The sequence below is a fragment of the Pristiophorus japonicus genome, chromosome 11, assembly GCF_044704955.1.
Source record: "Pristiophorus japonicus isolate sPriJap1 chromosome 11, sPriJap1.hap1, whole genome shotgun sequence".
NCBI lineage: Eukaryota > Metazoa > Chordata > Chondrichthyes > Pristiophoridae > Pristiophorus > Pristiophorus japonicus.
In genome coordinates this window covers 75097811-75222985 of record NC_091987.1, presented here as the reverse complement: position 1 = coordinate 75222985, position 125175 = coordinate 75097811, and the positions used below count along the sequence as shown (strand labels likewise).

The window sequence follows — 125175 nt, the reverse complement described above, 5'->3', positions numbered from 1 at the left end:
ACTCATCCAAAACTCTGCTGTCCATATCCTAACTCACACCAAGTCCCGGTCACCCATCACCCCTGTGCTCACTGACCTACAATGGCTCACAGTCCAGCAATGCCTTGATTTTAAAATTCTGCTGTATTCAAATCCCTCCACAGCCTTTCCCCTCCCTATCTCTGTAACCTCCTCCAGCCCTACAACCTTCCGAGATCTCTGCACTCTTCCAATTCTGGTCTCTGGATTACTAGTCCAGTAACATAACCACTGTGCTACCATTCCCATGAATGACAAAGAAGGAAATAAACTAAATTACATAGAATTACGTAGGATATACTGCACAGAAACCAGCCATTCCGCCCAACCAGTCCATGCTGGCATTTATGCTCCACTCCAGCCTCCTGCCATCCTTCCTTATCTAACTCTATCAGCATAACCCTCTATTCCCTTCTCCCTCATGTGCTTATCTACCTTTGCCTCAACTACTCCTTGTAGTAGCGAGTTCCAATTTCTCATCTCTCTCTGGGTAAATACATTTCTTTTGAATTTCTTATTTGATTTTTTGGTGACTATCTTATATTGATGGCCTCTAGATTTGCTCTTCCCACAAGTGGAAACACTTTTTGTGTTTACTTTATCATAACCTTTCATATTAGATTCAGATTAGAGATAGGAGAAATAAAGAGAGGGAAAGAAAGAGAGAGAAAAAAGATAGGAAGGAAAAGTAATATAAAAAGTAAAATAAAACTTACATTTTAAAGATCTCTAGGAACAATGTACTACCTGCAGGAGTGAGACTCCACAGTTCAATTGTCCCCTTTCTGAACCTCCAAGGTTAAGTGCATGTCAGGACCAAAATTCATGTCATTAACAGGGTCCTTATGACATGAATTACCAGCCCTAAATGGCTGTGGCGAGGTTAATTCTCATTAACGGTGTTGTAGTGTATTTGCTTCATGGGTTCTTTGCTTAAGAATTCATGGCTACACATTTGCTGTAAAAAAAAAGCTGTTTTTTTAGCAATGGTTTAACAACAAGCTGAACACTACCAGTTCATCTATCAGGCTCACTACAGCCCACATCATCGTGGAGAACCTGAACTCAATTAACCGGGGTTTTATTGCAACTTGTGAACGTCACATGACTGGGTAAGCCACTCACAGTGCAACAGCTCCACAAACCTGAGAGCATGCACACTAGTGCATACATTGCAGGTGTAAATCCAGAGATATCATGAAACTTCAATGGGGAGGCTCATGGTGGGGTTACAGTTTTTTCAGTTTTGTTGAGGCTAATGGGTGAGCAGCCAGCAATTTGGGAGAATAGGAACTCATGACGTATCTCTTCTTTGCATCATCATCCCTGTCCCACCAGTCAGACAGACTCACCAGAGGTGAGAGAAGAGTGGTATACAGCCAGTGGAAGTGGCGCTGGGAGTTCTCAACATTGACTCCAGACCCCATGATGTCTCATGGCTTCAGGACAATATGGGAAAGGAAGCCTCATGCTGATTATCACCTACCACCCTCCCTCAACCGATGAATCCGTACTCCTCAATGTTGAACACCATGTCGAGTCGGCTGAGTCCTGAAGGGCATAGCTGCCAAACTGGGCCTGCAGCAGGTAGTAAGAGAACCAACATGAGGAAATAATCTACTTGATCTCATCCTCACCAATCTACCTGTCACAGATGCATCAGTCTATAACAACATTGGTAGCAGTGACCACCGCACAGTCATTGTGGATCTGAAGTCCCATCTTCACACTGAAGTGTATTGTAACCTCATGGCCCGGTATATCCCTCACTCCATTACCATCAAACCAGATGACCAACCTGACACAATGAGGAGTGCAGAAGAGCATACCAGAAACAGCACCAGGCGTACCATAAAATAAAGTGCTAACCTGGTGAAGCTACAACACAGAACTACATGCATGCTAAACAGCTGAAGCAGCAAGCTACAGGCAAAGCTAAGCGATCCTACAACCAATGGTTCAGGCCAAGCTCATCTCCTGCTACATACAATTGTGAATGGTGGTGGATAAGTAAGCAACTAACAGGAGAAGGAGGCTCCATGAACATTCTCATCCACAATGATGGCAGAGCCCAGCATGTGAATGCAAAAGGCAAGGCTGAAGTGCTTGTATCCATTTTCAGCTAGAAATGTCGAGTGAATGATCTTTCTCAGTCTTCTCCTGAGGTAGATGCCAGTCTTTGGACAACTCGATTCACTCCATGTGATATCAAGAAACTGCTGAGTGCACTGGACACAGCATTCCGGCTGTTGTGCTGAAAACTTGTGCTCCAGAACTACCCACGCTGTTCCAGTACAGCTACAACACTGGCAACTGCCCGACAATGTGGAAAATTGCTCAGGAATGTTCTGTTCAGAAAAAGCAGGTCAAATCCAACTCAGCAAATTACCATCCTATCAGCATACTCTCAATCATCAGGAAAGTGGCTGCCCATCCACCACCTTAAACATCCATTCCCTCCACCATTGTGGGTGTAGTATGTACTATCTTCAGGATGCAATGCAGTAACTCACCAAGGCAACTTCAACACCACCTCCCAAACCCACAACCTGCCCCACTTCGAAGGACAAGGACAGCAGCTGCATGGAAACATCATCATCTCCATGTTCCTCTCCAAGTTATACATCATCCCGACTTGGACATATATCATGTTCCTTCATCGTCGCCGGTTCAAAATCCTGCCTAACAGCACCGTGGGAGTACCTTGACCACATGAATTGCAACGGTTTATGAAAAAGGCTCACCCTCACCTTCTCAAGGGCAATAAATGTTAGCCTTGCTAGCACCTATATCCTGTGAATGAATTTTTAAAAACTTTATTTATTATTGAAAAAGCAAGGTTGTACGAATAACAGAGGGGAGACATTTGAAGACAAAAGTGGACAAAGCAAATATGAATTAACCCCTGTGCCTAGGCCCACTCCTGTCTGAAATCTTACCGCTGTTCAGTTTTAGACTAGGCAAAAAATAGTAACATTAAAATGAAAAACTTGAAAGACTTGCATTTATATAGCGCCTTTCGTGATCTCAGGTTGTCTCAAAATGCTTTACAACCAATGAAGCATTTTTGAATTGTAGCCACTGTTAAAATGTAGGCAACGCAGCACAAAACAATGTAATTAATGGCCGAATCATCTGTTTTTTTAGGTGTTGATTAGGGATAAATATTGGCCAGGACAACAACCCTGCTCTTCTTCAAATAGTGCGTGGGAATGTTTTACTTCCACCTAAGAGGGCAGACATATAACGTCTCATCGAAAGACAGCACCTCCAACAATGCAGCACTCCCTCAGTACTGCACTGAAGCCAGCCTGGATTATGTGCTCTGGAGTGGGACTTGAACCCACAACCTTCTGACTCAGAAGCTAGACTGCCACCACGGAGCTGAACACCGGCTCATTTTAAAAAGGCTGGTAAGTCAGTAAAACTTAATTTGTCTAATGTGAACTCTACAATTTTAGCTGCAGGGAAGAAGACATTAACAGGAGCCCTCCTGTTTGTAAAAAGATGCGTATAGAGTTAAAAAGATTGCTAAGAAAAATTACTTTGAAGTATTTGTTGGTGTTAGGGAGTAAGTAGCAGCAGAATGACTTTGAGCTGCACTATAGTATCTTTGTACAGATTATCAAAATAAATTTATATTTTATACAAAATAATCTCTATTAGATTAGGTGCATATTATTTTGAAGTTATAGCAGTCTCTTATCAACTGTGCCACAGTTATGTTAAGTGCCATCTGTTCTCTCCCTCCTGCTCAGTTCTCCTTGGATTTCAACTCCAAACATGGTAACCTTTTCTCTGTAACTTAGCTCTGTTGCCAAGACAAATTCTTCTCTCTCTCCTTGCGCACACGCATACACACACACGCTGCTTTTTCTCTGCCGGTTTGGGCTATTGTGCGATTAGCTCAAGATCCTAAATCTCCCAAGTTTGCCTTTCAGGGAAAAATGTTGAGGGAAAACTCAAGTTTCATCGAAACTATTTTGTACGATAATTCTGAATGTGAGATTTTGAAAAATGGTACTGAAGGGGCGGTTTACCACTTGGCCAATGTTATGTTCACACTGGGCTACATGAGCGGCAGTGGGTTTTTTGGTCTAGTTTATATCTTCAGCCTTTTAGGCGTTGGGTTTTTCATTCAGTCCCTCTGGGGCTGGATCGATGCCTGCGGGGTGGATATCTTTATGTGGAGTCTGTTACTTTTTGTGCTGTGTTTGGTCCAACTCGCGCACATTGGCTACCGGCTCAGGAAAGTGACTTTCGAGGAAGACTTCTCCAATCTTTACAAAGCCATGTTTCGGCCTCTGGAGGTGCCTCTTAACGTCTACAAGGAGATCGTGAGATGCTGCGACGCCGCGGTGATGAGTCTCGCCCGCGACCAGAACTACGCGGTGGAGGGGAAAAGCGCCATCGACCGCTTGTCGCTGCTGCTGTCGGGCAGGTAGGTGGAGGCCGCTCGTTTAAAGCGGCGTGACATACTCTCTCTTTAAAAAGTACACCTTTAGGGAGGGAAATGTTTGTGTCTTCATTTATTTCGTAGGATGTGGCCGATGCAAACATTTCTTTCAGACTGAAACCTCAAAACATATTTGTTTTAAAAATTGAGCAGCTTTGCTAAACACTCCAGTTAAATGTAAAAACCTCACAACTGTACAAACGTATGTATTTTAATCAAAAATATTGCGTTCGATTCGTTTCCTATAACTGGTGGGGATAAAATACTGTTTCGTGACTTTAAAAAAGTTCTAGTAGCGAGTACTCATGAATAAGTTATTTATTTTACGAACGTCGCCTCAAACCTATACTTGATAAGAAAAGTCACACTGCTTTTGTATTATGTCGAAACCGAAAAGGAATGTAATCGGAGATTAAGCTGAGATCAAACACAATTTATACTGTTAACAGAAATGTTCTTTTGGTTTAACTCAGTTTTTAATGTGATTCAATTTTGAGTTCAAATAGCATACATATCGGGGACCTAATAATACAGCACTGGAAAGTGGGGAGTGGATACTGAAGGATATCCACACCAGTGAACTAAGTTGTATATTTCAAGTGCCCCCTTGTGTATTGGTGGGATGTATATTTACTAAAACCTCATTGAAACATTTGTAACTTGTTTTGTTGACGCTTTTCCTCAGTATGGAGAGTATGTTAATTATTGGCCAAAAAGTTTTACTTTTCTCCGTTTAGTCAATAAAGGCACTTAAAATCATTAATCTCAGGTATACTGATGGCACAGAGTGCTAATATACTAATGCAGAGGCTCAGATTAGTTAAGTGCAGGTTCAACCTGAAAATCATAAATTTCCAATCTCATTTGGGTCATTGAAGTGGGGCTATAAGTAGAAGCTAGGCATTTCCCCAGAGGGCAGAAGAGAAAGTGACAAACGCATCAATTAAACCAGTATCTCAGATACAGCTATAATTTATCCTATGCATGCCTCACAGAATAAAATCTTTGCTTTCAACTCAGGTCTCAAACCAATCCAATATTCATGCTGCAGTAGCTCAATGGCCCATGTTAAAAGCCTTACTACATGTAATCCCCCTTTTTCCTAGTCATTCATGCCTTACCCAACATTAAACAGGCCATTCAGCACGGAGTCCACATCTGCCCAGTAAAGTGGACTTTCTACCTCCACAGCTCACTCCACTAACTTGACTAACTTTTATACAAATGGGTCCGTATTACCATCACCAAATAGCTTTTTATAAAACAGTTTGTAGGTCAATTAACCCATCACTCCCCCACTCCCCCTCTGTGATTGGTTTCTCTGTTAGTTCTCTCATTCATCTTTTTCTTTCTTACTAAAATGCTTGATTAATTTTCAGGTTTCAATTCTGATAAAGGGCACACACCTGAAATGTCATAATCTGTCTTGTGTATTTACAAGAGGGTGACTGACCTGCTGTGTATTTTCAGCATTTGATGTCTTTATTTCAGTTTTCCACCATCCTCTGTTTTCCTTTTCAATTGATCCCTAATATCATCTATTGGGACAGATGCCAATACATTATAATGCCTTTTCCGATGCTGAGTATACCTATGCGGATTTGTTGAAAAGCACCAGACTTGTCAGTTATTGTCACCAGGCCAGTGCAACCCTTTTGATGATGTCTGATGGCAAATTTCAGCCAATGGAAAAAGTTTAAGATTATTTTTGTATAATTGTTAGCTGTTGCAATAAACACAACCCATTCATCCCACATCATTTCCCCAATGACCTATATAATGCATTACATCTCATAATCTACCTCCGCAGCAACTCTTGTTTCCTCCAAAGGGGATTCAGATACCACTTACAGTCTCACAGCTCTCCCTAAATAGCTCCCCCCTTCCCCATTGCAGTTATCTTGCCGAAACTATGCTTATTGAATTAGCACAATTTTGCTCTGGTTCATCAATGCATTCAGCTGCAAAGGCAAGGAAATCATGAGCCAAATTATCCATTGCCAGATTCTCCACATTGGCAGTCTTGCAGACCCATGTTGAGCAGTATCACTCTTGTGGCCATGCTCCTTGGCAAAGTCACTTGTAGTACAAAGGCCATCAGTTACTCTGATTCATATGTGCCGACATCATAATTTCCCCAGCCTTGGTCAGAGTGTCAGCATTCGCTGACCTAAAGCAATGATTCTTCTCAGGAACTTCAAGAAGCAGGAGAGCAATGGAAGTAAGTAAGGATCATAATTTAAAGTGGTTCAGAAAAGCAATGGAGGTAAGGATCACTATTTAAAGCCTTTCTAAGTTGTTTTGCATTGTTTCCCACATTTCCACTTCTCAATTGCACTTGTTAAAGCCAAATGAATTAACAATGTTGAAAAGTCGCTTACCTCTCATTTTCTGAATTTAGATTGGATTTGGTAGAGCTGTGGGAATATAATGCCCTTCTTTTGACTGTACACTGTATGGTATAGGGAGACTCAATTATGGAAAGGGCAGAAAATAATGTCATGTATTCAACTACCATTGTAACCCATGTATAAGCTGACCTAAGTTGTACACCTTGAGAACATTGACCACAAGGGGGTGAACTTATGGGAGACACTCCTAACCTGGACTTTCAGGTATAAAAGTGGAAGCTCCACCCACCTTCATCACTTGAGGTCTTGGTAATAAAGGCAACTGGTCACAGAGTGACCTTCTCGCAAGTATGGGCCTCATGTGCATTTATACTGTATAGTAAGGACATATCATTGGCGACGAGAAACTGGGATTTAAACCACGTGAGCATGGCCACTAGCAGCACAGAAGAGAGGTACTGTGTTGGTGATGAATGGGACGACTTTATTGAGAGACTACAGCAAAGTTTTGTCACTAAGGAATGGTGGGGACAGGATTCGGCCGACAAACGCAGGGCTCATCTCCTGACGGTTTGTGGATCCAGAAAGTACTCTCTGATGAAGGACCTTCCAGTGCCAGAGAAGCCGTCAGACAAGTCGTTCGAAGATCTCAGTAAGTTGATCGGGGAACACCTTAAACCAGCTAGCAGCATGCACATGGCGAGGCACCAGTTTTACATGCACTGGCGGCGAGAAGGGCAAAGCGTTCCAGACTTCGTGGCAGATCTCCGGCGACTGGCGAGCCTATGTAAGTTCCCAGATGCAGGCAGAGCAGAGACGCTGCGAGACTTTTTTATTGAGGGCATCGGGCACGCTGCAGTTTTCAGGAAACTGATTGAGACCAAAGACTTGACCTTGGAAGTGGCGGCTCTGATAGTCCAGACATTTATCTCAGGGGAGGAAGAGACCAGAATGACGTATGACAAAAATCTTGGCTCAAATGTGGCAAACGACCAGGGAGTCAACATTGTTAACACGGCACACAGTTCTCTAGGCAGACAAGGGCAATCGGACATGCCCCAGCATGCAGTCGAACCCAAAGAGGGAATTCAACAGAGACAATGGCTAGCTGAATGGCGATTCGTGCCATCGCAGTGGACAATGCGGCCAATAATGGGGCCATCAACATCTGTAAATGGTGCACTTAAGGACAGTTACAGAGACAGTCAGAGATGATCGACGGGTAATGGACCTTTTGTTTCCAACAACGGGGCCTTCAGCTCATGCTGGAGGTGTGGCGGTAAACACCCACCCAGCAATATACCTGCAGAAACTGCAACGTCAGCAGTCACTTGGCGCGTATGTGCAGGAAGCCTGCAGCCAGGTTGATGTACGAGGAGGGCGGGCCCGATGTAAGCCCTACGAGGCCAAATGAATACTGGGGGAAATCGCTGGAAGCTGAAGTTAAGCGAGTTCATGTGGAGCACATATACAGTTCATATACCAGGACGCCACCGATAATGATGAAAGTGCTCCTCAATGGCATCCCAGTATTAATGGAGCTAGACACGGGGGCCAGCCAGTCTCTGATGAGTATCAAACAGTTCAAAAGATTGTGGGTGCCCAAGGCCAGGAGGCCAAAATTATTGCCGATTGATGCACAGCTACGGACATATATGAAGGAGATCATTCCGGTGCTAGGCAGTGCCACGGTAGTCGTGATCCACAAAGGTTTGGAGAACAGGTTGCCACTCTGGATTGTCCCGGGGGACGGTCCCGCACTACTGGGGAGGAGTTGGCTTGCTGTCATGAACTGGAAATGGGGCGATGTCAATGCAATTTCTTCTGTGGAGCGAGTATCATGCTCACAAGTCCTGGACAAATTTGACTCATTATTTCAACCCGGCATCGGCACTTTCATGGGGGCCAAGGTAGTGATTCACATAAACCCGGACACGAGACCAGGACACCACAAGGCCAGAGCGGTGCCGTATGTGATGCGGGAAAAGATAGAATGCGAATTGGACTGCCTGCTGAGGGAAGGCATCATCTCGCCAGTCGAATTCAGTGACTGGGCGAGCCTGATCGTGCCAGTGCTCAAGGCGGATGGGTCGGTCAGGATATGTGGTGATTACAAGGCCACCATCAATCGGGTTTCACTCCAAGACCAGTACCCACTACCGAGAGCAGAGGACCTCTTTGCGACGCTATCCGGTGGCAAAACTTTTTCAAAATTGGACCTGACCTCAGCTTACATGACCCAGGAGCTGGCGAGTGAGTCGAAGAAGCTGACCACCATCACAGCACACAAGGGGTTGTTTGAGGATAACAGATGTCCGTTCGGGATTCGTTCGGCCGCCACGATCTTTCAGCGAAATATGGAAAGCCTCCTCAAGTCGATTCCAAGGACAGTGGTTTTTCAGGACGACATCCTCATCATGGGTCACGATACTGAAGAACACCTCCACAACCTGGAGGAGGTGCTACGCAGACTGGACTGGGTAGGTCTGCGACTGAAAAAGGCGAAGTGCGTCTTCTTAGCTCCAGAGGTAGAATTCCTGGGGATGAGGGTAGCAGCAGATGGGATCAGACCTACTGCGTCCAAAACGGAAGCGATCCAGAGAGCACCCAGACCCCATAACACGACGGAGCTGCGTTCGTTCCTGGGGCTCCTGAACTATTTTGGTAATTTTCTTCCCAAACTGAGCACGCTGTTAGAGCCACAACACGTGCTCCTATGCAAGGGTCGCGATTGGGTCTGGGGGGACAGCCAGGAAAGGGCTTTTTATAGAGCACGCAATTTGTTATGCTCCAACAAACTGTTAACGCTATATGACCCGTGTAAGAAACTTGTTTTAACGTGCGATGCATCGTCCTATGGGGTCGGGTGTGTGTTGCAGCATGTGAATGCCAATGGTCAGTTACAGCCGGTAGCTTATGCTTCCAGAAGTTTGTCCCAGGCAGAAAGGGGCTACTTGATGGCAGAAAAGGAAGCTCTAGCATGTGTATATGCAATAAAAAAAATGCACCAGTACCTGTTTGGCAGGAAATTTGAGCTGGATACAGATCACAAACCCCTAACGTCCCTTTTGGCCGACAACAAGGCCATAAATGCGAACGCATTGGCCCGCATACAGAGGTGGGAACTCACGTTAGCCGCCTATGACTACACAATTCGGCACAGACCGGGCACTGAAAACTGCGCCGATGCACTCAGCAGGCTCCCACTAGCCACCATTGAGGGGGGCAACTGAGCATGATGCTGAGATGGTCATGGCTGTTGAAGTTTTCGAAAGCGAAGGCTCACCTGTGACAGCCCGTCAGATTAAAGTCTGGACAAATAAAGACCCGCTACTGTCTTTAGATAAGAAATGTGTCCTGAATGGGTACTGGGTAGCCACGTACTGTGCATGCCCTGAGGAATTTAAACCGTTTCATAGGCGCAAGGATGAACTCTCGATTCAGGCCGATTGCCTACTATGGGGAAACCGAGTAGTCATGCCCCAGATGGGCAGAGAGGTGTTTATCAGAGAACTTCACAATGAGCACCTGGGCATTGTCATGATGAAGGCAATTGCCAGGTCACACGTTTGGTGGCCAGGGATAGATGTAGACCTGGGACTTTGTGTTCGCAGGTGCAACACGTGTGCTCAGCTGGGCAATGCACCCAGCGAAGCCCCCCTTAGCCCCTGGTCCTGGCCCGCCAAGCCATGGTCACGCATCCATGTGGACTACGCAGGTCCTTTCATGGGAAAAATGTTTTTGGTTGTAGTAGACGCCTACTCCAAATGGATTGAATGTGCCATTTTAAATTAAAGCACATCCTCTGCTACGGTAGAAAGTCTACGGGCAATGTTCGCCGCCTATGGTCTACCGGATGTCTTGGTCAGCGACAATGGCCCGTGCTTCACAAGCACTGAATTCTAGGACTTCATGGCAGGCAATGGAATCAACCATGTCAGAACGGTACCTTTCAAGCCGGTCTCAAACAGCCAGGTGGAACGAGCAGTGCAGATAATCAAACAGGGGATGCTCAGAATCCAAGGGGGTTCCCTACAAAGCCGCTTATCATGCCTTCTAGCCAATAGATCCCGACCACACTCGCTTACAGGGATTCCACCCACAGAGCTGCTAATGAAAAGGATGCACAAAACCAGATTATCCCTTATGCACCCTACTATGAAAGAAATTGTTGAGAGCAGGCGTCAGTCACAATGTGACTACCATGACAAGAATGTGAGGGCGCGATGTATTGATGTCAATGATCCTGTTTTTTGTCCTTAATTACGCTGCAGGGCCCAAATGGCTTGCAGGCACTGTGATTGCCAAAGAGGGGAATAGGGTTTTGGTAGTTAAACTTAGCAATGGACAAATCTGCCGCAAACATGTGGATCAAACAAAAAGGAGGTTCAGCAACCCCATAGAAGAAGCAGAGGAAGAACACGACGTTGAGTTTACTCTACCACAGGTGACCGAACACCGGAACCAAGTGGAGGAGAGCCCAGTCACTGTGGGCAGTCCGGACAGGCCTGAGGCACGGCAAACAGCAGACACTCAGGCAAGCGCCCAACAACGGAGCCCCAACTCAGGCACTCTACAAGGGAGCATAAACCACCAGAGAGACTTAACCTGTGATCCCAATAAGACTTTGGGGGGGGAGGTGATGTCATGTATTCAACTACCATTGTAACCCATGTATAAGCTGACCTAAGTTGTACACCTTGAGAACATTGACTGCAAGGGGGTGAACTTGTGGGAGACACTCCTAACCTGGAGTTTCAGGTATAAAAGGGGAAGCTCCACCCACCTTCATCACTGGAGGTCTTGGTAATAAAGGTAACTGGTCACAGAGTGACCTTCCCTCAAGTATGGGCCTCATGTGCATTTATACTGTATAGTCAGGACATATCAAATAACTTCACTAAATGTCAAAAATAGATGTTCCATAATGGCAAACAAAACCATTTTATGTGTTTTTATAGGGTTCGTGTTACTCATGAGAAGCAGTTTCTGCACTATATCTTTCCCTATCAGTTCCTTGACTCTCCAGAATGGGAATCTCTACGGCCTAATGAAGAAGGCAAATTTCAAGTAATTTCATTTTCTTCATTTGTTTGATACTTAAAGTGAATCACCAAGCTAACAATTTGTTCTTTAGACATATAGTCAATATCTTGTATCTATCTTAAAAAATATATTAAAAAGTCTTATGTCTGCAGCACTTCCTGTCAACTTTTCCATTGTTAGACATGCCAACTTTACATCGGCAGTTTTCATTATAAATATGGATATAGGAGCTTATAATGGAAATATAAAAATAAGGGCAGATTGTATGACTTTAAAATTAAGGCTAAATTATGTATGTATGCCATGATCCAATTATACCCTGCTGTTGAATCCTGTTCCACCTGAAGACTACACTTACTTTTGACTTCTTGCGTGCAACACCATGGAGATCAAATACTGTTTCACAAAAAGTCTTGCATATGGTGCACACATCTTTCAATATTTATCCCTTCTGGTATTTCAAAAAGGTGAGAAACAGGCTACCATCAGTACTGCTAAAAACTAGCTACTAGGAGCTATGCAAGTGGACAACTTATTCTGGTTTTAATGTCCACATTACAAGGATTAATAATTTCAGTGGTTCCGATGACATCATAAATAAAAGAGACAATGTTCAAGCAATTTTTGTTTTTTTTCCTGTCACAAATGCTTGTTGGAAATGAGTGTCAGTTCTAAGTGCAGTATATATCTAGTTATTTTGTAAGGCTTTCCCAGGTAGCTCATAGATCACTTACTCTGGAAGAATTTGGATTTAAAGGGGGAGGGGGAAAGCAAGTCAAATTGATCCTATTTAATTCTCGTCACTAATGTTTGTTCTCCTAAAGGTGAAAGATAACTGCTGGGAAATATGTTTTTTTGCACCTGTTGGCATCATCAAGCTTTCAGAAGGCAGGTATAATGTGGGTCAGATGTAACATGGAGCTCTGCTTGATGTGACATGGGGTACAGTAGTTTAATGGTTACAATACTGGACTAAGAACCCAGAGAATGTGAATTCAAATCCCACCATGACAGTTTGACAATTTTAATTCAGTTTAAAAAAAAAAGGAAATAAAAAGTTGTTACCATTGGAAATGACCACTGTTGTAACAATCCAAATAGTTCACTTCGGGAAGGAAACCTTTCGTCCTTACTCGGTGTGACATATATGTGACTCCACTGCCACACAAATGTGGTTGGCTCTAAACTGTTCTCTGAAGTGGTGTAGGAAACCACTCAGTTGTATCAAATCGTACCATTACCCTCTCAGGGCAACTAATGGACAATAAATGCCTGCCTTGCCAGTGAATAAATATCTGCCTTGTCACATCTCAAAAATGGAAAAAAAATTCTAACTTCACTGTGTTAGTATTATGTTAATAGACTAATTAACGGTGTGTTGAACATTCTATTTATCAATTCAATTCTCATGAAAGTTGTAAATAAAGAACTAGTGAAAATATGGCAAATGTAGTAATTATATGGTCTGCTCTGACGTATTTGTCCAGTTAATCTCTAAAAGCAAATTATCATTGTACATTCTTTCTTCCAACAATAATAATTTATGTGCACAGCAATAAAAAGCAGCTTCCTTGAACAGACCTGATCGCATATGAACCTAAACCCTTATGTATGCTGTGAGTGGAATAGTGTGCCATGGAACTAACAATTGCTCCTTAACTGTAGTTTATTGCACTGGAGACCTCATGGGATGCTCGCCATATTCTCCAATCTACTTAAAAGGTGTTAATACCAGTCTGATTAAAACTAATAGATTTATTTACAAGTAAGGTAATACTTCTGATAGATTCTCTAATGGACAGTACATGGAGCACTGTTCGCCCATTCTTGGTTGAGGCAGTAGGAAACAGGTAACAGATCACAAAGCTGTTCCTCGATTTTAACAATAATTTTTATCTGATTGGCATGAACTGGTTAACATACAAACTACTTTAAAGTACCCACAATTTGAATGTTAATAAAGCAAAAAGCAAAAATCTGAAAAAAAAGTGGTTCTGACAAAAAGTTATCGACCTGAAAAGTTAACCTTATCTTTCTCTCTCCACAGATGCTGCCTGACTTGCTGAGCAATTCCAACATTTTCTCTTATTTTAGTAATTTGAGTATCTTGAGTCTACTGGGGCTTTAACCCAGATAATCCGACTACAGTACTCACGCTATAGATACAATGAGCTTTATTTTGAGATACTAATTTTGATCCCTCCATTTGTCATATAAACCTTGTAAAAATTGGATTGACCTTTCTTAAGGAGAACTATGTGTGGTCAAATTAATCTATCCTATCTGGACATCTAAGGACCGATTTTATGAATGCACGTCCCCAGCAGGGAGCTTTGCCTGCTGGGAGTGCATACTTGGAAATTTTGGACCCGTTTCCGCTGATTTTCTGGCCATTAGTTGGCAAAGCTCTTTGCCAGAGTCATGATTTTGTGAGAATGGCGACATAGAAAATAAAGAATAGTTGGCTCTGTTAACATAAACAGCTTGTCTACAGACTGAGTACAAGCAAATCATATTCATTTTGATGATACTGGGAATTTGTATCTTTTGAGAATTTGCTTCAGTCACTGATGCTACTGCTAATCTCAATGTATCTGTTTTTCAGGTGACACTGACAGCAGAAACAGACTGTTGCTATGTGACGTGGAAGAGAAGGAAGCTATATCAGCTTTTGGCTAAACACCAATATATTGCACGCCTTTTCACTGTTATGCTTGGAAATGACATTGCAGACAAACTTTACTCACTTATTGACAAGCTCTACTGCAGGGGTGGGGTCCGCTATGACATCCGTCTACCCAGTCTTTACCATGTACTAGCACCTTCTGTCGAAGCTGAGAAGGAGAAGATTGCAGAGAGTCCCCATCATGTTCCTCAGAGCCCATTTAGGCCTCAGGAGTCTCCCTTTAAAAAATCATGGCCGGACAGCAACGACCTGATTGGTGAGGATTCCACCAGCCTAGTTCTGGAGGACTTTGCAGATATGACTGGATCATTTATGGAATATACCAGTGAAAGGGAGTACATGAAATAGTGGTCCAGTAAATGTGATAAAATCCTGTCACTGTCCATTCATGTGTAAGTACACTGCTGCTTCAAAGCTTACAACTACACCTAAAAAAACTAACTTGGCTATCTGATTCTGCTGGGCCACAATGGCAGTATGTGGTAAGTGGAAAAGCTATCCTCGAGCAGTTGAGGTGTTCTGCTAATGTTGAGGTACATTGTTAAGTTAGATGTAAAACAGTTTCCTTTTAACACCCTGTGTTATACTTGCTATTTTAGTGCTTAATGCTAGCCCACCAAACATGGAGGCACAATGTCTGGCATATTTTAAGAAATCCGAAGGACCAAAACTAAGAATATGCTTCACTGTGTGTAAGCATTGCTTTATTACAAAGCTTTTCCCCATTAATAAGAAGGTATGTTCAGTTACTCAGCACAGTTCCTCAGCTTCGTACACATTTAATTATTTTTTTTAACCAGATACGGAATCCCATTCTATTGCTAGACCAACTAAAACATGTTTTTAAATGTCAAAGTAGTCAAAGTTTTACAATCATTTTTATTTGAATTTATCTTCTGATAGTATGGTGCATTTGCTTTTACTCAAGTATGGGCTTCTCTTTGATTACCATGTCTTGCATATTGCAGTTGCATTATTACTTTCAAACATTTGAAACAAACCCTACAGATAGTGGGGCTGCTTTTGTTTCAGTTATGTCAGTCTGCACCAGTTCATTGAATGTGAGGATCAACCAACCTGCACTCCAGTGATGCATCAAGTGGGTGACTGATGAATTGTTGCCAAAGCAATTTCATCACTTTTCCTGTAAAATCCGATGCCATTGTTTGCATACATATAGTCCTACATGCTTACACACAATAGTGGGACATTCATGGATCAAAACGGTTATCATTCAATGTGTAGGTAGTTTTATGAACATCGACAGAGAATCTTGCAGGTAAATGCCCTTTCCTCGGGATTGGCAATAAATCCATGCTTGTCAGCATTGCTCACATCCTGACAGTAAATAAATAAGGTGCGCAACAGGTGGGCATCATGCAGCTGCTGTACACAAAATGGGGTTACAAATTTGAGGCTTTGCTGAAGGAAGTGATGGTGGGAAAGGAAGATGCTGGGAACGGTAGAATGCTGCTTAATGAACAATGATAGGTAGCTAGTCAATGTAAGGATGGTTGGGAGTGAACAGCTCAGGCCAGTAATAGTTGCTGCACTGCATAATTATGATGTCACACTGCAGTCTCTTACCTTCCACTCCTGGTGAGATCATTGAACCTTTTACATTGAATTCAGGTTTCCTGTATAATACTGCTATAAATAACATCATCAGTGACCTCTGTGAATTCTTCTCACTCACCATCCAGCTAACATTGGAGGAAAGAGGATATTTGGTCTCCACTGTCAGTGCTGCTATAGGTTTCTATGGTCTCGGCCTTGAACCATGGGGCACTGTTGTTACCATATATATGTTAAATGCCTTTAGGACCAACAAAAGCACACAAATTCTCACCTCCTAATAGGCGAGTAAAATATAAGAAATAGGAGCAGGAGTAGGCCATACGGCCCATCGAGCCTGCTCCGCCATTTAATACGATCATAGCTGATCTGATCATGGACTCAGGTCCACTTCCCTGCCCACTCCCCATAACCTCTTATCGTTTAAGAAATTGTCTATCTCTGTCTTAAATTTATTCAATGTCCCAGTTTCCACAGCTCTCTAAGGCAGTGAATTCCACAGATTTACAACCCTCTGGGAGAAGAAATTCCTCCTCCTCTCAGTTTTAAATGGGCAGCCCCTTATTCTAAGATTATGCCCCCTAGTTCTAGTCTCCCCTATCAGTGGAAACATCCTCTCTGCATCCACCTTGTCAAGCCCCCTCATAATCACCAATACCCTGTATAATTGTAGCAAGATTTCACAGCTTTTATACTTCATCCCCTTTGCAATAAAGGCCAAGATTTCATTGACCTTTCTGATCACTTGATGTACCTGCATACTAACCTTTTGTGTTTCATGCACAAGTACCCCCAGGTCCCGCTGTACTGCAGCACTTTGCAATTTTTCTCCATTTAAATAATAACTTGCTCTTTGATTTTTTTTCTGCCAAAGTGCATAACCTCACACTTTCCAACATTATACTCCATCTGCCAATTTTTTGCCCACTCACTTAGCCTGTCTATGCCCGTTTGCAGGTTTTTTTGTGTCCTCACACATTGCTTTTCCCCTCATCTTTGTATTGTCAACAAACTTGGCTACGTTACACTCAGTCCCTTCATCCAAGTCGTTAATATCAATTGTAAATAGTTGGTGTCCCAGCACTGATCCCTGCGGCACCCCACTAGTTACTGATTGCCAACCCGTGAATGAACCATTTATCCCGACTCTCTGTTTTCTGTTAGTTAGCCAATCCTCTATCCATGCTAATATATTACCCCCGAACCTGTAAACTTTTATCTTGTGCAGTAACCTTTTATATGGCACCTTGTCAAAAGCCTTCTGGAAGTCCAAATACACCACATCCACTGGTTCCCCTTTATCCACATTGTTCGTTATATCCTCAAAGAATTCCAGCAAATTTGTCAAATATGACTTGCCTTTCATAAATCTATGCTGACTCTGCCTGACTGAATTTTGCTTTTCCAAATGTCCTGCTACTGCTTCTTTAATAATGGACTCCAACATTTTCCCAACCACAGATGTTAGGCTAACTGGTCTATAGTATCCTGCTTTTTGTCTGCCTCCTTTTTTGAATAGGGGCGTTACATTTGCAGTTTTCCAATCTGCTGGGACCTCCCCAGAATCCAGGGAATTTTGGTAAATTACAACCAAAGTGTTGAAGAGAAGGTACATATCATGCTTAACACACAATTGGAAGTACAGTCGGGTTCAGCAACTTTCAAGTCAAGAGCTTGCCAGCTACGCAACACTGTCCTATGTTGCCCTGACACAAAAAATATTGCAAGCGGGGTTACTACAGATTAAAGTCTTTTAGTTTAGCCCACTAGGTAGGACACTCTTTGAACCAGTTCAGGTGAAATCTCAGATAAAGGGCTGCCATTTTGTGTTCTCACTAAAACAGCAAATGTCTGCTACAAGTCTGTCTCTCACAAAGCCATTCAGACCCAGATCCCAGATTTTTTGACACCGATACAATGGACGAAATGGCATCCTTCAGTAGTGTAAATTTCTATGGTTTGATTCTTGCTATGTTCGCAATACATGCCACTTGTCTGTGCTTGATGTGGTCAGGTTCTGAAAGCACTTTCTGGATGGCTATGGTAGTGGTCCAAAATTAGTATGGCGGGTGGGGCAGGATAAGAATATCCCCCAAGTGCCACCTCCAAATCATCTGCTGGTGCTCTGGCTATATTGGCATCAGTGCACTCTATAGGCAGAAATTTCTGCTACAGTGTACAATACTATCAATCAGAACAGGAGCTGCACTTGAGAGAAGGGGAGAAGAGTGATCTTGAAGGGGGAGGGGGAGGAGGAAGTAAGAGCAGCTTATTTTGGAGGGATAAGAGAGTGCAGGTAGAAGCTGGGAGCAATTCTTAAGAGAGGAACACTATGGAAGCTGGGTTTGTTGGTTTGTTGAAAACCCAAAATTTTAAAAATGTGTTCTTGGGATGTGAGCAATGCAGGTAAAGTCACATTTATTGACCAATGTAGTGGCCCTGAGAAGGTAATGATGGGCCTTCTTCATGGATTGTTGTAGTGCTTGTGGTGATGGGGCTCCAATGGGGTAGGGAATTCCAATGCTGACCCAGCAACAATGGTGCATTCCTATTAATTTTAATGTAATAAAAATTCAGAATTTCATATGGATGCATGTTCTAAACCTCACTCCAAGGAGGAGGGGAGAGCAGCATTGGAAGGCTCAGCGGTAGCACTCTCGCCTCTGAGCCAAAAGGTTGTGAGTTCAAGACCCATTTTAGACAATCCCAGATAATCAGAATGTGGCAATATTGTCTGGAGGAAGTTCTCATTTTTGCCTACATCACAGTGACTATACTTGAGAAGTCTTCAATTGGTTGTAAAGTGCTTAGAAGTTTTATTTGTATTGAATTGCTTCCCTAGGATATTTAGACAAATTAAGAGGCTATAAACCATAAAAACTGCCCCTTTTATATTGGAGGGAATGGTTCAGTCAGCCAAATATCTTTCACATTCTACACTTTATGTTGCCTTTGGTGGCAGTTAGAGAGTTTTGTATCCTTCTCTGAAGGATCTGAATGTAAACTTCCTGAAAAGGAAACATTTATTACAGTTTCAGTGTGTTTTTTATAGTTCCTTCTTTAGTGTGTGAATGCTCCTTAAATCCTGCATTTACCAGTAATTGCACAATATCATTACTTTTATGTAAACTGCTTTGTAATGTTTCTGAGATGTGATAAGGCACTATATAACTGCAATTTTTAAATTTAAGATGACGGTGCTGGGAAATGTAATCATTTCTAAATTTCACCTATGCACAGCAATGATATAACATGGATCAGATGCAATACAAATTATACATATGCAGCTCTAATTAATCTAACTAAAGACAAATGCAGATGAGCACCCCATACTGCACCAAGGTGACTTTTCCATTTTCTATACTTAACCATTTGAAGTTGTCCAAACGTGACTGGCAAATGAATGAAAAATTAGTGTTGTATTTGATAGCAGTCTCTTGCCGTGAACTTATTTCCATGTGGAATGGACTTCATTCATCTTGTCTTGATTGTGCTTTAACTCTCATCCTGATACATCAAGTTTACCTTATTGTTCACCCAGTTCCCCTAAAGTTTCTGTTGTTCCTGCTGTAATGCATGTTACATTTGCTGCTGTTCTCTGGCTGACTACCGTTCTGTATTTGCCATTTCAGTACCTTCATTTATGGACACTTCTTTCAGCACCCTTAAGACAAAAGGATGCACTTCCAGATAATTGTGGATTGTACTTTGTGATGGACAGCACCAGAACTTTCTCAAAATATAAATTTAGGCAGAGCAGTGAGATTTTGTAGGACAGTTTATTCAAATAAACATTTAATAATACTTTTAGCCAATTAATTATAGCTGAAAAACAGGTGAAATTAATGGCGGTTACTTTGATAAAGTGCCACACTGTTGTGACATTTGCAAACAGGAAGCATATGGCATTATAAAAAACACCTACAGTTGATGTTTACAGTACAGGATTGCTAGTCTAATATGGAGAAGGAAAAGGAAGAGAAGGGGGTTCAAGTAGAAAAGGTGCCTATCAATTGAACTCAGATGCTGAAGTTTGGATGAGTTTTGGAAGTTCTCAGCCAAACCACTAAGTCAAGCATTTGACCTTGGGAGAGGGGGAAAAAAAAAATCACAATGCATCGCATTCTGCAAGAAGTACAAATTCCATACTGGCTGACTAGTGGCATGAGATGTGGAGAAGTTCTAGGCTTGATTCTAGGTTCCCAGTTAAAGCTGGCCAATTATGGCAGATGGATAAAAAACTTAAAAACAAAGAACAGGATATATCAGTAATAGATTTGCTATTTATGATTACACTAAATTGATATTAGACAACAGTGGATTAAACTCTGGTCCTTCAATCATTATCTTATTTCAGTCTATTATACACAAGAGGGAATTCCAGGTTTGTAGTTTATTAAATGATCCAGAAATTAGGTAGGTAAATTCTACTTAGATGATGCAATCAGATATGTCTGTACATGTGTGTTCATAGTGAGGCCTACATGGTTGATTTGATGTGGTACTGTACATGTTTTTCAGACAGTTGAATATGGACCTTTCTCACTGCTAAATGACATGTTTGTGTTTACTGTGGCTGTTACATCACTAAATTATCAAATTTTAATTAGAATGTTTACTTAGAATTTGCTAGCATTGATTTAATGGCCCAGCTTTTCTACTATGCACTTGCTAGCCTAATTTGTAATTTATTTTCCCATTGAAATGAATCGGGTGTGGGGAAATTGCAGACTGGTGAGTGTGCAAACCTGGGCCTATGTATCCTAATTGCACAGTAAAAGTTTCTGTTAGCTTGCTTTCAGTTTATTTCAGTGGAATACACTCCATAATGTAAAAACATGCTGCACCACCATGGGGAGGATGTGGATTTGCATCTAGTGACTTTGTATCTCAGTTGAGCGAACTAAAGTTGTTTTCACACACACACCGAAATAACTTTTCAAACTTTACATATTTGGTCTTATTTGCTTCATGAATTCTCATTATATGTAGAATAAGGTCAGCTAGAAAGTTTAAACGGTGGCACAGTTACTTTCCTCTGTTCTTTGTGGTTACTGAGACATATACATGGATGTAATTTGAATTCTCTATTACAGAATTAGGCAGCCAAAAATGTGTGTTATAGCTTACTACATCTTTGTTTGGATATGTTGGTGCGTATCTCTTCTCACCTTTTGTCCCTACTGCTTTCCATTTTTTTTCTTTTTTGCTCTTCCTGTATATCACAATTGGAACACCAGTAAAGCTGCAGTGTTTCCCCTGAAACATAGATGCAGGCTGGCTCCTAATTATAAGAATTTCTGAAAGTGGGAAGGAGCATTTATAACATTAATACTGATAATTATCATGAAGTTAGGGCTAACAGTAATCTTGTGGAAGGTATCATCATTGTTGTACAAACTTAAACCTGCTGACTGCTTGACCTGCCTATACTGGCATTGATCTAGAGAATAATCACTTGATTACCAATGTACAATGAGCTTGCCAGGCAGCACCACTATCATCATGTGATTATTAATTGCCAATAAGCTGTCTCAAAAGCAACACAGACATTTTATTAAAAGTGGCTATTGGAGAATTTAAAAAAAGTAAGTTTTAATTTACATTTTTTGCTTCACATACACATTCGACTATTAAAATAATTAAAATGAAAACATATCTTTTAATGCACTTAATAAAATGGTGACAAAAAATTATATACATTTGTAATATAAACTACAAATCCTGTAACAACTGTCCTTTCCTTTGTTTGGAGTGTTTATTTTTGATTTTTGATTATTTCTATTGAGATGAAGGAAAGTTACTCATTAAAAAAAAAATGTAATATAATAGTGTCAGAAATTTCAGGCAGCTCAGCTTGGTTCTCAAACAGTAACTTGATTGCATTAGACACTTCTTCAGAAATGTCAGTTTTGCCTAGTCTTCTTACCAGTTGGAAAATGACTAACAAGACATTTTTTTCCCTCAGAAACTTCCATGAATATGTATATCAACTTATCCTAGTCATATAAATAAATTTCTACTGTGTTCTTTTCTGCAGATATAAACAATTCTTGGAGTGGCATTCGTAAGGAATACGCCCCATTGGCTCCCACTCAGACCCCAGAACTCTGAGTACCACCACTGGGAAAAGAACCCAGCATGGGGAAACAGAAAACAAGTACTATTTAAACTTCCAACAAATATCGAAAGATTGAAAAAAATATATAGGCTTGTTTATTAACATGCTCCTACATAGTATTCCAACGTGGCTTCTCTGGTTTCCAAAATAAACAGTCAGACCTTGTTATACCAGCAGGTTGGGATGATTCATCGGCAGTACAGTGGGAAAAAATATTTGTAGGGTAATAGAACTAGACTGAATGAGCATGGCAACACGGAATCACAATTTTATTATATTTAATCACTGGAGACAAAAGAAATAAAAATGAATAGTGATACAATATTAAAAAGCAATGGCAAATTGTCATATTTTCCATTCAAAATGCTGGCAGGAGTCTGTGAGCAAGGTGGTACTCTAGAGAAATACAGAAAGAAACTAGTTTCACTTGGAGGAAACAAGGATAGAGATGAAAGGTTGTCTTGTAACAAGGTCTGACTGTATCATGTGTCAAGTGTGGCACTACATTACTGCCAACATAAAGTTAACATAGGAATTGTTAGACAAAAAAGATCAAGGTCCATCTAGTTTGCCTATCATCTTGTTAGTCGCATGATACAAGAACTTTCTTGCATTGTATTTCATTTTAACAAGTATAATAATGATGCAATACTTACATTAGTAAAGGTTTGAAATTTTGTGCAACTGTTGGAAACCATCTACAGAAATTGTTAACATTGCATAACATGACATCTAATCTAAATGGAGCAATACTGGTTTCAAATAAAGACCTAATTCATGGAACACAGACAGCTTTAATTGTGAAACTGAAGTATGGATTAACAAAATGAGCATCCACCCATGTGCAAAATATATACGCTCAATGTATGATTTCCACTTAACCCAAGTGTCAAATCAATTTAACCGCAATAAAACAGTGAGGTCAAGACAAATGTTCAAACCTGAATTAATTAACAGCACAGTATTGGTGTTACAGTAATACTATTGGTAAAAACCCTCATAATTAACACTAAAATTTCACTTGGTATATTTAGAGAGCAAAACTGGTGCTTAATGAGAGATTAAGAATGCTGTCTGAATTTGCATTTGTAACAGAAAAGATGCAAGTAATATAATGTAAGAATAATCCTTAACTCGGGTTTCATTGTTACTGTGTTCTTAAGACTGGTTTCCACTCGTCTTGGTTAATCCTTGCCACTGGACCAAGACCTAGCTCTGCCAAGCCCTGGTGTGCAGCGGCCACTACACGTTTAAAAAAAAAATCCACGCACAGGCATCTTCCACCCTTCGAGATTTAGCTCGGGACCTGGAATATTTGGTCCTTCTTTGAAACACCTCTGAACCTTTTGGCGTGGAAGCAAGTCATCCTCGATTCGAGGGACTGCCTATGATGATTCTAATGACGGACATCCTGATCGTACATACAGTTGACAATATTCCTTTCCCTGCTGTGCACATTGGCGGAAAGCCCTTACTCGAGTTCGAAGGTGGCAGAGTAAATACTCACTAGACTATGACTGAGGCTTTAACTGGCACACAAATTTATTAAACAGTAAAATAATAAATGAAAACAGTGACTGTAATTTTACAGTAATTATAAAATAGTCACAACTATTGAATGTTTTTATGCCATTATTATTCATAGAATGCTCTCTGATTTCACTATCTCTCTGAAAGCTTCAGACAGTCTCCCAAGTTTGAACAAGTCTATAAAAAATCTTTCCAATAAATGACTGGGACCAAACAAATGTGAATAGCAATTAAAGTCAAAGAAATTGCCAATGAAACATCTATCTGAAAATCTTACGAAACGCTCCTGTTAAGCACCTTGGGATGTTTTACTATGTTAAAGGCACTATATAAATGCAAGTTGTTGTCTACATGTATTTCACGTTAACCTTTTCCGTTATAAGTTACAAAGTCCATTATTTATAATGGAAATTTCTTACATAAATTTGTCACATAGTCATGATAGCTACCCCCAGTGGAACATCACCATTTATGGGAGGGTGTAAGACAACGTGACAATTTTACTTAGGCAGTTTCTGTTATAAATATAGACTCAGAAATTTATAATGGAAATATAAAAATAAGGACAGAATTTAAGACTTTAAAATGGTTACAGAACTTTATCTGTACCTCTGGTCCAATTATCTCTTGCCTTCAAACTCCACTTCACTTAAAGATTATATTTGGTCTTTTAGCAAGGCCATTGCCTTCAAGTGAGAACTTCAATGAAGGCATTAAATCACAAAAGACAATTCAGAATGAATTTAAATTATGCTTTTGTGAAATATGTACATTCTTAATGTAAAAAAATGAAACTCTTATTTTGGCCATTAGAAATGTTCAGTTGTCGAGAAACAAATACTGCATCCGAGAAAAAAAATCAGAAAGCTTTTTGAGCACTTTGCGGGAATCCGGTGGCCGGTACAGAATGACGAGTGCACATAGCCAAATACCATTATAAATGTGGGCATAAGAACTTATAGGAAAAGGTTTATACAAGTGTGACAAAATGCAGCAAGAAGTTGTGCAGATATAGGTGCGAATTTTTAAATAAGGTATTGTTGGATAGATTTCAAATGTTCTGGGATTTTCACTTTGAATACAAAATTATCAACTTTTTTGGAATAGTCATCACTTTTCAGAACATTTATTACAAAACTGGCCAAGTTACAAATACTGTACACATAATCAGAACAAACTAGTGTATGTGCAAAAATCTTTTGAAGACAAATTACAAAAGATGTTCCATTTTATTCCTTAGCCAACAACACTGAAGTAAAAGAGTAGATGAATCTTCAGATTTCTCAGGCCCTGCTTTGCTGAGCTGTAGCCAAGCTCTATTGCAACAGTCCATATTATGATGTCTGTAGCAGGGCCTGGAGTCAAACACTGCCTCAAGTACATGTTTCAAAGGCAGACAATATTTCGTTACTATTTGCTCCACCATATGCTTCTTTCTGAGAATTAGGATCCATAATTAGCTTCATCAAAAGCTTTCCTGGCACGTTTCAATTCTTCATTCATTGTCAGTAGGTCTTTCACTCTTGCAAACTTCCGAGGATCTTTACGAATGAGGAAGACAATATCTTCTACTTGAACTCGTCCCTGACGTCCTATTGACATGGCCTTATGAGTCTATATAAAAAATAAATTACAAGAAGCATGTTGCATTTTTATGCATAAGAGAGAAAAAAATCTAAGAACACGTTGCTAGATCACATCCATTTAATTGCAGATCAATCTGCAACAGACAAAATACAGCCCTAAGATTTGGTCCACTTAAGACTCATGAAGGTAATAATGGAAATGTAATATACTTCGTGGCATATTATTCAATATGAAGTTTGTCATAATTGAGCTATAAACTCTACTCAGAAGTAGGATAAGTTCCAAACAACTGGTCACTGAAAACCTTAAAATACAGTACACAATTAAAAAAAAACAGCAATTTTTTTTTTGCTCAGCTGATGCATTCAAACCTATCATAATGCTTAATAGTTTACCTCCACTTCAAGAAGCATTGTGACTAGTTGGTCATTAGACAACCTTCAAGCATAGGTTTGAGCCTTCGCTAGGCAGGCAGAAGATATCAGGAATTCCTCATGAGCAGCATGGTGAGCAGTACAGCTCAAATGTGTGATACATTTCTACCATTTTCCTGAGCAATAGGGACCCAATGCTCTAAGACTGGATTACCAGAACCATTCTTGCAAATCAAGAAAAGCAATGAAAGCATGGTCCTGACCAGCACATTGAGATAATCAAGATAACAATTGAAATAACAAAAGTAAATAAAAATACAAATCCATATCCAGTAACAAGGGGACACAGATTTAAGATAATTGGCAAAAGAACCAGAGGGGAGATGAGAATTTATTTTATGTAATGCGTTATGATCTGGAATGCACTACCTGAAAGGGTGGTGGAGGCAGATTAAATCGTAACTTTCAAAATGGAATTGGATAAATACTTAAAATGTGCAGAGCTATGGGGAAACAGCAGGGCTGCGGGACTAATTGGATAGCTCTTCCAAATAGTTGGCACAAGCACAATGGGCCGAATGGCCTCCTGTGTTGTAAGGTTCTATGTAGGCTTCACCTCCTTGAATTTAATAGGCATTTCCACCAGATCTAGGGAATACTCCATTGTATGATTTTGGTTATTGGTTTGACTGCCTGTCACTGAACAGCAGTATTTCTGAACAGCAAACTGCTATGACATATGAATTATCCCAGTAACAGGAATACTACAGGATACATAGGGTAAAGTTGGGAGTATAATGAACTTTTGCTTTTGTAAATTTTGTAGTAATCTAATAATCAGTGCTCTAGAGTGCAATTGTGTTCCACTTTTAGAAATCTGTGTTAGTAATAAACACAAATCCAGAATGATGCTTCTTCTACTCTGCTCCAATAAGGTATACTACCCTCAATCTGTGAATTTTTCCATTTTCCACATCAACCATTCTTCTCTTATGACCTTGCTAAATAAGACTGCCAGTTTAGCATTGATTGTGCTCAATTACTGTTAGTTTTGTGCTGTGGATCTATATCCACTGGCAATTCGATTGAGTTCTCATTGGATCCATACAAATTCTCTTTTGCATTTTATCCTTGCATTATATAGCTTTAAACCCCACTCCAGGATTTCAGGACATAATCTAGGTAGAAACCAGTGCAGTACTGGGGGTGTTCTCCATCAGAGATGCCATCCTTTGGCCAAGACATTAAACTGATGCTCTGCCTTCCTGTTCCATTGGATCAGATCGATATTAAATTTCCAGTAACCTGGCAAAGATTCCTTCCTCAGCCAATACCATCAAAAATAAATGATCTGATCATTCCCCGGTGCCACATACCACCCCCGATGCTATTTGTGGGATCTTCTTGTACATAAAATGGCTGCTGGGTTCACTTAGATCAGTGGTTTTCAAGCATGTTTAGTTGAAGGACCTCTTTTCAAATCACTTAGTAATCACAAACCCCCAATCTAAATTATATTACTATATAATACTCATATGAAAGTACTACATGTAAAGAGTGATTTAATAATGCTTTTAAGAAAACAGGTATTTACTTACAGGTATCAGTGAGATGGGCGCACCTGTTTCTCACAAAATTCTGGGTACTCCGCAGCAACAGATGACCACTATTAGCCACTTAGTGCTGGACAATTTTTTGGCAGCAGGCTGGCCAGTGAGTGAAAGCTTTGCACATGCACATGGTCGGATGCTGCTCACCGGCGTACTTTCCCACTGGCATGTTCTGCAACAGCTGCATCGTGGGATTGTATGTGTTTGCGTGAACACGTTCAGGCACATGTTTGAAGGGCTCCAAAGGTGCTCTAATCACATATCGAGAGAATGCACAGGGTCATGACGCCAGGTAGAGGAATTTGCTCGACCGGCAGGGAGCGCTTGTTGCAAAGCGAGCGAGAGCTGTGGGCCTCCTTTAGGAGGCAGGCTAAGCTGTTGAGAATAATTCGCAAGAACCGAATTGAATGTTGGTTTGATGAAGGAGCATACCTGAAATTACTTCCGACCAATGTTCCCTTTAAGCTGCGCGACAGCACAACTGTCTAGAGCTCCAGTGCAGCCGGCTCACTGGTTTCTAAATGCAAAAAATGCATATGCGTGGATTTTTTTTGAATGGACCACCTAAAAAGATTTAGAGAGAACATTGGTCCGTGGACCCCAGTTTGAGAAACACTGACATGGATAACCATATGGCTGTGTTTCAAAAGGTAATTCATTGTACATGAAGCCCTTTGGGATATTCGAGACACGAGAAGGCTCTAAATAAATGTAAGTTCTTTCTTTGAAGCATTTTCAAACAACCGTTTTCAAAGCTTTACTTGAATTGAATTGAGCAATGAATGGTGTTTATGAACTTGTTAATATATGCTGTCATAACTCTTAAAAATAAAACTCAGGCTTTTCATTAACGTACCCTACCAAATTTAAACTCTGCATCTCATCCTGTACTGTCCCACTGGTTTGCAGACTACAACTGTGATAAAATATAAAGCTCAGCTCACCATCTCGGTGATGAATTCGATGACGAGATCCTCCAGGATGTCCACCGATTCAGTGTAAGGATTCTGGTCATCCCCAAAGCCATACATCATACATCTTACTGTTTGGAAAGAGTAAGAAGAAGAATGGTCTGGTTCATGCTGTATATTCTATGCATTTCAAACAAAGGTATTCAATTCTGCTATATTTTAATAAGCTTTCACCCATCTGCTGTAACCAGACAACCAGTTACGAGAAGTATTAATCTACTTCTTTACAACTAACCAAAGACAAAAACAAAAATGAAAAGGTGTGCACTTAAAGCTGGGCAACACTATCTCTAAGCACAATATGGATAAAAGGATAAAATCCCAACTGGAATCATGCAAGACAAAGATTTGTTTAGATTTTAGTTTTTTGTCTTCTTGTACACATGGTTAAATTTTCATCAGGTAGTTTCCAATAAAAAGCTACAAGAAAAATTCATGAGATGATTTTGCATACACATTACCGTACATCATTTCATTAGCAAAGTGAAAAGAACAGTATCAGTGTAGCAGCAACAACATTTTATTTATTTTACGGGTACAAATTCTGTTTGTTTAAAATCAATTCAAAGCATAGCTCCCAAATCATATACCATCAAACAGTGGAAACGGAATGAGTAATGTGGAGTTATTGTAGTCGACAGAAAGATGAACTTTTATATTTGGGTTTTATACATATTACTGGATTAGTAACACATTGTTGATTTTAAAATATATTTTAGCAGCGTTATGACTTACATTCCTTAGAAAACAATCTTTTTCTTCTGCCTTGTCCACCCTCTGCACCACTTCCACTCTCCTCCACATCTTCATCAAACTGCAAGGTGAAAAATGCTACACAGCTTTTACTGTTGTATTGACATGTATAAATTATACGTTATTCATGCATCTTACACCCAGAATTATATTGCCTTTCATCTCCTGGAGCTGTGAAAGAATAGTACATATCAAGAGATCTCCCAGTTACAATTAATAAGAGAGATCTGTATGTGTAACCATCAACCAGAAACTGACATTTTGGTTAAGTTTTTCCACTGCAGCAAAATTCCCCCTGCCGCCATCCCCCTCCACAAAACAACAGCTCCAGATCCAACAAGTTTGGATCTATGTAGTGCAGCATTGAGGGGCATTGTGAGGTTCCTCCAAACTAACTATCCTGGGGTCTCCTAGGCTAAACTCTTCCACCACTAGGTCCCAAAATCTTTGGAATAGCAAACGTAAAACTATGCAAAGGAAATAATTACTGAAATTCAACTGATAAAATGGCCAATGTGGTTCTGAAAACCCTTGTCCACAGATGGCAATTTAAACTGGCCCTAAAAAGGTTACCTTCAATTATAATAGTTACGCGACCCCCGAGCAAGTTGAATGTTCAGCCATGAACTCATTGAATGGCGGTGCAGGCTAGAAGGGCCGAATGGCCTACTCCTGCACCTATTTTCTATGTTTCTATATAGTAAAAATGGTGAGTGGTCTCAAGATTCACAGAGGTCAAAACTAATGTGATGTCAAAGTGAACACACAGGAAAACCATAAGATTACTGACTTCACTCCCCTGCTCCCCACACACCAAGCAAGATTGTGACCAGTGACCCTCAACCCCACTGAACAAGATTTCAGCCCCCTGCTCCTCCCACCAATAACAAGATTACAATCCTTCCCCCACCCACACTGGCTGTATATCCCATTCCCACCGACATACTGGTTGCCAATCACTTCTCCCTCCCATTGGTTGCAGTAGCCCCTCAAGCTTCCTGTAAATCTGCCTCATTTTCCCTTTTATAATAATTCCCCAATCTTCATTTCCTATCAAGAGCACCCCAGTCCAATGCTATATTTTCCTCTGCTGATGTCTGGTTGTTTCATATCCCAATTCTCCCCCACTCCCGCCGATCTGAATTCTCCTTCCACCACGTCACCTCCCTACCGCCGTCCCTTGCCTTCTCTGTGTCCATTCTCCACTCCTTGTTCCCCCACATTGGTTCCATTATCCCACACCCTCTAACCCTGCTTGACTTGAAAAATTTAAATTGGTCTTGACTACCGATGTGCAATGTATCAAGAGCTAGACTAGTAATATTTATGATTTTCATTTGCATCATTTTGGATGAAACAAATGAGATATATATGTTGATGTGTGACATATGTTAGTATCGGATATATGGTTGGCCTTTGTCAGAAATTGTGGAAATACTAAACAGTTGGGGGCATATTCTTGGAAACTCAACACAACCCGTTCACACCCCGCCTCCTCACAGCACAGCAACTCAACCACTGGCCATGAAGGCACAACAACTGGCATGGTCATCAATAGGTAACCTATCAGTAGGTAACCTTTATCATTGTTGTTGCCAAATTAAGTCAATCCAAGGGTTAAGTCATGGCAGGAGAGCTCATGTGCTCCTCCTGTGCTATGTGGGAAGTCAGGGACAGTCCCAGTGTCCCTGACGACTATATGTGCAGGAAGTGTATCCGGCTGCAGCACCTGACAGACCGCATTGCGGCACTGGAGCTGCAGGTGGATTTACTCTGGAGCATCCACGATGCTGAGGATGTCGTGAATAGCACGTTTAGTGAGTTGGCCACACCGCAGGTAAAGGTTACACAGCCAGATAGGGGATGGGTGACCAACAGGAAGAGCAGTGGAAGGAGGGTAGTGCAGGGGTCCCCTGCAGTCATCCCCCTGCAAAACATATACACCACTTTGGGTACTGTTGAGGGGGATAACTCATCAGAGGAGAGCAGCAGCAGCTGCCAAGTTCATGGCACCGTCGGTGGCTCTGCTGCATAGGAGGGCAGAAAAAAAAAGTGGGAGAGTTATAGTAGTAGGGGATTCTATTGTAAGGGGAATAGACAGACGTTTCTGGGCCGCAATCAAGACTCCAGGATGGTACGTTGTCTCCCTGGTGCAAGGGTTAAGGATGTCTCTGAGCGGCTGCAGGACATTTTGAACGGGGACCGGAACCAATGTCCTAGGGGGAGTGTTTGCTAGTGCTGTTGGGGAGGGGTTAAACTAATATGGCAGGGGGATGGGAATCTATGCAGGGAGACACAGGGAATTAGAATGGGGGCAGAAGCAAAAGATAGAAAGAAGAAAAGTAAAAGTGGAGGGCAGAGAAACCCCAAGGCAAAAAGCAAAAAAGGCCACATTACAGCAAAATTCTAAAGGGGCAAAGTGTGTTAAAAAGACAAGCCTGAAGACTCTGTGCCTCAATGCGAGGAGTATTCGTAATAAGGTGGATGAATTAACTGCGCAGATAGCTGTTAACGGATATGATGTAATTGGCATCACGGAGACATGGCTCCAGGGTGACCCAAGGCTGGGAACTCAACATCCAGGGGTATTCAATATTCAGGAAGGATAGACAGAAAGGAAAAGGAGGTGGGGTGGCATTGCTGGTCAAAGAGGAAATTAATGCAATAGTAAGGAAGGACATTAAGCTTGGATGATGTGGAATCGGTATGGGTGGAGCTACGGAATACCAAAGGGCAGAAAACACTAGTGGGAGTTGTGTACAGACCACCAAACAATAGTAGTGAGGTCGGGGACAGCATCAAACAAGAAATTAGGGATGCGTGCAATAAAGGTACAGCAATTATCATGGGTGACTTTAATCTACATGTTGATTGGGTTAACCAAACTGGTAGCAATAAGTGGATTTCCTGGAGTGTATTAGGGATGGTTTGCTAGACCAATATGTCGAGGAACCAACTAGAGGGCTGGCCATCCTAGACACGTAATGTGTAATGAGAAAGGACTAATTAGCAATCTTGTTGTGCGAGGCCCCTTGGGGAAGAGTGACCATAATATGGTAGAATTCTTTATTAAAATGGAGAGTGACACAGTTAATTCAGAGACTAGGGTCCTGAACTTCAGGAAAGGTAACTTCGATGGTATGAGACGTGAATTGGCTAGAATAGACTGGCGAATTATTCTTAAAGGGTTGACGGTGGATAGGCAATGGCAAACATTTAAAGATCACATGGATGAACTTCAACAATCGTACATCCCTGTCTGTGGCTAACAAGGGAAATTAAGGATAGTGTTAAATCCAAGGAAGAAGCATATAAATTGGCCAGAAAAAGCAGCAAACCCGAGGACTGGGAGAATTTTATAATTCAGCAAAGGATGACAAAGGCTTTAATTGGAAGGGGGAAAATAGAATATGAGAGGAAGCTTGCCAGGAACATAAAACCTGACTGCAAAAGCTTTTATAGATATGTGAAGACAATCGTAGGTCCCTTGCAGTCAGAGTCAGGTGAATTTATAATGGGGAACAAAGAAATGGCAGACCAGTTGAACAAATACTTTGGTTCTGTCTTCATGAAGGAAGACACAAACAACCTTCCGGAAATACTAGGGGACCAAGGGTCTAGTGGGAAGGAGAAACTGAAGGAAATCCTTATTAGGCAGGAAATTGTGTTTGGGAAATTGATGGGATTGAAGGCCGATAAATCCCCGGGGCCCGATAGCCTGCATCCCAGAATACTTAAGGAAGTGGCCCTAGAAATAGTGGATGCATTGGTGATCATTTTCCAACAGTCTATTGATTCTGGATCAGTTCCTATGGACTGGAGGAACACCACTTTTTAAGAAAGGAGGGAAGAGAGAGAATGGGGAATTATAGACCAGTTAGCCTGACGTCCGTAGAGGGGAAAATGTTGGAATCAATTATTAAAGATGAAATAGCAGCGCATTTGGAAAGCAGTGACCGGATCTGTCCAAGTCAGCATGGATTTATGAAAGGGAAATCATGCTTGACAAATCTTCTAGAATTTTTTGAGGATGTAATTGGTAGAGTGGACAAGGGAGAACCAGTGGTTGTGGTGTATTTGGACTATCAAAAGGCTTTTGACAAGGTCCCACACAGGAGATTGGTGTGCCAAATTAAAGCACATGGTATTGGGGGTAATGCACTGACGTGGATAGAGAACTGGTTGGCAGACAGGAAGCAAAGAGTCAGGATAAACGGGTCCTTTTCAGAATGGCAGGCAGTGACTAGTGGGGTGCCGCAGGGCTCAATGCTGGGACCCCAGCTATTTACAATATACATTAATGATTTAGATGAAGGAATTGAGTGTAATATCCAAGTTTGCAGATGACACTAAACTGGGTGGCGGTGTGAGCTGTGAGGAGGATGCCAAGAGGCTGCAGGGTGACTTGGACAGGTTAGGTGAGTGGGCAAACACATGGCAGATGCAGTATAATGTGGACAAATATGAGGTTATCCACTTTGGTGGCAAAAACACAAAGGCTGATTATCTGAATGGTGGCAGATTAGGAAAAGGGGAGGTGCAACGAGACCTGGGTGTCATGGTACATCAATCATTGAAAGTTGGCATGCAGGTACAGCAGGCGGTGAAGGCGGCAAATGGTATGTTGGCCTTCATAGCTAGGGAATTTGAGTATAGGAGCAGGGAGGTCTTACTGCAGTTGTACAGGGCTTTAGTGAGGCCTCACCTGGAATATTGTGTTCAGTTTTGGTCTCCTAATCTGAGGAAGGACATTCTTGCTATTGAGGGAGTGCAGCGAAAGTTCACCAGACTGATTACTGGGATGGCAGGAGTGACATATGAGGAGAGACTGGATCGACTGGGCCTGTATTCACTGGAGTTTAGAAGGATGAGAGGGGATCTCATAGAAACATATAAAATTCTGACAGGACTGGACAGGTTAGATGCAGGAAGAATGTTCCCGATGTTGGGGACGTCCAGAACCAGGGACATAGTCTAAGGATTAGGGGTGAGCCATTTAGGACTGAAATGAGGAGAAACTTCTTCACTCAGAGTTGTTAACCTGTGGAATTCCCTACCGCAGAGAGTTGTTGATGCCTGTTCATTGGATATATTCAAGATGGAGTTAGATATGGCCCTTACGGCTAAAGGGAATCAAGGGGTATGGAGAGAAAGCAGGAAAGGGGTACTGAGGTGAATGATCAGCCATGACCTTATTGAATGGTGGTGCAGGCTCGAAGGGCCTACTCCTGCACCTATTTTCTATGACAGAGCTTCCTCCCCTGTACCCAAGTCTAATTAACCCCCAGAAACCAAGACCAAACAAACCGCTTCAACCTCCTGAGCTGACTGCTCCCAGTGCAAGCAGTGATACAAGTGACCTGAATGTGTTGATGCATTCTCCCTACAAGCAACATATAATTGGAATGTACAATGGCTTTAAAAAATGTACAAGTATTAGATGGCTTCATAAATGTGTGAAATGTACACCGATATGTATAATGGCTTGATAAAATATACAAAGATCATTAAAGTCAATTTTCATTGTCTATTTAAAAAGCTGTTTAAATTTTTATTTTTAGTGTTTAAATTGGGATTTTAAAAAATGGAACCCAAAATCCCAGAATTTGAGAGTACATAAAAGCATGGTATTGTGTTGGGAGTTTCTAACTCTGAAGTTTTTGTCTGCACAGAGGAAGAAGATTGGAGAGTTTGGGATGAGTGATAGAAAGAGATAGACAGGAACAGGCAAAATGTCGGTGCAGAGGGGTTGATGGCGATGAGTGGGTGTTTGGATGAGTGACAGAATGGTGAAAGGATAGGGAATGAATACAAAAGCAAAATACTGCAGATGCTGGAATCTGGAATAAAAATAGAAAATACTGAACATTTCAGCAGGCCAGGCAGCATCTGTGGAGAGGAAGCAGAGTTAACGTTTTGGGTCGATGACCTTCATCAGAATAAGGATGCATGTTAGACATTGCAGAGTTAAGGCAATGGTAAAAGGTTTTAGGCAAGAGCAGGAAGAGAGAATTAGGGTGGTAATGAAAGATAGAATGGTAACAAAGGATACAACAGTGAGGGGAACAGTATAAAGGGAAATAAAATTGTGTGCAATAGGGAGTGTAGTCTTGGGCTTTGAGATGTTTTGTTGAGTTTCAGGACATTACTGAATTTGGGAAGCGGGGTTTAGAATTGTGGTAAAATTGGGAATGGTGCTTCTAGATTTGAGCATAATGTCGAAGTTGTGCGAGTAGTGGGAGGCAAGTCCCAGACGTCATGAGTATTGTGTGGATATATGGTAGGGGTGGGAAGCAGGTTAAACGGTGTGGTGGTGATAGGAGGGCAGTGCCTGGGTGTGAGAGAAATTAAAGTGGGATTTAAAAGAGGTGACTGCATGATATTAGTAGTGGGAAGGAGTTGTGGAAATTGGTGCCATCGAGGGCCTGGGGTGCGGGAGTACGAGAGACAGTAGGCAGTGTATGTGTTGAAGAGGGAGGCGCCTCTGTAAACTATCTCCCAACACATCAGGTTACGCTATTGAAGGCAGCAGGCTCAAAACGCCACAAGAACAGAAAAACAAGTCATAAAAAACAGGCCTAATTCTATTTCCTGATCTTTGGCCGTTTCACTCACCGGTTGGAGATGAACTTCGATCGACAGCATCTGATGAAATTAGCAACAGCTGAATTCTACCGTTTTAAAGGCGCATCGCTGCGGTGGGTACCGGCGGCAGGAGACAGCGATCACACCCGCCATGACAGACAGCCCTTTGAAATCTAAATCAACAAACCGGACTTACCGTCGGCTCATCGTCCTCATCGGCCATTTTTTTCGGAGACAGATCTCGGTCCATTGATGAAACACGTCCCTGGCCCGCGAGCAGGCCGAGCTCAACAGTCGGCGAATCACCTCGGCAACCGCGGCCGGGGCCTCAGCTCACGTGTCTGGGCGTTAGACCAGCTGACATGTAAGTGACGCACTTCTGTAGAGCTTTTTTTTGGCCTGGCTGTCGGCGGCAAGAATAAGATATGTTTCTGGAACATCAAAATAAATATATTTTGCCTGGCCTGCGTCGTATTAAATTTCGTAGCATACGTAGAATTTACAGCACTGAAACAGGCCATACGTTATGCTCCAATCGAGCCTCCTCCCATCCTCCTTCATCTCACCCCATCAACATATCCTTCTATTCATTCCCCTCTCATGTGTTTATCTAGCCTCCCTTTAAATGCTTTCAAGCTATTCGCCATCACTACTCCTTGTGGCAAGGAGTTCCACATTCTAACCACTCTGGGTAAAGAAGTTTCTCCTGAATTCCTTATTGTTTTTGTTAGTGACTATCTTGTATTTAAGGCCCTAGTGGAAACATCGTTACGTCTACCCTATCAACATTTTTCATAATCTTAAGGACCTCTATCAGGTCACTCTTCAGTCTTTTCTGGAAAAAAAACTCAGTTGTGGTATCCTTGTAAATCTTCTTTGCACCTTCTCCAGTGCCTCTATATCCTTTTTTATAATATGAAAATCAGAACCAAGGTTCTATACAATGATATTGCCTGCGAGCAAGCAACGGCAATGAATATTGGTTAAACAGTTTGAGACCGTGCTTGTAGTTGCTGAGCGACCTACGATCAAGTTATTTTTCAGTATGGAGACTAATGATTTGTTGCGGCCACTATTTCTGAGTGCTGGCTGGCAGCTGCTGTTGAGTCTCGGGCCGAAATTGCCCATTTTTTAAGAGCCGTTACAGGTCAGTAAGCACATACTGCTCAGTCGGGGCGGAGGTGCCGACAGTTGAGAAATTGCCCTCTTTTATTTTTGTGAACATAAGAAATAGGAGCAGGAGTAGGCCATTTAACCCCTCGAGCCTGCTCCACCATTCAATAAGATCATGGCTGATTTGATTCTGGCCTCAACTGCACTTCCCCGCCCACACTTCCCCGCCCACTGCCCATAACTCTTGGCTCCCTTATCGTTCAAAAATCTGTCAATATCTCATCCTTAAATACATTCAATGACCCAGCCTCCACAGCTCTCTGAGGTAGAGAATTCCAAAGATTCATGACCCTCTGAGAAAATAAATTCCTCCTCATTTCCGTTTTAAATGGGCGACCCCTTATTCCGAAACTATGCCGCCTAGTTCTAGATTCCCCCACGAGGGGAAACATCCTCTGTGCATCTACCCTGTCAAGCCCCCTCAGAATCTTATATGTTTCAATAAGATCACCTCTCATTCTTCTATTGAGTATAGGCCCAACCAGCTCAACCTTTCCCCATATGACAACCACTTCATCTCAGGAATCAACCTTGTGAACCTTCTCTGAACTGCCTCCAGTGCAAGTATATCCTTCCTTCAATAAGGAGACCAAAACTGTACGCAGTACTCCAGGTGTGGTCTTACCAACACCCTGTACAGTTAAAGGTGGACTTCCCTATTTTTATACTCCATCCCCCTTGCAATAAAGGCTAACGTTCCATTTGACTTCCTAATTAGGAGAGGTCGGGAGTTCCGAGAGGTTGGGAGTTCGGGAGGTCTGAGGAGCAGGAGGCCTGAAGGTTGGTGAGGAGTTCAATTCTGACGAGGATCTCACAGCCCTCGTCTAGGCAGGTAAGTGGTTGGTTGTATGATTGGTAAATATTTCTCTCTTTCTCTTTTTCTTTTAATTAGATTTTTAATTAGATAAGTCTAAGTAGAGGGATGGCAGGGCAGCTCAGTCCTGTGGAGTGCACATCCTGCAGCATGTGGGAAGTCCCGGACGCTTCGCGCGGCCTAGATAACCGTGTACAGGAGGTGTCTCCAGCGTCAACTACTTGAGCTCCACATTTTGGAGCTTGAGCGGTGGCTGGAGTCACTATGGTGCATCCGCGAGGCTGAAAGCTACGTGGATAGCACATTTCAGGAGGTGGTCACCCCACAGCTTAAAAGCATTCAGGCAGAGGGGAAGTGGGTGACCACCAAACGAAGTAAGAACGCTAGACAGGTAGTGCAGGAGTATCCCTGTGAGTCCATCTCGCTTTCAAACCGATATTCACTTCTGAGTAGCGGTGAGGGTGATGGTGTCTTTGTGGAGTGCAGCCAGAGCCAATTCCAAGGCACCACGGGTGCCTCAGCTGCACAGGAGGGAGGGATGAAGGATAAAAGAGCTCTACTGTTTGGGGATTCTATAATTAGGGGAACAGAGAGGCGTTTCTGCGGCCACAGATGTGACTCCAGAATGGTATGGTGCCTCCCTGGTGCCAGGGTCAAGGATATCACGGAGAGGATGCAGGACATTCTGGGGGGCGGGGGGGGAGGGTAAACAGCTAGAGGTCATAGTCCGTATTGGGACCAACTGTTATATATGTGAACTTGTATTTACTCTGTACAGTCACCGGAGGGCTCATCCCCCGGAATCCTAAGGGATCCCATAATCCCTTGGGAGCACAGGTACTTAAGAAGGCTTCACAGGTTGGAGAGGCACTCTGGAGACCTGCAACAAAAGACTAAGGTCACACTTTACTTTGAGCTCACAGTGTTCAGTCTGACTCTTTCTCCATAGACAACAACTGGCGACGAGATATAGATAGCGAATCCAAAGATGCAGAGAACAGTGGGCATCCTGGAGAAATTTTCGGAGGGAGATGATTGGGAAACTTTTGTAGAGGGACTCTATCATGTATTCAACCAGCATTGTAACCCATGTATAAACTGACCTAAGTTGTACACCGTGAGAACACTGGCCTGTAGGTGGGAGACACTCCTAACCTGGACCTTCAGGTATAAAAGGGGAAGCTCCACCAACCTTCATCACTTGAGTGCTAAGGAATAAAGGACAGGTCACAGACTGACCTTCTCTCAAGCATGGGCCTCGTGTGCATTTATACTGTGTAGTAAGGACGTATCAGACTCGACCAATACTTCGTGGCCAATGAGCTAGATGGAGAAGAGAGCGCTGCCAAACGAAGGGCGATCCTCCTCACTATCTGTGGGGCACCAACGTATGGCCTCATGAAGAATCTGCTCACTCCAGCAAAACCCACGGAGAAATCGAACGATGATTTGTGCACACTGGTCCAAGAGGATTTGAACCCGAAGGAAAGCGTTCTGATGGCGAGGTATCGGTTCTACACCTACAAAAGGTCTGAAGGCCAGGAAGTGGCGAGTTATGGCGCCGAGCTAAGACGCCTTGCAGGACATTGCGAATTTGAAGGGCATTTGGAGCACATGCTCAGAGACTTTTTCCTACTTGGCATTGGCCACGAAATCATACTTGGCAAACTTTTGACTGTAGAGAACCGAACCTTGAGTAAGGCCATAGCGATAGCCCCGGCATTTATAGCCACCAGTGACAATACGAAGCAAATCTCTCAGCACACAAGTGCTGCTACAAGTCCTGTGAACAAAGTGATGTTGTTTTCAAATCGTAACGTACAGGGCAGATCACACATACCTGCAGCTGCACGTCCGCAAATGTCTCAGAGTCCACCATCAAGGGTGATGAATGCGAGGCCATTAACACCTTGTTGGTGCTGCGGGGGTGATCATCGTTTCCATTCATGCCGATTCAAAGGATATGTTTGCAAGGGCTGTGGAACAATGGGACACCTCCAACGAGTGTGCAGGCGATCTGCTAAGCCTGTTAAACCTGCAAACCACCATGTTGCAGAGGAGGATCACAACGAAACAGAGCCTGAGATAGAGGAGGCAGAGGTACATGGGGTACACATATTCACCATGAATTGTCCCCCGATAATACTGAATGTTGAACTAAATGGACTCCCGATGTCAATGGAGCTGGACACAGGCGCAAGCCAGTCCATCATAGGCAAAAAGACTTTCGAAAGATTGTGGTGCAACAAGGACTCAAGGCCAGTCTTAACTCCAGTTCGCCAAAACTAAGAACTTACACAAAAGAACTGATTCCTGTAATCGGCAGTGCGACCGTAAAGGTCTCCTATGATGGAGCGGTGCACAAGCTACCACTCTGGGTGGAACCGGGCGATGGTCCCACGCTGCTCGGCAGGAGCTGGCTGGGAAAGATACACTGGAACTAGAACGACATCCGAGCGCCATCGCCCGCTGATGACACTTCGTGTGCCCAGGTCTTAAACAAATTTCCTTCGCTGCTCGAACCAGGCATCAGGAAATTCCAAGGAGCAAAAGTGCAGATCCACCTAATTGCGGGGGCGCGATCCATCCATCACAAGGCGAGAGCAGTACCGTACATGATGAGAGAAAAGGTAGACCGGCTACAAAGAGAGGGCATCATTTCACCGATCGAGTTCAGCGAGTGGGCCAGTCCTATTGTCCCAGTCCTCAAGGGAGACGGCACTGTCAGAATCTGTGGCGATTACAAAGTAACTATCAATCGTTTCTCTCTGCAGGACCAATACCGACGACCTCTTTGCAACGCTGGCGGGAGGAAAGACGTTCACGAAGCTGGATCTGACTTCAGCCTACATGACGCAGGAACTGGAGGAATCATCGAAGGCCCTCACCTGCATCAACACGCACAAAGGTCTTTTTGTTTATAACAGATGCCCATTTGGAATCCGATCAGCGCAGCGATATTCCAGAGAAACATGGAAAGTTTACTGAAGTCAGTCCCGCACACCGTGGTCTTCCAGGACGACATCTTGGTCACAGGTCGGAATACAGTCGAGCACCTGCAGAACCTGGAGGAGGTTCTTAGTCGACTCAACCGCGTAGGGCTCAGGTTAAAACGCCCGAAGTGCATTTTCCTGTCGCCTGAAGTGGAGTTCCTGGGAAGGAGGATTGCGGCGGACGACATCAGGCCCACCAACGCGAAGACGGAGGCAATCGAGAATGCACCGAGGCCACAGAATGTGACGGAGCTGCGGTCGTTTCTGGGACTCTTGAACTACTTTGGTAACTTCTTACCGGGTCTCAGCATCCTGCTAGAACCACTGCATGTCTTACTACGAAAAGGGGGCGAATGGGTTTGGGGCAAAAGCCAAGAAAATGCCTTTGTAAAAGCGAGAAAATTGTTATGCTCAAACAAATTGCTTGTGTTGTATGATCCATGTAAGCGTTTGGTACTAGCATGTGATGCATCGGGTGTGTATTGCAACAAGCTAATGATTTCAGGAAACTGCAACCGGTTGTTTATGCATCCAGGAGTCTGTCTAAGGCTGAGAGAGCCTACAACATGATTGAGAAAGAAGCGTTAGCGTGTGTCTATGGGGTAAAGAAAATGTATCAATACCTGTTTGGGCTAAAATTTGAATTGGAAACTGACCATAATCCACTTATATCCCTGTTTTCCGAGAGTAAAGGGATAAATACCAACGCATTGGCCCGCATCCAGAGATGGCCGCTCACGTTGTCCGCATACAACTAAGCCATCCGCCACAGGCCAGGCACAGAAAACTGCGCTGATGCTCTCAGTAAGCTGCCATTGCCCACCACGGGAGTGGAAATGGCGCAGCCCGCAGATCTAGCCATGTTTATCGAAGCATTTGAGAGTGAGCAATCACCCGTCACTGCCCGGCAGATCAAAACCTGGACAAGCCAGGACCCCTTATTATCTCCAGTCAAAAGCTGTGTGCTTCATGGGAGCTGGTCCAGTGTCCCAGTGGAAATGCAGGAAGAGATAAAGCCGTTCCAGTGGTGCAAAGATGAAATGTCTATACAGGCAGACTGCCTTCTGTGGGGCAATCGAGTAGTGGTCCCCAAGAAGGGCAGAGACACCTTCATCAATGACCTCCACAGTACCCACCCAGGCATTGTAATGATGAAAGCAATAGCCAGATCTCACGTGTGGTGGCCCGGTATCGATGCGGACTTAGAGTCCTGCGTTCACAGATATAATACATGCTCGCAGTTAAGTAATGTACCCAGGGAGGCACCGCTAAGTTTATGGTCTTGGCCCTCCAAACCGTGGTCTAGAGTACACGTCAACTATGCAGGCCCGTTCTTGGGTAAAATGTTCCTTGTGGTTGTAGACGCGTACTCCAAGTGGATTGAATGTGAGATAATATCAGCTAGCATGTCCGCTGCCACTACTGAAAGCCTGCCACACACGGCTTACCCGATGTCCTGGTGAACGACAACGGGCCATGTTTTACCAGTGCTGAGTTCAAAGAATTCATGACCCGTAACGGGATCAAACATGTCACATCTGCCCCGTTTAAACCAGCGTCCAATGGTCAGGCAGAGAGAGCAGTGCAAACCATCAAGCAAGGCTTGAAGAGGGTAACTGAAGGCTCACTGCAGTCTCACCTATCCTGAGTCCTGCTTAGCTATCGCACGAGACCCCACTCACTCACTGGGATCCCATCTGCTGAACTGCTCATGAAAAGAGCACTTAAGACAAGGTTCTCGTTAGTTCACCCTGATCTACATGAACAGGAAGAGAGCAGGCGGCTTCAACAAAGTGCATACCATGATAGCGCAAATGTGTCACGCGAGATTGAAATCAATGATCCTGTATTTGTATTAAATTATGGACTAGGTCCCAAGTGGCTTCCTGGCACTGCCATGGCCAAAGAGGGGAGCAGGGTGTTTCGGGTCAAACTTTCAAATGGACTCATTCATCGGAAACACTTGGACAATGCAAACTCAGATTCACAGACTATACTGAGCAACCCACCTTGGACCCTACCTTTTTTGATCCCCGAACATACACACCAGTGGCAGTCGGCACCACGGTTGACCACGAAGCAGAACCCATCATCCACAGGGCCCAACACACCAGGCAGCCCAGCAGGGCCAGCTGCACAGCAGCCCAGCGAGGGCCCAACAAATGATTCAACAACACCAGCTTTCACACCGAGACGATCATCCAGGGTAAAAAGGGCCCCAGATCGACTCACATTGTAAATAGTTACACTATTGACTTTGGTGGGGGGGTGGGGGAGTGTTGTTATATTTGTGGATTTGTATTGACACTGTACAGCCACCAGAGGGCTCATCCCCTGGAGTCCCAAGGGATCCCATAATCCCTTGGGAGCACGTATTTAAGGAGGCTTCACAGGTTGGAGAGGCACTCTGGAGACCTGCAATAAAAGACTAAGGTCACACTTTACTTTGAGCTCACCTCGTTCAGTCTGATTCTTTCTCCATACACAACAGGTAACAGCTAATTTTTGTTTGCCTACTTGCTGTGAAGCTTTAAAGTCTCCCTCCTTCCTCCCAAAGCAGCCACACCACACCCATCCATGCCTTCAGTCCCTCTGAGCTCCCTCTCTGTCTCCTGTTCTGCACATGTCATGGTGACTCTTGACCTTCAGAATCATGGAAATCGAGCATTGCCATGCCGTTGCTAAGGATGGCCACACTTTATGGCGGAAGGTCAAAAAAATTTAACGCTACCGCCCATTTGATATCGCTCGCAGTAACGCCCATTTTCAAAGATGTTCTAGGTGTTTTGAGAATGGGCGAGAAGCCGCTGATCTGAAAACCCTTTTTGACCGCCCACACTGGAAATAATGCCCATTTTGGGGCGATAAGCACAAAAGTGGAGGTTCTAGCCCTTTATCGCCACACATTCCAGGCAAAGTATTGGGAGAGGCATAGGATAGCTGGTTGGTGTTAAATCATGCAAATCAATGTCGGCATCAGCCAGTGAAGGTGGCATGTGTCTTAAAGCAGATAATTTGACCTATCCTTCAGCTGGTGAATAACAGAAAACCATATAAATTAAGAATGGGCAAGTCATTTCTAAGTAATTAAAATGCAAAATGGCATTTTATAATTGCCTAACTAATCTATAAAAGGGAGTTGGTTTAGGACCAACACAATTCTATTTGTGGTATAGCAGAAGCAAGTAATCTGCCCTTTCTAGTTGTCATGTAACCTGTATTTGACCTAGTTTCTTTTCTTCAGCTTGTGTTGATGACGCTACTGTGGAAAATAAATGAAGATATTGTTCATCTAAAGAACAAGAAGATGAGTGTGCAAGAGGCCAATGAACAGGTATGGAAATAATTAATGGTGGAAAATGTTAAGAGAATAAATATGTGTAAAATATCTGTATTATAATGTCAGAAGTATTTGTCTGCTAATGATAACTATTCTTTGTTTTATTCCTTCCTGGGATGTGGGCATCGCTGGCAAGGCCAGCATTTATTGCCCATCCTTAATTGCCCTTGAGAAGGTGGTGGTGAGCTGTCTTCTTGAACCGCTGCTGTCCTTGAGATGAAAGTACTCCCACAGTGCTGTTAGGGCAGGGGGGGGATTCAGGATTTTGACCCAGCAACAATGAAGGAACGGCAATATATTTCCAAGTAAGGATGGTGTGTGACTTGGAGGGGAACGTGCAGGTGATGGTGTTCCCATGTGCCTGCTGCCCTTGTCCTTCTAGGTGGTAGAGGTCACAAGTTTGGGAGATGCTGTTGAAGAAATCTTGGCGAGTTGCTGCAGTGCACCTTCAGATGGTGCACACTACAGTCACGGTGCGCCGGTGGTGGAGCGAGTGAATGTTTAAGGTGGTGGATGGGGTGCCGATCAAGCGGGTTGCTTTGTCCTGGATGGTGTCGAGCCTATTGAGTGTTGTTAGAACTGCACTCATCCAGACAACTGGAGATTATTCAATCATACTCCGGACTTGTGCCTTGTAGAAGGTGTAAAGGCTTTGGGGAGTCAGGAGGTGAGACACTCGTCACAGAATACCCAATCACTGACCTGCTCTTGTAGCAGCAGTATTTATGTGGCTGGTCCAGTTATGTTTCTGGTCAATGGTGGCCGCTAGGATTTGATGGCGGGTGATTCGATGATTCTATGATGGTGCAGGTGCAGCATCCCGAATCCGGAACCCTCGGGACCGAGGCCATTCCGGACTTTGCATTTTGCCGGACTTTGGAACGTCTTTCTGACGTCACGAATCCGGAAACACTCGAGCACAGGTTCGGGTATTTACGGATTTCGGAACGTCAGAAAGGGGCGGGGGGGGGGGGGGGGGTTAGGGGGGGTGTCGCCGAAGAGCTATTCGGGTCGCCGGCCCCGTCGATGAGGTCGCCGGGTGGGGCCCCGCCGCCGTGGAAGTGTTTGGGTGGGGCTCCGCCGCCGAGGAAGTGTTTGGGCGGGCTGGCGAGGAGGCCCCGAGGTTGGGCGGCGAGGAGCGGTGCGGCGAGGTCCGAGGTCGGGCGGTGAGGCGAGGCCCGAGGTCAGGTGGTGAGGGGCGGTGAGGCGAGGCCTGAGGTCGGGCGGTGAGGAGAGGCCCGAGGTCGGGCAGCGAGGGGCGGTGAGGCGAGGTCGGGCAACGGCGAAGGGTGGTGTGACGAGGCCTGAGGTCGGGCAACGGCGAGGGGTGGTGTGATGAGGCCTGAGGTCGGGCAACGGCGAGGGGTGGTGTGATGAGGCCTGAGGTCGGACGGCGGCGAGGGGCAGTGCTGTGAGGTCCGAGGTCGGGCAGTGGCGAGAGATGGTGTGGCGAGGTGAGGTCTGAGATCGAGCAGCGGCGGCACCTCGCGGTCGGCAGGGTCCGGATTCCGGAACATTTTACGGCTTCTGGACGACCCTGCCACCAATTGGTCCGGATTCCGGAACATTCTGGATTCCGGAACTCCTGATTTTGGACGCTGCACCTGTAATGCCATTGAATATCAAGGGGCTGTGGTTATAATTTCTCTTGTTGGAGTTGGTCATTGCCTGGCACATGTGTGGTACAAATGTTACTTGCCACTTATCAGCCCAATCCTGAATGTTGTCCACGTCTTGCGGCACGCAGTGATAGACTGCTTCATTATCTGAGGAGTTGCAAATGGTACCGAACACTGCAATCATTAGCGAACATCACCATTTTTTACCTTTTGATGGGAGGGAAGGTCATTGATGAAGCAGCTGAAAATCGGTCCGGATTCCAGAACATTCTGGATTCCAGAACTCCGGATTTTGGACGCTGCACCTGTAATGCCATTGAATGTTAAGGGGCTGTGGTTATATTTTCTCTTGTTGGAGATGGTCATTGTCTGGCACATGTGTGGTACAAATGTTACTTGCCACTTATGAGCCCAGTCCTGGGCCTAGGACACTGCCCTGAGGAACTCCTGCAGCGACGTCCTGGGGCTGGGATGATTGACTTCCAGCAGCCACAACCATCTTACTTTGTGCTAGGTATGACACTAGCCAGTGGAGACTTTTCCCCCTGATTCTCAGTACTTTAATTTTACTCGGGCTCCTTGATGCCATACTCGGTCAAATGCTGTCTTGATGTCAAGGGCAGTCACTCTCACCTCAGCTCTGGAATCCATGTTTGGACCAAGGTTGTAATGAGTTATGGAGCCGAGTGGTCCTGTCAATTTTCCACTTTGTCGGGTAGAAGCCAGTGTTGTAGCTGTACTGGAACAACTTGGCTAGTGGCATGGCTAGTTCTGAAGCACAAATCTTCAGCAGTACAACCGGGCCGTTTCGGTGTCCATAGCCTTTGCAGTATGCAGTTCGCTGAGCTGTAGGAAAAACATAAAGACAAAGTATTATTTAAATGGTGATAGCTTGGGAAATGTCGATGTACAAAGGGACCTGGATGTCCTTGTACACCAGTCATTGAAAGCAAGCATGCAGGTGCAGCAAGCAGTTAGGAAGGCAAATGGTAAGTTGGCCTTCATTGCAAGAGGATTTGAGTACAGGAGCAAGGATGTCTTACTATAGTTATACAGGGCCTTGGTGAGACTGCACCTGGAGTATTGTGTGCAGTTTTGGTCTCCTTACCTAAGAAAGGATATACTTGCCATAGAACGAGTACAGCGAAGGTTCACCAGACTGATTCCTGGGATGGCAGGACTGTCATATGAGGAGAGATTGGGTCGACTAGGCCTGTATTCAGTAGAGTTTAGAAGAATGAGAGGGGATCTCATTGCAACGTATAAAATTCTGTCGGGGTTGGACAAACTGGATGCAGGGAGGATGTTTCCCCTGGCTGGGAAGCCTAGAACAAGGAGTCACAGTCTCAGGATACAGGTAGGAAATTTAGGACCGAGATGAGGAGAAATGTTTTCACTCAGAGGGTGGTGAACCTGTGGAATTCTCTACCACAGAAGGCTGTGGAGGCCAAGTCACTGGATATATTTAAGAAGAAGATAGATAGATTTCTAGACAAAAGGCATCAAGGGGTATAGGGAAAAAGCGGGTATATGGGGTTAAGATAGAGGATCAGCCATGATCATATTGAATGGCTCGAAGGGCCAAATGGCCTACTACTGCTCCTATTTTTTGTTTCTTGATATCACGTGGAGTGAATCGATTGGGCTGAAGACTGGTTTATGCATGTAGTCCTGTGTTATAGCTTCACCAGGTTGGCACCTCATTTGTAAGTACACCTGGTGCTGCTCCTGACATGCTCTTCTACACTTCTCATTGAACCCTTAGCTTGATGGTAATGGTAGGGTGAGGAATATGATGGGCCATGAGGTTACAGATTGTGGTAGAATTCAATTCTGTGACTGCTGATGGCCCACAGCGCCTCATGGATACCCAGTTTTGAGCTGAAAGATCTGTTCTGAATCTATCCCATTTAGCATGGTGGTAGTGGCACACAACACGATGGAGGGTGTCCTCAGTGCGAAGGTGGGACTTTACCTCCAGAAGGACTGCATGCTGGTCACACCCACCATGGACAGATACATCTGTGAAAGGTAGATTAGTGATGACGAGGTCAGGTAGGTTTTACCCCCGTGTTGGTTTTTCCATTATCTGCCACAGGCCCCAGTCTGGCAGCTATGTCCTTTGGGACAGCAGTGGTGCTACCGAGCCACTCTCGGTGATGAGAATTGATGTCCCCCCACCCAGAGTACATTCTGTGCCCTTGCTACCCTCAGTGCTTCTTCCAGTTGGTGTTCAGTCACTCAGGGTCAGTAGGAAGTTTCCATGCCCATGTTTGACCTGATGAGACTTCAATGTACAACCATTACTAGTGAGTCTGTCCTGCCGGTGGGACAGGATATACCCAGGGATAATGATGGAGGAGTCTGGGACATTGGCTGAAAGGTATGATTCTATGAGTAGAGTTGTAGACTATGTCAGGCCGTTGCTTGACTAATTCCAATTTTGGCACAAGTCTCCAGATGTTAGTGCAGGCATGTTTTTGTCTAGGTGCCTAGGTAGATGCCGGGTGATCCGTCTGGTTTTATTATTATTGCTATTGTTTTTTTGGAGCGGTTTGTTACAGAGGGCAGTGGGCAGTTAAGAGTCAACAACATTACTGAAGTCACATAGGCCAGGCCAGGTAAGGACAACAGATTTAATTCCTTAAAGTACATTAGTAAACCAGTAGTTCATGCTTTTTGTTTTATTTAATTAACTGAATTAAAATTCCCCAGCTGCCATGCTGGGATTTGAACTTGCGTCTCTGGATCATTAGCTTAGGCCTGTGGATTACTAATCCAGTAACATAGCCACTATGCTACCATACCTTCCCCACCAGCAAGCAATTAGGAATGTAAGTTCAATCCTACACAATACTGGATTGATTTTTGAGTCACTATGCAATACTTTCACTTTCACTACTCCTGTAACCAGCTCAAAGCATTGGCGGAAGCTGGGGATCAGATCTGTAAAGTAGTAGGTAGTGAATGACAACTGGGCTCTCATAGCTAAACAACCAAAATGAAAATACTTTTCCATAATCAGCTCTTGTTTGTATATATGGTAGCGGTACTGCATAATGCTTTCAGAAAAAAATTATTGTTCTAAGAGTTTGACATTTCATTGCCTAATGCCTCCAGTATTGTTACTTGAAATGCAGAAATTACTCTGAACATGTACTGCTCTTTAACTTAAGTGGGAGACATTTCTTATTCAATATGTTGAGTAATGACTGAGACTTTGTCATTTAACAAGATACAAAATAGCAATGTTTTGGGCATTAATGTTTTTTTGGGCTGGTAGGATCCCAAGTATCACTTACCTCATTCCAGAAGCTCTGATTCGGTTTATTTTTAATACCATCACATTTATCTAAATATAAATGTGACCTCTTCGTGAGCCGGGCATGTGCAGTATTCAGATCTGAGCAAGGAGGACTAAACTCAACAACAAAATTTTTCTCGGTATCATTCAAAGTAAGTTTGGATTTGTTTCCAGCACTGCTTTAACTCTCATTTTGTTTTTGTGAAGGTTAGCCTTAAAAATGTGTGCTGCATATTAAGTTGATCATTCAGCAAAAGCATTGAATGGTCTGCGAATACTGTTAGAGTGAATGGATCTTGTGATCTGGAAAAACCTCAATAACAAAACACAACTGGATCCATAATGGTGTACGAAGCCTTTATCAAAGATAGTCTGCAAGTTGGTGAAATCTGTTTGAAAAATAAAAAAGATTTTTATTGCTATATCTCCTTTTTTAAATGCCCCGCTTCAAAGGCATAAGTATAAAATATTTATAGGCATTTGTGTGTGTGCGTAAATTCACCAAGCATTCAACGTGCAGTACTCCAAAAGTGATAGTTTGTTCCTTTTCTTGATTGGCACTTAAAATGAAATTTTTATAAGATCCTTTAATCCTTAAGCCTTATGGGTCAGATGGAGTCTCATAGTTGTGAGTTTTTTTTACTGCAGTGCCTGTATAATGGAAATCAATCTGTAACAACCAACAATAGCTCCTAAAATATGGTTAGAAAGCTCAGCATTAGGCAATGAAATGTTGCATGTAACAAATAAGGAGAAGTGCTCATGTTTACTAGGGCTTTGACGAAAGCAGGTATGGCCATGCTTTCAAAGCTGAAGGAAGAAATTGCATACTGATCAAAAAAGTGTTAAATCTAGTATACTAAAGAATATTTTTACTAATTGATATTCTCACTAACCACAAGTATTGCATACAAGATATTTTGATTATTAATGTGATTTGGTATGTTTTCCTCAGTAGCACAATTGCCAGAACCTCGGCAAAAGTGGAAAACTTCACTATGCCCACCTACATTAGCACAAACCATACTGAAGTTTTCACTTTGAATATTGTGGGCAAATCTGAGCATTGTCAGTGCTTTTCATTGGAAGCTCTTCAACTTGGGGGTAGGAAATTGCTTTCTGCTGCAGGACTTAAATTCCTGTAGCAGCTTAAAGGGTGAGGGATTAAGGTTCAGGGTGCCAAATTGGAGCAAGTTCTCTCTTCCAGCCTCCAAGCAATTGAGACTGGGTTACAGATAAATAAATCTCAGGGCTTCACTGATCTCATTTGGACTGCTAAATCTATTATCTCGCCGATCAGTGGCCATGCAGTTGCAAGCATTGCTTTTGAAATGAAAGTAGGACTATCTCAGTCTATTTTTTCTGGTGTCGTGTATTGGCAGGTGGATGCTACGTGCCTTCTGTGCTGCCAGACCAGCCTGTCCACACTTTTTTTAGATGAAGAAGAGGAGTAACAAAGAAACTGCCATATTCACAATGGAAGGTCTATTGGGCTGTCTTTAGAATTGAGAAGCAGGCTATGAGGAATTTGCAGATACAAAGATAGATGGTAAATCAGTTGCCAGAGTTGAAAAGTAGCTGCTCGGCCATTTCGATCAACTTCAGCTTTTCCCTTTGCACCTAGTAATGCTGCAAGCCTGTTTCATAGGATTACATAGGATATACGGCACAGAAACAGGCCATTCGGCCCAACCAGTCCACACTGGCGTTTATGCTCTACTCGAGCCTCCTCCTGTCTTTCCTCATCTAAATCTATCAGTAAATCTTTCATATAAGTGTGCTTGATGGTCAGCGTAAATCAGGTGATAATGATGGTGAATGGGACATAGGATGTTACCCTATCATTACTACCTCATTTTAGGGAGGGTACTTCCGCTGTCAGCCATAAATGATGACGACAAATTGGATGGGCAAAATGAGCAAAGATCTGGTGTAAAGGATCCACAACCATTGAAATACCGCCCAAGAATCAGGCAGCAAGGAAGAAAATCCAGGCTACTTAGTTTCCAATGTTTTACTTAAAATCTGGATTATATACCCTCTAATACACATTTCTACCTCTTGCTCATTCTCACTCTCATTCCCTCCTTTCTAATTCTTTTCTCTTTTTCCCATTGATTCTTTCTCTAATTTACTTTATATTTTATTATTTTTCATTTATTCCCCTCTCTTTCATTCTCTTATTCTCTTTCTAATTCTCTTATCCTTCTTGTTACTTTCTCTGATTTTATCTTTCTCATTTTGCCCTCATTCCGTAACTTACTCATTGCTTCTCTTCCTCATTCTCTCTGTCATGTATTCAACCAGCATTGTAACCCATGTATAAACTGATCTAAGTTGTACACTGTGAGAACACTGACCACTAGGTGGGAGACACTCTTAACCTGGACCTTCAGGTATAAAAGAGGAAGCTCCACCCACCTTTATCACTTGAGTGCTAAGGAATAAAGGACAGGTCACAGACTGACCTTCTCTCAAGCATGGGCCTCGTGTGCATTTATACTGTATAGTAAGGACATATCAATGGCGACAAGAAACTGGGATTTAAACCACGCGAGCATGGCCACTAGCAGAACAGACGAGAGGTACTGTGTTAAGGAATGGTTGGGACAGAGATTCAACATTGTTAAAGCAGCACACAGTTCTCCAGGCAGACAAGGGCAGTCGGGCATGCCCCAACATGTAGTCGAACCCAGAGGGGGAGTTCGACAGAGACAATGGCAAGCTGAACAGCGATTCACGCCATTGCAAGGGACAATGCGGCCAGTAATGGGGCCATCAACACCTGTTAATGGTGCACTCAAGGATAATAACAGGGGCAGTCAGGGACGATCGACTGGCAAGGGACTTTTTGTTTCAAACCGCAACTCATGCTGGAGGCGTGGAGGCACACACTCAGCCGGAGTTTGCAGAGATGAGCAAAATACCTGCAGAAATTGCAGAAATGGACACTGGGGGAAATCGCTGGAAGCTGACGTTCAGCGAGTTCGTGTGGAGCACGTATACAGTTCATACACCAGGACGCCACCAATAATGATGAAAGTACTCCTCAATGGCATCCCAGTATTAATGGAGTTAGACACGGGTGCCAGCCAGTCCCTAATGGGTATCAAACAGTTCGAAAAGTTGTGGGCATCCAAGGCCAGGAGGCCAAAATTATCGCCGATTGACGCACAGCTACGGACTTACACAAAGCAGATCATTCCGGTGCTTGGCAGCGCCACGGTAGTCGTGACCCACAAAGATTCGGAGAACAGACTGCCACTCTGGATTGTCCCAAGGGACGGTCCCGCACTACTGGGGAGGAGTTGGCTTGCTGTCATGAACTGGAAATGTAGCGATGTCAATGCAATTTCCTCTGTGGAGCGAGTATCATGCTCACAGATCCTGGACAAATTTGACTCATTATTTCAACCCGGCATTGGCACTTTCATGGGGGCCAAGGTAGTGATTCACATAAACCCGGCGCCAGGCCAGTACACCACAAGGCCAGAGTGGTGCCGTACGTGATGCGGGAAAAGATAGAAGGCGAATTGGACCGCCTGCTGAGGGAAGGCATCATCTCGCCAGTCGAATTCAGTGACTGGGCGAGCCCGATTGTGCCGGTGCTCAAGGCGAATGGGTCGGTCAGGATATGTGCCGATTACAAGGCCACCATCAATCGGGTATCACTCCAAGACCAGTACCCGCTACCGAGAGCGGAGGACCTCTTTGCGACGCTATCCAGTGGCAAACTTTTTTCAAAATTGGACCTACCTCAGCTTACATGGCCCAGGAGCTGGCGAGTGAGTCGAAGAAGCTGACCACCATCACGATAACACAAGGGGTTGTTTTAGTACAACAGATGTCCATTCGGGATTCGCTCGGCCACCGCGATCTTCCAACGAAATATGGAAAGCCTCCTCAAGTCGATTCCAGGGACGGTGGTTTTTCAGGACGACATCCTCATTACAGGTTACGATACTGAAGAACACCTCCACAACCTGGAGGAGGTGCTACGCAGACTGGACCGGGTAGGTCTGCGACTGAAAAAGGCAAAGTGCGTCTTCCTAGCTCCAGAGGTAGAATTCCTGGGGATGAGGGTAGCAGCAGATGGGATCAGCCCTACTGCGTCCAAGACGGAAGCGATCCAGAGAGCACCCAGACCCCGTAACACGACGGAGCTGCGTTCGTTCCTGGGGCTCCTGAACTATTTTGGTAACTTTCTTCCCAAATTGAGCATGCTGCTAGAGCCGCTACACGTGCTCCTACGCAAAGGTCGCGATTGCGTCTGGGGGGACAGCCAGGAAAGGGCTTTTAATAGAGCACGCAATTTGTTATGTTCCAACAATCTGTTCACGCTATATGACCCATGTAAGAAACTTGTGTTAACGTGCGATGCATCGTCCTATGGTGTCGGGTGTGTGTTGCAGCATGTCAATGCCAAGGGTCAGTTACAGCCGGTGGCTTATGCCTCCAGAAGTCTGTCCCAGGCAGAAAGGGGCTACAGGATGGTAGAAAAGGAGGCGCTCGCATGTGTATTTGCGGTAAAGAAAATGCACCAGTACCTGTTTGGCAGGAAATTTGAGCTGGAGACAGATCACAAACCCCTAACGTCCCTTTTGGCCGACAACAAGGCCATAAATGCAAACGCATCGGCCCGCATACAGAGGTGGGCACTCACGTTAGCTGCCTATGACTACACAATTCGGCACAGACCGGGCACCGAAAACTGCGCCGATGCACTCAGCAGGCTCCCACTAGCTACCACTGAGGGGGCTACCGAGCATGCTGCTGAGATGGTCATGGCTGTTGAAGCTTTCGGAAGCGAAGGCTTACCCGTGACAGCCCGTCAGATTAAAGTCTGGACAAATAGAGACCCGCTATTGTCTCTAGTCAAGAAATGTGTCCTGAATGGGGACTGGGCAGCCACGTACAGGGCATGCCCTGAGAAATTTAAACCATTTCACAGGCGCAAGGATGAACTCTCGATTCAGGCCGATTGCCTACTGTGGGGAAACCGCGTAGTCATGCCCCAGATGGGCAGAGAGGTGTTCATCAGAGAACTCCACAATGGGCACCCTGGCATTGTCACGATGAAGGCAATTGCCAGGTCACACGTTTGGTGGCCAGGGATAGACGCAGATCTGGAACTTTGTGTTCGCAGGTGCAACACGTGTGCCCAGCTGGGCAATGCGCCCAGGGAAGCCCCCCTTAGCCCCTGGCCCGCCAAGCCTTGGTCACGCATCCATGTGGACTACGCAGGTCCTTTCATGGGGAAAATGTTTTTGGTTGTAGTTGACGCCTACTCCAAATGGATCGAGTGTGACATTTTAAATTCAAGCACATCCTCTGCCACGGTAGAAAGTCTACGGGCAATGTTCGCCGCCCACGGTCTACCGGACATCTTGGTCAGCGACAATGGCCCGTGCTTCACAAGCACTGAATTCCAGGACTTCATGGCAGGCAATGGAATTAACCATGTTAGAACGGCACCGTTCAAGCCGGCCTCAAATGGCCAGGCAGACCGAGCAGTGCAGATAATCAAACAGGGGATGCTCAGAATCCAAGGGGGTTCCCTACAAACCCGCTTATCACGCCTCCTGTTGGCCTATAGATCCCGACCACACTCGTTCACAGGGGTTCCACCCGCAGAGCTACTAATGAAAAGGACGCTCAAAACCCGGTTATCCCTTATACACCCCACCATGAAAGAAATTGTCGCGAGCAGGCGCCAGTCACAATATGACTACCATGACAGGAATGCGAGGGCGCGATGTATTGATGTAAATGATCCTGTTTTTGTCCTCAACTACGCTGCAGGGCCCAAATGGCTCGCAGGCACTGTGGTTGCCAAAGAGGGAAATAGGATTCTGGTAGTTAAACTTACCAATGGACAAATCTGCCACAAACATGTGGATCAAACAAAAAGGAGGTTCAGCAACCCCATAGAAGAAGCAGAGGAAGAACACGATATAGAGTTCACTCCACCACAGGTGACCGAACACCGGAACCAAAGGGAGGAGAGCCCAGTCACTGTGGGCAGTCCGGACAGGCCTGAGGCACCGCAAACAGCAGACACTCAGGCCAGCGCCCAACAACCGGAGCCCCAACTCAGGCGCTCTACAAGGGAGCGTAAACCACCAGAGAGACTCAACCTGTGATCCCAATAAACTTTGGGGGGGGGAGGTGATGTCATGTATTCAACCAGCATTGTAACCCATGTATAAACTGACCTAAGTTGTACACCGTGAGAACACTGACCACTAGGTGGGAGACACTCCTAACCTGGACCTTCAGGTATAAAAGGGGAAGCTCCACCCACCTTCATCACTTGAGTGCTAAGGAATAAAGGACAGGTCACAGACTGTCCTTCTCTCAAGCATGGGCCTCGTGTGCATTTATACTGTATAGTAAGGACGTATCACTCTCTCTCTCTATTTTTCATTTTCCCTTTTACTCTCACACAGGCCAGATTTTTCTGAAAAAATAACGGCCTCCAGAACTATGCAAATCAGTCGGAAACTTGTAGCGAGGAAGAGATACCCTGTGCATTGTGAATCGCCACAAGTTGCTGGCCGACTTGTACCGCTCCATTGTCAGCTTTGTGAAAACGCATCTCGCACTTAACCTCCCTGTGATTTTCAGGAAGTTGCTGCATTTGCAAATTAATTGCCTATTAAACTCGCCACAGAAAGTTGTGTTGTAATTTCCCTTTTAACAACATAATTGTTAATAACTGCTAATCAACCTCTCTTGCCCAGAAAATGAACAATTATAAGTGTGGAATCTCAATCCTTCAGGTTGTGAATTGTTTTGGAGATTTTAAAAATGTCAAATTTTAATTTTAATTTAGGATTTTTCTTTCTTTTCCTTTCTGCCTCTTTTTCTGTCTCTCTTAATCCAATCTTTCTTTTCCTCTCTTTATTTCTCTTTCTGTACCTGATTTAACATTGACTTTACCCACTCTAATTCGCCCTCCTTTCAGTCCTTTCTCTGTTTATTTCTCAATCGTTAAATCTCATTGGATAAGGAGATGCTCTGTTTGTCTCATTGTTCAGATGCCCTGTTGTCCGCTCTGCGATGATATCACTTCGTACTTCCAGCAATTTGGCGTGCAAAAAATGTTAAATCCTGAACATGCAGGAACAAGTCTAACTAATGGGGTACACTGCGAGATGCCCCGCTCCAGCAAAATCTGGCCCATTATCTCTACTTGTCTTTCACTTGCTTGCTTTTCTCTTTTGCTTGCATTTGTTTTGTCACTGTCATTTGCTCTTTTCTTACTATTTGTCATTCTCTTTTACTCTCATTCCCTTAATGTTGCCCATATTCTTCCTCTCATCACTCATTTGCACTCTCACTCATTTTCTCTTGCTCTCTCGTATGCCCTTCTCATTCTCTGTCTTCCTCATTCTCTAGCTTTCTTATTCTTTTTCTATCCCTAACTTTCTCTCCCTTTCTGTCCCTTTCCTCTCTTATTCTCATTCTTTCATTGACATTCTCATTTTATCTTTATGTTTCTCCTCATTCTTTCTCTATCTTGCTCTTTTACTCTGTCTTACTCATTGTCATTCTTCATCTTTCTTACTCTCACATTCTTTTGTTCTTTCTTTCCCCACTCCCATTCTCTCTGTCTTTTTCATTCTCTTGTTTTCGTTTTCACACTCTCCCTTTCTCTATTTCTTTTATCATTCTTTCTTATAATTGTAGCTCATTTCTTTCTTCTTCTCATTTTTTCTCATTTATATTCACTGTCATTGTTATTTATCTTATATTCTTTTAAACTTTGTTACTCTCATTTTCTTTCACTCATTTTCTCTCACTCTTGCTCTCTGATCCATTGGCCTCGATTTTACATACATACCATTCGGCCAACCAATCCATGCCAGTCGGTGCTTATGCTCCACTCAAGCCTCCTCCCGTCTTTCCTCATCTAAATCTATCAGCATAACTCTCTATTCCGTTCTCCCTCATATGCTTGTCTAGCCTCTCCTTAAATGCATCTATACTATTTACTTCAACCACTCCTTGTGGTAGAGAATTCCACATTCTCACCATTTTTTGGGTAAAGAAGTTTCTTCTGAATTCCCTTTTGGATTTCTTGGTGATTATCTTATATTGATGACCCCTAGTTATGCTCTTCCCCACAAGTAGAAACATTCTCTCTGTATCTACTCTATCAAACCTTTCATTATTTTAAAGACCTCTATTAGGCAACCCCCCCACCCCCCTCCGAGCCTTCTTTTTTTTCAAGAGAAAATAGATCCAGCCTGTTCACCCTTTCCTGATATGTATATCCTCACATTTCTGGGTTTAACACCTCCCCCCCCCCACCACGGGCGAGAGAGGGATAGGGGGTGGGGTTGAGTTAAACCAACAAATGTGCAAAACATGATCCTGACCTGCTGTGCACATGCCCGCTGCTGTTTTAACGGTGATGGGTCTGTCATTAACATATTTAAATCAGGCTCCCACAATGTAGTTGGTAGCCTGATTTAAAATTCTCTGCTGCACTGCAGGTTTTCCTGGTGTTGTTTCAGCCTCCCCCCTGCCAATCAAGGCCTCTCTCTCTCCCCTGCCACGACGTCTGATCTCCCCTTGCTTCGATGTTCTCTCTTCCACCCTCTGCCACGATGTCCCATGTTCCTCCCTCCCGATTGCCAGGGACTATTCCTAAGCGTGTTGTTTGTTTTTCCTCCCGGCCGCCGGCTAGGCTGTCAATTTGGCCAACTGCCAGGTGGGAAATGGATTCAAGAAATGATAATGAGGGCCTGTCATTAAGTTCATCAGGACCTCTGTGTCCCCAGTCTTGCCGGATTCATAAGCCGTTTTTGGTCTCTCTGTGCCCTCCTTGCCTCCCTGTAAATATTGTGTCAGTTAATAGTACTGAGTCCTTGTCTTGTAAACTCCAGGAAACACCATTGACTTTTCTCCTGCAGAGGTCAATGCTCCTAAAGGTTTGTGCCTTTGGAGTAGCTTGCTGTTTAATCCTTTACTGTTGAAGCATTGAGTGTGCATGGCAGACTCCTCTCTCCTTAGATCTAGTATTGCATTAAGACTAAAATTTGCTGAGTCAAAAATGATTACACATCTGAACAGATTCTGTGCCTGTCATGAGAATAGACATGAATTAGATTATGTTATTTTGCTAAGAACAAGTAATTTCCCCATAAAACCAACCCGATTTGTGTTGCTTTTCCCTCTCCTAAATCCATCTGGTTGTGGGTTGGACATCTGAAGAAACACTTGGGCTGGATTTTCGGTTGCATAGCGTCTCTGTTAGCACCCCGGAAGGGCGGTAATGCGTCTCGAAATGTGAACCACCCGGCCGGCCAGCTTCCAGCGGCCCGCTGGGAAATTTGGTGCTGGGTTTGCGGTGGCATAAAGCGCTACCACCTCGCTCTGTAATTTCATTCAGATCATGACGTCAGTCGTCGTGCAACTTCCCGCTCGTGCCCCGGTCGCAAAATTAGGTGGCAGTGCCTCATTTAACATCTGCCCCAAATCACGCCCGAAAAATCAGGCAGTCCCATGGTCGATTGCAGCATACTGAAAGAGAGGGAAGAGGATCATAAATCAGAAAGGCACATTGAGTGGAACGCTTTCTTCAGTATGCTGCGTGAAGCTCTGACTTTACATCTAAGCACTGATCTGCCATTAAGGGGCTCTTTCAGCTTGAGTGAAATAGGGCCACGAATGAGGAGAGGCCACGGATATCTGGACAGAAGGCCTCAACCCCCATGAGGTTACAGGAAGAAAACTTGGAGCAGCATGTGAAAAGGATGCACTTCTGACAGGAAATGCTGAGAGAGATATGCCACCTCCCACAGGCAGACCTGCAGCCTCACATCTGGAGGCGGCGAGCGAGGAAGAGGAGCCGAGCGAGACCCTGAATGGCCAGCCACACCAGGAGGAGCATTATCCACAATGGAGGCAACATGGCAATGCTGCTGATGCAAGAGCCACGTGTCAGCAGCTCATAATGCATCGGAAAAGCATAATTCTATCAAGCTGAGTCAGCATGGTTTTATGAAAGGAAAATCATGTTTGACAAATTTGCTGGAGTTCTTTGAGGATGTAATGGATAAGGGGGAACCGGTGGATGTGGTGTATTTGGATTTCCAGAAGGCATTTGATAAGATGCCACATAAAAGGTTACTGCACAAGATAAAAGTTCACAGGGTTGGGGTGATATATTAGCGTGGATAGAGGATTGGCTAACTAACAAAAAACAGATAGTCGGGATAAATGGGTCATTTGCCGGTTGGCAAACAGTGACTAGTAGGGTGCTGCAGGGATCGGTGATGGGCACTCAACTATTTACAATCTATATTAATGACTTGGATGAAGGGATCAAGTGCAATGTAGCCAAGTTTGCTGATGTTACAAAGATGGGTGGGAGAGCAAATTGTGAGGAGGACACAAAAAATCTGCAAAGAGATAGTGACAGGCTAAGTGAGTTGGCAAACATTTGGCAGATGAAGTATAATGTGGGAAAATATGAGGTTATCCACTTTGGCAGAAAAAATAGAAAAGCAAATTATAATTTAAATGGAGAAAAATTGCAAAGTGCTGCAGTACAGAGGGACCTGGGGGTCCTTGTGCATGAAACACAAAAAGTTAGTATGCAGGTACAGCAAGTAATCGTCTTCTCCTTCCCCTCGCCGTGGATCTGCCTAGTGGCACCCCTCCAGTGCGAGGCGCAGGCTGGGACGGTGGAGGACTGGGTGTCCCAAGATGCATTTCCCGACTGCCACTCGGACCCGCGACCTCGGAAGGTGTGAATCTATGGAAGGTTGCCGAGGAGCTAATGGAGGGTTCTGACAGTGTGATGCCCTGTGCTATGTCCTGATCAATATCGCGGCCAGCATTCTCCTGAGCACACGTTTCCATGGACCCGCTCCTCCCCCCACCCGCCTTGATCTGGAGCGCATGCATCTGGATCCTCAGGATCGTGAGGAGAGTCGTCGTCTTCTGCAAAAGACAACACAACAGTCAAATGGTTAGCAACACAGGAGGGGGCAGGATGGATGGCATGAATAGTCTCACGTGTAGCAGGCCAGTCAGCAGGTTGATTTGAAAGGCCACTATGCATTTTAATGACTCACCCTCACCCTCGTGTGTGGGTCCAGCTTGTGCAGAGCTGATTCTTTTTCTGCCGGTGCGAGCCAGCAAGGTAGCAACCCTCCGTTCCAGGGGTGTCAGTTGGTGCAGATTTGGCGGACCTCCTCCTGTTCTAGTTCGCTTCCTCTTGTGGGCCAATTTCTTCTGCAAAGATGAAAATATTGTCAGACATGGTGTGCTTCTGATGGGTGGGACACATACAGATGCTCACATTTTTCACTGCAATTCAATTTAAAGATGATATTATGTACACTCACTACTTGACCAACGTCCTGCCATTTCCTCTTGCACAGGCTTCCAGATCTTGCAGTGTTGACCCCAGCGGAGAATTCTTCGGCAACGAGATTCCATCTTTTTACTTGGGGGAGACTTTTGACTGACCACTCTTGCTGATATCCAGCTCCAGCCATTTCTCCTCAATAACAGTCACTAATTTCTCCACTTCGTCATGGAGGAAATTCTTGGTTCGTCTTGCACGCTCTTGCGCCATTCGTCTATTGGACTCAAACACAGGTAATGTTCAAAGATCACACTTACACCTCTCTTACACCTATCCAGCACTCCTTTCCACTCCCTCAACCACACAAAAATCAATATTCAGACCTCACCTTTATATATGCTCCATAACCACTTATTCTGAGGATGCTCTCCCTTTAATTGGCCGATTGCCAAGCTTCCTGTTACACTGCACATGCACACAAACTGAACTGCCCATTGCGCATGCGCGCACACTTAAAAGCTCATGCGTGCCCCTGCTGGCACTACACGACACGCCCTCCCCGCCTGCCCCCCTGCCAGCGTGGCCGAAGCTCCGCGCCCCCCCCTCCCCAGACTCTGATGCGTGACGCCGATGGATCCAGATGACGAGGGAGCGGCCAAATTCAGAAGTAGATTTTTGGCGTTTTTTTTCCTCCAGGAAGTCGGCGCACCACATCAAAATATGCCGCTCTAAGCAGCTGGGGAAATTTGGGGCCATAGTCTCAGAATAAGGGGCCACCCATTTAAAACTGAGATAAGGAGAAATTTCTTCTCTCAGAGGGTTGTAAATCTATGGAATTCTCTGCCCCCGAGAGCTGTGGAGGCTCGGTCACTGTATATATTTAAGGCGGAGATAGTCAGATTTTTGAGCGATAGGGGAATAATATGGGGAGCGGGCAGGGAAGTGGAACAGTGTCCATGATCAGATCAGCCATGATCTTAGTGAATGGCAGAGCAGGCTCGAGGGGCCGGGTGGCCTACTCCTGCTCCTATTTCCTATGCTCTTATGGGTCTCTTGAATGGAGGAAGAGGAGGAATGTAGCTAATACTAACCACGCTATGTACCACCATAATGCCACATCTCCGTTTAAGTCCACAATCATATTCAAGGCGCCAATGCAAAATGGTGAAAGTAAGATTTTATTCACGACACCAAAGCAGTGCCTTTGGAGACAGTTCAGAGAAGATTCACTAGGTTGATTCCGGGGATGAGGGGGTTGACTTATGAGGAAAGGTTGAGTAGTTTGGGCCTCTACTCATTGGAATTCAGAAGAATGAGAGGTGATCTTATCGAAAAGTATAAGATTATGAGGGGCCTTGACAAGGTGGATGCAGAGAGGATGTTTCCACTGATGGGGGAAACTAGAACTAGAGGGCATGATCTTAGAATAAGGGGCCGCCCATTTCAAACAGAGATGAGGAGAAATTTCTTCTCTCAGAGGGTTGTAAATCTGTGGAATTTGCTGCCTCAGAGAGCTGTGGAAGCTGGGACATTGAATAAATTTAAGACAGAAATAGACAGTTTCTTAAACGATAAGGAGTTAAGGGGTTATGGGGAACGGGCGGGGAAATGGAGCTGAGTCCATGATCAGATCAGCCATGATCTTATTGAATGGTGAAGCAGGCTCGAGGGGCCGTATGGCCTACTCCTGTTCTTATTTCTTATGTTCTTATGTAAATCCACAAGTAACAAAACAGCAAACACCATCAACCACAATGAACTGAAATAATGTATGGATTAAGGGAAGTTCCATGAGTCATCCCACAGCAGCATCCATGTGGCATCTTCGGCACACACACACTCCAACCAATAGGTTGCGTCAAACAATGCAACGACATATTTACATCCATTATTTACATGATGAGTACATCTGTTCATGGTGGGCAAAGTCCTCAGTCAGACTTAGCCTGACATTTCCCACCCCTCACCTTTAACCCCCTCCCACTCCTAGTGCTCCTCCTCAATGTAGCCTCAGTGTCTACAGCAAGGCTGCTTGAGGGCTGCTGTGTGTGTAGGGCAGACAATAAGATGGCCTAGTAGGACGTTCTGGGCCTGGAAGGCCTGGCTGTGGACTCCACCACCTCAGCATCGGTGCAGCAGTCTGAGATGGCTCGGCTGGTGCAAAGGCGGAGTGGCAGTGGTGGGAGCCGGAATGCTGTCATCTTGAGGAAGGACAGCACCTTCCATTTCCAGGGGCCCACTGCCACTCACATGGGGTGGTGCGTCAGCATCCGGAGCACGATGTGTGACCACAAATTGCTGGCCTGCTTCGGCACCATCACTTCCTCATTGGACTGTGGGGAACACAGAGAGGATGGCAGCAGTCAGTGATTGCATGGGGTCACACTGAGATTAACTCAGCGCTGACTGAGACTGAAACGCAGCAGTCTGCAAGTTCATGCCAGCAATCACTAACAGTGTCACATAACGAAGTTCTTGCGTGGCTTGGGCCTGTGATGCAATTGCTCCTGGCATGTGAATCATGGCACGCACCATCCCCTCTTGGACTCCACTGTCACTCGTTGAGCCCACCTCCCTCTGTGAGTAGGCAAGGATGGGCTCGTTGGACTCCTGAGAGGCACGGGCAATGCTTGAGGCAGCCTCCGCCACACTCACAGTAAGTGCGCCGAAGCTCTGCGGGACCTTCTCCATGCACCCAAGAGGTCGCGGTGCATTTGTGTGATCTCCCTGGACATAGCCACCAAGTTCAGGTCCACGTCTGCCTGTCTCTCAGCGGGACTCCTGGGCCGACTCACCCGCCGGGGAGCTGGTCTCCAAGCTTCCCCTCCCGCTGGGCATTGCTATAAGCCATGGGGCCAGGAGTCTCAGACTCCTCAAAGTCCTCAAATTCAGGCACCTCCACCGGTGTGGTGTCCCCACTCAGTGGGACAGATGACGTCTCCCGCTCAGTGAGCACATTTTCGTACCCTCCTCGTCATTTCCCCCGTCGTCCGATATTGATGGTTCAGAGGCAGGTTGCTGCACTTCTGGTTGATCATCTATGAGCGCAAAGCAGCAGACGTGTGGTTAGCAGCAGGGTCGGGGGCAGGGAGATAAGAGGAAGGTGGCATTGGACATCTATATGTAAAGGGGGTAGGCCACTTGATATCAGGGGTCAAGGAACTCACATAAATCACAAACATCATTCACATACCGTCACTATCCATACGGGGCTCTGCCTCACTGCCGTCACTGTGCGAACTGTGGTGCCCATGAGAACCGACACTCGCTGCTCCACCTCAGTGAGATCCTGAATATCAGGCTCCCAGGAAGATGCCAGGAAGATGCAAGGCATACCACCTCCTCTCTGTAGCCTGTATCAGTGCTTCAGCGGCCGTGGCTGAAAAGCGGCATGCTCTTTGGCGCTCTTCCCGCTCTGCTCAAAGTGTACAGGTGGAACTGCGCATACGTAAACTTATAGTGCCGTGCGTTGAACATTCGGCTGGGCTCGGGATCTATCACGGGCCTCTGCGCATGCGCATTTAATCTTGTTTTTTTTGCACTACGGTTTTCGGATGCAGCAGCCGAGCATAGGTGTGGAACACCTGATTTAGTGCCCCCAATCAATGTAGCTGTGTTTCGGACGAATTTCCTGGTCGGAGGCACAAACTTTTATAGGCTGCTATACTTACCGCCTGCCATGAATAAAGCCACAAAATGGCCGGAACCAAATTTCCAGCCCATAGAAGCTTATCAGCCTAAATACTTACTACATGGTTTCTGTCATAAGGAGACAGCGAACAAGGAAGTGAGTGAGCTCTTAAAATTATAACTTTTTTAAATAGTTGGAGAGAGCAAAGAAAAATTGGGGCTCTCACATGGGGAAAAGGCAAACCTAAAATAAAGATGGACACATGTAAAACATTTTTTTAACATTCTTTTTGAAAGGTTTCTTAAATTTTAAAATTTTAATTAAAATGGACATATTTCACACTGCACAAAAGTTTCATTTTTTTCCAGGCCATTAACATTTATTTTGCAGTCAATACGCTTTTAAAATCCCAGTTGCACCTAATTCCTAACTTTTAATGAGGAATTTAACAGCTTATTGCAGAAGAGCCGACTTTTCATCAGTTTCAATGATTTATGAGATTTCATTGTGGGGGGAGGGGTTGCTTGGGAGGGTGGGGAGGTGCACAGCGTAGTCAGTTTCGGCAACTTTGGGATTTCCGCATCCCGAAGTTGCAGTCAGTTTCAAAGGGGGAATGATGGTGAATGCTGCCAATTTGCCGTCATTCCGACTGCGAATTCCAAGTCTACATGTCACACTGTTGGTGTTGAGGTTGACTCAAGTTGTCAGGAAAATGTTGTGGAGTTCAGTAATGGATCCTTTACATATACTTGAATTGAGGATCGTTGATACTGCTATTAGAATGAATGCCATTATTACATATGCTTCATTCCTTCACATCAATTAAAAATTGCGTCTATTCACCCACAGTGCACCTAATTTCACCTACTTGTATACTATATTATGCTCCACCCACACCACAAATCATCCTCCATCCAAGTCACGCTCGATAAGCTGGATTGTTTTAAAATTGTTAAGATTGACTTATTTTTTAGAAAGTTATTGTACTTTTAAATTTGTTGAATTATGCCTAAAGCAATTTTCTTTATTCTTTCAGCTGAGAAGAGGATTGTCAAAATGGTAAGAAATTTGAATGTGAACTTGATTGTCACCCGTAGTAAACAAAATTCGAAGAAGGCCAAACTTTATTATTCAAATTATTTTGACTCTGACTTCACAGTTATTGGAAGTCTGACTCCTCGCAGAGATTAACATTTGAATCTTCCACTACCCCTATGGTGGCGTTGTAGCCCATATCATCAAACCTCACCATGATCTCTCCCCCTACTCCTCTCTCACCTCCTTTGAGCACTTCACCTTGTTCCATTCCTCGTGCCTCTCCTTTAAAATTCTCATTCTTTACCGCCAGCCCAAAATTTCTCACCACGATGGAATGTGAGCCCACCATTTAATTGCTTTATGCTTCTTTTCTTTACAGGGCTGGCATGTGTGTTTGCATCAGGATTGGCACCATAGCACTACAGGCCACTCTGGAGCATGTGGCAGCACCATGACAGGCCTGCAGTGGATACACACAACACATAGGCCCTTGGAGCAATATAAGTTTCCTTTCTGGCATCTCTCGCTGCTGCCATGGAGGTCTTGAGTGACCGGTTTGATAGAGTTGTCTTTTCTGGTTTAAGGAAAATTATGAACTTGGAGCCATAAATTAGTACGGTTTTCAATGTTTCCACAGATCAGTGACCTTGTAGAAGCAGTGAGACATGCTAGTGAACTGAAAAATATTGGGTATATCTCCTTAGCACCGTGAAAGAATCCAGAAGCATTAACATAGACTCCAGTTACTGGACATGCTGTACGAGTGGTGGAGGTGGTATAGTAATCATTTTCCAACCTGTTACACAAATCCTGGATCTCCTCCTTGGGAAAGTGGAGCCTTATGTACTGCTTCTGTGTGAGGTGCAAGTAAAATTAGCAGGGTATGCACGTTCTGGTGGCTAGGTACTGCTGAATGAGATGCAGATATCTTCTGTGCAGTGAGATACACATGCCATGATGCAAAGGGTAATCAGGGTTTCCCAAGGGTGCAGCAACCAAGGATACCCCAAAATTGGAAGGTAGGCAGCTATAGAACAGAACCTAGACCTTCAGTAGTTTGGAAGAATCACAATGTAATACACATTCATAATCCTAGTCTGACATCACAAGTTATGTACACACACACACCATACAGTTATAGACAAGTGAATCAAGTAAACCTATGAAATTAAATAAATATATTTTTGCTTCTATAGATCAGAAATAAAAGTTCGACTCCTCGACTGCACATGCACTGTGAAAAGTGTTATAATCGGCACTGCAGAAAGTCCTTTGAACCTTCTGTTTCCTGTTTGGTAATCAGTTGCCCTTCCAAGTGTGGTGCTGTTTTCCATCAGTGTAAAGAGAACGAACATATACTACTGTGTCCACTGGAACATGTTCCTTGCCTAAATTCAGTCTTTGGCTGCCCCTTCTCCATGGCACGCCACAAACTTTCTAAGCACCTCCGTGTCTGTCCTGCCAGCATTGTGTGCTGTTCAATGCAATGGAACCGCTGGCCAGTTAATGAAGATGACATAACATTAAAGAATAGTGCAGTCAAAGAATCCTTGAATCCAGAGAGTTTGGACTTAGGCACTGCAATGAGGGATCAGGAGATTCTTTTCAATTCACTGAAGATGGCTAAACTTTTCCCAGAGATGGCAGAGACAGTTGATGAAAATGATTTGGATTTAAATGAAGCGGGGGCAGTGGGAGGACAGCTAATAGCTTCTGCATCTTTGGATAGGAACTTTTTTGAAACAGGAACAGAAATACATCAAGATGAAATTGATGAAGTCAGCGCAGATGTGGAAGAGATGGTTGAACTCACCCAGGAAGAACGAAAAGCTCTTGCAGAATCCAATGAGGTAGTAGGTTTAAGTAAGTATTCGACTTGGGAGCATATTTTCAGTAAGGATAAAGGTGGCTGTGCCATTGAAGAGAAAACTCCAAAAGTTCAAAATGAGCAGAAGAGTGAGAATTCATCAGCCAGCACTAAAAATAAGAAAAGCCTGTCTGAAAATAAAACCATTACATCAGACCCAGCTTTGTTAGTAGCAATAGAAAAGACGGGTGAAGCTCCTTGGCAGGAAGGTGTTCTGGATAGGCTAGAAACTCAGATGGATACAAAACATTTCAATATGTATTTGTCGCATCATGGCAATATGCTTATTCGATTTGGCCAGATGAGTGCATGTACACCCAAAGAAAAAGACTTTGTTTATGGGAAACTGGAGGCCCAGCATATTAGAACTGTCAGGACATTTAAGGTTCCCATCAGCTACCGTCCCAATCGTGGACATGTTGGAGATACATTTGCAAATAGGGTCAAAAAGGAGAACAAAGCTGTGGACACTTCTGACCTGGAAACAGAAAGTCATCAAAACGATGAAGTTACTATTTCATTACTTTGTAATTTGGAAAAAGTGCTAAAAGGCCATGTCATTTCGGAAAAAATGACCCCTGATGGATTTACTATTGATTTTGCAACTCAGACTTATTCTTTCCCCTCTGCTCCTTTTGGTCGTGATGTAGTTTTGGCTGATGTAGCAGGAGAGAGAGCCTCTTGTCTATATCTCCAACTCCAGGCAGAGTGCATCACAAAAAAATACAACAAATTGACTTCTGCCTTTACATTTACGTGTCACCATTTTTTCAGACGAGATGATTTTTCATCACACTTCAAGAATGTGCATGCTGACATTCAGTCATGCCTGAATGGATGGATGGTACAGAGATGTCCCCTGGCTTATCTTGGCTGTTCCTATTCACAACAGAGATTCTGTCCCTCCACACAGAAGGCAAAGGTGATCTACAATCATCACCAAAGTATGTTTGCAGTCAAACCAGATATTCCTGCTGTTCTGTGTCACAACAGTCACGGGGATCTAAATGTATGGGAAAGTGGGAAGAATATGCTTAGCTTGCATAGTCTTCCATCTGAGATACTGAGGTACATCGCAAGCTTCTTGGACAGCTGTAGCCTAGCGCAGCTGTCCCAAGTGTCTGTATTGATGAATGAGATCTCTTCTACTTTACTGCAAAAGCACGGCATGGTCCTTCTTGTCTGGGAAAGGAAAAATTATTCACAGGGAAGCTTTTCTTGGAGAGCTCGAAAACAGGCAAGTACATTTCTTTATCTTAATCAGAGTTTGAATTTTTAAAGAAAACTACTAAAAAGCTCAGTAGCTGCCTACCTACATCTGAAATTGAGATTAATGCCAGCATAGCCATATTCGACCTAATTAAATGAAGTGAAGTTAGAAACATAGAAAATAGGTGCAGGAGTAGGCCATTTGGCCCTTCGAGCCGGCACCACCATTCAATAAGATCATGGCTGGATCATTCACCTCAGTACCCCTTTCCTGCTTTCTCTCCCTTGATCCCTTTAGCCGTAAGGGCCATATCTAACTCTCTCTTGAATATATCCAATGAACTGACATCAACAACTCTCTGCGGTAGGGAATTCCACAGGTTAACAACTCTCTGAGTGAAGAAGTTTCTCCTCATCTCAGTCATAAATGGCTCACCCCTTATCCTTAGACTATGTCACCTGGTTCTGGACTTCCCCAACATCGGGAACATTCTTCCTGCATCTAACCTGTCCAGTCCGGTCAGAATTTTATATGTTTCTATGAGATCCCCTCTCATCCTTCTAAACTCCAGTGAATACAGGCCCAGTCGATCCAGTCTCTCCTCACATGTCAGTCCTGACATCCCGGGGATCAGTCTGGCGAAACTTCGCTGCACTCCCTCAATAGCAAGAACATTCTTCCTCAGAAAGACCAAAACTGAACACAATATTCCAGATGAGGCCTCACCAAGGCCCTGTACACCTGCAGTAAGACTTCCCTGATCCTATACTCAAATCCCCTAGCTATGAAGACCAACATATCATTTGCTTTCTTCACCGCCTGCTGTACCTGCATGCCAACTTTCAATGACTGATGAACCATGACACCCAGGTCTTGTTGCACCTCCCCTTTTCCTAATCTGCCGCCATTCAGATAATATTCTGTCTTCGTGTTTTTGCCAACGAAGTGGATAACCTCACATTTATCCACATTATACTGCATCTGCCATGCGTTTGCCCACTCACCTAATCTGTCCAAGTCACCCTGCAGCCTCTTAGCATCCTCCTCACAGCTCACACTGCCACCCAGCTTAGTGTCATCTGCAAACTTGGAGATAGCACACTCAATTCCTTCATCTAAATCATTAATGTATATTGTAAATAGCTGGGGTCACAGCACTGAGCCCTGCGGCACCCCACTAATCACTGCCCGCCATTCTGAAAAGGACCCGTTTATCCCGACTCTCTGCTTCCTGTCTGCCAACCAATTCTCTATCCACGTCAGTACGTTACCCCCAATACCACCTGCTTTAATTTTGCACACCAATCTCTCGTGTGGGACTTTGTCAAAAGCCTTTTGAAAGTCCAAATACACCACATCCACTGGTTCTCCCTTGTCCACTCTACCAGTTACATCCTCAAAAAATTCTAGAAGATTTGTCAAGATGATTTCCCTTTCATAAATCCATGCTAACTTAGACCGATCCTGTCACTGCTTTCCAAATACGCTGCTATTTCATCTTTAATAATTGATTCCAACATTTTCCCCACTACTGATGTCAGGCTAGCCGGTCTATAATTACCCCTTTTCTCTCTCCCTCCTTTCATTTGCTACCCTCCAGTCCATAGGAACTGATCCAGAGTCGATAGACTGTTGGAAAATGATCACCAATGCATTCACTATTTCTAGGGCAATTTCCTTAAGTACTCTAGAATGCAGACTGTCAGGCCCAGGGGATTTAGCGGCCTTCAATCCCATCAATTTCCCTAATACAATTTCCCGCCTAATAAGGATTTCCTTCAGTTCCTCTTTCTCACTAGACCCTCGGTCCCCTAGTATTTCCGGAATGTTATTTGTGTCTTCCTTCGTGAAGACAGAACCAAAGTATTTGTTCAACTGGTCTGCCATTTCTTTGTTCCCCATTATAAATTCACCTGAATCTGACTGCAAGGGACCTACGTTTGTCTTCACTAATCTTTTTCTCTTCACATATCTATAGAAGCTTTTGCAGTCAGTTTTTATGTTCCCAGCTTCCTCTCATACTCTATTTTCCCCCTCATAATTAAACCCTTTGTTCTCCTCTGCTGAATTTTAAATTTCTCCCAGTCCTCAGGTTTGCTCAGGTTTGTTGAACCATAGAGACCATTAGGAGTTTTTGAGAATTCCAACTGTGGTAGTAACATGTTAAGAGCCCAAATATTTCTTGGTGGGAATACAATGCTTAAAAGCAACATCCAAGATCATCAACTGAGTGCCACTCATCACATTGGCCGCAACTTACTAAGCCCAAAATGAGTTCACAACAGTTCTATTACATGTTGAGGGTTTGAACTGTGGCCATTCCATATTAATGCCATATCCCTTGAATATTACAGGCCTCACTGTCACTCTGTTTTTTCTTATTTCCATCTCTAATTGGGAAGGTTTGGACTTCATTGTTTCTTTACTGTATTATAATAGTCTGCATTGAAGACTGTTTCCATTTTTAAAAACACAGAATACAGATCTGGCCATGAGAGTTAATGCTGTTGAGGATTAAGAAAGTTCAATGATTCTAACATAATTTTCAGGCCTACCAATTTTCAACTTTTCCTGCATTGGCAATCGTCTAATACAGGCGATCGCAATGTCCAACCCTACTGCCTCAGGGTCACAATCCTCCTCATGTATGGACTACGCTGGTAATCTGCAACACTTCTGATGCTTTGTCACTGCAGACTGAGAGAAGACGAGATTGCCATGGAGTCAAGGTTATCCAATATTTGTAGTGATGGTGAAAGATGTATTTTAAAACTATAGACTTTAGTTTATATGAAAGCTTTCACTAGCATTATGGATTCAGAGATATACTTGCATAGCATCTCTTCCAAGGGTAAACTTGTGTAAATCTCACAAGGTTGTGAAAAGGCAAATAGAAATACAATAGAGGGAGACAGAAAAAGAGAAATGGGGAAAAGATCAGAGGAAAAAGGGATGCATAAAAGAGGACAACAGAGTGTATTTTGGTTGTCCCCCATAGTCCATGTGGCAACAGCTTGCCACTTTTAATCATGTTTATGTTTTGCTGCAAGACAAAGCCTCGGATGTTCGGCTTGCAACTAAGAATATCATATATAGGACTTGCGTAATTTCTTTTTTTGTTTGTGCATAGGATGTGGGTGTCGCGGGCATTTATTGCCCATCCCTAATTGTCCTTGAAAAGGTGGTGGTGAGTCACCTTCTTGAACCTCTGCAGTCCGTGTGGTGAAGGTACTCCCACAGTGCTCTTAGGGAGGGAGTTCCAGGTTTTTGACCCAGCGACGATGAAGGAACGCCGATATATTTCCAAGTCAGGATGGTGTGTGACTTGGAGAGAAACTTGCAGGTGATGATGTTCCCATGCACCTGCTGCCCTTGTCCTTCTAGGTGGTAGAGGTCGTGGGTTTGGGAGATGCTGTTGAAGAAGCCTTGGTGAGTTGCAGCAGTACACTTGTAGATGGTACACATTGCAGCCACGGTGCGCCGGTGTTGGAGCGAGTGAATGTTTAAGGAGGTTGATGACTTGACAATCAAACAGGCTGCTTTGTCCTGGATGGTGTCGAACTTCGTGAGTGTTGGAGCTGCACTCATCCAGGCAAGTGGAGAGTATTCCATTACACTCATGACTTGTGCCTGGTAGATGGTGGAAAGGCTTTGGGGAGTCAGGAAATGAGGCACTGCCTCTGACCTGCTCTTGTAGCCACAGTGTTTATGTGGCTGGTCCAGTTAAGTTTCTAATGGCCCCCCAGGATGTTGATGGTGGGGCATTCGGTGGTGGTAATGCCGTTGAATGTCAGTGAGCTGATTAGACTCTCGCTTGTTGGAGACAGTCATTGCCTGGCACTTGTGTAGCATGAATATTACTTGCCACTTTATCAGCCCAAGCCTGAATGTCGTCCAAGTCTTGCTGCATGTGGGCGCGGACTACTTCATTATCTGAGGAGTTGCGAATGGAACTGAATACTGCACTCATCAGTGAATATCCCCACTTCTGACCTTATGATGGAGGGAAGGTTATTGATGAAGCAGCTGAAGATGGTTGGGCCTAGGACACTGCCCTGAGGAACTCCTGCAGCGATGTCCTGAAGCTGAGATGATTGGCCTCCAAAAACCACAACCATCTTCCTTTATGTTAGGTATGACTCCAGCCATTGGAAAGTTTTCCTTCTGATTCCCATTGACTTAAATTTTACTAGGGCTCCTTGATGCCACACTCGGTCAAATGCTGCCTTGATGTCAAGAGCAGTCACTCTTACCTCACCTCTGGAATTCAGCTCTTTTGTTCATATTTTTTTATCTGGATCAAGGCTGTAATGCAGTCTGGAGCCGAGTGGTCCTGGCGGAACCCAAACTGAGCATCGGTGAGCAGGTTATTGGTGAGTAAGTGCCGCTTGATAGCACCGTCGACGAAACCTTCCATCACTTTGCTGATGATTGAGAGTAGATTGATGGAGCGGTAATTGGCCGGATTGGATTTGTCCTGCTTTTTGTGGACAGGACATACCTGGGCAATTTTCAGTATTGTCAGGTAGATGCCAGTGTTGTAGCTGTACTGGAACAGCTTGGCCAGAGGCGCAGCTAGTTGTAGAGCACAACTGCCGAGATGTTGTTGGGCTCATAGCCTTTGCTATGAGTGTGCTCTGCCGTTTCTTGATATCATGTGGAATTAATTGAATTGGCTGAAGACTGGCTTCTGTGATGATGGGGAACTTAGGAGGAGGCCAAGATGGATCATCCACTCGGCACTCCTGGCTGAAGATGGTTGTGAACATTTCAGCCTTGTCTTTTGCGCACACGTGCTGGTCTCCGCTATCATTGAGGATGGGGATATTCATGGAACCTCCTCCTCCCGTTAGTTGGTTAATTGTCCACCACCCTTCACGATTGGGTGTGGCAGAACTGCAGATCCTTAATCTGATCTGTTGGTTGTTAGATCGCTTAGCCTTGTCTATAGTATGCTGTTTAGCATATATGTAGTCCTATGTTGTAGCTTCACCAGGTTGGCACTTCATTTTTAGGTATGCTTGGTGCCGCTCCTGGCATGCTCTTCTACACTCCTCATTGGTCCCCTGGCTTGATGGTAATGGTAGAGTGATGGATATGTTGAGCCATGGGGTTACAGATTGTGGTGGAATACAATTCTGCTGCTGCTGATGGCCCACAGCATCTCATGGATGTCCAGTTTTGAGCTACAAGATTTGATCTGAATCTATCCCATTTAGCACAGTGGTAGATGAAGTTTCCTCCTTGTGAAGACGGGACTTTGTCTCCACAAGGACTGTGCTGTGGTCTCTCTGTCATGGACATGCAAGGGAATAAAGGGAAGTGGAACGGAGTTCATGATCAGATCAGCCATGATTTTATTAAATGGCGGAGCAGGCTCGAGAGGCCAGATGGCCTACTCCTCCTATTTCTTGTGTTATATTCTTCTCTGTGATAGGTAGATTAGTGAGGATGAGGCCAAGTAGGTTTTTCCGTTGTGTTGGTTCTCTCACCACCTGCCGCAGGACCAGTCTGACAACTTTGTCCATCAGGGCTCGGCCAGTAGCTACCGAGCCACATTTGGTCATGAAAATTAAAGTCCCCCCACCAGAGTACATTGCTACCCTCAGTGCTTCTTCCAATCAGCCATGATCTTATTGAATGGCGGAGCAGGCTTGAGGGGCCAAATGGCCTACTGCTGCTCCTATTTCTTATGTTATGTTCTTCTGTTCCAAGTGCTGTTCATCATGGAGTACTGATTCATTAGCTGTGGTAATCAGAAGGAGGTTTCCTCGCCCATGCTTGACGTGAAGCCAAAAGACTTAATTGGGTATGGAGTCAATGTTGAGAACTTCCAGGGCCACTCCTCCCGACTTTATACCACTGTGCCGTCACCTCTGTGGGTCTGTCCTGTCGGTGGGACAGGGATAGTGATGGAGGAGTCTGGGACGTTGGCTGAAAGGTATGATTCTGTGAGTATGACTGTGTCAGGTTATTGCTTGACTAGTCTGTGTGACATTCACCCAATTTTGGCACAAGCCCCAAGATGTTAATGAGGAGGACTTTGCAGGGTCGACTAGGCTGGGTGTACATTTATCGTGCCTAGGTCGATGTCCAGTGGTTTGTCCGGTTTTATTCTTAGTATACTTCTTTGTAGCAGTTTGCTAGGCAATTTCAAAGGGCAGTTAAGAGTCAACCAGATTGTGGGTCTGGAGTCACATATCCAGGTAAGGGTGGCAGATTTCCTTCCCTAATGGGCATTAGTGAACCAGGTAAGTTTTTATGATGATGCGGTAGTTTTATTCAATTGAATTTATATTCTCCAGCAATTCCACAATTGCCATTTTGGCACTTGAACCCAGATCATTAGTCCAGGCCTCTGGATTACTAGTCCAGTATCATAACCACCCTGTTTCATAAAGCCATTTGCTCAGCCATTTGTCCTGGATGATGGGCCTTTCTTGAGGATAAATTAGAGTCAAAGAATGAGGAAGATCACAGAGAAGACAATTCTTTATATGATATATAATTAACAGATGCTTTTGCCTCTCCCCAAAAAATTAATGCTTGCACAAAATTACATTTCCAGACACCTTCGATATGTAACTTGGCATATAAGTATTCATCAGTGAGTTGAAAGTATTGTAATTAGAGAAATTATAGAACTTTTCATAATGCCAGTGAAAAGATAGACATAAGCATACAGCCAATAAAATCCTGTGTCAAAATTGACTTATCGGCCACGTTTGATCTGCTGGGCCAATATGTGAAGGGGCCTTGGGATGTTTTACTATGTTAAAGACTCTATATCAATGCAAGTTGTTGTTTTTTTTCCATCGGTATGGAGCATTAATGAAAATACCAGTAATGCCCATAAATAAAATGCTATAAAAATAAACAATTCTGTTTTCCAGAAAGTAAAATAGACTTCAGTAACCAAACAATTAATGTCCGAAGAGTTGAGGACCACCATTTTATAATTTTCCATTACCAAAGCAAACACTGATGATATGTTGACCTTCATTTAGTACTCTTTTATCTCTATCACTGCTAGTTTAAAAATAACTATCTCTGATTGCACTGTTACTAAATCTGGGAATAGCAACTCATGGCATTCAGATCGTTCAATCTGTTGATGACATGCATTCCCTCAGCTTGTTTAACTCATTCAAAGTGATAACAAAGAGAAACAACATTGCTGATAATACATTAGACCATTCCAATAACATAATTTGCTTTGTATGGGTTCACTGTCATTTGAAGGAGCTATGAACAATTTGTTCTATCATTGGTTCTGGTATATTAGACTGGTGAGGGAATAACTATAATAAATATGCTGGACAGCAAGGACCATGAACAGGGTATTTGTTTGGGTGGCCTGGAATTTGAGGTAAGAATAATGGTGAGGCTATCAGTACTCACCACTATTATGGAGTAAATCAGACATGGACAGTAAAAGACAGAAATCCGGAAGTGGCTGTCCGATTTACCCTGCTCCTCCACAAGCTGCGCTACACCATTACCTCGGCGATAGTCTTGGCATTGAAATACATGTAAGGGCATAGGTTGTGGTACTTACCCTCTGGATACACACTAAACATGCCAGGCAAAGTTCAAGCTTGTCCATTCAAGTGTGTGAATTTTTAACGGCGTGATAAGTCTTAATTACTGCCAAGCAATCCCTCTGGCACTGAAAATTAACTTTTGCAAGTGTGGACTCTCATTCTTTCAGATTTTAATTATTGTTGGGAGATTTATTTAAAATTATGTAAATAAATGTTTTTTTACTTTTTCCTTCTGTCTCTTTTATCTCTCTCTTGCTTAATCCCGTCTTTCTATCTCTCTTTATTTTGTTTTTCTGTACATGATTTTATATTAAATTAAATATTTTAACTTACAGTTCCTGGTTTAGATTCTGCGTGCCTCAGTAAGGATTCTTCACTGATTGGTTGAAGAGACACGCTGTTGCTTTCCCTGTTCATACAGGTTCCAGATCTCCTGTAGAGGGTGCCACACTGTTTCAGATGCCCGATGACCATAGGTTGCCGCTCAAAAGTCCACGGGCAGCTGCAAGTGTAATGAATGACAAGCGCCGTTTGTTCGCTGCTGAGCACAAAATCCAGGCCATTATTATTATTTCATGGGATATGTGCATCGCTGACAAGACTGGCATTTATTGCTCATCCTGAGAAACTGACTGATTTGCTGGGCCACTTCAGAGGGCAGTTAAGAATCAACCATATTGGTGTGGGACTGGTATATATAGACCAGACGAGGTTTCCTTACCTAAAGGACCTTGATGAGCCAGTTGGACTTTTGCAACAATCCAGCAGCTTCATGGTAATTTTTATTGATACAGCTTTTTATTGTCAGATTCTTTGTAAACTGAATTCAAATTCAAATACTGCCATGGTGGGATTTGATCTCACATTCCGTAGATTAGTCCAGGCCTCTGGTTTACTATTCCAGTAGCATAACCACTACGCTGCCATACCTTTCAATATATTGAATTAGTCAGATTAAGTTATGTAACCTGTTGAAATTTGGAGTTCCCGTTACCGCCATTGACCATCTCTTGAGTTCGCTGTCATCGCTTCAAGTCCTCAACAAGTGCAATTGTGGCTATCTTTTGCTAGAGAGTTTCCTTCCATTTGGAAGACATGACAAAACTACTAATGAATCACTGACAACAACTTGTATTTATATAGTAAAACATCCCAAGGTGCTTCACCGGAATGTTATGACAAAAAAGTTGACACCGAGCCACATAAGGAGAAATTAGGGCAGATGACCAAAACCTTGTTCAAAGAGGTAGGCTTTAAGGAGCGTCTTAAAGGAAGAAAGAGAGGTGGGGAGGTTTAGGGAGGGAATTCCTGAGCTTACGGCCTAGGCAGCTGAAGGCACAGTCTCCAAAAGTTGAGCGATTAAAATCAGGGATGCTCAAGAGGACAGAAATGGAGGAGCGCAGATATCTCAGGGGTGTTGTGGGGCTGGAGGAGATTACAGAGATAAGGAGGGTTGAGGCCATGGAGGGATCTGAAAACAAGGATGAGCATTTTAAAATCGAGGTGTTGCTTAACCAGGAGCCATTGTAGGTCAGCGAGCACAGGGGTGCTGGGTGAATGGGACAGTGTGAGTTAGGACACGGGCAGCTGAGTTTTGGATGACCTCAAGTTTACATAGAACGTGTGAGTCCAGCCAGGAGTGTGTTGGAATAGTCAAGTCTAGAGGTAAAAGAGGCTCTGCTAGTGGAGGTCTTGCTTGTACATGAAGAAACTTCCTTGTTTCAGGAATCTATCAGTATCTTGTGTTGAAGCACAAGTGGCACTCGACATTTCAGGGATTCATGGTATTGATTTTTATCAATGTAATCACAGTTATGTCATAGTGGGGAGGCACCAATTTTCCCAAAGAGAGAAATCAGAGACTGTGACCTCTTGTTCTCGCACTACTGCTCGCAGTTGGGTGTAAAGCAGCATTCGTGGAAGCTTGCGAGCAGGTCTCTTTGTCTTCTCAGCTGCCAAAGGTGCAAAGCACTTAAGAGACTGAGGTGGAGGAAGATTAAATATAAATTACATCAGAAAATTAATTTCATAAATGTTATAACTTTTTGATGTACTGCGCAAAAAAATCTCCAGTTTTCCTTTCAGAAGACCTCTTACTGCAACATGAATTCCATGTTTGTGGAGAGAGTGGTATGCTGCAAGGGGATGGAGTTAGTTTCACAAGCTCTAATTTACTCTACTGGTGCATTCACACTACAATAGCATCGGTGCGAACCAGTTTTGTCTTTGTGCCAATTCTAAACTTGTGGAGATAGAGTTTCTGCTTCAGGCTCAATCGGCAAATTGCGCCCCAAATGCGCTTGAAATTGTGCTAGTTAGATTAGGCTTCAGGTTTCCGCTAAACTCATTTGCATAATCACAAAAGTAAAATTTTCATGAAGCAGCACTTCCTCAATGTTATCACAGTTGTGTAATAGAGGGGAGGTACCAATCTCAACAAATCGGGCAGCGTAATAGAATGTAATTTTTTTCCATTTAAAAAGTATTCCATGATGTATTTACAATTGGTACACTAGTGCAGTTTTATAAATACAGCTGAAAATGGCTTTATCATCAAAAATAAGCATTTTTAATAAAGGTAACCACTCCTCCACCTGTGAAGTAGCCCGATTTAAAATCACTGAAAATGACTTAAATAAACACTATACTGAACCATTTAATAGTTTCATTGGTGATATGAAAATTTTTTTGAAACGTGCCGGTGCGCCTAAGAAAATGAGCGCAATTTGAAGAGCCTTCCTGAACCAGCGCAATCGGTGGAAATTCGTAATATTGACTTGGGAGCATGGCTAGTTTTGTCAGTGGAGTCTGATTCAGGCGAATTGAATGTTGAACGATCATAAAATATCGCGGAAAACACAAGCGTGAGTGGTTTTGTGTGTAACTCACGTTTAAAATTCCCCAATCTTTTGAGCTGTTTTAGCTGATTCCACCTGGATTGCAAATAAAAATTTGACCTCATGGGGTGTAAATTGGGTGTCAACTGTCTCCAAGTGAAGTAGAATGAGACTACCTCCTCTAGGAAATCTCATTTGGCTTTGCACTGACTCCACATCCTAAAACTGCCGTTAATGTTGCTCAGGGACCAAACTGAGTTTTATAAATACAGCTGAAAATGGCTTTAATCATCAAAAATAAGCATTTTTAATAAAGGAGTTGCACTTATAATGTGAAAAATTTCATATTCGTTCACTGCTGGAACTACCTGTTTACAGTATACGGTAATTTTGACTTGTACAATTTGTTTTTGCAAACCGAACCTTGTGTCTGAACCCGTAGTACTGATTAATCTAAATTAATAAGACTGTGGCCTCCTTTTTATTACAGAAGTGGCAGTTCAGCTCTGTCTTCTCTACTGTTGACAACTGGAGGTTTAATGACAGCCCCAGCATGGCAGAACATCTGAAAACCTGTTCATACTATGTGATCGAACATAGGTCAAAGCCTATCCCTCTCATCAATATGTGCAAATCTCAGGAGTCAGAACAAAAGAAAAAGAACCTTATTGATATGTTTAGTAGGGCAAAGGCAGAAAATAGATTTTCAAGTCTGTTTGTATGAAATTTTAGTGTTTTGATCTTGATTTTGTTACTGTTTCATTCACTACTCTTAACTGGTAAGTACATAGCACATAGGTTACATTTAGGCCAGCTAAAATCTTTCTATTTTAATTGTATTGCTATAAATCCTAAGCTACTTGAAAGTTGGGTTTTATTTGTCACATAAACCATACAGAGAAATGATAACGTTGTAGCATGATATCTCATCACCCATCATAGGCAGTCCCTCGAAATCGAGGAAGATTAGCTTCCACTCTAAATGCGAGTTCTCAGGTGACTGTACAGTCCAAAATGGGAACTACAGTCCCTGTCACAGGTGGGACAGTGTTTGAAGGAAGGGGTGGGTGGGGAGTCTGGTTTGCTGCACGCTCCTTCGGCTGTCTGCGCTTGATTTCTCCATGGTCTCGGTTACGAGACTCAAGGTGCTCAGCGCCCTCCCGGATGCTCTTCCTCCACTTAGGGCAGTCTTTGGCCAAGGATTCCCAGGTGTCGGTGGGGATGTTGCACTTTATCAAGGCGGCTTTGAGGGTGTCCTTGAAACATTTCCTCTGCCCACCTGGGGCTCACTTGCCGTGTAGGAGTTCCAAGTAGAGCTTTGGGAGTCTTGTGTCGGGCATGCGGACAATGTGGCCTGCCCAACGGAGCTGGTCGAGCGTGGTCAGTGCTTCGATGCTGGTCTGAGCGAGAACACTGATGCTGGAGCAATCGCTATACTCGGAACTCCTACATGGCAAGCGTGCCCCAGTGGATTTGCAGGATTTTGCGGAGGCAGCGTTGATGGTACTTCTCCATCGCTTTGAGGTGTCTACTGTATATAGTGCATGATATATATTAGACTCATGACTACAGTTCGATTTTTGTATAATAAGGCATGATGCATAAAAAATAGTTTCAAACCAGACTTGTATGAGGTGTGTCATGTGGCTGTATCAGTAGGAACAAATAGGGGCATGGTAATAATCTACTTACATCAGGAATTTGTTTTTATAGTCAGAAACTGATTATGATCAGATAATTTCATGTCAGAAATTTTAAAAGTATATTATTGATAGCTCAGAACATGGATCTGCCAACAGATTCCACCCCTGTGTAGTATGTTAATGGTATTCCTACAGTTCTCCCCATTGTGGATTTTTGATGATGCTGTCTCAGGAAAGTTCAGAGTAGAGTCTGGGCACATTGAATGGGGGAGTGGCGGTAAGTTAATCTGGTTTTCTCTCGTACATCTTCTAGTTGTTGGCTACAGAATGATAGGGACAGAAGTTTGGGAGCTCGATCCTTTCCTCCTTATTGTCTGCGTTCTCGGCTGAGAAATTGTGTAGTGGTAGCATTAGGAAGGGAAAAAAACTCTTTTTAATAAAGTTGCTGCTGTATTAAAATGAAGAAAGCAATTGTGCTTTCTAAGAGAAATGCATTTGTCATAGCACTACTGAGATATTATGAGGTGGCCCGTGGCCTTCCAAGGCTGGGGATTAAAGTGTCCAAAAGGAATCTTTCCTTGCTTCAAATTCATGCCACACCTGGGAGTCCTTGTTGATACTAGAAAAAGAACTTTCATTCACAGAACAGATATCTCCCAACTTAATGACCGGAATTTAATAAAATGTTTTGTTTTAAATGAAATTAATGTGGCTGTGCAGAAGCTGAGCTTTTATATCCCTTAACAATGGTATATCACACTGGAGACTATGTGGGACACCCATTATGTGTCCTTTAACATTAATGCCAGATTTACACAAGAAGCAAATATGATTTAAAAATGAGATTTGTGCTGATGGATAAGTGGGGCACAATTAAGATTAGAATGTCATGCACAATGCAGGATATTTGAGAACTATACTCTCAGGTCAGGTATAACATGGATTAGTTGCAGGATAAAAGTCATTTTATATTCCAAATTAATATGATCTTTATTTTTGTTTTTTTCAGCTGTTGTGTTGCTGTAAATTTAACTCTCGGCTGGTGTTATCTGTTGCAGGTCATTTTTACAATTTTTCTTCAGGGTGGGGGTTAGAAATCAGAGTCCAGTGTCATGATGGTCAATCTTTGATGTACAAATTAGCTTCTTGGTGTTACTATTTCAGATCGGTCAGCTTGGTTCAACTGAAACTTAGCTGGGACCCTTGTCTGGGAATGTTGTAGTTTGGAACTTCCTATCTTGATGTAAGGTCATAATATAGGTTGATACTCTAATGCAGTCTTAAGAACATAAGAAATAGGAGCAGGAGTAGGCCATTGGCTCCTCAAGCCTGCTCCGCCATTCACTAAGATCATGTCTGATCTGATCATGGACTCCGCTCCACTTCCCTGCCCGCTCCCCATAACCCTTTATTCCCTTATCGCTCAAAAATCTGTCAGTCTTCGCCTTAAATATATTCAATGACCCAGCCTCCACAGCTCTCTGGGGCAGAGAATTCCACAGATTTACAACTCTCTGAGAGAAGAAATTCCTCCTTATCTCAGTTTTAAATGGGCGGCCACTTATTCTGACATTATGTCCTCTAGCTTTAGTTTCCCCTATGAGTGAAAATATCCTCACTGCATTCACCTTGTTGAGCCCCCTCATTATCTTCTATGTTTTGATAAGATCACATCTCATTTTTCTGAACTCCAATGAGTATAGTCCCAACCTACTCAACCTATATTCATAAGTCAACCCCCTCATCTCAGGAATCAACCTAGTGAACCTTCCCTGAACAATCTCCAATGCAATCCAATACCTTGTTATATCTTGAGGGTACTATCCTTCAGATGATATGATGAACTGAAATCATGTCAGCCTGTTACAGTGGTTCAGTGAAAGTTAAAGATAGCAATATTCAAAGAAAGATAGGGAGGTTTCCTGCTGTTCTCCCTCAAGCAGCATCTGCAAAAATTACATTTATTGGTCAATCACCTCAGCTGTTTGTGGGACATTGGTGTATTTTGCCTACATAGTTCCTGTAATTGTTTAACATGTTTCAATATGCTAAGGCACTATGAATGAAAGTATTGTTATTAAGAACGTATCATTATTGCTATCAGTGATGCTTGCATTATTTTGCACAGCATTTACGCTATAGTGATGAGCTAAGCATTCAGTTCATGGGGCTCAATTTTCCCGGGTCATTTGTGCCTTTCTTTTGGCGCACGCGTTTTTTTTTGGTGTATTTATTTTTTTCAACGTTTTCTCCTGCGATCTGTGCCGGCGTAACTGACTTAGTTATGATTTTTCTAGGTCAGTTTTTTGACGTTCCCTCATATCCGCGCCGGTTCTTATAATTTTTCGCAGTTTTGCCAACATTTTTTCCTCCTAGGTCGGTGTATCTGGCCACTCCCGAAAAATCTTCTGGGCACTTAAGAAAACCAGCGCACATTCAGAAATCGGCGCTGAAAGACACCATTGTTTTTAAATCGAAGATTTTGGAGGAAGTCGAGAACACTGTAAAAATCAATAATAAAGTTCAACTTTTTTTTAATCTGTCAACTTAGTAAATGGAAGTTTGTTGGATTTCAGAAGTTTTCTCTTTTTTTTATTACTTACTCACATACCACTACCAAACAGGGCTGGAGGGTCATAGCTTTGGCTGGCAGAATCGGCCCCGCGTCCGGACACAAGGGCTCGGGACTCAGCTAGAAAACAAGCCGTGGGGGGTGGGGGAGCAGAGAGAGAGAGGTGCTGATTGGAAGGCTTCGAGCCCGGGGAGCGAGGTGCCGATAGGAAGGCTTCTGAAGATTGCAAGAGTTCACGGGGCGGGGGGAGAGAGAAAAGGGGAGAAGTCACAAGAATGCAATTAGTTATGGGGGCGGAGGTGGGAGGGTGGGGGGGGGAGGGAGTGAGAGGAACAAATAATGGAAATGATTCAGTTTTAAAGTAAAATATATTTTATTCAAAAGTTTAACAGTTCTTTTGCACTTAAATAAAATTATTCTTATATCAAACTTTATTTTAAGATCACTTAAAAACTTTTAAACTTGTAAATTGACATAACTCACAAAAAACTTTTAATTTGAGAACTGTTACAACAGTAACAACAACAGCAAAGAAAGGCTGCACCCACCCATCTCTCCTCCACCTTATTCTAAGACCACCAGCTGCGTTTGGACTTGGACACTCCACCACCCCTGCCTACAGATGGTGCAACAGTGTTTCTAGGCTTGGTACCAAGCTTATTCTTTCTAAGATCTCGGGTACTGCACACCTCTTGAGGGTGGGGTCGGCAAGTTGGAGGGCCCAGGTGGCAAGTTGAAGGGCCCAGCTGGCAAGTTGGAGGGCCCGGAATTTGGGCTCTTCAGAGGTTGGTGTAGGGATTGGAGTGGGAGTGGCAGCTGATTCTGTCAATGGGCACAGGGTCTGGGCATGTTCCCTTATTGCAGCAGCTAACTCTAATATGCCATCCCTCATGCGCCCTGACAGTGTCTCAACGACCTGCAACATTCCCTCCCTCATGGTCAGTGACAGCGTTTGCACTATCTCTGACATTCCCTCCCTGATGGTCACTAACAGCGCATCAGCTACCTGTGGCATTCCCTCCCTCGTGGCCATTAGTCCCTCACTGTTGGTCACGGACATCGTTCCCATTTCTCATGTCATTGCTGTTACTTCTCCCCACAGTCCAGGTACCTCATCACTCACCCCACTGATGGCGTCCAGGAGTGATCGGCTAAGGTCAATGCTCTCCGCACTCAATTACATCATCTGAACCACATCTGTTAGATCCTGCACCTCAGGAGAGCGTGGTCGAGCTCTCCTTCCCCTTCTCTCCACGGGTGTGGCTCACACCCCATCACTGGGACCCGCAGCCTGGAACAGTGGGGCCCTGGGTGTGCCTCGCTGCACTCCACCACTGGGACCCGCAACCTTGGAAGGTGGGAAACCATGGAATGCCTTACCAGCACTCAAACCACTAGTCACGGAAGGGTCTGTCACCGCAATGAGCGGCACCTCCTCCAAAGTCAGGAAAACAGTGGAGTCTTCATCCATCTCCATCCCCTTCCCCTCCCCCCCATATTCTTGGTCCGGAGGGTTGGATTGGCATATGTTCTCCTCTTCAGGCTCGTTCGCATCTGAATCTTCTTCTGCAACATTAGGGTTGGCCTCAAGTTCTGCAAAATATAACAGAACAGACAAATGGTTAGCAGCAGAGGAGGGGGCAGGGTGGGTGGCATTGAGTAGGCTCACACAGTGCAGGCCAGGCAGCAGGCTGATTTGAAGGGCCACGATGAATTTGCAGGGCTTACCCTCTCCCTCGAGTGTGGGCCCAGCTTGTGCAGTACTGATTGATTTTTTCCAGGCAGGACCCATCAAAGCAGCGACCCTTTCTTCCAAGGGTGTCAGTGGGTGCAGATTTGCCAGGTCTCCTCCTGTTAGAATTCTTTCCTTTTTATTATGTGCCACCTTCCTCTGCAAAGATGAAAACATAACTTTTTAGAGAGGGTGTCTTTCTGCTGGGTGGAACATACAGATGGTCACATTTACAATTGCAATTCCAGTGAATAAATGAAAATATTACTTACACTAACTACTTGACCAAGGTCCTGCCACTTCTTTTTACACTGGCCTCCAGACTTCGTGGTGGTCACCACTGCGCAGTAATCTTCTGCAACTTGGTTCCAGAGTTTCTTTATTTCTTTGGGTGGAACTTTTATGTGACCTCTGCTGGTGTCCAGCTCCTGCCGTCTGTTCTCAATCACAGTAACTAGTGCCTCCACTTCATCCTGTAAGAAATTATTGGTCCTTGCATCGCACTGCATCTTGTACTGTTGCAGCACCTATTTTTCCAATGCTCTCACACAGCACTCCTTCTCACACACACACCTAGCTCTTTAAAAATGGCCAATTGCCAACTCGGAGCTGTACTGTGCAAGTGCGTCCATTGCAACGACGTGTCAGCAATGTAATTTTTTTTTCTGTGCACACGCAGAAGGTGCGGCATCATTTTTCGGCGCAGACAGCAGGCTACACCTCCCGAGGCGACTCGTCACGCTGTGCGGCGCCAAATTCGAATTATAGATCGGGGAAACTTTGGCAAATTATTTCTGGCCTAAAAAAAACGGGCATAACTCTGTCAATATGCCAGAAAACAGGCTTGAGCAAAATTGAGCCCATAGTGTTGTACGTACTAGTAGTTGAAACAAAGGTCATTGCATCTTGTTGAACGAAAAGTGGATAAACATTTGAAGCAGAGATTGATACTGGGCTGCAATGCGAAAGAAGAGCAGAGGGATCAGTGTGGGATTACTGCAGGCAAGATTCAGCACAGACACAAAGGCCCTGATTTCTACCGAGGTGCAATCTCGGAGTGGGGAGAGGAGTTATGGTCGGGAAACCCAAAAGTGCAGGTTTCCCTGAACATCCTGGAGTTTTAAATCCAGGACGTGTTTATCTTTTTTGTTGGCCAAGGTTCCTGTCCGACAGGCTTGCTGGCTGCCTGTCCGGTGGTGGAAGGGGAGAAAGAGAGATTATGAGGTGCGGGGGAGTGGAGACATCATGGAGTTTGGCGAAACAGAGCGGGATAAGATTGCGGGGGGGGGGGGGGGGGGGGGATCAGTGGTCACCGTGAGGGGGGGCAGGGGGAGATTGTGGAGGTGGCGAACCAGATTGCGGTGGGGTGGGTGGGGGTTTACAGTGTTAGCTTGTTGGGCCTGGAGGAAACACTTCTGCTTCTCCCGGCCCACAAGCAGTGCTGTAAAGACACTTACCTTATGGATCATCACCATATCATCATAGGCAGTCCCTCGAAACGAAAATGACTTGCTTCCACGCCAAAAAAGGATGAGTTCACAGGTGTTTCAATGAACGACCTAATATTCCAGGTCCTGAACTACATCCTGAAGGGTGGAAGATGCCTGTACGTGGATTGTTTTTAACGTGTAGTGGCCATTGCACACCAGCCACCACACAGACTTGACAAGAGCTAGGTCTTGGTCCAGTGGCAAGGGTTCTCCAAGACCACTGGAGACCTGTTCTGCTGCACGGACACACATATCGCAGTGTGGGCTGGCTCGTGCTGCCCCTGGGCCTGAACTCAGGCCTCTCCTGGGCCCCGATCATATGGATCTTATGGATACAGCCCTCTTCACCTCCATTTACCTGCTGGGTTTTCTGTAGGCCTGGGAAACCTGTCTGACATGGGTTTAAAAATAAAAACCTTGTTAAAATGGAGGTATGTAGCCTCCTTAAAAGGTTTCAACCACCCACCCACCTACCTCCTGACAGCAGATTGGTCACCCACCCTTCGTACCCGCCTTAGTTAAATCTGGAAGTGGGTGGGTTTTTGGATTCGATTTGAAATGTTTATTTTAGCTTCCCATCCCAAACCCACCCATTTTTGGAGGTTAGAACTGCCCCCAATAAGTCAAATGACCTCATTCAGTGCTGTAATCGTTTATATGAAGGTCTATTATAAAGTGAGAGCACAGAATGAATAAATCCTGGATGAGGTGTGAACAGATCATTCCGAGAATTTACTGTCATGCAATATGCATTGAACAGAGTAGATAAAATTAACAAAAGTGACAAATGCGCTTCTGAGGTTTAACGGTTTACTCGTTAGACTGTCAGTACAGTATAGACATTAAATCCTACAAAAAACTTGACTATTTGACAGGATAGAAAGGAAATAGAAGCGACCATACCATGCATATACAATAACAATTATATTCATAAAAACTGTTACTAAGGGCTAGAGTTCCCCCGAGACCACTGATTGCCCGCCCCAAAAAAACGCTGACGATTTGTAAGTAACGCTGGCGAAAATTTCCACTTTTAAGTTAAAAATAATCGCCCAGCGAGAAAATGAATCTTGAACCATTATTACATAAGAAATAGGAGGGAGAGAGTGAGAGATTGGGGGGAGAAGAGAGGGAGAAAGACACGGGGGGGAGGGAGGTGAAAGAGAGAGACCCAGGGGGTGAGGTGAAGGAGGGAGAGTCCAGAGGAAAGAGAGACAAGGGGGATGAGAGACACAGGGGGGTGGGGGAAGAGCGAGAGACACAAAACTGGGGGGAGGAGAGACACGGTGGGGGGTGGGGGGGGGCGGGTGGAGAGAGACACCCAGGGAGTAGGTGAAGGAGGATTAGAGAGACCGGGGGTGGAGTGGAGAGAGACGGAGGGGAAGGCGGGTGGGGGTTGGAGAGAGAGACCCGGGTGGGGTGGGAGCGAGAGACTTGAGGGTTGGTGGGCGGGAGAGACTTGGGGATGGATGGGCAGCAGAGAGAGAGAGACTTGGGGGGGGTGGGGTGGGGGGGGGAGGTGAGGGAAGGAAAGACCATGGGGTGGGGGGGTGAGAGATTTGGACTCGGAGGGGGGTGGGGGGAGAGACACGGGGAGGGGGGCGGGGAGAAGAGAGGGAGAGAGACGGCAGGGGGAGGAGAAGGGAGACACGGATTGGGGGAGAGGGAGAGAGGCACGGGTGGGGGTGGGGTGAAGGAAGGAGAGACCAGGGGATTGGGGAGAGAGACACGGGGGGGGGGGGGGGCGCGGGGAGAGCGAGAGAGACACGGATGGGGAAGGGGTAAGAGAGGGAGAGGCGGCGGGGGGAGGAGAGGGAGAGACACACGGGCGGGGAGAGGGAGAGAGACATGGGGAGGAAAGGGAGAGTGATGCGGGGGGAGGGGGAGAGAGACATGGCGGGGGGGGGGCGGGAGAGAGACACGTGGCGGGAGGGGGCGGGAAGGAATCGGTCGATGGAATGGAGAGAGACCCGGGGAGGGTAGTGAGAGATATGGGGGGGCGGGTTGTGGAGGCGAGAAAGAGACCTGGGGGAGGAGGGAGAGAGATGGGGGCAGAGAGAGAGCGGCGGGGGCAGGGGGGGTGGAGAAAAGGAGACACGGGAGCGGGGGGAGAGACACGGGGGGGAGGGAGGGAGACTAGGAAGGAAGGAGTGAGGGAGAGGGACGGGGGTGGGGGGAGGGAGGAGGGGGAGAGACGGCAGCAAAGAAGGAGACGGGGTTTGCAGGATCTTGCAGAGATATCATTGGTGGTATTTCTCCAGCGATTTGAGGTGTCTGCTGTATATGGTCCACGTCTCTGAGCCATACAGGAGGGCGGGTAGCACTACAGCTCTGTAGACCATAAGCTTGGTACCAGATTTGAGGAACTGGTCCTCGAACAATCTCTTCCTTAGGCAAGCGAAAGCTGTGCTGGTACACTGGAGGCGGTGTTGGACGTCGTCGTCAATGTCTACCATTGCTAATAGGAGGCTCCTGAGGTATGGAAAGTGGTCCACGCTGTCCAAGGCCGCGCGATGGATTTTGATGACCGGGGGGCAGTGCTGTGTGGCAGGGTCAGGTTGGTGGAGGACCTTTGTCTTACAGATGTATAGTGTAAGGCCCATGTTTTCATAAACCTCGGTAAAGATGTTGACATAAGAACATAAGAAATAGGAGCAGCAGTAGGTCATATGGCCCATCGAGCCTGCTCCGCCATTTAATACGATCATGGCTGATTTGATCATGGACTCAGGTCCACTTCTCTGCCTGCTCCTCATAACCCCTTATAGAAACCTAGAAAATAGGTGCAGGAGTAGGCCATTCGGCCCTTTGAGCCTGCACCGCCATTCAATAAGATCATGGCTAATCGTTCACCTCAGTACCCCTTTCCTGCTTTCTCTCCATACCCCTTAATCCCTTTAGCCGTAAGGGCCATATCTAACTCTCTTGAATATATCCAATGAATTGCCATCAACAACTCTCTGCGGTAGGGAATTCCACAAGTTAACAACTCTCTGAGTGAAGAAGTTTCTCCTCATCTCAGTCCTAAATGACTTGCCCCTTATCCTTAGACAGTGTCCCCTGGTTCTGGACTTCCCCAACCAAGCGGGAACATTCTTCCTGCATCTAACCTGTCCAGTCCCGTCAGAATTTTATATGCTTCTGTGAGATCCCCTCTCATCCTTTTAAACTCCAGTGAATAAAGGCCCAGTTGATCTAATCTCTCCTCATATAACAGCCCAGCCATCCCTGGAATCAGTCTGATGAACCTTCGCTGCACTCCCTCAATAGCAAGAACATCCTTCCTCAAACTAGGAGACCAAAACTGAACACAATATTCCAGGTGAGGCCTCACTAAGGCCCTGTACAACTGCAGTAAGACCTCCCTGCTCCTATACTCAAATCCCCTAGCTATGAAGGCCAACATACCATTTGCCTTCTTCACCGCCTGCTGTACCTGTATGCCAACTTTCAATGACTGATGTACCATGACATCCAGGTCTCGTTGCACCTCCCCTTTTCCTAATCTGCCACCATTTAGATAATATTCTGCCTTCGTGTTTTTGCCCCCAAAGTGGATAACCTCACATTTATCCACATTATACTGCATCTGCCATGCGTTTGCCCACTCACCTAACCTGTCTAAGTCACCCTGCAGCCTCTTAGCGTCCTCTTCACAGCTCACACCGCCACCCAGCTTAGTGTCATCTGCAAACTTGGAGATATTACACTCAATTCCTTCATCTAAATCATTAATGTATAGTGTAAATAGCTGGGGTCCCAGCACTGAGCCCTGCGGCACCCCAGTAGTCACTGCCTGCTATTCTGAAAAGGACCTGTTTATCTCGACTCTCTGCTTCCTGTCGGCCAACCAGTTCTCTATCCACGTCAATACATTATCCCCAATACCATCTGCTTTAATTTTGCACACTAATTTTTTGTGTGGGACCTTGTCAAAAGCCTTTTGAAAGTCCAAATACACCACACCCACTGGTTCTCCCTTGTCCACTCTACCAGTTACATCCTCAAAAAATTCTAGAAGATTTGTCAAGCATAATTTCCGTTTCATAAATCCATGCGGACGTGGACCGATTCTGTCACCGCTTTCCAAATGTGCTATTTCATCTTTAATAATTGATTTAAACATTTTCCCCACTACTGATGTCAGGCTAACCGGTCTATAATTACCCATTTTCTCTCTCCCTCCTTTCTTAAAAAGTAGTGTTACATTAGCTATCCTCCAGTCCATAGGAACTGATCCAGAGTCAATAGACTGTTGGAAAATGATCACCAATGCATCCATTATTTCTAGGGCCACTTCCTTAAGTACTCTGGGATGCAGACTATCAGGCCTTGGGGATTTATCGGCCTTCAATCCCATCAATTTCCCCAACACAATTTCCCGCCTAATAAGGATTTCCTTCAGTTCCTCCTTCTCACTAGACCCTCGGTTTCCTAGTATTTCCAGAAGGTTATTCGTGTCTTCCTTAGTGAAGACAGAACCAAAGTATTTGTTCAACTGGTCTGCCATTTCTTTATTCCCCATTATAAATTCACCTGAATCTTTCTGCAAGGGACCTACGTTTGTCTTCACTAATCTTTTTCTCTTCACATATCTATAGAAGCTTTTGCAGTCAGTTTTTATCTTCCCAGCAAGCTTCCTCTCATACTCTATTTTCCCCCTGCTAATTAAACCCTTTGTCCTCTTCTGCTGAATTATAAAATTCTCCCAATCCTCAGGTTTGCTGCTTTTTCTGGCCAATTTATATGCCTCTTCCTTGGATGTAACACTATCCTTAATTTCCCTTGTTAGCCACGATTGAGCCACCTTCCCAGTTTTATTTTTACTCCAGACGTCGATGTATAATTATTGAAGTTCATTCATGTGATCTTTAAATGTTTGCCATTGCCTATCCACTGTCAACCCTTTAAGTATCATTCGTCAGTCTATCCTAGCCAATTCACATCTCATACCATCGAAGTTACCTTTCCTTAAGTTCAGGTTAAGAATCGGTTAAGAAACTGTCTATCTCTGTCTTAAATTTATTCAATGACCCAGTTTCCAGTCTCGGAGGCAGCAAATTCCACAGATTTACAACCCTCTGAAAGAAGAAATTCTTCCTCATCTCATTTTTAAATGGACGGCCCTTTATTCTAAGTTTATGCCCCCTAGTTCTAGGCTCCCCCATCAGTGGAAACATCCTCTCTGCATAGAGTGACGCACGCACACACAGAGTGTCCTGTGCTCTGTGCCTTGTGTCAGTCTGTGTGTGCGTCTCTGTGTGCATGCATATCAGTCAGCGTATGTGTGTCACGCCCCTCCCGTCATCAACCCCCCCATCTCTCCTCCCATCGTCTGCTGCGCCCTCCCCTCCCGTGGTCTCCCCCCGCCCCCCCCTCGTCTGCTGCCCCTCCCATAGTCTTTTTCCCCCCCACCTCCCCTCCCCTCCCTTCGTCTGTCCCCCCTCCCCTCCCCTCCCTCCCCTCCCGTCCCTCCCGTGGTCTCTTTGACGAGGTCTATTAAGGAAGCAGTAGCAGGATATTTGGAAAAGCATAATTCAATCAAGCAGAGTCAGCATGGTTTTATGAAAGGGGAATCATGTTTGACAAATTTGCTGGGGTTCTTTGAGGATGTACCGAGCAGGGTGGATAATGGGGAACCAGTGGATGTGGTGAATTTGGATTTCCAGAAGGCATTTGATAAGGTGCCACATAGAAAGTTACTGCACAAGATAAAAGTTCACGGGATTGGAGGTAATATGGATAGAGGATTAGCTAACTAACAGAAAGTCAGGATAAATGGGCCATTTTCTGGTTGGCAAACAGTAACTAGTCGGGGCTCGAGGGGTCAAATGGCCTACTCTTGCTCCTAGTTCTTATGTTCTTTTGTATGTCTGCCCCCCTCTCCTTGCCTCTCCCTTCCCTCCCGTCGTCTCCCCCGCCTCCTTCCCGTCGTATCCCTCCCGTCCCGGTGTCTCCCCCCCTCCCCTCCCGTCGTGTCATCTCCCCACCTCCCTTCTCGTCGTTTCCCCCCCTTCCCTCCCGTCGTCTCCCCGCTCCCCCCCCCCACCACCCCCACGCGCAGCATTTAGTCGTTGTCTGGAAACACTCCGTACAATGAACAAGATGCCAATGCAAAACGGTTAAAGTAACATTTTACTAGACACCAGTTTCGTCGCCTTAACCAACAGAACCACCCACCGCCCCCACCAGCAAGTAACAAAACACAACGTACCATTCAAGCACCATCAAGCACAATGAAGTGCAACAAGGTAACAACATATTTACAGCCATTATTTACATTGGGATTACATCTGTCCATGGTGAGCAAAGTGGTCACTCAGACTTTGCCTGGCATTTCCCACCCCTCACCTTTACACCCCCTCCCACACCTGGTGCTTCTCCTCAATGTGGCCTCAGTGCCTTCAGCAACGCTGCTTGAGGGCTGCTGTGGGGCAGACAGTACTGACAGCCTAGCAGGAGGCCCTGGACCAGCTCTGGACCTGGGAAGCCCGGGTGCGGACTCCATTGCATCAGAATCAGCGACAGCAGTCTGTGATGGCTTGGATGTTGACTGCAGTACGTGCAATGGTGGAGTGGCAGTGGTGGGAGCCAGAATGCTGTCATCTTGAGCACCTTCCACTTTCACGGGCCTACTGCCACTCACACGAGGTGGAGAGTCAGCACAACGTGTGAGCACAAATTGCTGGCCTGCTTCAGCACCATCACTTCCCCGTCGGACTGTGGGGAAGACAGAGAGGATGACAGCAGTCAGTGATTGCATGGCATTACACTGAGACTGAAACGCAGCAGTCTGCGAGTTCATGCCAGCAATCACTGACAGCATCACATCACGAAGTTCTCGCGTGGCTTGGGCCTGTGATGCAATTGCTGCTGCCACGTCAACCATGGCATGCACCATCCCCTCTGGGACTCCGCTATCGCTCACTGAGCCCATCTCCCTCTGTGAGTGGGCAAGGATGGGCTCGTTGGACTCCGGAGAGGCACGGGCAATGCTTGAGGTAGCCTCCGCCACACTCTCAGCCAGTGCATCGTTGCTCTGTGGGACTCTACCCAATACACCCATGAGGTCGTGGTGCATTTGCGTGATCTCCCTGGTCATAGCCACCAAGTCCAGTTCCACATCTGCCTGTCTCTCAGCGGGACTCCTGGGCCGACTCACCCACTGGGGTGCTGGCCTCAGAGCTTCCTCTCCCGCTGGGCGTTGCTGTAGACCAATGGGGCCAGGAGTCTCAGAGTCCTCAAACCCCTCAAATTTCAACTCTTCCACTGGTGTGGTGTCCCCATTCGGTGGGACTAATGGCGTCTCCTGCTTAATGAGCATACTGTCGTCCTCTCCCTCGTCATCTCCCCCGTTGCCTGATGTTAACGGTTCAGAGGCAGGCTGCTGCACTTCTGGCTGATCATCTGTAAGCACAAAGTAACGGACGTGTGGTTAGCAGCAGTGGAGGGGGCAGGGAGATAAGAGGAAGGTGGCATTGGACATATATATGTAAAGGAGGTAGGGGTCAAGGAACTCACATAAACCACTAACGCCATTCACATACCGTCACTACCCATAGGGGGCTCTACCGCGGCTGACGTCACTGCGCGAACTGTGGTACCCATGAGGGCTGATACTCGCTGCTCCACCTCAGTGAGGTCCTGAAGATCAGGCTCTCCACCTCCGGTCCGCTGTTGCTCCCGGCGATTGTGCGCCAATTTCGCCTACAAAAGAACAAGGAGGTGTGAGTGAGCGTGCAGCTCATCGTGTGCTACATGTGCCTTCCATAGTAGGATAGCTGCTCCTGTCTGGAAGTGTAACAATGTGCATTATAATCTGCGTGACTGCGCAGAGAGCATGTGGGAAAGGTGGGAGGAGGTGAGAGCCACCTAGGATTGTGGCTGAAGGTGACGTTTGGCAAACGCCTATCAAGTCAAATGGTAGTGCGAGGAGAGGCGAGAATGAATAGGGGATAAGCGGGTCCACGCCGCCTGAATGTGCAAGGCATAGTTGGTGAACTGAGCCTCCAGCTTTCAGGTGGCTTCACCAACCCACACCATGGCCTGGAACACAGAGAGAAGGCGCAGCTTCCTCAAAGACTTTACATTGTGTGAGATACTGATCTTGCAATCATGGCAGGGGGGTGCATTAATGGAAAGGGTACTCACCATAGTGACCCTCGTGAAGTCGTTAAACTTCTTGCGACATTGGGTCGCAGTTCGAGGCACCGTGTCTCTCGCCGAGACCTCCTGTGCAATCTCCCTCCAAATCCTTAGAAGCACTCTTGGCACAGGCCTCCTTCCTTCAGTAGGATGCAAGGCAGACCACCTCCTCTCTATGGCCTTTATCAGTGCCTCGGCGGCCGTGGCTGAAAAGCGTCGTGCCCTTTGGCGTCTTTCCTGCTCCTCTATTTTCCCGCTCTGCTCAAAGTGCACAGGTGGAACTGCTGCCTGTGCGAACATATGGTGCCGTGTCTTAAACATTCGGCTGGGCTCGGCAGTTATAGCCGCGTTTTTTGCACGGCGGGTTTCGGTTGGGTCGGCCGGGCACATGTTTGTAAAGCCGGATATAGCGCCCCTGATCATTGCAGCCAAGTTTGGGGCGAATTTCCCGGACGGAGGTGTAAACTTCTCAGAAAATCTTCCCGAGCAGGGAAGGTTTGCAAATTGGAACCGGGGCGGGTGATAGTTACAACTGAACTTATTTTTGACGGAAAGTTTCAGCGGGGACACTGAATACGGTCGGGGGAAGAAGGCCACTGCGGGGGACGGTATGAGCGGCGGAACTGGTTCCGCTTCTGGTCTGCTTGCTGTCGGTGGCGGTGTGTTTGAAACTGACCAAGTGCGGGTCCTGGATCCTGGGGCCGGGCTTCACATTAAACATTAAACACCACGCTGCGCTCCGGTGTCTCGGGCAACCTCAGCGAGCAGCCCCGCTTCAGTTTAACACACTGCCCCGAGGTGTTCATATTGTGAAATATTCACTGAAACTGACTGTTGTCGGAGGCTTTGACAAGTTACCTTTTTAAAAAAATCTGAACAATATAACTTAAAAAACTAGAAATACATAAAATACAGATTGAACGGTTTCAAGGAACAACGAAAGCAGTGCAAGTGAAACTGACAGGCGCGGGCTGTGAATTTGAAATGTAAAATTGTTTTTATTGTTCGAATGCAGTGAACGGCAAATTAAATATGATCCATTGAAATTAATTTATTGATGTGCCGATATAAATATGGAAAGAGAGAGAGGTAAAAATGTGTTTATATTCTGTATGGAATGTAGTCCTTTTGGAAGTCAAGGGTGAAAATGAAAAGACTTTCGGAGACTTGGTGTCAAAAACGCCGTGTTGAGCAGCCTAAGAGTTTACGGCTCAAATCTGCAGACATGACCAACAAAGAAACCACTCCAGCCATCAAGTGCCAGCAAAGATTTATGGGACAACATCGAGTCTCTATTAGAAAGCAATGGTAAGAAACACTTAAAAAAAAATATTCCTTGGAATGTCGGAATGCTGGCAAGGCAGGCATTTATTGTCGATCCCTAACTGGCTTGCCACGCCACTTCAGAGGGCATTCAAGAGTTAACTACGTTGGTGTGCGACTGGAGTCACCTATAGTCTGGACGGGGTAGGTAATAGCAAGTTTCCTTCCCGAAAAAGACATTAGTGAACCAGTGTTTTCTTTAGGATAAACTGACTGCTTCACAGCAACTTTTTATTTCCAGATATTTTAAACTGAAGTCATGGTGGGATTTGAACTCATGTTCTTTGGATTATTAGTCCAGGCCTCTGTATTACTAGTCCAGTAACCTACACACTATACTATATACTACCCCTTAGAAGCTAACTTTTAAATCACAAAAGCATTTGGCATTTTCAGCCCATAAAATATAATTTTGTGGAATTCATGAATGTAAGAAGATGCGCTGAAATTTGAATTCTGCTTCCCTTTCGTGCTTCAAAAAATCTCACGCCAAACAGCAAATGTTTACTGCTGCTAAGGAATATGAGATTTAAACTTAATGATAATGACAAAAATGTGTTTTTTGAGGGAGAACAGAAAACCATGTGATTGGGGCCTGGGGAAGTCAAAGCAGGTTGAAACAAGGCTTTGAATCTGTCAAGTCAGATAGGGAGAACAGCAAGGAAAACATGGGAGAAGTCAAGCCTTGAGGTAATGTTGGCATAGATTAGAGTTTCATAAGTGAGTAAAAGTAGGGACATCACTCATCTAGAGGTTACTACTAGTCTACTTATAATGGTTGTAATTTTAGTAGTTCTGTATTGTCAGATCTTGCTACAATTCCCTATACACATTTCTGAATTGAATGAAAGATCCGTGTCTCTGAATGGATGAGTGATGATGTACATTGGAATTCTCTGCTTTTCCCCTGGTGGTATATGCATCTATCTTGAGTCCATGTTCCATTATACGGATTAGTGCAAGAGCTAACTCAGGACTTTTGTGTGATTTTGTTCCTATGCATCCAGCACAGTTGATTCACAATTGCTAACCCTTCGCCGCTCAGGCCGCTTACAGCAGCGAGATCACACGCGAGATTCAGATGGCAAAGAAAATCGCGCCGATGGGACCTGCATCAAGGTAGGTTTTGCTGTAGAGAGCACTTGCACGATTTTTGGGCTTGTATTTCTGTATGATGTAAGATAGAAGGAGCCTAATTATTGTCATTAAAACAAAGATGATCAAGCAAGAAACATTATCAAGTATTTAAATTGGTGGATGGATGGATTAAGATGGTGATTAATCCCTTGATAATCATTAGATGAAGAGCATATAACACGTGGGTATGATGACAAGTTGGATCAAATGAAGAAAAGAGTAAGATTTGCCTTTCAGCAAATTGTGGTGGAACCTTGGCATCCAGTTTGATCCCAAACTGCGATTCCTGCTCCACATTGGCATGGTCACCAAAACTGCCTCCGTTCAGCTCTGGAACGTTGTCCATCAATGCCCCTACTTTTACCTACTTCCGAAACTCTAATCTATGCCAACATTACCTCAAGGCTTGACTTCCCCCATGTTTTCCTAGCTGTTCTCCCCTCCTGCATCCTTCAAAAGCTCTGATTAATTCAGAACTTGGTAGCCATGCCCTCACATGCACAAAGCCCTGCACTTCCATCGCCCTATCTTTGTCAAGTTCCACACTTCTCTGGGCATGTGAATGAGTTCAAGATCCTCGTGCTCATGTTCAAGTCCAATCACAGCCTTGTTCCATCCAACCGAAGGAATCATCTTCAGTCATATAATCCTGCATGCTTCATCCTTTCTTCTAGTACTGGATATCTACTTAGAACATAAGAACATAAGAAATAGGAGCAGAAGTAGGCCATCTGGCCCCTCGGGCCTGCTCCACCATTTAATAAGATCATGGCTGATCTGATCATTGGCTCAGCTCCACTTCCCAACCTGCTCCCCATAATCCTTTACTCCCTTATCGCTTAAAAATTTGTCTATCTCCACCTTAAATATATTCTATGACCCAACTTCCGCAGCTCTCTGAGGCAAAGAATTCCACAGATTTACGACTCTCTGAGAGAAGAAATTCCTCCTCATTTCAGTTCTAAATGGGCGACCCTTTATTCTGAAACTATGCCCCCTATTTCTAGATTCTCCCACGAGGGGAAACATCCTCTCTGCATCTACCTTGTTGAGTCCCATCAGTATCTTATATGTTTCAATAAGATCACCTCTCATTCTTCTAAACTCCAATGAGCATAGGCCCAACCTGCTCAACCTTTCTTCATAAGTCAATCCCTTCATCTTGTAATATGCTTTACTATCGATAGCTATTCTTTCCACCTGGAACTCTCCCAACATTGCCTTGCTACCTCCTCCCTACCATCAAAAGTCGCCTTCAAAACCTTATTGAACATGCCTTTTGCCCTCTCCCTGATTCGCTTTTTCCTCCCTTTCTCCAATTTTGAGTCCACTTTTTTGCTCCCTGTAAAACATTAAAACATTTCCTTAGAGGTGGATTGCTGTATAAATGTAAGTTGTAGACAATAGACTAAACTGTCACTTAAAGTGGTCAATGTAGTAATATTAGATTGATTTACAAGAAACTTGGATATGTTCTTTTCGATGCCAGTAGCTAGTTACAGTACTGCATGAAATATGAAAAAGGAAATTTAGATGCGGTAGTTTTGAAAGACCCAATAACGCGTTGCCTTGTGGCAGAGAAGAGTGTAAAGATACAATACAATTACTTTTACTGTGTTTCTTCCTTTTGAAGCCTCCTAAATGAGTGTTATAAATACTTATAGCTTTCAATGCCCTCAAGTGGCAAAAAATGGTCACTCTATCACTAACACTGTTTCCAAATGGATATTGGATTTTACTCTGCTCTAGACATTAAAAGATAAATATGTAAACTGCTAACATCCATTTACTGGTAGAAATTGAATACTGGACTATGCAGAACAATCTTATGCCACTGTACAGTTGAATTTTAGAGGGTATGAATAAAAAGAAAATCGGCTGCAAATGCTGGAACTTGAAAATAAAACAGAAAATGTTGAAAAAACACAACAGGTCATATAGCATCGTCAAGTTGCAAGAGTTACACCTGAAATATTAACTTCTTGTTTCTGTTGCTGGTACTAATGGACCTGCTAAGTATTTCAATATTTTGTTGTGGATTTTGGGGAAATCCTTTGGTTCAGGCCTTAACATAGACCCTGAAAGAATCTCGATGCCCTACTGGCCACCCACCCTTTAGAAAGACCCCAATAGGGTAGATACCTATGTCAATATCGACCCCTGTAACCGCCCTCAAAAGTGGCATAAAAGGGGACCACTTACGAGAGTTAGGCCGAAGGGCACCAGGAGGAAGGGCTGAACCTGGAAAGGAACCTAAAATAGATCCCTGAGCAGTGGAAGTTTCAGCCTCTGGATGATGTATAAGAAAACATGTCTTCATATGCTTATGTTTTATTTCAGGTCCCTGCTAATGTCGAGCCATCACTTAGGAGTCCTGGCTTTGTTCCTGATTCATCCTTAACACTAGATGATGAACTTATACAAGCTGCATTGGATCTTGAAAAAAACTGGAGTGCTGGAATTCCAAGAGAAGATGCTTTAAAAGCCATACATTTGAACAATACTAAGGCAACCTCCAATTCTGATGGAGACACAACTGAAGAAGTAAATCAGTTTGATCTTTTTAGTGAAGCCAAGAAGTGCTCAAGTACAGGAAATTCTACAGCAAGGGAATGTAGTAGTAGCAGTGTGAACCAGAAGACATTGCAAAGAATTGCAGCTCCTGAAAAGACTAAGAGTTCATCGGTAATTACAGAGACTGTCCATGATTTGTTCAATAAGCCATTATATAGTGTCTGTAAGGAAAAAGGCATAAGTACTCTGCAGAACTGTGGACTTCAGGGCAATGTCACCCTGAGTAGCGGAAGCACATTCGAGCTGGTCAACAGACACAAGAGGGAAAGGCCTTTTTCTATCAACGATTCAGATACTTCAGCATGCCCTACTGCAAAGAAAGTAATGGTTTCTCACAAGTGTTCGTCTGCCATAAATGGAGGCCAACATCCATCTCGTGGTCAGAAGTTTCAAAAAGCAGGACCTGTGATTAAAAGGCAGGTTCGAACCTCACACGGGCTAGATAGAACTTTGGAAACTTCAAGATGTTCCATCATACTTAGTCCTAACTGCCAAAATCTGTTGCAAAAGAAACTGCTTTTTCAATCCAATTGTTCCTTGCCTGTGCTGACACCTCCTCATGGCCTCACTCAAAGTCTGTTAGATGGCAGCAAACTCAGCGAGTCCCTGACAACAACAGGTACAGTGTATATTACATAAGCAAATGAAACAATACAAAATAAAACCTAAAACTTTCCTCCATTAATTCTTATGAGAAACAAATTTGCTAGCCATTTTTTTCAACATCTTTGAAAGTAAGCACTTGGGCACCCATCTGCTGTCATAGTGTGTGATGGCTATTTTTTTTACCAGATCTATCTCTGGTTCAGTCATGATCTGCTTTCTGAGGCATGCATTTGAGATTCCAATAGTTTCTTATTTTTGAGGGATTGTTGAAAGGTGCAAATTTGTCAGGCCCCTTTGCCTTTACATTTCCTTATGTTCCTCCATCAGGATTACTTTCCTTCATGTTCCAAGGTCAAAAGTTCCACTGCTCCAAGACCCAGGTCTTTTAATTTTAGGTTAGATTCAAAAGAAAAATATCCGCACCGATGTTGACAGGACACATTCAAACAGTGGAAGTGGGGCAGGAGGGAATGCAATACTAATCATTTTTTAAACATAAGAACATAAGAAATAGGAGCAGGAGTAGGCTATAGGGCCTCTCGAGCATGCTCCGCCATTCAATAAGATCATGGCTGATCTGATCATGGACTCAGCTCCACTTCCCTGCCTGCTCCCCATAACCCCTTATCATTTAAGAAACTGTCTATTTCTGTCTTAAATTTATTCAATGTCCCAGTTTCCACAGCTCTCTGAGGCAGCGAATTCCACAGATTTACAACCCTCTGAGAGAAGAAATTTCTCCTCATCTCTTTGAAATGGGCGGCCCCTTATTCTAAGATCATGCCCTCTAGTTCTAGTCTCTCCCATCAGTGGAAACATCCTCTCTGCATCCACCTTGTCAAGCCCCCTCATAACCTTATGCGTTTCGATGAGATCACCTCTCATTCTTCTGAATTCCAATGAGTAGAGGCCCAACCTTTCCTCATAAGTCAACCCCCTCTTCCCCGGAATCAACCTAGTGAACCTTCTCTGAACTACCTCCAAAGCAAGTAATATCCTTTCGTAAAAATGGAAACCAAAACTGCACGAAGTGCTCCCAAGTGTGGCCTCACCAATACCTTATATAGCTGTAGCAAGACTTCACTGCTCTTATATTCTAACCCCTTTGCAGTAAAGGCCAAGATACCATTGGCCTTCCTGATGACTTGCTGTACCTGCATACTAGCCTTTTGTGTTTCATGCACAAGTACCCCCAGGTCCCGCTGTAGTGCGGCACTTTGCAAACTTTCTCCATTTAAATAATAACTTGCTCTTTGATTTTTTTTCTGCCAAAGTGCATGACCTCACACTTTCCAACATTATACTCCATCTGCCAAATGTTTGCCCACTCACTTAACCTGTCTATGTACTTTTTGCAGATTTTTTGTGTCCTCCTCACACAAAGATGGGAGGAAAAACAAAGTACCGTCAGCAAACTTGGCTACATTACACTTAGTCCCTTCTTCCAAGTCGTTAATATAGATTGTAAATAGTTAGGGTCCCAGCACTGATCCCTACGGCACCCCACTAGTTACTGGTTGCCAAGCAGAGAATGAGCCATTTATCCCGACTCTCTGTTCTGTTATTTAGCCAATCCTCTATCCATGCTAATATATTACCCCCAACCCCGTGAACTTTTATCTTGTGCAGTAACCTTTTATGCATGTTTCAGCTTTCATTTATGTCCATGGTTGGATTGAAAGAAGGAAAAACTATCAAATGAAAAGCTTAAAACAAGAATATGTATTTATATTTCAAAATGGGGAGTGATCTGAAGATTCCAAAAGTACTGTAACTGTAGGTGACAGTGCATTAGGGCAACATCTAGCCTTGTGTGACAGTCACAGTATACAGTGGTATCCACCATCAGTCAGTTGCAAATAGTGGACAGTCTTTAGGGAAATCATAATACTGCATCCACCCATCTTCCCTATCCTGACTACTATTTTAAAATAACTGCCCAGAAAATTAAATCGTCCTTTGACTCCACAGTGATGTTTGGTGGCAGAAGGGAATTAACACACATTGACCTTTGCCGAAGAGCCTCAGCCAATATGGGGCCCCCGGTAAAGCTCACCATAACACAGGAAAACTGCATACAGCCACTGGATCAGTTTCATTTCAGTATAGTATATTGCGATATGATTTGTTTTATTCTCAAAGCAATGTGTAAATATTCTATGCGACTGTTTATGCATTTTACTACACATTTGTGTTTTAATAGATGGGGTGGGTGCAGTTTTGTGGAGGGACCCCAAATGTTCTTGGTTGCCAGGGCCCCAAGAATTCTTAATCTAGCTGGCTCTGTGTGGTGGGTATGTGATCAGAATTGTGGAAAGCGATGTGGCATGCAAATACACTTAAATGGCAACCTTGCAAGCCATACAAGTGTAACTATGTGTTGCCTTGCTGCCAAAATGGTAGATCAATTCAAACATTAGCAACTGTGACCTTGGAACCTCACGCTTTACCCCCTTCCCCTTTCTCCCCCATTTCAGTGTCGTCTTTGGTCAATTGCTGATGTCCTGATGTATATCAGCCAGTTGTGACGACCCTGAGAAGCTGTTAATCAATAGTGTGTTTTAACAGTACTGCTAGTCAAGTCAGAATGATTATGCATTCAGAGACAGGATTTGAGTCCAAGCCTCATACTGTTTGATGAGTGTATAGGACACCATTATATAATTTATATTCCAGTTATGTTGCTTTTAGTGACCATCATTACAGTACTTTCTTCTATAATATTTATAGCAAATGTTGAGAGTAAAGCTTACTAATTACAAGTCAAAAGTATTTGAAGATCATGCATAGGTGATACATAATGTAATTAATCATTTAAGTAATAAATGTGTAGAGTTCCTTTACCACAGTTAATTTTAACTGTTTTCGTCTGATGTAAAGGTATTTTGAATCACATAGTTGGTAATTGCCAGTAAATGTTATGTCTTGCACATTTATCTGCAGATATTTTAGGATTGTTTGCCTCTTATTCCAGGGCAATATGGGCAGGTAGCTGCCCCCACCGAGCAATTGGAGATGCTGTTGCTGTCTAACTGGGGGTTGCCCAAATCAGTTCTGGAGAAGTATCGGAGCATGGGGGTGGTGAGCATTTTTGAATGGCAAGCCGAGTGTCTTACTCAACATCGTGTGTTAGAGGGGAGAAACTTGGTCTATTCAGGTACTTAATACTTTGAAATATTTAAACTGATTTAAGTATTTAGTTAATTGAAGTAGGGCTCAATTAGACCACTTTACACAAAGCTTTCCAAGTAATGTTAGCTTGCACTATTTTTAAAGGCTAAAATCTCACTGATTTAGTTCTTGCACTTCTATTTTTAACATTTAGTCAATTTTTGGGTCTGGCATCTGATTCATTAGCAGCTTTCTCGTCACTGTAGATGAGATTTACAAATAGTGGTGTTAGTTCTTACAATGATTTTGTTTTGAGACAGCAGGTGTGAGGTGAGTTGTTCTATGAGCAAGAACCCCCACAGTGAAAATTCAAGATGCTGAGGAATCATTTAACATCAAAAATCTATTTGCAATAGAGGGCTGTTAAAGAGAGCACTTCTCAAAAGCACCATGCTGCAGTAGGTTACAGCCTCAAATAGTGGTTCTCCATAAATTGAGTTTCTGAACTCGATCAGACCACCATGAGAGACAAGTGAAAGGGAAAAAGCTTCCTCAAATTCAGCGACAGAGAAATATCTGAGAACAAGTCAACCCTGATGTGTACTCTTGTTCATCATCTGGCGCCTGATGATGGAGTTGCATTGGGAGAGGTCTGGGAATTGATCTTGACCTATTTGCCAAATTGGTCACCTAAAATGAGAAAGTGACGTTCCAAATTGAGGGGGTGGAGGAAATAAATAAATGGGTGTACATGTTGCCTGTTTGACTTTGGCAATATCATGCTGCTTATCTACGGTCATACAGATATTCTGGAGTTATGCTTGATTGCTTTTGGGGAGTGAATCAGAAGAAATTTTACAGAACTTTGCACGTTTGGTTAATCTCCCAAGAATATGATACAGAAGATTATACAGGCTGTGGAAGGAATTGGTTTGATAAGTTGAATAGCATTATCTTGTCCCATGCTTTCTTATTTCTGTGCAAATTCTATTGAATTAAAACAGTTGTACCTACTCAGACCTGGGGGAAAGATCCCAGTACTTGGTTAATCCTATGTACATTATATTTTCCATTTTCATACTCCACTGCATAGTTGATTCGTACAGAAGAACTTTCGCTCCCTCCTCTGTCTGGACTGGATTTGATTCCATGTCCCAGAATTGAAAGGAGTTTTCTAAACAGCTGTCAGAGGCAGACACCTGCTCTCCTATATTTGGAATACATTTGATTGTAGAAGCTATATTTTCCTCGGTTCACTAATTTTAATGGAAAAAGTACACACTAATCACTAGTTTATAATTTCATCTAGTATTTTGCAAATGCGGTTACATTTTAGAAATCAAAATGTATGTTTAACACAGATTGCAGTTAGTTGGAAGAAACTATTGTTCCTATTTATCCATTGGAAGAGGTGAAGGGAAGTGATACAGATGACATCAATTCCTGGTACTTTGCTTTTGGCACTAAACAACTAAGCTCTAATTCTCTTTTGTGTTGTAGCTCCTACCAGTGCTGGAAAGACACTTGTTGCAGAGTTGCTAATTCTAAAGAGAGTTCTGGAAAGGAGGAAAAAGGCACTGTTCATCCTGCCGTTTGTTTCTGTGGCAAAGGAGAAAATGTATTACTTGCAGGTCAGTGCAGAACTCAGTGCTGTAACAAATGACAGAAAATCATTTTAATCCAGCACAAGTCTCTTTTGTCTGATGGTTGTAAGAGATCCATGAAAATCAGTTGAATAGTCTCAAATTGGTAAAGCAGCCACAGGAATGCTAGTGTGGGAAGTAGAAAATTTCACATTGTGCAGTGTAGATTATTTTTTTTTAACGGGGGCTGAGACTGAATAGAGAAAGCTTTATTCTGCATCTAAATGTGTTGGATGTAGCTCAGTTGGTAGCACTCTCACCTCAGAATCAGAAGGTTGTGGGTTCAAGTCTCACTCCAGAAGACTTAAGTCCCTCGTATCGAGGATGACTTTCTTCCATGCCAAAAAGGGATTCCTCCTCCTTTCAGACTTAAATGACCGATCCCTTATCCTGAGACTATGCCCCCTAGTTCTAGACTCTCCAACCAGGGGAAATAACCTCTCAGCATCTACTCTGTCAAGCCCCTTAAGAATAGAAAAAAACATAGAAAATAGGTGCAGGAGTAGGCCATTCAGCCCTTCTAGCCTGCACCGCCATTCAATGAGTTCATGGCTGAACATGCACTTCAGTACCCCCTTCCTGCTTTCTCGCCATACCCCTTGATCCCCCGAGTAGTAAGGACTTCATCTAACTCCCTTTTGAATATATTTAGTGAATTGGCCTCAACTACTTTCTGTGGTAGAGAATTCCACAGGTTCACCACTCTCTGGGTGAAGAAGTTTCTCCTCATCTCGGTCCTAAATGGCTTACCCCTTATCCTTAGACTGTGACCCCTGGTTCTGGACTTCCCCAACATTGGGAACATTCTTCCTGCATCTAACCTGTCTAAACCTGTCAGAATTTTAAACGTTTCTATGAGGTCCCCTCTCATTCTTCTGAACTCCAGTGAATACAAGCCCAGTTGATCCAGTCTTTCTTGATAGGTCAGTCCCACCATCCCGGGAATCAGTCTGGTGAACCTTCGCTGCACTCCCTCAATTGCAAGAATGTCCTTCCTCAAGTTAGGAGACCAAAACTGTACACAATACTCCAGGTGCGGCCTCACCAAGGCCCTGTACAACTGTAGCAACACCTCCCTGCCCCTGTACTCAAATCCCCTCACTATGAAGGCCAACATGCCATTTGCTTTCTTAACCGCCTGCTGTACCTGCATGCCAACCTTCAATGACTGATGTACCATGACACCCAGGTCTCGTTGCACCTCCCCTTTTCCTAATCTGTCACCATTCAGATAATAGTCTGTCTCTCTGTTTTTACCACCAAAGTGGATAACCTCACATTTATCCACATTATACTTCATCTGCCATGCATTTGCCCACTCACCTAACCTATCCAAGTCACTCTGCAGCCTCATAGCATCCTCCTCGCAGCTGACACTGCCACCCAACTTAGTGTCATCCGCAAATTTGGAGATACTACATTTAATCCCCTCGTCTAAATCATTAATGTACAATGTAAACAGCTGGGGCCCCAGCACAGAACCTTGCGGTACCCCACTAGTCACTGCCTGCCATTCTGAAAAGTACCCATTTACTCCTACTCTTTGCTTCCTGTCTGACAACCAGTTCTCAATCCACGTCAGCACACTACCCCCAATCCCATGTGCTTTAACTTTGCACATTAATCTCTTGTGTGGGACCTTGTCGAAAGCCTTCTGAAAGTCCAAATATACCACATCAACTGGTTCTCCCTTGTCCACTTTACTGGAAACATCCTCAAAAAATTCCAGAAGGTTTGTCCAGCATGATTTCCCTTTCACAAATCCATGCTGACTTGGACCTATCATGTCACCATTTTCCAAATGCACTGCTATGACATCCTTAATAATTGATTCCATCATTTTACCCACTACTGAGGTCAGGCTGACCGGTCTATAATTCCCTGTTTTCTCTCTCCCTCCTTTTTTAAAAAGTGGGGTTACATTGGCTACCCTCCACTCGATAGGAACTGATCCAGAGTTAATGGAATGTTGGAAAATGACTGTCAATGCATCCACTATTTCCAAGGCCACCTCCTTAAGTACTCTGGGATGCAGTCCATCAGGCCCTGGGGATTTATCGGCCTTTAATCCCATCAATTTCCCCAACACAATTTCCCGACTAATAAAGATTTCCCTCAGTTCCTCCTCCTTACTAGACCCTCTGACCCCTTTTATATCCGGAAGGTTGTTGGTGTCCTCCTTAGTGAATACCGAACCAAAGTACTTGTTCAATTGGTCTGCCATTTCTTTGTTCCCAGTTATGACTTCCCCTGATTCTGACTGCAGGGGACCTACGTTTGTCTTTACTAACCTTTTTCTCTTTACATACCTATAGAAACTTTTGCAATCCGCCTTAATGTTCCCTGCAAGCTTCTTCTCGTACTCCATTTTCCCTGCCCTAATCAAATCCTTTGTCCTCCTCTGCTGAGTTCTAAATTTCTCCCAGTCCCTTGTATGTTTGAATGAGATCACCGCTCACTCTTCTAAACTCCATAGAGTATAGGCCCAATCTACTCAATCTCTCCTCATAGGACATCCCTCTCATCCCAGGAATCCATCTAGTGAACCTTTTGTTGCACAGCCTCTATGGCAAGTATATCCTTCCTCAGATAAAGAAACCAAAATTGTGTACAGTACTCCAGGTGTGGTCTCACCAAAGCCCTGTACAATTGTTATTCTTGTACTTCAACCCCCTTGCAATAAAGGCCAACTCTTGGGGACATCATGAGAGATGTGATGAGGTGCTATATAATTTCATTTCTCTGTCTCAGAACTTATTCCAAGAGGCTATGGTGAGAGTGGAGGGATATATGGGAAGCACGTCACCTGCTGGGGGATTTTCATCGCTGGATGTAGCTGTGTGCACGATTGAGAAAGCAAATGGTCTCATCAACCGAATTATTGAGGAGGAGAAAATGGACCAGCTCGGTGAGTGTCCAAAATATCTTTCTAGTGGATCTTTATTGTTTGTCTATTAATTTCATCAGGTGAGGCCTGTGTTTCTTGGTAGCATTCTTGTTTCTGTGTCAGAAGGTTATAGCTCACACCGTATTCCAGGACATTATCTGAGCTAACATTTCAAAGCAGTTCTTGGAGATTGCTGCATTGTCGATGGTCCAATCTTTTGGATGAGCCATTAAACAGAGGCCCCATCCCAGTGTTTTGGAAGGATATTGAAGATCCCATGCACTGTTTGAAGAAAATGTTCCCAGTATCCTGGATAACTTTCCTTCTTCAACCAACATTGCAATAAAAATAACTGGTCATTTATCTTGTGCTGTTTGAGGGACCTTTATGCAAAATGGCTGCTATTTTGATCTGCATAAGAACAGTGACTGACTGTAATCCGAAGTGATTCGTTGAACGTACTTTGGCATGTTCTGAAACATAATGGATTGTATTTTGCGGGCGTGTGTGAGGTGTGTATGTGCTCGCATGGGCTGTAGCGCATCCCAGAACTTGTGAACTGTCAAGAATTTTCTTGACAGATCCAATGCATCCCCGGGAAAAGGGTATATGTCGGCGGAGAGTTTGCCCAACTTCAGCCCAGCGAATGCCTGTGACATTCTTTTGCCCAGTAAAAGCCTGCTTTTACCAGCATAAGTGTTTGACAAACAGTTATTTTAATGTTTTTTTTAATCATTTATACATTAAAAAACCTGTACAATAAGATGAGTTTATTTTTAGCCCCTTTAAAACATTTAAATTTATTTTTCATAAAATTAAATTTTTGTTTTAAATATTTAATTAAATGGCATTTTAATTCATTTTAAATATGTAATGGTTTTTTTTTTCTTTATTTGATGTGTCGATGTATTTTTGGTGGTATTCCCTTTCATGCTTATGGGGTTTCTGTACATCCGAACACTCCATACATCTGCCAATCACCGTACCTGCAGGACCACCAGATATGCGGGCATTTCTGTTTGCAGATCGGAGGCATTTCCCCACGGGAAGACTCCGACCGCAAATTCAGGGCCAGTAGTTGCTGTATGAATGCAAATCCTTCTCGGCTATAAAACTTGAATCAATGATGTCACTGATGGTCGAGATAGAGGAGGTTTTCAGCAGAGCAGGGAAACCTCTGCTCGCATTTCATCCTCTCCAAATTCTATCTTTATATGCAATTCTTCATTTCTAAACTTTTAAAACTATGTAAGGGAGAGAAAGAAAATGTTAAGTCTTTATCTCAATATTCTGGATTTTCGTGAAGGGTTTTGTGAAGCAAGTACCAAAAATCGATTAAAATCTTGGCAAATATTATTTGGGAATTTATGTTTCTTTCTCCAAAATATGGATTTTTATCGTGGCCATGTGAGTTTTGTGAATCCTTCCTTTGGCATTTACTAAAACCTTTTAGGGAATAAAAACATTGAGTAGGTGTAATGGACTTATTGTGCTACTTATTCCAATTCTTTTATTTTTCTCCCAATTTGATTGTCTGACTCTAGCGCCTTATATTCATATTATGGTTTTCTGCTTTTTTCCCTACAGGAATAGTAGTAGTGGATGAGTTACATATGTTGGGCGACTCGCATAGAGGATACCTGTTGGAGCTTCTCTTAACCAAAATACTATTTGTCACACAAAAGAGAGCAAAAAGGTACATTTTTACAATAGCATGCAAGAACATCAAACTGAAAATTCTAGTGCACTCCTGATGTCTCATATTTCTTGCGGTGGAACTTTTAAGATACATTTATTAGTAATTCATTCCTGAACTCGGGTATAACATTATGCAGAAATGAAGGGCTACTTTTCTGTTTAGAATCATACAACAACTTGTATTTATATAGTGCCTTTAATGTAGTAAAATGTCCCACGGCGCTTCACAGGAGCGTTATCAAAAAAAATTTGCCACTGACCCACATAAGATATTGGGGCAGATGACTGAAAGCTTGGTCAAAGAGGTAGATTTTAAGGAGAGTATTAAAGGAGGAAAGAGAGGCGGAGAGCTTTAGGGAGGGAATTCCAGAGCTCAGAGACTTGGCACCAGAAGGCATGACCGCCAATGGTGGAGCGATTAAAATTGGGGATGCTCAAGAGGCCAGAATTAGAGGAGCACAGATATTTTGGAGGGTTGTAGCGTTGGAGGACATTAGCGATTTGGGGGGGTGGGGGGAGGGCGCGAGGCCATGGAGGGATCGGAAAACAAGGATGAGAATTTTAAAATCGAGGCGTTGCTTAACCGGGAGGCAATGTAGGTCAGCGTGCACGGGGGTGATGGGTGAACGGGACTTGGTGCAAGTTAGGACACGGGCGGCTGAGTTTTGGATGACAAGTTTACGGAGGGGAAACATAGAAACATAGAAAATAGGTGCAGGAGTAGGCCATTCGGCCCTTCGAGCCTACACCACCATTCAATAAGATCATGGCTGATCATTCCTTCAGTACCCCTTTCCTGCCTTCTCTCCATACCCCTTGATCCCCTTAACCGTAAGGGCCATATCTAACTCCCTCTTGAATATATCCAACGAACTGACATCAACAACTTTCTGCGGCAGTAATTTCATAGGTTAACAACTCTCTGAGTGAAGAAGTTTCTCCTCATCTCAGTCCTAAATGGCCTACCCCTTATTCTAAGACTATGTCTCCTGGTTCTGGACTTCCCCGACATCGGGAACATTCTTCCCGCATCTAACTTGTCCAGACCCGTCAAAATCTTATATGCTTCTATGAGATCCCCTCTCATCCTTTTAAACTCCAGTGAATAAAGGCCCAGTTGATCCAGTCTCTCCTCATATGACAGTCCTGCCATCCCTGGAATCAGTCTGGTGAACCTTTGCTGCACTCCCTCTATAGCAAGAACGTCCTTCCTCAAACTAGGAGACCAAAACTGAACACAATATTCCAGGTGAGGCTTCACTAAGGCCCTGTACAACTGCAGTAAGACCTCCCTGCTCCTATACTCAAATCCCCTAGCTATGAAGGCCAACATACCATTTGCCGCCTTTACCGCCTGCTGTACCTGTGTGCCCAATTTCAGTGACTGATGAACCATAACACCTAGGTCTCGTTGCACCTCCCCTTTTCCTAATCTGCCACCATTCAGATAATATTCTGCCTTCGTGTTTTTGCCCCCAAAATGGATAACCTCACATTTATCCACATTATACTGCATCTGCCATGCATTTGCCCACTCACCTAACTTGTCCAAGTCACCCTCCAGTCTCTTAGCGTCCTCCTCACAGCTCACAACGCCACCCAGTTTAGTGTCATCCGCAAACTTGGAGATATTACACTCTATTCCTTCATCTAAATTGTTAATGTATATTGTAAATAGCTGGGGTCCCAGCACTGAGCCCTGCGACACTCCACTAGTCACTGCCTTCCATTCTGAAAAGGACCCGTTTACCCCAACTCTCTGCTTCCTGTCTGCCAACCAGTTCTCTATCCACGTCCGTACATTACCCCCAATACCATGTGCTTTGATTTTGCACACCAATCTCTTGTGCGGGACCTTGTCAAAGCCTTTTGAAAGTCCAAATGCACCACATCCACTAGTTCTCCCTTGTCCACTCTACTCGTTACATCTTCAAAAAATTCCAGAAGATTCGTCAAGCATGATTTCCCTTTCATAAATCCATCTGACTTGGTCCGATCCTGTCACTGCTTTCCAAATGCGCTGCTATCTCATCCTTAATGATTGATTCCAACATTTTTCCCACTACTGATGTCAGGCTAACCAGTCTATAATTACCCGTTTTCTCTCTCCCTCCTTTTTTAAAAAGTGGTGTTACATTAGCTACCCTCCAGTCCATTGGAACTGATCCAGAGTCAATAGACCGTTGGAAAATGATCACCAATGCATCCACTATTTCTAGGGCCACTTCCTTAAGTACTCTGGGATGCAGACTATCAGGTCCCGGGGATTTATTGGCCTTCAATCACATCAATTTCCCTAACACAATTTCCTGCCTAATAAGGAAATCCTTCAGTTCCTCCTTCTCACTAGACCCACTGTTCCCTAGTACATTCGGAAGGTTATTTGTATCTTCCTTTGTGAAGACAGAACCGAAGTATTGGTTCAATTGGTCTGCCATTTCTTTGTTCTCCATTATAAATTCACCTGAATCCGACTGCAAGGGATCTATGTTTGTCTTTACTAATCTTTTTCTCTTCACATATGCAGTCAGTTTTTATGTTCCCTGCAAGCTTCCTCTCGTACTCTATTTTCCCCCTCTTAATTAAACCCTTAATCCTCCTCTGCTGAATTCTAAATTTCTCCCAGTCCTCAGGTTTGTTGCTTTTTCCAGCCAATCTATATACCTCTTCCTTGGCTTTAACACTATCCTTAATTTCCCTTGTTAGCCATGGTTGAGCCACCTTCCCAGTTTTATTTTTATTCCAGACAGGGATGTACAATTGCTGAAGTTCATCCATGTGATCTTTAAATGTTTGCCACTGCTTATCCACCATCAACTCTTTAAGTATCCTTTGCCAGTCTGTTCTAGCCAATTCACGCCTCATACCATCGAAGTTATCTTTCCTTAAGTTCAGGACCCTATTTTCCAAATTAACTTTGTCACTCTCCATCTTAATAAGGAATTCTACCATATTATGGTCACTCTTCCGCAAGGGGCCTCGCACAACAAGATTGCTAATTAGTCCCTTCTCATTACACATCACCCAGTCTAGGATGGCCAGCTCCCTGGTTGGTTCCTCGACATATTGATCTAGAAAATCATCCCTAATACACTCTAGGAAATCCTCCTCCACCGCATTGCTACCAGTTTGGTTAGCCTAATCAATATGTAGATTAAAGTTGCCCATGATTACTGGTGTACCTTTATTGCACACATCCCTTATTTCTTGTTTGAAGCTGTCCCCAACCTCACTGCTACTATTTGGTGGTCTGTACACAACTCCCACTAGTGTTTTCTGCCCTTTGGAATTCTGTAGCTCCACCCATACCGATTCCACATCATCCAGGCTAATGTCCTTCCTTACAATTGCATTGATTTCCTCTTTAACCAGCAACGCCACCCCGCCTCCTTTTCCTTTCTGTCTATCCTTCCTAAATGCTGAATACCCTTGAATGTTGAGTTCCCAGCTTTGGTCACCCTGGCTGTGGGAGGCCAGCCAGGAGTGCATTGGAATAGTCAAGTCTAGAGGTAACAAAGGCATGGATGAGGGTTTAAGTGACAGATGAGCTGAGGCAGGGGTGCAGTTGGGCAATGTTCCGGAGGTGGAAATAGGCGGTCTGAGTGATGGCCCAGAAGGAGGCCATTTGGCCCATTGTGCCTGTGTAGGTTCTTGCACTAGCTCCATAGCCTTAGAACTTGTTGCGCACACACATGCAAAGATAAGATCAAATTATATATTCTTAAAAAAAAATTGCAACCCTACTGTATTTTATTTTACATATTCTTGCATTGACTGGGACAGCTCTGGTGTCACATTTCTGGCATGTCAAACTTGTGAATTTGCAACACTGGATGTATGCTTATTTTGTAGTACAGGCAGCTCTCGATTATCCGGGTCCCTTGGGATTGGGCTATCCCGGGTAAACGATTTCTCTGTTAGAGCAAGTTGACATTACAGTTGATGCTTACAGTACTGCAGGTGTGCTGTAACCAATAGCTGCAGCGTATCTTCTAATACTTGAATTCTAGCCCTCTAGATCTAAAGACCATTAGGCTTGTTAATTACTTCCTGTAACTGTTCATGGCATTTTAATGAATTATGGGAGGCAGTGGACCTGTGTGCGAGCAGCAGCGGCAGCTGAGGCAAGGCAGAACGCTTAAAAGCAAGGCTCCACAAACAACATTCAAAAGGAACACCAGAGTTTCACAGTGACGTCACACACACGGAATTTTAAATGCCGTTACAACGGTTTCCCGTTGCGTCCATGTGCGGATAATCGAGAGTTGCCTGTAGATACAAACCTCAGTCTGTTTTGTGGAATCTTGAGGCTGGGGAGATTTCACACGAGCAAATCGTGTTGGTAGGAGTTGCGAATGACAGCGGTTTTGGACAGTTGTTCTGGTGGTTTATCTTTTATAAAGGAGGAAAGTACTGCTTGATTTATAATTTTGTTAATGGAATATTGGAATATAATAAAAGCCTGTTATGCTGTGAAATCTGTGGAAAAATCTGTTTTGAAATTTACCCTGATGACTGGGGTTAAGAAAGATATTTTGGTATTCCAGGCATAAGACTGCAGCAGGAGAACAGAGGCTCAATGATGGCATACAGATTGTAGGGATGAGTGCCACTCTTCCAAACCTAGAGATTGTAGCAACCTGGCTAAATGCAGAACTGTATTGCACGGACTTCAGGCCTGTACCTCTTATGGAACGGGTGAAGATTGGCAATACAATTTACGATTCAACAATGACGATGGTCCGGGAATTTCAACCTGCTCTTAAGATAAAGGTAAGGGGTTTCAATGAAATTGTTCTAGAAATGGAGCCTAGTATTGTGGTTCAGATTATGATTATTAATTCTGTTAGAATTTTGAAAAAATCCATCAATTAACTTTTGTAAATGATGCCGTACTTTGCCTGATACACGGCAAAAATCTTAAAATATTAAAATAATTGGGAAGCCTAGTGAAACTTTGGTTAATTGGGAGTCTGACCAATAGTTTGGACACTAATCTTTCACCTTTGAGACCTCGGTTCAAATCAAGCCCAGTTTGTTGGGATTACTGCCTTCTCTGTATTGGACACAAAGCTCCGATGTGAAATTATTTTGAGAGTCACAAACCAAAAATAATTTTGGATATGGGCTCACTACACACACTTTCCCCAGTCTAACACTAAAGTAAATGTTGGTCCCTTAGAAGATGAGAAGGGGAATTTAATAATGGAAAATGTGGAAATGGCTGAGAGTGTAAGGGGTTTTCAGGAAGTGTTGTTGTGCCTTGGGTGTCTCTCTCTGGGCTTCTGCCCTCACAGCTTATGCCTGGCCTGTGAGGTACCCTGAGTGCTGCAAGAGCACCCCTGGAGAGACTGTGTCCACAGCTTATGAAGGGGGTTTTGAGACTTGTGCATCCGCACAGCTTATGCCTAGCCTGTGAGGCACCTGTGAGTGTCAAACACTCCTAACCCCTTTCTTCCCTAGCCTATGACACACAGTTGAGCATTTTCGAGGCGCTCCTAGCTTCCCTTACAATGTTCTGACATAAGACTCACGATCAGGAGATGTAATACAATAGAACTGAGACAAGATGATTCCAAGAGGAACTTAGGCTTTTAATTTATTTGACAAGGTGTATCTCAACAAACAGCTATACACCAACAAAACAATCCCCCTAAATCCCACTAAACGGACACAACGAAAATCTTTACACAAGTTTAGCAGTACAATGCCCAACCTCCCGCCTTTCCTGGCCTAACTGAGTTGGGAGTTCCGGGGACCAGAGGTTATACTCACTTCTGTGCCTTCTGCAGTCTAGTGGTTTGTTTTTTCTATCTTCGGTGTCTTCGGACACTGGTTTTCCTTCAGTGTCGAGAGTCTTGCTGGTTGTTGGATGATGAGGGCAGGGAACCACCCACACTACGTCAGAAACCCCTTTTTATAGCCAGATTATCCAGTCCGCCTCTCCTGCTGAAATCGATTCTTCCCATTGGTGGGCTTTGTGATTTTGAAAAATGCAGCAGTTTTAGATTATTGTGGGTTTTTTCCACTGATAACCTACTCAAGGTTTGAATGGGTGTTGATTGCGTTGGCCTCCTGTAGTCATTGTGTAGGCCCTTGGGTTGTTTTGGGTTCCCTGGTTTCTGAAGGTCTGCATAATTTTCCTCCAATTCAGGTTTTCTAGCCTACTCCAGGTTTGAGTCGGTGTTAATTGGGTTGGCCTCATGTAGCCATGTGTAGGCCCTTGGTTTGTTTTGGGTTCCCTAGTTTTCAAAAGGTCTGCATAATTTCCTTCCATAGTGTAAACATGGGGAAGACAATAGCCCGATAATGGTTATGGGGGTCAGTCCCACAGTTTTCGAGCAAGTGCTCTCCCATTGGCTTGAAAGCCACATGCTTCGGGCTGACTCTGTCCCACCATTGGCCCTCCGGTGTCCTCCCCCGTCCAATCACTGCTCTGCCAAGGTCAAACCGTATCGGTTTCAATTCACAGCACAGACTGATCTCACAGCACAGACTGATCCCACAGCCCTTTTCCTTCTGGGTAAAATGAGGGGGTTTTCGTCCTCCCCTACAAGACATTAAACAATTATTTTGCTTCGGTCTTCACAGTGGAAGACACAAAAACCATGCCAAAAATTGCTGGTCACAGGAATGTGGGAAGGGAGGACCTTGATACAATCACTATCACTAGGGGGGTAGTGCTGGACAGGCTAATGGGACTCAAGGTAGACAAGTCCCCTGGTCCTGATGAAATGCATCCCAGGGTATTAAAAGAGATGGCAGAAGTTCTAGCAGATGCATTGGTTATAATCTACCAAAATTCTCTGAACTCTGGGGAGGTACCAATGGATTGGAAAGCAGCTAATGTAACGCCTCTGTTTAAAAAAGGGGGCAGACAAAAGGCAGGTAACTATAGGCCGGTTAGTTTAACATCTGTAGTGGGGAAAATGCTTGAAGCTATCATTGAGGAAGAAATAGCGGGACATCTAGATAGGAATAGTGCAATCAAGCAGACGCAGCATGGATTCATGAAGGGGAAATCATGTTTAACTAATTTACTGGAATTCTTTGAGGATATAACGAGCATGGTGGATAGAGGTGTACCGATGGATGTGGTGTATTTAGATTTCCAAAAGGCATTCGATAAGGTGCCACACAAAAGGTTACTGCAGAAGATAGAGGTACGCGGAGTCAGAGGAAATGTATTAGCATGGATAGAGAATTGGCTGGCGAACAGAAAGCAGAGAGTCGGGATAAATGGGTCCTTTTCGGGTTGGAAATTGGTGGTTAGTGGTGTGCCACAGGGATCGGTGCTGGGACCACAACTGTTTACAATATACATAGATGACCTGGAAGAGGGGACAGAGTGTAGTGTAACAAAATTTGCAGATGACAAAGATTAGTGGGAAAGCGGGTTGTGTAGAGGACACAGAGAGGCTGCAAAGAGATTTGGATAGGTTAAGCGAACGGGCTAAGGTTTGGCAGATGGAATACAATGTCGGAATGTGTGAGGTCATCCACCTTGGGGGAAAAAAAACAGTAAAAGGGAATATTATTTGAATGGGGAGAAATTACAATATGCTGCGGTGCAGAAGGACCTGGGGGTCCTTGTGCATGAAACTCTTTTTGAAAATGAATCCCAAAAAGTTAGTTTGCAGGTGCAGCAGGTAATCATAAAGGCGAATGGAATGTTGGCCTTCATTGCGAGAGGGATGGAGTACAAAAGCAGGGAGGTCCTGCTGCAACTGTATAGGGTATTGGTAAGGCCGCACGTGGAGTACTGCGTGCAGTTTTGGTCACCTTACTTAAGGAAGGATATACTGGCTTTGGAGGGGGTACAGAGACGATTCACTCGGCTGATTCCGGAGATGAGGGGGTTATCTTATGATGATAGATTGAATAGACTGGGTCTTTACTCGTTGGAGTTCAGAAGGATTTAAAATAATGAAAGAGATAGACAAGATAGAGGCGGAGAGGTTGTTTCCACTGGTCGGGGAGACTAGAACTAGGGGGCACAGCCTCAAAATACGGGGGAGCCAATTTAAAACCGAGTTGAGAAGGAATTTCTTCTCCCAGAGGGTTGTGAATCTGTGGAATTCTCTGGCCAAGGAAGCAGTTGAGGCTAGCTCATTGAATGTATTCAAGTCACAGATGGATAGATTTTTAACCAATAAGGGAATTAAGGGTTACGGGGAGCGGGCGGATAAGTGGAGCTGAGTCCACGGCCAGATCAGCCATGATCTTGTTGAATGGCGGAGCAGGCTCAAGGGGCTAGATGGCCTACTCCTGTTCCTAATTCTTATGTTCTTATGTAACACAAATTGAAATGTCTTGTTCTGAGAGACATTGTGGGATAGTTGGTGTGGGAAATGAAAAGTGTCACATTGAGGAGCACTGTTCTGGGATGCATTGTTTCAGTACAGTTGGGGAACTCTACAGCAGTAGTTTGAAACATACCTGTGTGTAAACTCCGCAAGTACTGGTGTGAAATGTTGCGGAGACTCTACCCTAACTTTTGAAAGCAGCGCTGTTGCAGCTGACAAGTTTTATTAGTATACATCAACAGAAACATTCTAGTGCGTTAACAAGTGTTGAAAATCTCTTGGGCCAAAAGAAATTTGATGATCAAATGGACCCATTGGCATTTCCTCAAAAACATAAATCTGAGGACCCCAGCCAAATCTCGCTATACCCAGTTTGAGAGTAATTAATTGATTGAAATGCTCTTTTTCACAGTGCTAGCCTTCCTTGGCTTCATCAGCATAAAATTTATCACATGGAAGAAAAACTTTGGATAAGGAATCGTGCGAAAATGAAAGAGTTTCAATCCGAGTTGACCGGTTCACATTTGAGCTGGACAGCTATGGTCACAGAATGGCGTTAATGTGAAAATTTTATGTTCAACATTGGCTAAAGAATGCAGCAAGAGTGGGGGGAGGGGGAAGAGAAGCAGTTAATAGAAAAAAATTCTACTTTTACATTTTTTTCCACCCATTTCTGCTTTCTCCTTTTGTGAGGAGGTTGGGATGGTCTGGATTCTAGACCTCGCCGCTATGATGTGAAACACAATTAAAGTGAGCATAGAAGGAGAGAATTCGCTGCTTCAATGAAGTGTTACATTTGGTATGCCCTGAGACAATCTTGCCCGTGATAGAAAATTTGAGTTCAGATGATGGATAAGGGGGGCTTTTGGTCTTTTGCTTTCTGAATGCTCTACCAATAAAGCTCGGAGAGCATATCATTGTATTTTTGATCTATGGTTTCTGTTTGTGAATGATTGGAAAAGTGTTTGAAGAGTTAATTGAGTAATTTGATAGGCAAAACTTCCATGTTATCTAAATTGGTGAAAACAAGGCATTTATTTTGGATTCTAATTTATTTCATATTTTCCTTGTCTAATGTTTTAGTCCTCCATACAAGCTATTAGCTGATACAGTTTGAGCGTCCGAAGTCCGGAGTTCAGAAATTCGGAATGTTCTGGAATCCGTACACCAGATCGATCCATGGCGGGGTCGTCCAAAATCTGGAAACTGTTCTGAAATCTGGACTCCCTCAGCCGCACGACCTTCCTCAGCCTGACCTCCCATGGCCCCGACCTCTGGTTCCAGCCCCGCCTCGAGCTCCGGCCTCGGCCCAAACTCTTTTTTTCCCCCCTCCTCCCCAACCCCCCCATCCCCCTTACCTCGGCCGCCCGACCCCTCCTCCTCTCCCCTTCCTACCTCGGCCCAGGCAAAGATGTTCCAAAATCCAGAAATATCCGGACGTCACACCTGTCAATCCCCCCACCCTGGAACGCCCAAAGAATGTGCATGTATTGGAACAATAGACAAAGCGTACTTTTTTTACTCCGTGGCCTGTCAAAAATCTGATGCAGTTGTTTGAGTAATTGTCACTGAAATGCTAGGACCCATAACATTGCTACCTGTTTGTGGAGTCAAAAATATATTGTACATTTTGTATGCTTTGATATCTGATGTGAATATGTACGTGATTGCTTGTAGGGTGATGAGGATAATATTGTCAGCCTTTGCTACGAGACTGTGCAGGATGGCCACTCTGTCCTACTCTTCTGTCCTTCCAAGAATTGGTGTGAAAAGCTGTCTGAAACCATAGCCAGAGAGTTCTACCATCTACACCACAGAGCTGCTGTTGGCACTGAAGGTGAGTAGCCTTGTTGTTGTTTGTCGATTGAGACCTAATTTAAATGAGGTTGGTCAGAATCATTCCAGTTGCAGATGGACACGAACTTGCCTTTTGAAGTTGATAGGATTATTGCAATTTGGATGGTCAGATCCAGAATACGTTTTATTTGTCATGAAAGTAATTCTCAATGTTTTTTGAGGAACATTTATTTTAAAAAAAAGAATCTGAAGTCTGAACGGAATTTTCCTTCAGATCGTTTGAATTGTGACAAAACCTAGAAATGTTCCAATCTCCTGTCAAGACAACACCAAACGTTGGGAAACTAATTCAGATCCATAAGTAAACACATGGGACCACTGTGTGAAGTCAAACGTGTGAGTTGCTGTTCATGAGCATTAAACTCTCAATAAATGTTCGCAACCTGACTTGCACTCATTCTTAAACAACTCATTACTTTATAGGGCTCAATTTTCCCCAATTATCTGCACTGTTTTCTTGGCGTGCACCGTTTTTTTTAAGTAAATAAAAATCTCTAAATTTCCCCAAAGTTTCAGCGCCAGCGTAATTCACTTAGTTACGATTTTTTTAGGCTATGATTTTTTTTGCGTCATGGGGGCATAACCTGATGTCTGCTTCAGTTTTTAACATTTAAACAAGTTTGGCCAACTTACATTTTTCCTAGACGGTGTATGTGACCGATCCTGTCACTGCTTTCCAAATGCGCTGCTATTTCAACTTCAATAATTGATTCCAACATTTTCCCCACTACTGATGTCCGGCTAACCGGTCTATAATTACCTGTTTTCTCTCTCCCTCCTTTTTTAAAAAGTGGTGTTACATTAGCTACCCTCCAGTCCATGGGAACTGATCCAGAGTCGATAGACTGTTGGAAAATGATCACCAATGCATCCACTATTTCTAGGGCCACTTCCTTCAGTACTCTGGGATGCAGACTATCAGGCCCCGGGGATTTATCGGTCTTCAATCTCATCAATATTCTGCTTCGTGTTTTTGCCCTCAAAATGGATAACCTCACATTTATCCACATTATGCTGCATCTGCCATGCATTTGCCCACTCACCTAACCTGTCCAATCACCCTGCAGCCTCTTAGCGTCCTTTTCACAGCTCACACCGCCACCCAGTTTAGTGTCATCTGCAAACTTGGAGAGATTACACTCAATTCCTTCATCTAAATCGTTAATGTATATTGTAAATAGCTGTGGTCCCAGCACTGAGCCCTGCGGCACCCCATTAGTCACTGTCTGCCATTCTGAAAAGGATCCGTTTATCCCGACTCTTTGCTTCCTGTCAGCCAACCAGTTCTTTATCCAAGTCAGTACATTACCCCCAATACCATGCGCTTTGATTTTGCACACCAATCTCTTGTGCGGGACCTTATCAAAAGCCTTTTGAAAGTCCAAATACACCACAACCACTGGTTCTCCCTTGTCCACTCTGCTAGTTACATCCTCAAAAAATTCCAGAAGATTCGTCAAGCACGATTTCCCTTTCATAAATCCATGCTGACTTGGTCCGATCCGGTCACTGCTTTCCAAATGCGCTACTATTTCATCCTTAATGATTGATTCCACCATTTTCCCCACTACTGATGTCAGGCTAACCGGTCTATAATTACCCGTTTTCTCTCTCCCTCCTTTTTTAAAAAGTGGTGTTACATTAGCTACCCTCCAGTCCATGGGAACTGATCCAGAGTCGATAGACTGTTGGAAAATGATCACCAATGCATCCACTATTTCTAGGGCCACTTCCTTCAGTACTCTGGGATGCAGACTATCAGGCCCCGGGGATTTATCGGTCTTCAATCTCATCAATTTCCCTAACACAATTTCCCGCCTAATAAGGATTTCCTTCAATTCCTCCTTCTCACTAGACCCTTGGTCCCCTAGTATTTCCGGAAGGTTATTTGTGTCTTCCTTCGTGAAGACAGAACCAAAGTATGTGTTCAATTGGTCTGCCATTTCTTTGTTCCCCATTATAAATTCACCTGAATCTGACTGCAAGGGACCTACATTTGTCTTCACTAATCTTTTTCTCTTCACATATCTATAGAAGCTTTTGCAGTCAATTTTTATGTTCCCGGCAAGCTTCCTCTCATACTCTATTTCCCCCCTCCTAATTAAAGCCATTGTCCTCCTCTGCTGAATTCTAAATTTCTCCCAGTCCTCAGGTTTACTGCTTTTTCTGGCCAATTTATATGCCTCTTCCTTGGATTTAACACTATCCTTAATCTCCCTTGTTAGCCATGGTTGAGCCATCTTCCCCGTTTTATTTTTACTCCAGACAGGGATGTACAATTGTTGAAGTTCATCCATGTGATCTTTAAATGTTTGCCATTGCCTATCCACTGTCAACCCTTTAAGTATCATTTGCCAGTCTATTCTAGCCAATTCACATTTCATACCATCGAAGTTACCTTTCCTTAAGTTCAGGACCCTAGTCTCTGAATTAACTGTGTCACTCTCCATCTTAATAAAGAATTGTACCATATTATGGTCACTCTTCCCCAAGGGGCCTCACTCAACAAGATTGCTAATTAATCCTTTCTCATTACACATCACCCAGTCTAGAATGACCAGCCCTCTAGTTGGTTCCTTGACATATTGGTCTAGAAAACCCTCCTAATACACTCCAGGAAATCCTCCACCACCGTATTGCTACCAGTTTGGTTAACCCAATCTATATGTAGATTAAAGTCGCCCATGATAACCGCTGTACCTTTATTGCACGCATCCCTAATTTCTTGTTTGATGCTGTCCCCAACCTCACTACTGCTGTTTGGTGGTTTGTACACAACTCCCACTAGCGTTTTCTGCCCTTTGGTATTCCGCAGCTCCACCCATACAGATTCCACATCATCCAAGCTAAAGTCCTTCCTTACTATTGCGTTTGTTTCCTCTTTAACCAGCAACGCTACACCACCTCCTTTTTCCTTTCTGTCTATCCTTCCTGAATGTTGAAGACCCCTGGATGTTGAATTCCCAGCCTTGGTCACCCTGAAGCCCTGTCTCCGTGATGCCAATTATATCATATTCATCAATTGCTGCCTGTGCAGTTAATTCGTCCACCTTATTCTGAATACTCCTCGCATTGAGGCACAGAGCCTTCAGGCTTGTCTTTTTAACACACTTTGCCCCTTTAGAATTTTGCTGTAATGTGGCCCTTTTTGCTTTTTGCTTTTTGCCTTAGGTTTCTCTGCCCTCCACTTTTACTTTTCTTCTTTCTATCTTTTGCTTCTGCCCCCATTTTACTTCCCTCTGTCTCCCTGCATAGGTTCCCATCCCCCTGCCATATTAGTTTAAACCCTCCCCAACAGCACTAGCAAACACTCCCCCCAGGACATTGGTTCCGGTCCTGCCCAGGTGCAGACCGTCCGGTTTGTACTGGTCCCACCTCCCCCAGAACCGGTTCCAATGTCCCAGGAATTTGAATCCCTCCCTTCTGCACCACTCCTCAAGCCACGTATTCATCTGAGCTATCCCGCGATTCCTACTCTGAGTAGCACATGACACTGGTAGCAATCCTGAGATTACTACCTTTGAGGTCCTACTTTTTAATTTATCTCTTAGCTCCCTAAATTCAGCTTGTAGGACCTCATCCTGTTTTTTTACCTATATTGTTGGTACCTATATGCAACACAACAACTGGCTGTTCACCCTCCCTCTCCAAAATGTCCTACAGCTGCTCCGAGACATCCTTGACCCTTGCACCAGGGAGGCAACATACCATCCTGGAGTCTCAATTGCGGCCACAGAAACATCTATCTATTCCCCTTACAATAGAATCCCCTATCACTATAGCTCTCCCACTCTTTTTCCTGCCTTCCTGTGCAGCAGAACCACCCACGGTGCCATGGACATGGCTGCCGATGCCCTCCCCTGATGTGTCATCCCCCCCCAACACTACCCAAAACGGTGTATCTGTTTTGGAGGGGGATGACCACAGGGAGAGAGAAAAGGAGTAATTATAGACCGGTTAGCCTGACATCAGTAGTGGGGAAAATGTTGGAATCAATTATTGAAGATGAAGTGGGGAAATTGATGGGATTGAAGGCCGATAAATCCCCAGGGCCTGATGGACTGCATCCCAGAGTACTTAAGGAGGTGGCCTTGGAAATAGTGGATGCGTTGACAGTCATTTTCCAACATTCCATTGACTCTGGATCAGTTCCTATGGAGTGGAGGGTAGCCAATGTAACCCCACTTTTTAAAAAAGGAGGGAGAGAGAAAACAGGGAATTATAGACCGGTCAGCCTGACATCGGTAGTGGGTAAAATGATGGAATCAATTATTAAGGATGTCATAGCAGTGCATTTGGAAAGAGGTGACATGATAGGTCCAAGTCAGCATGGATTTGTGAAAGGGAAATCATGCTTGACAAATCTTCTGGAATTTTTTGAGGATGTTTCCAGTAGAGTGGATAAGGGAGAACCAGTTGATGTGGTATATTTGGACTTTCAGAAGGCGTTCGACAAGGTCCCACACAAGAGATTGATGTGCAAAGTTAGAGCACATGGGATTGGGGGTAGTGTACTGACTTGGATTGAGAACTGGTTGTCAGACAGGAAGCAAAGAGTAGGAGTAAATGGGTACTTTTCAGAATGGCAGGCAGTGACTAGTGGGGTACCGCAAGGTTCTGTGCTGGGGCCCCAGCTGTTTACACTGTACATTAATGATTTAGATGAGGGGATTAAATGTAGTATCTCCAAATTTGCGGATGACACTAAGTTGGGTGGCAGTGTGAGCTGCGAGGAGGATGCTGTGAGGCTGCAGAGCGACTTGGATAGGTTAGGTGAGTGGGCAAATGCATGGCAGATGAAGTATAATGTGGATAAATGTGAGGTTATCCACTTTGGTGGTAAAAACAGAGAGACAGACTATTATCTGAATGGTGACAGATTAGGAAAAGGGGAGGTGCAAAGAGACCTGGGTGTCATGGTACATCAGTCATTGAAGGTTGGCATGCAGGTGCAGCAGGCGGTTAAGAAAGCAAATGGCATGTTGGCCTTCATAGCAAGGGGATTTGAGTACAGGGGCAGGGAGGTGTTGCTACAGTTGTACAGGGCATTGGTGAGGCCACACCTGGAGTATTGTGTACAGTTTTGGTCTCCTAACCTGAGGAAGGACATTCTTGCTATTGAGGGAGTGCAGCGAAGGTTCACCAGACTGATTCCCGGGATGGCGGGACTGACCTATCAAGAAAGACTGGATCAACTGGGCTTGTATTCACTGGAGTTCAGAAGAATGAGAGGGGACCTCATAGAAACATATAAAATTCTGACGGGGTTAGACAGGTTAGATGCAGGAAGAATGTTCCCAATGTTGGGGAAGTCCAGAACCAGGGGTCACAGTCTAAGGATAAGGGGTAAGCCATTTAGGACCGAGATGCGGAGGAACTTCTTCACCCAGAGAGTGGTGAACCTGTGGAATTCTCTACCACAGAAAGTAGTTGAGGCCAATTCACTAAATATATTCAAAAAGGAGTTAGATGAGGTCCTTACTGCTAGGGGGATCAAGGGGTATGGCGAGAAAGCAGGAATGGGGTACTGAAGTTGAATGTTCAGCCATGAACTCATTGAATGGCGGTGCAGGCTAGAAGGGCCGAATGGCCTACTCCTGCACCTATTTTCTATGTTTCTATGTTTCTAAGTAGCAGTGCAGTTGTAAGGCAGTGGCAGGATCGGTCCAAGTCAGCATGGATTTGTGAAAGGGAAATCATGCTTGAAAAATCTTTTGGAATTTTTTGAGGATGTAACTAGTAGAGTGGACAAGGGCGAACCAGTGGATGTGGTGTATTTGGACTTTCAAAAAGCTTTTGACAAGGTCCCACACAAGAGATTGGTGTGCAAAATTAAAGTGCATGGTATTGGGGGTAATGTACTGACGTAGATAGAGAACTGGTTGGCAGACAGGAAGCAGAGAGTCGGGATAAACGGGTCCTTTTCTGAATGGCAGGCAGTGACTAATGGGGTGCCACAGGGCTCAGTGCTGGGACCCCAGCTATTTACAATATACATGAATGATTTAGATGAAGGAATTGAGTGTAATATCTCCAGGCTTGCAGATGACACTAAGCTGGGTGGCGGTGTGAGCTGTGAGGAGGACGCTAAG

At 44.1% G+C, this 125175-nt stretch overlaps 5 protein-coding genes and 1 long non-coding RNA gene across 13 annotated transcripts in view; 4 read left to right on the top strand and 2 right to left on the bottom strand.

Annotated features, from left to right (window-relative positions):
• Nucleotides 1-3757: 3757 nt before the first annotated feature.
• Nucleotides 3758-23185, top strand: popdc2 (popeye domain cAMP effector 2). 2 transcript variants are annotated; one of them, XM_070893563.1, is made up of 4 exons: nucleotides 3758-4459; nucleotides 11787-11895; nucleotides 14477-14949; nucleotides 22173-22251. In XM_070893563.1, the coding sequence occupies exons 1-3, from the start codon at nucleotides 3966-3968 to the stop codon at nucleotides 14903-14905; spliced, it is 1032 nt and encodes a 343-aa protein (XP_070749664.1). In that variant the 5' UTR covers nucleotides 3758-3965; the 3' UTR covers nucleotides 14906-14949; nucleotides 22173-22251. The 2 variants fall into 2 exon arrangements, with proteins under 2 accessions (XP_070749664.1, XP_070749665.1); XM_070893564.1 differs by having other exon boundaries at nucleotides 3767-4459; nucleotides 14477-14813; nucleotides 22173-23185.
• On the bottom strand, nucleotides 22504-36027 carry taf13 (TATA-box binding protein associated factor 13). The gene is made up of 4 exons (XM_070893565.1): nucleotides 35860-36027; nucleotides 29061-29139; nucleotides 28299-28396; nucleotides 22504-25397 (listed from the first exon to the last, which is right to left on the bottom strand). Exons 1-4 carry the CDS (start codon nucleotides 35911-35913, stop codon nucleotides 25227-25229), a joined length of 402 nt encoding a protein of 133 aa, XP_070749666.1. The 5' UTR covers nucleotides 35914-36027; the 3' UTR covers nucleotides 22504-25226.
• Nucleotides 35757-40460, top strand: LOC139276092 (uncharacterized). Its single transcript, XR_011595810.1, has 3 exons — nucleotides 35757-36027; nucleotides 37555-37668; nucleotides 40425-40460. It is a non-coding gene; the product is annotated as an uncharacterized lncRNA (long non-coding RNA).
• Nucleotides 40461-43888: 3428 nt separating this feature from the next.
• Nucleotides 43889-82548, top strand: LOC139276089 (F-box only protein 40-like). Of its 6 annotated transcripts, XR_011595809.1 has the most exons (6): nucleotides 43889-43977; nucleotides 64900-64922; nucleotides 66098-68005; nucleotides 78850-79138; nucleotides 81012-81060; nucleotides 82379-82548. XR_011595809.1 is itself a non-coding variant. In XM_070893562.1 (5 exons), exons 3-5 carry the CDS (start codon nucleotides 64920-64922, stop codon nucleotides 79081-79083), a joined length of 2145 nt encoding a protein of 714 aa, XP_070749663.1. In that variant the 5' UTR covers nucleotides 43890-43977; nucleotides 60306-60525; nucleotides 64900-64919; the 3' UTR covers nucleotides 79084-82548. The 6 variants fall into 6 exon arrangements, 4 of the variants coding, with proteins under 4 accessions (XP_070749659.1, XP_070749663.1, XP_070749662.1 ...); XR_011595808.1 differs by lacking the exon at nucleotides 81012-81060; XM_070893562.1 differs by adding an exon at nucleotides 60306-60525 and having other exon boundaries at nucleotides 43890-43977; nucleotides 78850-82548.
• A 9396-nt stretch (nucleotides 82549-91944) lies between these two features.
• Nucleotides 91945-94642, bottom strand: LOC139276088 (uncharacterized). Its single transcript, XM_070893557.1, has 3 exons — nucleotides 93948-94642; nucleotides 93344-93503; nucleotides 91945-93203 (listed from the first exon to the last, which is right to left on the bottom strand). Exons 1-3 carry the CDS (start codon nucleotides 94362-94364, stop codon nucleotides 92116-92118), a joined length of 1665 nt encoding a protein of 554 aa, XP_070749658.1. The 5' UTR covers nucleotides 94365-94642; the 3' UTR covers nucleotides 91945-92115.
• The window catches only part of polq (polymerase (DNA directed), theta), a 140193-nt gene continuing 109648 nt past the window's right edge, over nucleotides 94631-125175 (top strand). The window contains exons 1-10 of one of the 2 annotated variants that reach the window (XM_070893556.1): nucleotides 94631-94927; nucleotides 95065-95249; nucleotides 96272-96383; nucleotides 98742-99594; nucleotides 102556-102738; nucleotides 104193-104323; nucleotides 107087-107243; nucleotides 108810-108918; nucleotides 113468-113693; nucleotides 118904-119063. In XM_070893556.1, coding sequence (XP_070749657.1) covers nucleotides 95089-95249; nucleotides 96272-96383; nucleotides 98742-99594; nucleotides 102556-102738; nucleotides 104193-104323; nucleotides 107087-107243; nucleotides 108810-108918; nucleotides 113468-113693; nucleotides 118904-119063 — 2092 coding nt within the window. In that variant the 5' untranslated portion in view covers nucleotides 94631-94927; nucleotides 95065-95088. Of the gene's footprint in view, nucleotides 95250-96271; nucleotides 96384-98741; nucleotides 99595-102555; nucleotides 102739-104192; nucleotides 104324-107086; nucleotides 107244-108809; nucleotides 108919-113467; nucleotides 113694-118903; nucleotides 119064-125175 lie in introns of both variants that reach the window. The other variant, XM_070893555.1, reaches the window with a different exon arrangement.

Coding starts and splice junctions, on each gene's coding strand:
- popdc2 (XM_070893563.1), top strand. CDS start 3,966: ATGTTGAGGGAAAACTCAAGTTTCATCGAAACTATTTTGTACGATAAT. Junction 4,460..11,786: donor TCGCTGCTGCTGTCGGGCAG/GTAGGTGGAGGC, acceptor GTGTTTTTATAG/GGTTCGTGTTACTCATGAGA. Junction 11,896..14,476: donor ATGAAGAAGGCAAATTTCAA/GTAATTTCATTT, acceptor TCTGTTTTTCAG/GTGACACTGACAGCAGAAAC.
- taf13 (XM_070893565.1), bottom strand. CDS start 35,913: ATGGACCGAGATCTGTCTCCGAAAAAAATGGCCGATGAGGACGATGAG. Junction 29,140..35,859: donor ATGAGGACGATGAGCCGACG/GTAAGTCCGGTT, acceptor TTCACCTTGCAG/TTTGATGAAGATGTGGAGGA. Junction 25,398..28,298: donor TCGAATTCATCACCGAGATG/GTGAGCTGAGCT, acceptor TTTTTTATATAG/ACTCATAAGGCCATGTCAAT.
- LOC139276089 (XM_070893558.1), top strand. Junction 68,006..78,849: donor CTTGGAGAGCTCGAAAACAG/GCAAGTACATTT, acceptor TTTTTATTACAG/AAGTGGCAGTTCAGCTCTGT.
- LOC139276088 (XM_070893557.1), bottom strand. CDS start 94,364: ATGATCAGGGGCGCTATATCCGGCTTTACAAACATGTGCCCGGCCGAC. Junction 93,504..93,947: donor ACTTCACGAGGGTCACTATG/GTGAGTACCCTT, acceptor GTTCTTTTGTAG/GCGAAATTGGCGCACAATCG. Junction 93,204..93,343: donor GCCCCCTATGGGTAGTGACG/GTATGTGAATGG, acceptor TTGTGCTTACAG/ATGATCAGCCAGAAGTGCAG.